The following is a 133,529-nucleotide window of genomic DNA, read 5'->3' on the forward strand; positions in this document are numbered from 1 at the left end:
GACAAGGTTTGAGTCAATAAAATTTGGTCCAAAAAAGTGTCCGGTATACCTTAAGTTGCCATACAATCAGAATACAGTTTTGCAGAATAATTTGAAGAAAATAGTAGAAAATGGCTATAGATCTGTTAATTTACGAATAGTATACTCAACCAATAAACTGTTTCCGATTAAAAACAAAGATAAATTACCCACCCTAAACACCAGCAATGTAATCTATAAATTTGTATGTTTATGCAAAAAAACATACGTGGGTAGAACGAGTAACAATTTGATTACAAGAATCAACCAACACATCCCAAAAAACTTTTTAAACAAGATTAAGTCATGTAACGAGGAAAAGAAATTTGATGATTTAGAAAAACTAAATAGTAGTTCAGCGATTGGCCAACACCTGATTACTAATCCTAAGTGCGTCGAAAACTATAAAGTGGACAACTTCAAAATTATATCAGTTGCTCGTAATGAATTTCACCTAAAAACTCTAGAAGCTATATACATTTTAAGCTTAAAGCCAGAACTCTGTAAACAAAAGAAATTTGTTTATTCGACCATTTTGTTTAATTCGTTGAACTTAAATTAGTTGATTAGTAAAGTTGTGTTACATTTATATTATTTCTGATTAAACGATTGCCTTAATTTGTTAATTTTTACTATTGTGTTAAATTTAATTTGTTTGCTTAAATACTTAGTTTTATCAGTTAATCATTATTTCAGCTTGTTTTGACACGAAAAAATACTGAAGAGCGTGTCCGAAAAGTACTTCTATTTTATATTTTGTTTGTTTGCAATAAACTTTAATGTAAAAAAAAATTGTGATTTTTATAATGGAAAAACCATTATTTCAACAATTTAAATACTAGTTAATATTTATAAACTATAACTGATTTCTAAAAATATGTCTAAATCTTGTAGTTAATATAAGCCCAATTACGCAAATAATTTTAAAATTGCAATAATAAACTAAAACCTAGTTAAAATTTTAATTTTTATTTAAATATATATCTAAATTAAAATTCGTTTAAACAAAACAGTTAAGAAAATAAAAGTAAGGTAATCTAGCAAAAAAACTACTTTGTATCCAAATTATTTATTTACGAAGTTTTATATTTTGCATTTGAAAAATAGTACTTCTTTTAAAAATATTATTTAAAATATAGTTTTTTATAGTCTTTAAAGTCCTTAAAATATCAGATTATATTTTTCAATTTAATTGAGTTTATTAAATTTTTTTCTAGTCTACTTATATAGTATGGACTTTTTTATAGTAATGATATGTTACTTAAGTATTTCATTGTGATTACCAGCAATAATTAGACTTATCTATTTTGATATAAGTCAGTTTTTTTTTTGTTTTTCAAGTAGCAACTATGTAAAAAACTAATAAATTACTAAAAATATATTTCGTTTAAGTGTCTGAACAATAATTATATCAGAAAACTGTTTATATTACTTTTACAACACAAATATTCGTCTTATTTAGTTAGATAGTTACTGAATTTACATAAAGTGCAAAGTTTTCAATTCAAAACTTAAAATTAATTTTCAAAACTTTATACATTTAAAAATCGAAAAAGTAGGTTCATAATATAAATTATGAATAAAAAAGGACCAATAAAGTTTTTCAAGGCCGGTTTTTAAGCATTTTACTTAACCATTCATATTCAGCTAGACAACCAATTAAATTTAATTTTTTAAAGTCTTCGAATCAAAATATATATCTAAATTTTTAAAGCTGCAGAAGCAGCTTCTATTCTTAAATAACAAATAAAATTCGCTCTTAAACTTTTACCACTTATTTTCAAGTACAGCTTAAATATCAGTGATCGTTTATATATTTTTACTGATTACAGAAAAAAAGATCTAAATCTTGCAATTTTTATAATCCCAATAACGCAATTATTTTTTAAAATTGCAACAATAAACTGAAACCTAGTTTAAATTCTAACTGTTATTTAAATTTTATTTAAATAAAAACTCGTTTAAACAAAACAGTTTAGAATAAAAAAATAATGTAAACTAGCAAAATAAATTACTTTGTATCAAGGTTATTTATTTATAAATTTTTATTTTTTAAATTATTAAAAATATAGTACATTTTTAGAACTTTTTAAGAAGTTTATCTAAAGTTAAATTTTTATTCGTTATGAGTAGTTAAAAAAAAATTAGTAGTATTATAACTTTTAGTTTATTCATTAACTTTAAGTGTAAACGTGTCAATTATGCATAAACAGACACTTTTTGAACAAACACTATTTTGCACAAATAGTCAATTTTTCACTAGAGTTAATTTATGCATCAGAGTTAGAACTTAAAAGAAAACAGTAAACATAGTAAAGTAAAAGAAAAATCGACCTACGGTAAAAGTTTAAGATAATAGTGGTAGTAAAAAACGAAAAATAAAAAAAATACCATAGTATTAAAAGAATTGTTGTATTTTACCATCCTGTTTGAGATATTTTGTTTGAATGGTATGAGTTAATATTCTTCATCGTCGTAGAAAAATTTTTCCTTATGTAATTGATTGCCTCTACACTTGTCGGATTTTCTATTAAACTACAACATGTCTTCTAAGAGCGTGACGCTTTCAGGTTTAATGACTTCGTAGTTGTTGCATACAGGACAGTTCAGTTTATCCGAGCAGAACTTATGGACGCAATCTTTGTGAAACGTAGGCCGGCATAGTGTGACCGAAATCCTATCTTTTGCAGTGTCAATGATTCTTGTATAGACTATACAATGAAGAGACACGGTGTTGTTTGAAGAGTACAACAAAAACAATGAACTTGATTATTATATTAATACCTATTATTGATAGGTTAAAGTTCTTATGAGCAAAAATTTGTAAAAAGGTGATGATAATGTACGATGAATGTACAAAAATGTAGAATGACGATTTTTCAGATATTATTTTATAAAATAATTAATTTATACTTTAGGTGTAGTTGAACAGCCTTAACTTGTTTGGTACAAACCTTTTGGTAAGTTTTAATAAATACATTTTTGTATAATTTATTATTATTTTTTCTTTAAAGTATGATCTTAGAAATAAAACTAGAAATGAACTCTAATATTATAAAAGATCATATTCAGTATATGTTTTGTTGACTAGTTTTAGAAAAAAAAAACAATTTTTACGATAAAAAAATTTGTTAAATAGAAATTATTTAATATCAATAAACTCTCGTATTACGTCGCGAAATACTGTGATGTGATAGTTGTTACGTTGGGATCGACTGTGATGTGATAGTTGTACTGTTGCGATCTACTGTGATGTGATAGTTGTAACGTTGCGATCAACTGTGGTGTGATAGTTGTTTTGTAGCTATAGCTTGTATTTAAGAATATACCTAATTAATGATATGTATATTGTAATATATAAAATTATAAGCATATAAAATGGTAATAAAATATTAGCAACTTTGTAATTTTTACAAGTTTAATTTCCTTAAATACTATTTACTCAGCTAACTTTTCTTTTTTAATACTTGTTTTGTTTGCATCGTTAATTAGTTTTATAGAAGATCTAATAGTTTAGCCTACATTTTTAAGCCTAGTAGTACTATAAGCAATTGTTCATGTGATGAGAAGGATAGTTGGCCTTTTATTAGACTTTGAAAGGTTTTGAAAAACTATCAAATTTTAAACACCAAGAAAAAGTGAGCTACAAAATTTTATTTAACCACTAAGTAGGAGTTAGTTTCCTAGTATAAGTTAAATACCAAATTTGAGTTAGCTCCCAAGTATGAGCTAGCTACCAAGTATGAGTTAGCTAACAAATATAAGTTAGCTACTAAATCGGAGATATATACCAAGAAGGAGTTAGCTAACAAGCATGACATAGCTACTAAGTATATAGTTATCTACCAAGTATGAGTTTGTTACCAAGTATGAGTTTGTTACCAAGTAGGAGTTAGCCACCAAGTAGGAGTTAGCTACCGATTATGAATTATCTTCCATGTAAAAGCTAGCTACAAAATTGTAGTTAACTACCAAGTACGAGTTAGCTACCAAGTATAAGTAAGCTAACATCAATGAGTTAGCTACCAAGTATGAGTTAGCTACCAACTATAATTTAGCTACAAAGTATGAATTAGCTACTAAGTATAAGTTAGCTACAAAGTATAAGTTAGCTACTAAGTGTGAGTAAGTTACCAAGTATTAGTTTGCTAAAAAGTACTAGTTAGCTAATAAGTATTAGTTAGCTACCAAGAATGAATTATCTTCAAAATAAGAGTTAGCTACCAAAAAGGAAGTTAATTACAAAGTTTAAGTTAGCTACTAATTAGAACGTAACTAAAAAAGTATTTATTATTTACTTAAAAGTTTTTAGCGGATTTCTAGTTATTATCTATAAAGTAGTAGTTAGCCACATAGTTAGCTAAAATTAATAATTAAGCAATCATTGTCTATGCAAAAGCATTAATTAACCTAAGAAATTTAAATTGTTATTGAATTACATACTGTATTTCCTATATAACTTGTTACTAACTGTAACACAAAGGTTTTTACAAAATTAGGTCAAATCCAGAGTTTTGTCACAAAATAAAAGGACTACTTACTTAGACTAACGTAAAAGTTTTAACAAAACAATATAACTATTCGTTTTCATTGATTATTTTAAGATTTAAGTTCATAAACTTTATTGCAACACAATAAAGTACTAAGCGGAACTTTTTTACTTTAAGTATGATTGCGATTAACTTTGATGTAAAAGTGTTGTTCTTTTAATCTACAGAAATGTGATAGTCATTGCATTGCGAAATACTGTAATGTGATAGTTATATTGTTGGTATCTACTTTTATGTGATCGTTGTACTATTAAGATCTACTGTGATTTGATAGTTGTAACGTTGCGATCTACTGTGGTGTGATAGTTGTTTTGTTGATGTAGTTTAAATTTCAGAATATACCTAATCAATGATATGTATATTAGATTATATGAAATTCGAAGCATCAATTGGTAACTACTAATAAAATGGTAATATAATATCAATTACTTAATTATTTTTATAAGTTTAATTTTCTTAAATATTATTTATTAAACTACATTTTCTTTTTTTGTAGTTGTTTTGTTTGCACCGTTGGTTAGTTTTTATTTGAGATCTAGTTGTTTATCCTACATTTATAAGCCTAGTAGTGCTCCAAGAAATTAACCGAGTATGAGTTAGCTAATAAATTGGAGAAAGCTACCTACAAAAAATTAGCTATCAAGCATGGGATAGCAGCCAAGTATAATTTAGCTACCAGTTATGAGTTAGCTACCAGGTATGAGTTAGCTACATAGTAATTTTTAGCTATTGAGTTTAAGTTAGCTACAATTTATGAGTTAGCTACTAAGTATGAATTAGCTACCAAGTATGAGTTAGCTACCAAGTATAAGTTAACTAACAAGTATGTCATAATTACTAGGTATTAGTTAGCTTCCAAGTCGGAAATAGCTACTAAGTACGAATTAGCTATTAAGTATGAGTTCGCTACCAAGTCTGATTAAGGTACGAAGTTTGATGTAGCTACCATGTAAAAGTTAGACCCTCAGTATGAGTTAGCTACCATATATAAGTTAGCTTCTAAGTCTTTTTCAGCTACTAATCACGACTTAGCTTCAAGTGTGAGTTAGCTTTATAATAGTAGTTATCTACAAAGTATGAGTTAGTTACCAAGTGTGAGAGAGCTACCATGTATGAGTTAGTTACCAAGTATGAGTTAGCTACCAAGTATAAGTCAGCTATCAAGTATGAGTTAGCTACCGAGTATAAGTTTGCTGCCAAGTATGAGTTAGCTACTAAGTATAAATTAGCTACCAAATAGGCTTTAGCTACCATGTAAGAGTTAGCTACCATTACGAGTTAGCTACGAAGTATTAGTTAGCTATTAAGTAAAAGTTAGAACCTTAGTATGAGTTACCTACCAAATTAGTGTTCTTCTAAGTTTTTTTAGCTACCAATTATAACTTAGCTGCCAAGCATGAGTTAGCAACAAAGTAACCAAGTAGGAGTTAGTTACTAAGTATGATTTAACTACTAGGTATGAATTAGCTACCAAGTATTAATTGACTACCAAGTATTAGTTAGCTACTGAGTATCAGTTAACTTACTAATAGGAATTTTCTATAGGTAAGAGTTAGCTACCAAATAGTAATTTAACTACAAAGTATGAGTCACCTACTAATTAGAACGTAACCACCAAAGTATTAACTATCTACGTAATAGTTTTTAGCGGAATACCAGGGGATATCTACCAAGTAGTATTTAGCCTTATAGTTAGCTAACATTGATAATTAAGCAAACATTCTTTATACGAAAGCATTAATTAACGTAAAAAAAAATATTTTTTTATTGAATTACATAAATGTATTTCATATATGCCTTTTTACCAACGGTAATGAAAAGGTTTCTTACAAAAAAAGTTCAAATCTAGGATTTTGTCTCTAATTAAAAAGACTACTTACTTATAATAACATAAAACTTTTGATAACACCATTAAACTATTTCTTCTCATTTTTTTATTTATAAGATTTAAGTTCGTAAACTTTACTGCAAAACTATAAAAGACCAAGCGGCTCTATTAAGTTTGAGTATGATTGCGATTAACTGTGATGTAAAAGTGTTATTATTCCGATCTACTGTTATGTGATAGTTGTGTCGTCGCAAAATACTGTGATGTGATAGTTGTATTGTTATGATCTACTGTGATATGACAGTTGTACTGTTGCAATCTACTGTGATGTCATAGTTGTAACGTTGCGTTCGACTGTGATGTGATAGTTGTTTTGTGCTGCAATTTATATTTAAGAATATAACTTATCAATGATATGTATATTATAAAATATAAAATTATAAGGATCATTTGGTGACTAATAATTAAATGAGAATAAATTATTAACTATTTTGTCATTTTAAAGATATAAATTTTCTTGAAAATTGTTTATTCATGTAACTTTTCTTTTTTTAATACTTGTTTTATTAATGCAAAGTTGGTTACTGTTTATCGGAAATTTAAATGTTTAGCCAATATTTGTAAGCCTATCAGTACTCAAACAAATTGGCCGTGTAATAAGAAGAATAGTAAGCCTTTTATTAGACTTAGCTAAATTTAAATTGAAAAACTATAAATTTTTTATACCGAAAAGAAGCAAGCGACTAAACTCGAATTAGTTACCAGTAAGAGTTATGGTAAAATTATCATTTAACTATCAAGTTTGAGTTAGCTACCAAGTATGAGTTAGCTACTAAGTATGAGTAAGCTACCAAGTAAAAGTTAGCCACAAAATTGTGTACGGCTACCTATAAGAAGTTAGCTACCAAGCATGAAACAGCAACCAAGTATGAGTTAGCTACTAAGTATGAGTTAGCTACCAAATATGAGTTAGCTACCAATTAGGAGCTAGCTACCAAGTATGAGTTAGCTACCAAGTATGAGTTAGCTACCAAATATGAGTTAGCTACCAAGTATGAGTTAGCTACCAAGTATAAGTTAGCTTTCAAGTATGAGTTAACTACCAAGTATGAGTTTTTCACTAAGTATAATTAGTTACAAAGTAAGGGTTAGCTAACAAGTAGGATTTAACCAGCAAGCTTACTAACACTAGATACCTAATTCATACTCGATAGCTAGCTTGTATTTTAGAGCTAACTCCTACACGGTAGCCAACTCATTTTTGGTAGTTAACTCCTACTTAGTAGTTAACCCCTTCTTGATAGACAATTTATTTTTGATAGCTGACTCCTACTTGATAGCTAAATTATACTTAGTAGCTGACTCCTACTTAGTAGCTAACTTATGCGTAGTAGTCAATTTCTACTTATTAGCTTAATAAAGCTTGGTAGCTCACTCATAATCGGTAGCTAAAAGATAATTGGTCCTAACTTATTCAGTATCTAATTTATACTTGGTAGTATGTCATACTTAGTAGCTAAATCATACTTGGTAACTAAATCAAACTTGGTAATTATCTTCTACAAGCTAGCTTACTCATACTTGGCAGCTAACTCATACTCAATAGCTAGTGTATACTTGTTAGTTAACTCTTACATGGTAGATAACTCTTTTTCGGTAGCTCATTCCTACTTTGTATATAAATCACACATTTATTGAAAGAAAGAATAAAAGGAAATTGTTTTCTTGTAGTTTTTATTAATGGTTTACAGTTTTTACGCATACTTTAACAATCTACCTATTGTAATTTTTTTTTTATAAAATTTTGTTTAGTATATATAGGGTGCAGAATTTTTAACTAGTAAGGTAATTTATAGCAGCCAATTTACTCGTAATAGCTACCAAGTATGAGTAATTTTCCAAAAAGGCATTAGCTACCAATTACGAGATAGGTACCAAGTTTAAGTTAGCTATAAAGTATGAGTTTGCTACCAAAAGTGAGTTAGCAACAATAATTGAGTAGGCTAATAAAGGCACCCTGAGGAAACTCAAAGAAATCGTGTATAAAAAACTTATGATAGTTTCAAAGGACACTATTAAATGTTATATAGCTTTTTTCACATAAAATTAACAATCACATATTTTTTAATCTAAGCTTTTCGATAATACTATCAAAACTTTTAAATATGAATAAAGTTTAATGATATATAAAGACAACTTATGATTGGTAACTAACTCAAACTTGCTAACTAACTTCTACTTGGAAGATAACTCATATTTGGTAGCTAACTCATACTTGGTAGCTCACTTATACCTGGTAACTAACTCGAACTAGTAAGTATTAACTACTTTGTTATTTTTTTAAGTTTAATTTTCCCTAAAAATTATTTATTCAGCTATTTTTTTTTTTTAATTTTTGTTTGCACCGTTGGTTACTTTTTATTGGATATCTAATTGTTTAACCTACATTCATAATCCTAGTAGTACTTCAATAACTTGGCAAAGTAATAAGAAGAATAGTTTGCAATTTATTAGACTTTGAATTATTTTTAAAAATTTCAAATTTTATATACCAAGAGTAAATTATCTACCAAATTTGAGTTAGCTACCAAGCAGGAGTTAGCTTCCAAGTATGAGTTAACTATACAGTACGAAATAGCTATTAAGTATGAGTTAGCTACCAAGTATGAGGTAGCTACCAAGTAGAACTTAGTTATCAAGTATGAGTTAGCTAACAGGGATTAGTTAGGTACCAGTCGTTTTTAGCTACCAAATATAAGTTAGCTACTAATAATGAGTTAGCTGCCAAATATGAGTTAGCTACCAAGTAGAACTTAGATATCAAGTATGAGTTAGCTAACAGGGATTAGTTAGGTACCAGTCGTTTTTAGCTACCAAATATAAGTTAGCTACCAACAAGGAGTTAGCTATCAAGTAAGGGTTCGCTACCAAGTAGGACTTAGCTACAGATCTAACTCATACTTGGTAGAAAACTCCTATTTAGTAGCTAACTCCTACTTGGTAGCTAAGTCATATATTTATTGACAGAAAGATTAAAAGGTAATTGTTTTCATGTAGTTTTTTTTAATTGTTTACAGTTTTTACGCATACTTTAACAATCCACCTATTATGATTTTTTTTTTTTCAACATTTTGTTTAGTATCCTTAAATTGCAGCATTTTTTTATAGGTATATCAATTATGGTAGCCAACTTACTTCTAAAATCTAATAAGTATGAGTTATTTTCCAAAAAGGTATTAGCTACCAATTACGATATAGATACAAAGTTTAAGTTACGTACAAAGTATGAGTTTGCTACCAAGATTAATTTAGTTACAATATTTAGTAAGCTACTGAAAAATTGCTGCACCCTGAGGATACTTAAAGAAATTGTGTGTAAAAGTTTATAATAGTGTAAAAGGACACTATTAAATGTTATATAGTCTTTTTTTTCACTAAAAAACTAATAATGATCTTAATTGCTTTTTAAAGTCTAGGCATGTCGATGGTACCATCAACACTGTCAATTATGAACTTAATTTAAAGATATATTAAGATAGATCATAACTGGTAACTAACTCATACTTACTAGGTAACTCCTGCCTGGAAGCTAGCTCACATTTAGTAAAAACTGATATTTTGTAGCTAACTCATACCTGGTAACTAACTCGTACTTAGTAGCAAGCAGGACTTAGCTACAAAGTACAAATTAGTTATCAAGCACGAGTTAGCTACGAGGTATGAATTAAATACCAAGTATGAGATACTTTTCAAGTAGGAGTTAGTTACCAAGAAGGAGCTAGCTACGGGTATAGGAATAAGCTACAAAGTATAAATTAGCTTCCTTGTATGGGTTAGCTACCAACGGTAGTTGGCTTTCAAGTATTAGTCAGATACTAAGTATTAGTTAACTACAAAATAGTAATTATCTTCCAAGTCAGAGTTAGCTACCAAATAGGCAGCTAACTACAAAGTGTGAGCTAGCTACTAACTAGAATAGGGGTGGGCAACGTTTTTCAATCAACGGCCCGGATCCGAAAAATTTAATCTTTTGCGGGCCGTAGCATTTCGAATTAGTGATTTACCGTATGCAGTATCCGGATCAAGCATAATAATGACTTTTTAGATCCGAATCCGACTTGAAACTAATTTTAAGTCGAGATACAGATCCGGTCGGATTTTAATGTAAATAAAAGTTTTGGATCCGGCCGGAATATAAACTTATGGATACAGATGATCACTTTTTTAAATGCTTCGAATTCAAAAAACTTTCTCAAGTCTGACAACTTAAGATGTAAATTGAAACATGTCAGATGTTTAAATAATGTCTATAAATAGATTGACATTATAACTGACAAAGGTACGTAGGTGAAATATCGTACTTAAAAAAACCACTTTGCTTGGGGTAATTTTACAAAATGATATACCAACTAAGTTAGAACAACACAAAATATTAGGACAATATGGTGTATTTATTAGTACACATTAATTTATAAAGTAATACTTTAGCATGTTGTTAAAGTCAAATTCTTACAGTTTTTTATTGTAAAAATATTATACAAAGTTTTGTAAAAACTTTGTATTATTAACCCTTTGCAGGCCTACAATTTTGCTCGCGGGCCGATAATTTTCATTTGCGGGCCGGAACCTATTAAAGTTTGAAAAACGGTCGGGGGCCGGTTATTTTCACTCTGCGGGACGGATCCGGCCCGCGGGCCGTTCATTGCCCACCCCTAAATTAGAATATAATCAAAAAAGTATTAATTATCTACGTAGTAGTTTTTAGCGGACAACTATGAGTTATCTACCAAGTAGTAGTTAGCAACATAGCTAGCTAACATTAGTAACTTAAGCAATCATTGTTTATGCAAAAGCATTAATTAACCTAAGAATTACGAATTGTGATAGAATTACATAAATGTGTTTCCTATATGGCTTGTTACCAACTGTAACGCAAATGTTTTTACAAAAACAAGTCAAATAGAGGGTTTTGTCACTAACTAAAAGGACTGCTTACTTAGAATATCATAAAAATTTTAACAAAACATTGATACTATATGTTTTCATTTGATTATCTTTAAGATTTCAGTTTATAAACTTCACTGCAACTCTATAAAAGACTAAGTGGCTCTGTTAAACTTTGAGTATGATTGCGATTAACTGTGATGTAAAAGTGTTAAAATCTTAATCTACTATGATGTGATAGTTGTGGCGTCGCGTAATACTATGACGTAATAGTTGCATTGTTGGGATCTACTGTGATGTGATAGTTGTACTTTTGTAATCTACTGTGATGTGATAGTTGTTTTGTTGTAGTAATTTATATTTTAGAATATACTTAATCAATAATGTATAATATATCATATAAAAATATAAGCATCAAATGGTGACAACTAATAAAATGGTAATAAATTATCAACTACTTTGCTATTTTAATAAGTTTAATTTTGTTAAAAACTATTTATTCAGCCAACTTTTCTTTTTTTAATACTTGTTTTGTTGGCACCGTTGGTTACTTTTAATTGGAGATCTAGTTGTTTAGCGTACATTTGTAAGCCTAGTAATGCTCCTAAAAATTAGCCATGTAAAAATAATGATAGTTTTCTTTTTGTTAGTATTTGCTTAATTTTAAAAACTGTCAAATTTTATGTACCAAGAAGAAGTCATTTACTAAATTAGAGTTACCTACCAAGTATAAGTTAGCTACCAAGTATGATATAGCTACTAGATAGGAGATAGCTACCAAGAAGGAGTTTGCTGCCAAGTGTGAGTTAGCTACTATGTGTGAGTTAGCTATCAGGTAGTTTTTAGCTAACAAGTATGAGATAGCTTTCAAGTATGAGTTAGTTACCAAGTAAGAGTTAGCTACTAAGTACAAATTAGCTACTAAGTATGAGTTAGCTACCAAGTATGAGTCAACTAGCAAGTTTGAGTTATTCACTAAGTATAATTAGCTAGAAAGTAATGGTCAGCTACTAAGTACGATTAAATACAAAGCTAACTCATACTTAATAGCTAACTCATACTTGAGAGCTAACTCCTACATGCTAGCTAACTCAATCTTGGTAGCTAACTCCTACTTAATAGCTAACCACTACTTAGTAGCTAATTAGTACTTGGTAGCTGACTTCTACTTGGTAGCTAACTCATACTGGGTAAGTAGTTTCTACTTGGTAGCTAAATAAAACTTGGTAGCTCACTCTTACTCGGTAGCTAATACTTGGTAGCTAACATATACCTGCTAGCTAACTAATTTTTGGTAGCTAACTCATACTTGCTAGCTAATAGATAATTGGTTACTAATTAATTTAGTACCTAAACTTATACCTGGTAGTATTAAATACTAAGTAGCTAAATCATACTTGGTAATTAAATCAAACTTGGTATCTATCTGCTACAAGCTAGCTTACTCCTACTTGGTAGCTAATTGATACTTCGTAGCTAACTCATATTTGATAGCTAATGTATACTTGTTACTTAACTCACACTTGGTAGATATCTATTACTTGGTAGATAAATCATACATTTATTGACAGAAAGATGAAAAGGGAATTGTATTCTCTTAATTTTTGTATATCGTTTAAGTTTTTACGCATACTTTAATAATCCACCTTTCAATTTTTTTTTTCTTAAAAATTTTGTTGAGTATCTTTAAGGTGCAGCCTTTTTTATTAGGTATATCAATTATGGTAGCTAACTTACTCGTAATAGCTACCAAGTATGAGTTATTTTCCAAAAAGGCATTAGCTACCAATTACGAGAATGGTACCAAGTTCAAGTTAGCTTCAAAGTATGAATTTTGAACCAAGAGTGAGTTATCTACTACAATTGAGTAAGCCTTTAATTAATCCTGCACCGTAATGATACTTAAAGAAATCGTGTATAAAAAACTTAGAATAGTGTTAAAGAACACTACTAGATGTTATGTAGTCTTTTTTATTTCACATAAAACTAACAATCATTTTAAATTGTTTTTGAAAGTCCAGGCTTTTCGATGTATCATCAATACTGTCAAATATGAATTAAATTTAAAGATATATAAAGATAACTTATAATTTGTAACTAACTCATACTTGCTAGCCAACTCATACCTGGTAAATAACTCGTACTTAGTAGCAAGTAGGAGGGAGCTACGAAGTACGACTTAACTATCAAGCAGAAGTTAGCTACCAGGTATGAATTAGTTACAAAGTTTGATTTAGCTACCAAGTATTAGTTAGCTACGAAATAGGTGTTAACTACCAAGTATGAGCTAGCTACTAAGTACAATTTATCCAAAAACGTAATATTTATCTACCATATAGTTTTTACTTGACAATAGGAGTTAGCTACCAGGTAGAAATTATCTTTTAAATTTGAGTTAGCTACCAAGTATGAGTTTGCTACCAAGTTTTTTAATAGCTACCAAGTCTGAGTTTGATAGCAAGTTTTTTTAGAGCTATCGAGTAAGAGTTAGCTACGAAGTGTGAGTTAGCTACCAAGTATGATTATCTACAAAGTAGGAGTTAGCTACCAAGTACGACTTTTTCACCAAGTGTAATTAGCTACAAAGTAAGGGTTAGCTACTAAGTAGGATTTAGCTACCAAGGTAACTCATATTTGGTAGCTAACTTATACTTGATAGCTAACCCATACCTGAAAGCTAACTCCTACTTGGTAGCTTACTCATTCTTTGTAGCTAACTTCTACTAGGTTGCTGACTCGTACTTGGAAGCTAACTTATACTTAGTAGGTAATTTCTACTTGGTAGCTAAATAAAACTTGGTAGCTCAATTATACTCGGTAGCTAATACATTCTTGGTAGCTAAGTTATACTTGCTAGCTAAATCATACATGGTAACTAACTCGAACTTGATAACTATCTGAACTTGCTTACTTGGTAGGTAACTTATACAACTAGCTTACTCCTACTTGGTAGCAAACTTGTACTTGATGTCTAACTCATACTTGATAGCTGACTCATACATGATAACTAATGTACAATTGTTAATTAACTCATACTTGGTAGATATCTACTACTTGGTAGATAAATTATACATTTATTGACAGAAAGATTATAAAGGGAATTGTTTTTTTGTAATATTATTAATCGTTTACGGTTTTTACGTACACTTTAACAATCCACTTATTATAAATTATTTTAATAAACTATCTGCTACAGTATACGTAGGCTTATGAGTATGGCACATTTACAACTCAAATCGAGTTGTACGCTTAGTCGACGTTGCTAAAGTAGGTATAAAAAATGTATATAGAATAAGATACAAAAACTATGAAGTTATAATGTAAAGTATGAAGTTAATTTTTTAGACCAGGAGTCGGCAAACTGCAGCCCGCGGGCCAAATGCGGCCCGCGAGCACGTTATTTTTTTAAATGGAATGCTGCCCGCGAGCATGTAAATGTGGCCCGCTGAGCTAAAATATATTTTAAGTTAAATTTGTTTGATAAATTTAGTTTTAAGTTCCTGTATTACATTTTAAAACAATTAAAAGACTTTACTGATTTAGCTTAAAGCAAAAACAAGACAGGTTAGCATTCTACAGGTTTTTTATTCTCAATTTCATAATAACTTTCTTCTTACAACAGCAAATTATTTTCTGAAAAAAGATTGTAAAAAAAGCTTTGAATTATTAAGATAGGTACATAATACCTATTTGGTAAAAACTAAGTGCAAATTATTTCCGTTTTGTACAAAAGTAATGCACAGTAATTAACTAAAATGTAATTTCTTTACAGTTTAGTTTTTTTACACGTTTTTTATATAAACAGTTGATGTTTTTTGGAACTATCTATTTAATACAAACTAGATTGAGAAATGGTAATTTATTAAGTTTGTACATTTCTAGTCAAAATAGTTCAAATTCGATCAAATAAACAAATAAAAATTGCCACAGACTCAAACTATGACTATTTGAAGACTTCAAATCTCAGGCCAATTTAGTCTTTTTTTTTAGTTTTTGGTTTGAATTGCTTTTTGTATGCTAAAATATCAGGTTAGTTTTGGTCACTCGGACTGACTTTTTTGCTTTAAAGAAAGGTCAACTAAATTGAATTTATGATGTATGTTTTGTTCAATGCACAGTGTTGGTTTAAATTAAAATATATTTATAATTTTAAGTTTTTGAGCTGGTATAATTTTAATTATTATTTATACTAATTGTATACATATAAGTATGAACAATTAGTGTTGCCAAAGAATCCCGGAAAAGCTTAAAATTTGAAAATTTACACTTAAAAAACTGAAAAAGACTTAAATTTAAGAATTATCGAAAAAACCTGTAATTTTAAACAATTTTTACATGTAAAGTAATGAAGTTTCGATTTAATACAAAAAATCTACCATATAAATAATTTTTATTAAAAAACACATTTAAAGTATCTTAACAGTATCTTTAAATTTTTCTGTATTGTTTAGTATAGTTTTTTTATCTTTAACTTAATTATATACTAAAAATAGAAGCAAAACGTTGTACTTTTAAAAACTTTATACTAGTGCATTGCACCTTTGCTTTTAAAATGTGATTTCCTATTGTTGTGCTTTATATTGGAACTAACCTAGAAGTTCTTCTATAGTGTCAAAATTAGTAAAACCACCTGCAATAAAAATTCTGAAAAGAGCAATATCTGTTGTATCAGTTCACGCATCTTAACAGATTGATTTAAGTCTTTATTTGGTTTATGCGACTTGATAATCTTCAGACATTTCATTAACACGACTTCGACACGGTGTGGTGATCTTTCTTGTTAACGTCGAAATCCAAATGTTCTTTTTTCTCATTCTCTCGGCTGTTTATATACGTCTTTCTTACATAACAATTCCGCCTGGTCAAGGCATGGTTGCATGATGTAACATGCTGATTAAAGCATAAAACCCGGCGTGAATGGTACTTGATTCTATATTGCGTTTACCACGATACGTCAACTAGCGGTTGTTTGATACTTTCAATCAAAGAGATATATTTAAAATGAATTTTATGATCTTACAAAGAAATAAATTAATTTATTAAATTAGTCATCTAATATGGTTTTTAACTAAAGCTAGCACTAAGCTAAGGTATTTAAATAAAAGTTATTTTGCAGTTTTGCCATCTAAACAAAATTTTTAAAAGAAAAAACTTAAAGATTATTAAAATAAACATTAAATACAGCTAACTTGGTACCAAGTATCTGGTTTCTTGATACTTCTTTGTTTGTTAAATATCAAGGTAACATTTAAATTGTCCTGGACAAGATGTTAAAAGGTATCCAAGTGGTGTGCGACTTGATAAGTGAAAGGTTTTTTGTGCACCAGGTCTTAGAACCAAACATTTTGAGCGCTTTTACTTTTTGTTCAATAAACAATAATATATTAGTAAAAGAAAAACTTATAATATAAACACTAAGAAATTTGTTAAGAACAGAAAAAGTATGAGCTATAGAACAAATATAGTATAGTTAATCAACTAACCATAATATTTCTGAGAAAAGTAAAAACTAATAAAATTAAGTATGAATAAATCTAAATAAAACTTTTGATGATTTAAACAGTAGTTTAATTATTAGACATTTAATGTATTTTATTTTTATACATTTATATCCACAACTTATTTGTTTACAAGTGTAAAAAGTTTATGCTAATTTTATCGTTTATTTCTTACTTTAAAAACTACTTAATTAAAAGTAACAGCTACTTAGAGCTCAATCAATTCTTAAAACGGTGTTTTGTATCTTTTTTGATTATCGAACAAACTAAAAACGAAAGTATCATTAAACTCTAATTGTATGTACAAAATTTCATTTAAGTCTAAACTCAAGTTATTAAAAATCAATTATAAAATTAAGTTCCTGCATGTGTATATATACTAATATCTTTAATAATGATGACGAAAATTGTTATAACACTTCTAATGATTAAACACCGTTAAATTACAACATAAAGAGCGCATAAAAACTTAAAATGTATAAAAATTTATTATCACAAAATGGGCTCGTCCGGGATTTGAACCCGGGACCTCTCGCACCCAAAGCGAGAATCATACCCCTAGACCAACGAGCAAGATGTATATAAATCTATATTCTGTAAAGTAACCGCATAGCCATTACGTAGCATAATGTGTTTCAGCTAATTTTATATTAACATATTTTTTGCTTTTGTACTTAAAGTTAATTAGCTACTTTAGTTTAAACCTTAAAACTGTTTATTTCAAAACGCTTTATTAATACATTCTACTTCTTGTAGTTTTTAAATTAAAATGTTAACTAATAGTCAACCAAATAAACACAGATAACGTTGATTGGAAAACATATATCGAAGTTTTACAACAAAATTAGTGGCAGAACACTTTAAAATACATTTCAAATTTCAAAACATTATTTTTTAAATACATATAACTTGAGTCATGAATTAATAATTAACAAATTTACCAAGTTTAATTTAACCAATAAATGCATGTTAGCTTAGCAAAACTGTACAAGCTTTATATGCTATTATATGTATGTTTATCTTTACAAACTATACAAGCTTCAAATACAATAATTTTACCTTCAAAAACTGAACAGGCTTCATATACAAATGTTTACCTTCAAAAAATGTACAACCTTCATATACAATTATTTTTCCTTATAAAAGTGTACAACCTTAATATACAACTATTTTACATTCAAAAACTTCATATACATCTATTTTTCCTTCATAAACTTCAAATACTACTATTCCCTCCAAAACTCTACATGCAGAATAAACAATTATGTTACCTTCAAAAACTGTACTAGCTCAAATCAAACTATTCTATGTTCAAAAATGTAAAAGCTTCAGATACAACTATTTTCCTTCAAAAACTGCACAAGTTTCATATAGAATTCTTTAAAACCTCTAGATGCAGAGTAAACAACTATTTTTCCTTGAAAAACTGTACAAGCTTCATATACAACCATTTTTCCTTCAAAAACTGAACAGGCTTCATATACAACTATTTTTCCTTCAAAAACTGTACAAGCTTCATATACAACTATTATTCCTTCAAAAACTGTACAAGCTTCATGTACAACCATTTTTCCTTCAAAAACTGTACAAGCTTTATGTACAACTATTTTTCATTCAAAAACTGTACAAGCTCATATCAAACTATTTTATATTCATAACTGTACAACCTTTATATACTACTATTTTACCTTTAAAAACTCTATATGCAGAATGTAAAACTATTTTTCCTTAAAACTGTACGAGCTTCATGTAAAAAATTTTATCTTTGAAAGTTCTTTATTAAAATGTATAAATATTTTACCTTTTAAAAATATACCAGCTGGTTATACAACTATTTTATTCTTAAAAAAAACAAAAAAACTGATTTTTTTATTTTTCAAAATAGTTTAAGTAGAATAAAAAACTAATACTCCTTTGAAGCCATAAAAACTGTAAACTATACTTTATAATTAAAGTCTTTTAATTTGATAAACAACAAATTTACCTTTGAAAAGTTGTAAAATTGCGTACAAAACTGACTGTTTTACCTTTAAAAAATTTAAAAATTGTTAATACAATACTTTTCTTTACATATATACAAGCACAATATAAATATATTAACTTCAAAAACGGCAAACTTAAATATTTTACTTTCAATAATTGTAAAAGCTACATATATACGTACTTTACGTTAAAAACCTGTATAATAATGTAAAACTTTGCTGTTTATTAGTAACTTATAATACCGATTATACTAACACATATTTCATATTCATAACTATTATAAGTAAGTATCAAATCGATGAAACTAAGTAGCATCGATAAAACGCACTTACCAGGCAACGAGCAGATAAGATAAAAGCACTTAGCGAAAAATGCTACATTTATAAACGCTAAAGATTGATAACTTCCAAATGGGGGTGTAGCTCAGATGGTAGAGCGCTCGCTTAGCATGCGAGAGGTACCGGGATCGATGCCCGGCACCTCCACGTTTCTTTTGCTGTTCTGTTACAGAATATCCAAATAAAATTTTATAATGTTTACTAACTAGTTTTAAATAAGTATTAGCACAAAATTTTATGATTATCTACTATTGCAATAAAAATTACATAAAGTGGTACATATTTTAAATGCATGATGAAAATACTGAACAAATAAATAAATGATGTTTTTACTAAATAACAATTTCTATATGTAGTATACAGAAAATATCTTATATTATTACTTAATATATATATATAATAATAAAACAAATTCTTTAAAAGCAAAACAATTTTTTGTTAAATTTCAAGCAAAGCTTTTAAGAAGTGATGTACTTTACACACGTGAAAGTATAGTTATATAAGTTGTTAACATTAATAAGTAAAGTTTGTATACACAATTATGTAAACTTGTTTGCTAAAATTACCTGTAGGTAAAAGAAGTCAAATGGAGTATTTTTTTAAAGTTTTGTTCTTATTTCAAGTATTAATAAATAGAGAAAAATGTCCTTTAGGTTTTGCTCAAATTTGAAGACTGTACTGTTGTATTACTTTAGTTACAAATATATTTTTAATTAAGGTGATGTATAACATAACAGCTTTTACAGTTATCAACTTTGTGTTTTAAGATTTTTGAAGCAAATTTTAAAAATATCGTTAAATAAAGATTTTCACTAATAAACGCGAAACACATTTAGTTTTCACATATTTTAAGGGTTTGTAACGCTGTGAAGCGATAATTTTACTTCATATAAATTCAAGTACAATTAAGCAAGCTTTCTTAAAGTATTTTGACTTGTAGTTCATAAGTTTATTAATCCAAAACAGTTGAAGGATCAAGTGGTCTATGGGTATGATTTCCGCTTAGGCAGTGTGAAGTCCCGAGCTCAAATCCCAGACAGAGTCACATTTTTGTTAATACTAGTTATATTGGTTATTAAGCCAATCTACAACATATTTTTACTAATAAATATTATCTACTTACTTTAGAGACAACTTTTTGTAATTTTAAGCTTAAGTCTTTCTTAACTTAACTAATTATACTTTTAAGAACTATTTTTTATAAATTTTTATAACTTAAGGCTTATAATAATATACTTTTTAAATGACAAGATTTTCAAATAATTTTATACAACAGTGCACTTAAATTCCATTATTTTCTGCGAACATTATATATCTGTTTATTATCCTAATAACATTTCTTAAAATAGTTTTCGAAGTTTTAATAAAAGTTAAACACTTTCGATAAGCTTTTAGCAATTTATGTTTATAGCATCATTTGGATAGAATAAAACCCTAATGTAAAAACATAACAATTTGGACGAATTTATTTTTAAGTTTAAACAATTTACGAAATTCATGAATGTCGAAACAAAAAAAAAACTATAGATTTTTAAGTTTAAGTAAAAACTTACACAACTAGTATAGCTAAAAGTAAAGAAAATCGGAATTTAAAGTTGATTGTATACTGTTTTATACGTATAAACAAATATAATATCATGTTAAATTTAAACTTCAATAATTTTCATCTTATACCTATACTTCAATAAAAATAAAGTAAAAGTTATTAAGAAATTTCAATTTCGGAAGTCATTACAACGTTTATTAAGATATAAAAATAAAAGTTGTTAAGCAAAAAACATGAACGTTTTGATTACTTAAGTTTATGTTTTATATCTTTAGCAATATTAATAATCATATAACAAGCTGATGTAGTAATATATAAAACTAAAACTAGTAGTTGCTTTGAAAGTTATGCAATAAAAGGTTTTTATTTTAGTAATATTTTAGTTTTAGTTTCAACAGCGCATAGCAGGTAACTTAATGATACGCTACTAAATTAACGCTTAACATAGAAGTAAACAAAAGACAATGCTTTGTGGTTTAAACGAGCGAAATATAGGTTTTAGTATAACAATGCAATTAAAAAACTAAAGTCTTTTGGTAAAAACAAACTAGTGTAAAGTTAACAGTGTAGTACTAATTTGATATATTAAATTTGTAAAAGTTAAAAAATAAAATTCCAAAAGTAGTTTTATGACTAAGTGTTTTTTGTATAAAAAGTAATATCATTTATTTTCCTAATTAAGGTGATTATAATAGTTAAATGCCATGTAAAATGTTATAGTTTACTTTTTAAATAATGAGAAATAGAGAAGCAATTAAAACAAAGGTTAGATAAAGTTTCTATGTTATTTTAAAACTAATAGTTTTAGAAGTTAGTAACAACGCTAATTTATACTTATTTAAAGACTTGGTTATGGTAAAATAAGTTTACCATTAATTAATTAAAGAATATTATTCATTTTTAAAATACTATATAGCCCAGCAATTTCAACCATTACATAAACTTTGAGTTTTAGTTTAGGTAGATAATGTTAAATCATAAAAGTATTTTATAGTTTTGTATTTCCAATTCTATTTTGAATATTTTTTAAAGAATGATTAATGTTGCATAATAGAATTAATTAGACATATCAAAAAACAAGGTCCCTTCCGGGATTTCAACCCGGGACCTCCCGCACCCTAAGCGGAAATCATACCCCTAGACCAACGGGCCACTTGACAACTTACAACGAAAGCTGTTAATATATTTCAACAACATTGTATGTGATGCATGCGTAGCTCCTTTTTCTTAGTAGCAATGCCTTAGCTTATAAATAGCGTTATAGCAAATGATAATACAAGATTAAAAGTTTTATAAGCTTTTTGAATTAGTTATGAAATATTGTATACACTTTTGTAGACTAAACTAGCTAGAGTAATATTGTTATGTTTAAGCATGTTTGATAATATACAATTTTTTGTAAAGTTTTTATTAATTACAACCAAATAATTTTACATTTTTACAAAACTTTTATCATAGAAAATTGTTTACTTTTGATAACTTTCTCATTAAGTTAAATAAAATTTTGTAGCTATGTATGGTATAAGATTTAATATGAATATGTGGCCCGCGAGCAAGTTATTTTTTTGAATGGAATGCGGCCCGCGAAAGAAAATTTTGCGGCCCGCGACCACGTAAATGTGGCCCGCTAAGCATAAATAAATGTTAAGTTAAGTTTTGTACAAAAGTAAGTACAGTAATTAACTAAAATGTTATTTCTTTACAGTCTAGTTTTTTAACACACTTTTTTGTTACAGATGTTTTGTTCTTAAATGTTATATTCTAGTGCGCAAAAAAAAGATTAAAAATAACATAATAACAATAACAAGAAATAAGGTTAACTTTATTTTGGTTTTGACACCTTTGACTTTTTAGAATTTTTTTTTGCATTTTAAATTAATTGCTGTGCACACCAATGACTGAGATGCTTATATTTTAAACCACTTTTTATTTATGTTTAACGAGATAAAACTAAGTTTAATCATAATTTACTGAAATTATTGTTTCTACATGTAATATCTAAGTGTGTACTGTACAGACACATTTGAAACAATATATATGACATAAATTGGAAAAGTTTTTGTTAGGTATACTTTTTGATTTTTTAAACAATGTTTTTTGACAAAATAAGTTAATTTTTATGCGTTGCATACTAATATAAACAGTTGCTGTTTTTTTATGTAACTACCTATTTAATACAAACTAGATTGAGAAATGGTAATTTATTAAGTTTTGTACATTTTTATTCAAAATAGTTCAAATTTGATCAAATAAAAAAATAAAAACTGTCACACACTCAGACTATGAGTATTTGAAGACTTCAAATCTCAGACCAGTTTGGTCATTTTTCAGTTTTTGGCTTGAATTGCTTTTTGTATGCTAAAATATCAAGCTAGTTTTGGTCACTCGGACTGACTTTTTTTTGCTTTAAAGAGTAGTAAATTAAATCCATGATGTATGTTATGTTCAATGCACAGTGTTTGTTTAAATTGAAATACGTTTTAAATTTTTAGTCTTGCAGCTGATATAATTTGAATTATTTTTTACATTAATTACATTTAAGTCTGAACAATAAGTGTTGCTAAAAAATCCCGGAAAGCTTGGAATTTGACAGTTTATACTTAAAAACATCTGTCGAAGCCTTGAATTTGAGAATTATCAAAAAAAATCTTGAATTTTAAACAACTTTTACATGTAAAGTAATGAAATTTCGACTTGACACAAAAATCTGCCATATAAATTTTTTTATTAAAAACATATTTAAAGTAGCTTAACAGTATTTTTTAAATTTTTCTATATGATTTAAGACGTTTTTTTTTACTTTAACTTAATTATATACTAAAAATAGAAGCAAAATGTTGTACTTCTAAAATTTTTATATTGGTGCATTGCTCCTTTGCTTTTAAAATTTCTTTACCTATTGTTGTGCTTTGTATTGGAACTAACTTAGAAATTCTTCTAAAATGTCAAAATTAGTAAAATACCTGTAATAAAAATTCTAAATTGAACAATATCTGTTGTATCAGTTCTAACATCTTAACAGATTGATTAAAGTCCTTATTTAGTTTATGCGTCTTTATAATTCTCAGACATTTCCTAAACACGACTTCTTGTTGATATTAACGAAATAAACAAAAATACTTTTCTAACCCCAACACAATTTATTAAAATAAGTTTTCAACTCTAAACAGTGACTTTTTTTAGTATTTTATTTTGCTACATTATAACTTGCCTTAATAGTTTTTTCTGATCAGTCTGTAGTTACTGAAAATAATCATGTGCGTTGTTGAAACTGACATAAGCGATTTTTTTTTTTTCGTTTCTCGCAATAACTCGAAACTAACGTATAATAGTTCTTGTAGCTCGTCTTATAACTTACATTTGCTCTTTTTAAATACAAAATTTTAATGCTGATAAAGAATTGATATAATGCTCAAAAAAAATAGGTTTTTAAAATTCTTAAATAGCTTAATAATTTTTTATATAATTTTTTTTTAAATGTTTAAAAACTTAATTATCCATTCAAGCTGAATTAAGATATTTTTTTTAGTTATATAATTAGTTCACTGTTAATAAACTTCGGTGTTTCTTTATTTTGTGAACTTGATTTTAAACAGGGTTGCCAAACAAACAAGCTAGTTTAAAATAATTATAAAATTCAGACTAGGTTAAAGCTGTTTAGAATATTTTTTAAAACTTAGGGGTATCTGAAACTTTTATTTCAAACACTTTGAATAAATCTTCGAAATCTAAGAATAGTTTTTATGACTGTAGTGTAGTTTACTAATTGTATTTTTTTTGTCTGTTTACATATTGTGCTGTTTTATAAAATGATATATTAGTTATTAATTAAGCTTGATTAACAGAAGTTTTTAGCTATTTTATCTTTTAATAAACTTTTGATATAATTCAGACATTTTTGCTTTTAAAGTGGCAACCGTGTAAAAGACTAATTAATTACTTATAACGTATTTTATTAAAGTATTCCAACATTAAATATGTTAAAAAGATTTATTTAGCTTATCTAGAGTTTTATCTAATTTTATTTAATTAACTAATTACTGAATTTTCTAAAGAATGCAAACTATTTAAAACGTAAAAACTATTTTCAAAAATTAGCTTTTTTTTTTAATATGAAAAAGTGATTCATAATATAAAAAATGTATAAAAATGACACATAAATGTTTTTCAAGGTTTTTTTTATAAAAGATAGGTTGTAAGTAAAAAGTAAAAATATTATTTTAAGTTTAGTTTATTAAGTGTTTAAGAAAGTACATACTTTATTACGACTTAAGTATATTAAACAAAGTAAATTCTACTCAAATAGATAGTTATATATATGTTAAATAAGCATTCTTTGTTTTGCTAAAAGTCATTTAAAGTAATAAAGTGAGTAAAAGTAAAACTATGTCAGGTGTGACCAAAACTAAAGCCAAAAGATAATTCAAATGTCACTAAAACTAAAACTGTGGCCTGCGAAGATTTTGAAAACTTGAAATTTGGCCCGTGAGCACCAACTGCCTGCCGACTCCTGGTTTAGAGTAAGTAAAAAATTTAATAATTCGTTTAAGTAGTAAGTTTTTATAGATATGAAAGATACTATTTAAATACGTATATATACGCTTGTATCATTTGTTATAATTTTCTATGTGTTTTTTGTTTAGAAAACTTACATTTTTATTTTTCTAGCTTTCTTTCGTTCAATTTGACTATATATCTATACTTTTAACTATGATTTGGTATTACATAATATGTATTACACATATTATATACACTTTTTATTAGTTTAAGTTTGCAAATTATTTTCAAAATTTGTTCAAAATAGTTAGTGAATGCTAATAAAGAATTTATTTTGTAGTTAAACTGAATTTAATGGGTGTAATAAATAGTTAATTCTATTATTTAAGTTATTTTTCTAAATATTGTTTATAAAGTATTTAAGTTTTTTAATACTTAAAGCTAGTCAAAGACTTCTAAAATCGAAAATATCTCAAACCCGAGATTTTTATTCAAAATATGTTAATGTCATGAATTTAACTAATCCGTCAAAAAATTATTTGAATGTAGTTTTCAATAAGTTCGTTTTACTTTTTCTTGTATGCATTGAAAATTAATTTGTAAATGTTAATTATATGTTACAAAAGCTCTGTAATTTACATAAAAGTTTTATTCGCATATTCATTTTATAAATTTGTTACAATATTCGTCTTAATCTAGAAATAAACATTAAGCTTTTATAACCAAAGTTTTCAAAATAAATATAAAGTTTAAAGATATTTTTTAAAATTGTGCTCATTATGCCCAAAATAGTATAATATAAGTAATCAAATCATATTGCTTACAAAACTAGTTATACTATCTCAAAGAAAGATACAATTTAATTTTGAGCGCATTATATAAATAATCTTCTGTACAACTTAGATATTTAATATTTTAAACGTGTTCAAAGTTTATAGTTTAATATTATCTCGTATACAAACCATGTGTGATAGCAATGCAAATTCAGTCAATTAACCGAGCAACTTGATAGGAATATAAACGCGCTGTATAATATTTCATCAAGTGTTTCCGTAGTGTAGCGGTTATCACGTTCGCCTAACACGCGAAAGGTCCCCGGTTCGAGCCCGGGCGGAAACATTTTTTGTTTTTGAAATTTTGTATATAAATTGACATTTAATTAATTTCACTTTTTTAATAATTTACTGGTGTGCTGAAACAAAATGTTTATTGCAGCTTAAGACAAAATTGTATTGATTTTTTTAAATGCATATCAACTTGGTATGTTGTGTAATATTTAATAAATGTCTTTAAGAACTATAATATTCTAGGAATATAACAATATTGAGGACACTGAAACAGCTGTAAAAGTTATTTGATTTTATTTGAATAAATACATATGTTTATATGGACTTAGTAAAACAATTTCTTAACATTTTCTTTATAAAACCATATCTTAAATACTTTTTGTGATAAAGGTACAATATTTTATAATGCCACTTTTACTATAATAAAATATTCTAAAAATTTAATAAATAAACATTATTATTTACTAAATTAAGTAGTTTTAAAATAACTTTTTATTAGGAGAGTATATTAAAAATTTTACAATAAATTAGACAAAGCTAAAACAGATATTTTGAAAGTTGTAGTTATTAAACTTCAAACCTGAATCTTATAGTTTTATAAACATCCAGTTATACGTTCATGTAACCAGAAAAGTTTAATAAAGTTTTCATTTAATTTGATCAATCAAAATTTTGGTAAGTAGAATGCAGTTGTAACAAATGTACTTTATATAACCTGGGTTTCGGTTTTATATGTGAGCCTGGCTAGCTCAGTCGGTAGAGCGTTGGACTTTTTATCCAACGGTCAGGGGTTCAAGTCCCCTGTCAGGCTACTTTAAATTATTAATTTTTGAGTTCTGTTATTATATTTTTTGTTCAAGTTGAGTTTTATTGCCTATATCATATATTATTTTTTATTTAAAATACAATACCAAATTTTTTAAACTTAAAAAAGTTTATTAGGGGTGAAAGTAGTTTTGACCAAAATTAGATACAAACAATAAATTACTTAAAACTATGTGAATACATTTTTGTTGTAGTGTATAATGAAAAATATCAATAAAAGAAATGTGAAAACTGCTTATAACATACGTGTGTGTTTTGTTAACTAAAAAATACACGTTTGATTAAAAGTTAACTGCTTTTGTGGTTTTACCTTGAACGGTTTAAAAAATAACTTGTTAAACCTAATAGCTCAATTAGCTTAAAAATGTTAAACTATAATCTTGTAAAAATTAACTTAAAGTATACTTAAACTTTTCAGCGAATCAAAACAAGTTTTGCTTACATGTAAAGATAAAATCTATATTATACAATATTTACAATTTTAGCTAATAATATTTTTAATAGCTTAAATATTTTTCTCTAATTTAAGAATTTCTTAATTTGCTGAAAACATCAAAGGAAAGAAAGTTTTCAATATTAAAATACAAAAAACTCAAACTTTTAATTAGATAATACAATAAAATCTATTTGCTTTTTATGTCGCCTAAATTATTTAATCGTTGGTTTAAATCTAAATAAGCCGCTTTATTACAATACTGATAGTTTTTATTTTGAATAACTGTATCATTTATCTTATTACTTTAACAAAAAGTCAGATATTTTTTGTTACGTGTAAACATTAAACTCAATCATTTAATACTAACAAATTAAATTGCTTCACAAAAGTACAACTAAGCAAAAAAGTTATAGACAGTTTATACACAACCAAAATTTAATACAATATACTTTTCATTTAGTTTTACGAGTACCTCTTTTTTTTGACGTAGTAATTATTTTTAAACTAAATTTGATAAAATGTGAAAATTAGAGGAAATATATTTAACTTACTAACGGAATTGTACTATAGTCACTAACTGGTTTTATTTAGCACAAATGCTAAGTTAGACTAGCTATATGTTTAGCAGCTTGAACAACTAAATATAGTGGTGAATTTATATTTTCGGAACACACAAAACTGATATAACGTTTTTAAAATCATTAAAAAAAAAGAAGCTTAGTTAAAAAGTATAAACTTAATTTTAGCAGTCATTTCTTTGTTAGGTACAAATAGAGATAGTTGTAACTTTAAAGTTATATATAATCTTAATATGGAAGTTGTTCGTAAGACGGGGTGGCCGAGTGGTTAAGGCGATGGACTGCTAATCCATTGTGCTCTGCACGCGTGGGTTCGAATCCCATCTCCGTCGTTCTTTTTGTTAACTCCGTTTGATATGTGTTAATTTAGCGGTTGCTTTACAGGTTGCTATATAGATTTAACGGTTGCGTTACAATTAAAGTTCAAAAAATTTAAACAATTGAAAAAAAAATTTAAGAGACCATATCTATAAAAATAAAATATATTTGAAAAAACAAGTGGCATGCTAAATCGTGGGGAAGGTTTTCTATTTGGTAGCTTTGCGACATCCAGACTAGAAGGGGATTTATAGTTAGGGTCAATTAAGACTAAGATAATTTAATTTAATAAATAGATTCAATGCAAGATATAGAATTATTAAGCTTTAAGTTCAATAAACAAATACAAATCTACAAAATTGACAAATTAGTTAATTAAAAAAAAAAACAGTTTAACAAGATTTAACAAGATTGTATAAGTTAGCAAATAAGTAAAATATAAAAACATAGCAATGTAATAATATAATTCCCTAATGAAATTGTACAAATAGACAGTTAAAAATGTTATTTTATTTTGAACTGGTAGTTAACTGCTGAGTTGAATTTCAACTGTTCAAAATCAAATATAAAGTTTTTGTCCAAACAAGTAAAAACGCAAAATCAAAATCCAAAAAATTGTGTCCAAAAATGTAACAAATCCAAATAAGCTGTAAGTGTAATGATACCAACACTCAAATCCAAATAAAAAACTGTGACCCAACAACACAGAAAGTGGCTGCAAGCCAGTAATAAAAAATGTGTGTGTGTGTTATTATTGCATCAACAAGCAACTTTTGTGCATAATAATAAGTGATTTGCCAATTAGCAATGTGCTGATTATGATTGGCTGTAAAGCTTCATTTCGATATTCACTTAATAGTAAAACTTAATATCAGGGATGCATTACAAGTGCATTACAACCGACTCAGCAAATATGCAAATTATTTGCATGATTTTCAAGTAATTAAAAAAAGTAGTGGAAATCTGCAACCACCCAATGTTTTTAGTCATCTAGTTTTTTTTCTTTGTGACGTAATTATACGTTAGATTTGTTGTTTATATTCTGAAAATTATTTCGTCAGTCGTGTGGTAGAGTGGCCGAGTGGTCTAAGGCGCTGGATTTAGGCTCCAGTCATTTCGATGGCGCGGGTTCGAATCCCGTCTCTGCCATTTTTTTGAATTCAGAACTCATTTTTACTAAAGTGTTGATTAAGTATGAGTTATAAGATCAATTAACATTAACTTAATCAAATTATTTTATAAATTTTATTAGTCAAATTTGATTTTGAATTGAAATCAACAGTGTATGTTATGTACATTTACAAAAAGTAATAAATTGAATAAGTATCCGCTTCAGCCACCATCTTTATTAAAAGCAGATGTAACATAAATAAATTTCATTCTGGTTTGTGCAGATTTGAATTATAGATGTAATTCAATTTTTATAGTGTGTTATGTTATATATTGTTATGGGCGTTAAATTTCACATGAAATAATTAAAACTTGTTATACTAAAATGCTATTCTGAGTACTCATAAAAAATTATTGTGACATTAATCCTTATTACATTTAACTTTAAGCTAGTTTGTTCAAAAAACAACTTTCTTATTGTTCAATTAAGCATAAGACATAAGCATATATGATTTCTATTTCAAAGTGTTTTAACAACTGTAATTACACATTTTTAAAACTTTATAATAACAACAATAATTATGAATACGTTAAAAAGTTGATTGATAAAAATCAGCTATATAATATTTTTCGTGGTTTATTATAGAAAAATTATACTTAAGTCTCCGAAGAAAAACTTTAAGCGTAAACTATTTCTATTATCTTTATGTTTCGGTAAGAGCAATAAGAATCGATTTTGATTTACTATAAATTTACTTAAACTCACTCTAAAAAAACTTAAATAGATATTTTCGTTATTTAATAACTCATTTTCATTCAATTACAAACACAGATTTTTTTAGTTTTTAATATTAAACTTTCAAAAGCGAAATCAAACTCTGCTGTTCTGTCCGTAAATACGAACTCAAAACATTATTAAAAATATTTTAAAGCCTTTTCAAGTTTTTAGTCATGTAGAATTTTAAACAGTGCAAACTATAATAAAAAACACACTCGTTTTGTCTATAAATTTACTTTTTTAAAATCTTGAACTCAAAGTTAATGTTTTAGGTACTTAACAACAATCATTGGCTTAACTTTTAAAGTTTTACACTAACTAGCTAAAAAATTATGTAACAATGCAGAAATATTCAATTAATTGAAAGATTTTTTAAACTTTAATTATGTTAAAGTTGATTAGTTAGTATAACTTTTAATCAATTGATTAGCAACTTTGAAAAATTTATAATTTTAAGTATGTTTAAATCATTAAACATTTTTAATTTAACTTCTAGAACAAGCTTAGAGTGCTTATTTAATCTATTTTTATATGCTTTCAGTATAGTTTTGTCATAATATAGTTTTCACTAAGACTCACAATTTTAATCACTTATTAAACTTTAACAAATAACTTTCATTAGCTAGGCAGAGTTTTTTTTTCATATATATTAGTTCATTTTTACAGTTTGATTAGTCGTTTAGAAATACTTAGGTCCATTTTCTTAGTCATCATTTAATCAAAATTTATACGAATTAAAATTATCAATTTAATATAATCATAAACTTAATATTTTTTAATCAAACGTGAGAACATATATCAATAAACATAAAAGCAATTACCAAATAAAGTGCACGATTTGAAATGAACAGCTTTTGCAAATAAGCATCAAGTTTACTGCCATCAGAGCTTAAGCACGTGAGAATTTACCGCTTAAGTGAGCAGATAAACTGTATACAATACAGCTAGCGAGCAAAACGCGTTGAAATTTTGCAGCGCAATATTATAGCACATTCTGTCGAGCTAAAGGCAAAAAGTTTAACGCTTGAATGCACATATGGTAGCATTAGATTGCACTACATAGCTAGCTACATTAACATTTGAGTTTATATACATTAAATTACTGAGCCTACACAAGCGTCGATGGTGTAACGGTTAGCATTGGTGCCTTCCAAGCACTAGTTCCGGGTTCGACTCCCGGTCGACGCACTTTTGTTTGATTTGTTAAAGAATTTTTTTGTCAAGTTATAAGAAAGTTTCTTTTCTGTTTGTTATTTTAACTTTTTATTTTCCAGGTTTATAAGCATTATTGTCAAACTGTACCTTTAACTTATGTAAAGATTTAGAACTAATACAAGCTTCAAACTGTGTTAACAGCTTAAAAATTTATTTACACTCTGTACTGAATTCTTTGATAAATCTCTACGACCTTAAAACATCACATTACATTAACTCAATTGTGTTTTGAAAAAGTTTTGAAAAACTATATTTAGAATAAAAGAAAAGTGCATAAGAAAATTATTGAAGGTATAGGGGTACTAATGATGACGTGAAAAACAGCAATTTTTTGAATAAATAGTGTAAATGTTGATTTAAACCACCATCTGGTAGAAAAAGAAAAAATATGTAGGCGGTCTTTGCTTAAACTGGCATAAATGCTACTAATAAACAAATACTCTGAAATAATTCAAGTTTATGAAAATATTAAAGCAATCATTTTGACATTATCAGCTTATTGTGATTAAAGTATTGAAAAAATTAAAACTTAAAAACATTGAAATGTTAAACTATGCTTATGTATACTACATATGAAAGTTTACTTTGAACAAAGTAGCCTTAACAAAGTTTTGTTTTTTGTCAAAACTTGTTACAAAAAAGAAAAAATATGCACACATCGTGTCACTGAACAATACTTAAAAATAGTATATTACCAGTGTTGTTGTATACTACCCCTATTCACAAACTACAAAATAACTAGATGATTTTAAATTTCCATTCAGCATAGATAAAGAATGGTCAAGAAATTAACATTGAGGGAAAAAATTGTAAAAGTCCCCACAAAAATGGTGAGAGATATAAAAAGTGTTCAAAAGAGTAAGTAGCTCTATAACGAAAAATAACTCGTGGTAATCAGTAACGAAAACTCTTAATTTCTAAATCTCTAAATAAAAAATCAAATAGTTTTTGCCAAAAACTCCCTCCCCACAATAAGGTGAGATTGCCCCTACAATTAATTGTAGTTTGTAGCCCCAATTAAATTCGCTCCCCCTCGTGTTCGAACCCACAACTTTTCGGCTACAAATAATCCAACCCCGTGTCCGACGTCCCAACGCCTCGACCCACACGGGGTACATCGAAATAAGTAAATGTATCGAATTTATATTGAAAATTTGGTACAAATAGGGAAAAGAACAATGGAAATATCAGGAGTTTATGAAAATAATAGCTTAAGTGGTTAAAGTGGACTTATTATGGGGGCTGTATGAAAAATATAAATTTTTGTAGAAAATTACAGCCTAAAGTTGTAGAGAACAACAAAAACTACTTATGATATTTAAAGTGCTTAAGTGGTTGCTTAAATATGGGGGTAATTATGTTGGCCTCACTATAACAAACTATAAACATACAAAATTTACACACTAGTAGTTTTTATAATACAAATCCTAACGAAACAACGTCGCTGAAATGTATAATAAATAATAACCATTCGCACACAACTGTTATTTTCGACTTACATATTTTTAACTTTGTTAATCTTAATTAAGTATATAAGTAAAATAAATTTATTCAAGTATCTTGTATTCAGAGTGGTTTTCTTATTGTTTATACTGCTTTTTATTATTTCCTATACATTAAACTGTCCTGGAAAAAACGTTAAAAGGTATCCGTAGTGTGGGACTCGATGACCAAAAGGTTCTTCGTGCACCAGATCCTAGGACCAAATTAATCATTTTGTCGTACAATAAAGTATAATAATAATACTTTGTTAAAAGTGGGAACTGCAGAAGTTTAACTACAATGTTGAAACTATAGATTTAGTACGTATTGAAAAAGAGTTTTATAAAAATGTTTGGTTAACTTGTTATGTTGATCTACACTCTTTGCTGAACATAGTTTTAAAGTTTTACAAAGTTTAGAATGAGTGTAAAAAATCTACATTAATTAAACTTTTGTTAGCCTGTAAATTTTGAAAAAAAAAACTGTTATCTTTTACAGTTTAAATTTTTAATACGCCAAGACTATGCTAAATACTTGAATACAAACTTACTAAACTTAACTATTAACATTTGATAGGGTTATAATATATGTAACGAAGTTATGTTATCTTTGAGTTGTATTTAGAAATTCATGGTGTATTTAGATAGCTTTGTTTCAGTCTTTATGCAAAACTAATGCGAGCGCAATTATAAAATATAACTTCTCAATTTCAACAGAATTTTTAAATTTTATAGACAAAGTTATGACTTGAGTAGTTTAAAATCGCAATAAATACTTTAAAGACAGAATAAAAATTTAAAAGCATTTTTGGTACAAATACAAATAAGTTTGAATTTCTACCGACAAACAACACATACTTAAGTTAAAACGATTTAAGCATTACAATCAGGGGCGTTGCGTGGGATGGAGCGTTGATTAAAAAACTTGTTACTTTTTTAAAGAACTGTTTTTGAAATAAAATTTTGTTTACAAACGATTTGATGTGATTCTAGTAGCTTTTTCTTACCCAAATAGTTTTTAAAAGTATCAATTTAGGTTTTTAAATACGTGTAAATTTTTTTTGTACGGAACCACTCGTCGCCACTGACAACAACCGAAAGCCAATTTTTTTGTTGTCTAAATTTTCTTAAATCAAACTTTACCAAGCGATGATGCCAATTAAACAATAACTTCATTACATTTTTGTTTCTAATTTTTTCCTTTTAACGTAAAAGCCCATATTTCAAAAAACGTTGTGTGCGTTGCGTACTAAAATAGAGTACTTTTTATCTTGCATCTTTTGTTGTATTAAAAACAGAAAACTTGGTTAGTTGACTTTTACAGAAATGTTAAATTGCTGATAATAAAGTTAAAAATTATTTAATTGATTACTGAATAAAGCTCTACAAATTGGTAATTAGAATTTTTAACCTAAATTTTATACACATAAACTTGTTAAAATTTTGATATAGATTTAGCTTTCTGTTTAAATTTATTTCTGAAATGTGAACAATTTGAGCTGTTTACGTTCAACTTAATCAGTTGTATTTGAATTATAATGTTTTAGTATAAGTACATTATAAGTTTGTAATACCATGTTTAAGTTTGAAACTTTTATATTACAAATGCATCATATGTTTGTAATGATATGTCTAAGTTATAAGTTTGAAATTGTTATGTTTAGGTTATAAGTTTGAATTGTTATGCTATAAATGATTCAAATAGCTTATGACGGTTTACTTTATGCCAGTTAAGGCATAACATCAAAGTTATTCATGGTATTAGTTAATTTAGAATTACTACATAAACTAATAATAGCAATATTAAAACAATACTGTGCATGTGAACATGGTTCTGTGAATAATTTGAATACAATTCTACTTGATATCTGATAAGGCAAGTTGACAACACACATGTCAAAATACTGTAACTTTTCATGTTCCACTATCAAGTGTAGTTGGTGAAATTAAAATTCAAATAACTTTGAAATATAAAGATTTTGTTTTTTATGAAACACAATTACACTGTTTCACCGTAAAGCGCAACTTTAATATCAATTTTGCAATTTAACAGTGTAATTGTGTTTGTTAAAATAAGGAAATTTTAATTTTCAACTTCCTTCTTGGTTAGATTACTTTGTTAATATTCTTTTAAATCGATAGTTAAACTTTTAAATATTCAATATAGTGTCAAAATTTATGTTTACCTGTCAAGTGAAGTTGTTTCGGCAACCATTTGGGCTCCATCTCAATGCTGCTGCTTCGTTACCTGTTTGTAGGATTTATATATATTGAAGTATTGAGTTTTTTACCGATAACAATAAAGTCGTGTGAAATATAAGTGCGAGTTAAGGAGAAATTTCACATTTTACTTCTTTACCCGTGGAGATTGAACTGTATAAAAAGTTCAAAACTTTTAATGCAACATAAAAGTAATGAAGTAAATATAACTTATATATTAAAATTATAAACGATATTCATGTTTTGTTTATGTGTAATAACTTTTTTAATAAAACTATTTACTAAAATAAAGTTATTTTGTTTAGTACTACATATTTTAAATCTGATTTTTATATTTAGGTGCTGTAAGTTATAAACTTAAATCTAAGTCATTAATTCAATTTATTTTCAAATTTGAAACATTGTCATTAAAATTTGTTGTAAAAATTAATCGATGAACTTAATATATTATAGAATAAAAAGGTATAAAATATTGTTAGAATGCTTATACTTGCCATTTGATAAATTTATAATGATTTGTGTTTAGTAAAAGTATAATTTTGTAGATTTTTTTGACACATTTTGTATCCAAGTAAGCTTATATAGAAAAAACTATTGATTTACAGTAGATAGCTAAAATGTAATTCTCATCATTAAAATAAAACCTAAAAATGCGTCGGCGGCAGGATTCGAACCTGCGCGGGCAGAGCCCAATCGATTTCAAGTCAATCGCCTTAACCACTCGGCCACAACGACTTATATTTGGTTCGATATTACGCATATATAAACACTTATATGCGCTTACAAGCCTTAAACACATTATAACTGCTGATTTCGGCATATTTTTGCAACACTGCTCTAATTTATTGCTTGCTGCAAAAAGCAAATAGCGTATTAAATTAATTTAGTGTATTTAATCATTAACAAAATATTATTTAAACTACTAGCTTCTATATGACTAAAAAACAATTTAGTATTTCTAAAAAAATACATATGAGAAAACTCTATATTGAAAAACTAAAATACTTTAATTTCTATCTAAATTTTTTACACATAATTAAAATTAATAAAGTGTTATAAAAGTTTGATGTTTTAAACTGAACTTTTCCAAACAAAGCATAGTTTTTCATGTAAAATATTAACGATTAAACATAACACAAACAAAATAATTTGAACAAAAATCAATAACAAGGCCAATAAAACAATATCTAACAACTTGTTAAACTACAACAACTCATATAAATAAAATTAGTACTACTTTTACATACAATTATACCTGGCCGTTAATTCAATAAATCGCAACAATATTTTCATAGTTACACGAAATTTTTCTCAAAATAAATGTAAGGTAAAAAGCAGAGAAGTTAATTTACCCAGACAAATAACAATCTTAGAGTTTAATTATTTATGCTAAAATACATTAAAATTTAAACAACTTTCGTTTGCACATTTAACATCATACTTTTAGAAAAAGTCTTTAAATTAGTTGATGTTTTTACTTAAATGCAAAATTCAGATGTTAATTTGACAGATTGTTGTGGTAACGACATCAAAAAAATCAATTATTAGTTGTATTGAAAAGCTAATTTCTGATTCTTGAAAACATTTAATTAGGGAAAGTGCGTCGACCCGCAGTCGAACCCGGAACTAGTGCTTGGAAGGCACCAATGCCAACCGTTACACCATCGACGCTTGTAAAAGAAGACAATGAGTTGAGTTTATAAAGTTATTATGAAAACAAGCCATGCGTTTAAGGGTTAGTATTATTTTAAAGATAAAATTACCGAAACTATACCAAGTGGTATTCTATAAATAATCGATGATCTGCCACTAAATGTGATTGATTAATTTGTAAGACAGTTAAACTTTATTCTTCTGAATGGAAATTGTTTATTTATTTGTTACGTTTGTAACTATCCAGAGTTCAGAGACATTCTTTGAACTTTTAGCTGTTTACATTTTGTTTTTGGATTTTTCAGCTCAACAAAACAGTAAACAACTCTTTAAACTTATCCAAAACAAATAGATAAAGTTGATGTTAGTTAAAACTTTATTTTAGTTTTAAATTCTTATAATTTATTAACCATACTTATAAAGTGCATACTAATGTAAATATTTAAATATGTATAACTGTTTTATTTTATTTAGATTGTTAATTAGTTCTGCTACAAATATTATTAAAAAAAAAAAATTATCGAATTTTACGTTTACTAATAGAATTGTTTATGACTAGGATATATAGTTATGTATTTTTGTTAAACGTGGAAAACTATTAAAATTTGTAACAGTTACAATAAGACAAACAACCTTTTGAAGTAGGGTTTTTAGTGCAACTTTGTAAACAACTTAACACGAATAAAAAATTTAATTAAAATTATTTTAACTATACATTGTAAAAGTTGGTGCTTGACTTTGAACTTATGTTGATGCATGATTAAAATTTTACTTTACTATATTTTATATCGGTGAGTTTATCTTCATAAAGATTAACTTCAAGTGGTTTTTTTTTATAAATTTGCAGCTATCATTATTTATTGTTTATAAAATTAAAAGATTAATTTCCTTTTAAATAATATACTATATTAAACAATTTACAAGCTTTAGTGGCAATTAATGCCAATTTTTTCAAATATCTTAATTTAAAACATAAAGCCGTCCCTTCTCTAATTTTCGTAAAAAACAACTTGGCGCTTCACTTCTTATTATTACGTCACAACCCAAATGTAACTAGCTAATGGCTTCTTATCAAAAGTCATTTAACTTATGGAGAACATCCATAAGGGTGGCTGAAAAATCCAAAAACAAAATGTAGACAGCTAAAAGTTCAAAGAATGTCTCTGAACTCTGGCTATTAAAAGCATAACAAATAAATAAACACTTACCATTCAGATGAATAAAGATTATTTGTCTTACAACTATATTATTCACATTTAGTAGTAGACCATCGATAATTCATAAAATACCTCTGAGTTTACTTCTGTAATTTTATCTTTAAAATATTACTCACCCTTAAACGCATGGCTTGTTTTCATAGCAACTTTATAAACTCAACTCATTGTCATCTATTACAAGCGTCGATGGTGTAACGGTTAGCATTGGTGCCCTCCAAGCACTAATTCTGGGTTCAACTCCCGGTCGTCGCAATTATTGATTTGTATTTTGTTAAGCAATAAAAGTTGTTTTACTTTATAAAAACTAATCTATGACAACTTTTTTAGTTTTCTTTAACTTTTCAGCGCTTTGGTTTAAGAGCCTGAAACTTACTTCTTTGAGAAGAAATTAATTTATTACAAGTTTCCTAAAGCATGATGCACATATAGAATAAAGTGTAAATAAAAAATCACAAATAAAATGAGTTAATACTAAGAATTTTTGTTTTTGGTTTTCACTTATAACTATCATTTTAGAATAGCACGTTCGAGATTGTATTAAGCAGTCTAGTCTTAATAAAGCAAAAAATAAACCTATTTATTTCAGTTTACAAAGGATTTTCGTACTAGAAATTATAAAAAAAAATTGTGTTAAATTGAAGTTTTTAATAATAAAAATGAAGTTAGCAGAAGTTTGACCAAATAAATGTCAATGAGCTTTTACTTTGTGAAAAATAAAAAGAATATTTTGATTGTATAATAAAAACTAAAAAAAGGGTTTAAAAAGTTTACTAAAACTATGATTTTAAATACTAGAACAAACAAATCTAACTTATAGTTATGTGAAATAATGTAAATAGTTATTTAACAAAAATAACTTCAACTGATGCAAAAATAAAAAGTAAGCACGCCCAACGTGGGGCTCGAACCCACGACCGTTGGATTAAGAGTCCAACGCTCTACCGACTGAGCTAGCCGGGCGCTTGTGTAAAGCAAAAATGTGTTGTATTTATAATTACACGTGTGTATTTAAGTACGTCACAATTATCAACAGTCGCTTATCTTTCTAAAGTAAGTACTTTAAGTGATATCTTTTAAGTGTTTAATTCAAAGTCGTATTAAATATTTCTGTGTAGTAATTAAAGTTTTAATTGAGAATAAACGGAATAATAAATAAAACAAATTCTTTATCTAACGTAGTAACTTCAACAATTAGCTGTAAAACTTAATAAAAAGCATATAATTAAAATATAAATAATAATAAAAATACAAAATATTTAATATGAAAACTATCCACTTTAGTTTTCCATTTTTTAAAAACTTTAATCTTATAAACGTTAAAACAACTAACATAGTCAGTTGTAAGCACTAGTTTTAAATTAAATAAAATTACATGTTTTTCTCATATAATAAATTATCATTTTATGGTAAACAGTTTATATTCTACAGTTATGTAAAATCGTAATTGTTATATTAAAAGATACTATAATGTTTTTCGAAAAAATTCAGCAAAAAATCAAAGCAAGTAGAGATAAATTTTAAACATAAGAAATATGGTTCAACTGAAAAAAGTAAAATAGCAGTAGTATTTCGTTTACAATCTGACATAGAATGAATATTAATAAAGAGGGTTTTTAATAAAGTTTTTTAAAAGTTGTAAATTTAGAAATTTTAAATGAGTTAATATAGTATTAAATTAAAAATTACCACGCTAGAATGACTACTATACTTCCAAATCACTTTATTTTGAATATTTAAAAAAATATTAAGTAGCTATTTTCAAGATTGAAAACCTGTTCAAACCTTCGCCTAAAACTTAGCGTTTTGGTGTAATTAAAACAAATATAATTTAAAAAATTTACAACTTGTTTTTATTAAAAATACTTTAAAAACAATGTTTAACTAACATCCTTATAAGCAGATTTCTTTAGCTTTGGTTTCGAATTTCTGTTTTTTTCGTCTTTTTGTTGTAAAGAGTACTAATAAGTTTGGATATTTTAACAAACTAATTTAAAAATTAAAAACATTACTATAGAAAAAAAATTATTAATTTATAGTTATTAACGTTTTAAATGAAAAACAAAACAACATAAAACTTTGTGTAAAATATAAACTTTCCAGTTTTTAAAGTAAGATAAAAACGGGAAAAGTATGTTGTAATGTAAGCGAGAAAAAATTACAAAAGCATCGTGACATCATAACTTACTTATGCGTTTATTTATCAGAATATTTTAAATTGCATATTTGGCGCCATGGCTTAGTTGGTTAAAGTTCTTTTAGTTAAAATAAGTTGTGCTACCAAACTTTAAAGAAAGTAACCATTCGAAATGTTTTAGCAAAGTTTTCTTTTAGTCTATTTGTATTACAACAACAAGTTTTTAAGCTTTTACATATATTTAGCTCTTATAGTTATATTTGAACTATAAAAACTTTTTTTTTTATTCTTAATCAAAACTAGTTGAGAAAATGTTTGCTTTTAATTAAGAATTAGCTTAATGTATAAAGTTTACTAATACTAAGCTGTAGTAACTTTAAAAAAAATAATTTGGTAGAAAATTACCTAAATATAAAATATATTTAACACATGGACACTAAGTAAACTATTAAAACAAAAACTTACGAAAAAATGCTTGTTCACTGAAAACTTTTATTGATGATAGACTTTTTCTTTGAAATGTATAAATTTATATATATGATTCGTATAAAGACAAAAACTGTCCTGTGGAAAGAAGGCTATCTTATCTAACCTATAAAAATAAGAAGTTTAGAAATAGATTAAAGTTTTAGAAATAATTCTATTATTAAGCTATAATAGTTTTATAACAAATAGTTTTAATTTCAAAATATTTATTAGAGCATTTAGAAGTTACACCGCTAAAGGTATTATCAAACTACTTAATTCTATTTGAATATGCTTTGTTTTTTGATAATCCGTTTACTACCAGAGAAACTAGTCATATTCAAAGCTAATAATAAAAAACTTGTTTGTTTATAGTGTCCAATTCGAACTGATTTCTCTGTTATATTTTTTTATGTAATTGTAAAATTAAGATTTTTGTCTAAGTAGAAAATATAGGTAGAAGTTAAGCAATTAATAAAACTATTTGAAGTATTTAGTAAGTAAAAAATACATCTCCGCCGAAACTTCTGGATCAGAGGTCCAGCACGCTATCCATTGCGCTACGAAGACAACTTATTGCAATATGAATATTGAGTATATAAACGTAAAATGTAAGGCCAAATCTAACTCTGCACTAATTCTTTATAATTAGCACATTTAACTACTTTTGTTTATGTATGGCACTTAGCAAACGCACTAACCAAAATAAACACTTTACACGACACTAGAATATTAATTTAAAAATATAATCCAAATAAGTTAAAGAATGATATAAATTATACAACATATATTTTAAATACTAATATTAACATTTGAAACAAAATTTTATAAAACTGTCAGACTTAATTCCTGTTATTACTTAAGCAACCAATCATTACTAACAAATTATTAATTTGATAAATTGAAAGCTATTTTGTAAATTAATTTAATAAAACTTGCTTATATCCATCTTAAATTTAAAAACAAGAAGCAAAAGTGCATTGTCCGGGAATCGAACCCGGGCGTCCCGCGTGGCAGGCGAGAATTCTACCACTGAACCAATTACTAGTGCCAAGATTTAGTATGTAGCGTTTATAAACTTACTAATTTGTCTGTACTTTTTGGTATGTATTTTATTATAACGCTTATTTATAATGACAACCTATAAAATTTTATTTTACAAGTTTTTAACATGAAAACTTGTTTAGCTATTTTGTTTAATAAAATTGTTTATTTATAAAACTATACAACTTAATTATAATAATGTTAAGAAATACTTTGCAAATTTGAAAAACTAATTTATCTAGTCTAGCACCAAGCATATCATATATCTTATTATTGGCTTATACTAATAGAAATATGAAAAAAAAGTTACACACTTAGTCTAAGAATATGAATATTAGTAGAATATCTTTTAATATAAAAAATACACAAAGCTTTCTGTTTTAATTCCAAGCATAATTTTTAAACTAAAATTATTTAAATAACAGTTAGCACCTTATAAATTAGAAAAATTGTAAGATTAAGTTTTAAATATAATAAGTCATTTTCAGTTTTTAATAAATAGAAACTAATTGAATAGACCTTTTAATAAAATTTTAATTTTCATAATATATTTGCTGTTTGAAGTTTGCAGACAACAAACTATAAATGAATATAAGTACTTATTTATAAGTTTTAAAAATTTTACTTGTTTCTTCACGACTTATAAACGAAAGTGAGATTTGTGATACTCATTAAACTTATGTAATGATTGTAAAAACTTACCACTTTTTTAATAAAAAAATAGTTTAAAGTTTAAAAATTTCTTACATTAAATAAGTATATATTTTTGTTGTGTTTTTTACTTCATACAACTTTTATAAGATCTTTAATTGTTTCTGTTGATAGCATACTGTTAGAACTTACTTATTTATAATGTCAATTTTTCTATATTATAAAGAAAAACAGTTGGCACTAATTTTAGTAGCCTGTACAACTTAAGTTTCTATATAAAAAAAATTGTTAAAACATATGACCCGGACGTGATTTGAACACGCAACCTTCTGATCTGGAGTCAGACGCGCTACCGTTGCGCCACCAGGCCAGTCATTATATATACTCTTAAGGTGCTTATAAACGCATGTATAAAATACTCGAGCTTAATATGCACAATGTAAGTTAATAATGGCTCTTTTTAAATCTGCTATACTTGAACTAATTAGCTCTAGTTATACTTTATGCTAAAAAATGTCAATGACTTGAATACTTTGGTTGTGAGGTTTGATGGCTGCAACAAATTCTGCTTAAAGTTAAAAAATCCAAAACTTTAAACTACGTTCAATTTGCAAGTAGACTATTATTTAATTGTACGAAAATTTAAAACACCTAAAGTGTATTATATTAAAATATAATAAAATATTTAAAAATTAGCCATTGTATATTTATGTGCATAATTTTTTTCTTTATATTTAATATTTTCTATTTTAGTTAAAACATACATACTTGATAAACTTGACTAAACACTTTAAGCTTTTTAAATATTTTTTCTTATGAAAAAAGCTGAAACTCTTTATTTTTCTAAAATTTTTAGGATGGAAGTTATATATATTAAATATATTTTTTAGTGATATTAGATTAGCTGTAAAAATCACAAGTTTTTTTCTAATAATTTTCATAACTATTATTTAGAAATTAATACATATAAATTGTTATTATGGTTTTTACAATATAGTAATACTTGTTTACTTAATTGCCCTTTTTCAAATATACTTCTACGGGAACGGGTCTAAATTGCACTAAGACAAAATTGCACGAGTTCAATAAATTGCACGGGGACTAAATTGCACGAGAACAAATTTGCACGAAGCCAAGTTTGCACAAAGGCACAAAATTGCACGAAGACGATTTTGCAAGAGTTACATTTTGCACGAGAGTAAAAAAATACAGATAAAAAAAAGTTACTGACCGAGGGTAAGGGCTCGGGGTAACAGTGAAAGTAAAAACAAAAAAATACTAATAAAAGTTACTATAAGAAAAAAAGATACCGACCGAGGCTAAGGATTAGGGGTGCTAGTGTTGTAAAAAAAAAAATTATAGCAAAAAAAAAATAAATTAAAAAAAATAAAAATACAGAAAAAAAAATTAATCCGTACAAAAAGGTCTCCGTGAAAAATTGTCTGCTCGTGCAAATGTGTCTTCGTGCAATTTTGTTCGCTCCTCCAAATTAGACAGCTACCCACTTCTACTGTACATACAAAATTCTATGTATGTATAGTCCAATAGATTTAAATCTAAGCAATCTACTTTCTACATTTAAAAAACACTTTATTGGATATAAGTAAATGATAAAAAAATATAAACTAACATTTCCGTGTTAAAATTTTCAGACTTAGAGAATTTGAAAAAAACTGTTGATGATTGAGTAGCAACTTCTCTGTTAAAAAGAAATTTAAATCTATTTTTTTCTAATAACTAAAAACATAAATATTATACAAAAATAAGGCTTATAGATAAAATTTTGAGTATATTTAAGTAACAAAAATTCACTATATATCAATCTCATCCGACAAACTTTAATAATTTCTTTTGAAATTTTCCCAGTTTTCAAATTTTCAACTTAAAATAAAACCTTATTTTTTGGTCTTGACATACTTCTTTAAATAAGTTTTTTCTATTTGTCTGGTTAGATTTTTTCATATGTTGCAAGAAAAACTCCTTAATAGTTTAAGGTCTCTAACTGAACAAAAAAAATTGATTGACTTTTTTGCAATTTTTAAGGTTTCTGAAATAATTATAGAAAAAAAAGTTGCCAGTTTCAATTTGTAGGTTTGTTTTGGAAACGTTTTATAAAAATAACTTTATTTCAAAACTTAATTGAAATTATCTTATTAAAAAAAACATAATTATACTTCATACTTAAGCCTTTATTTATAAGTTCATGTAAATTTTTGTAAAATATTTTTCCACTTGCCTCAAAGCAACAGTTTTAGAACGTACTTTGTGTTTATGATGGATAAAACTTGTTTTAACTTTGAAAGAAAATTGATATTTTGATAGCTAAAACTTTATAAACTGAAGACTTAAGTTACTTTATTATAACTATGTTTGAAAAATGGATAACGGACCTAGAGTTTTAGTTTGATAAGCTTAAATCTAAAATAATATTTTGAATAACTCTTATGTAGGACATAGCTGTCTACTTAAATAAAATTACAACTAAGTTAGCATACTACATGTATTAAACTAGCATGTGATTTAAAAATTACACATGATTAAAAACTTTTAAATTAAAATTTGAATTTGTCAATATGATATAGTTTGAAAACTAAATCAAAAATGCTAAAAACTATATAAATAAATTAAAAATTGTTTTATTTATTTTATATAGTAGTATATACTTTATTAAACTTATTTTAAATTTATATCTTAAACTGTTTACTCAGAAAAAGCTATAGTGGATTTTAAGAAAGTTCAAAAGAAATTTAAATCAAATTTTTACATTTGTATTACAAACCTTTATTAAGGCAACCAAATAATCATAATATAACTAAAAGAATCAGAAAAATTTTACTTAGATATTCAAAAAACTGTTAAAAATTCCTTTAAAGAGCATAGGGCGGTGAGTGGGGGTTAATCATATTTTTTTGCATCTTAATTTTATTTCAAACATATTTAAATTACCTAACAGCTGCTTTTTACTGTTTCTTATAATGAAAATATTTTTTTAAGATGCTTAGACACAAAGTCAAAGAGTTTAATAGGATCTTTATGAAAGGCCCAAATAAAAAAGGCAAAAAAAGGTTTTAATAAAAATATATCTTCTCCAACAGCTTTTAAGCAATTTTCTCAATTTTTTTGACAACAGTCTCAATTTAATTATGAACAATTCTACCAAAGAGATATCAGAAATGTTTGGTAAAAATATAATATAAAGTTAAATCAAAAAATTATTTTTTTCTTCTTCTGGTCATACACCTTTAAACATTTAATGTTTTTCAAATGTTATCAATAGGAAAATTTCTCATATTACAAAAAAATTTTCCTATACATTTGAGGAAAGTAGCTTTAAAATGTAGGAGAAGATAGATTTCTGTTTAATTTTAAAGTTTCAGTGAAAATTGACAATGAAAAAAATTCGGCCCATACGGTCTTATAAGAAACCTTTGAGAAAAATGACTATACCTCAAAAGTTAAATAAAGTTTTTAAATTTTATTAAAAAAATATTCTTATCGTTTATATTTAACTACTCATATACTAGCCAAAGATATTTTTGAGGTCAATTGCTTCTAGCTCCCTATGGCCTTAATCTAGTAAAGATTTTTTTAAAGTTAGTAGCAGTAATTCAAATTATAATGAAATGAACAAAATCATTGAAAACTGATATGTATATATTTACTTTACTAGTACTGTACACAAAATATTGAAAACAATAAGTATATTTAAAACTAAATGTTTAAGTTTTAGTAGTGTGAGATAAAGTTTTATAAAAATGTACTTTGTGGAATACAGTTAATTTATTAGGAATATTTTTACTTTTTTGTTTCATTCTCATTGTCATTTAACAGTTAAAATTAAGTTAACTTAACTTATGACAATACTAACATTTCAAACAAAATTGTAAAAATTTTTAACAAAATTTATTGTTTTTGTTAATTAAAACATATTGTATTAATACAAACTACCACATGTTAAAACATGGTAATAAATTAAAATTGTAGTTTTTAATTGATACAAGTTTAAGTTAAGACTTTAAAAATACTTTTATAACCACAAATTTAATTTCAACATTTTTGTGAATGTATAAGTTAAATATGTTCTTTTATATTTAGTTTTTTAAGTATTAAAAAACATACAGTACAAAAATAATAGTTTGAGTAGCATAAACTTTAATAATAAATATTTCATGTGAATATTTTTTATTTTTTAAATTTTGCTTATACTAATGTAACTATAAATAACCAACAATTTAAAATACCATAATAAATATCAAAAATTTATACTCATGTATTTTTGTGTACATTATGAGAACTGTATGCATATTTCAATATACTACTGTAGTTAATTCAACCTATTTGATATGCTTATAAAACATAATGCTTTAATTTTATTCAATATCTTACATAATAAATTAAAAAATGATAATTTATAACACTCATCTAAGCAGTTAGAGCTTTAACATTTAGAAGTTGATGATAACAGGCTAAGAGTAATGTAATTTATTAGCTATGCAAAGTTGTTTGATAATATCAAAATTTTAAAGAAAACCTTTTTTTGAACGCAATAAATAAAAGTCATATAAAAATAACAGTGTATTTTCATTACAAGTTTTGCAAGTATTTTATAAACTTTTAACTTAGTTAAAAGGTTATCATCAAAGATCTAAACTAGCTTTAAAGAAAAAATTTTCCAGATTTATTTAAATGTGTTGTATGGTTGTTTAGCCTGTCATTCTATAAATTGTATAACATATTTTATATTTAAATTTTAAGCACTAGCAATAATTAACTTTCTTTACAATATTATAAATTATCATTCTTTATCACAAATATAAATCATTAATGTAAATGAATGTAATCAAATCAGGTAGTTTTTTTTATTAAACAACTAAACTAAAATATATTATCAAGTAGTTAATTTCAATAAAGCTAGTTTTTGAAATAATTAAATATCTGAATTCAACTTACCTTTATAATTTCCATTTCTAAAAGTTTTGAACTAAAAAAAATTTAGTACAGAAAACCAACAATAGTAGTGTACTTAAATCAAATTTATTATTTTTGCTTCTAGATTTCAGCTTTTAGGCATAAGCTATGTAAAAAGTGTTTCATTTTGTAAATACAAAATTTAGTTTAAAGTTTGAGTTATGTTATGCTTAGTAAAAATATATTGCTGAAAGTAAAAATAATTCCTTCGAACTACTTGTTTTAACTTACTTGATTAGAACTTGAAAACAAATCAATACACATGTTGTAAAGTAAGTAACTTATCAAAATTTTTATAGTCAAAAACATTGTTGGATATCAAACTGTTAGTAATACTTTTACAGCTAAAAATATTTACAAGTTTAATAGTTTTTCTTTTACTAACTTTAACCGCTCAGTTTTTTCATAAAAAAAATTAATAAAATGTTATCACATATTAATTTATATTTATAAGACACTATTAATTTAGCTTTACTAGTAAAATTTTATAGATAGTAGTTAAAACATATTATTTTCGCATACTAGTAAAAGGTCGTAATTTTTTAGAAGTGTATCAAATAAAACGTTCATAACTTAATGTATTTTCAAAGAGCAGTTATAATTGTCATACAATATCTTAATATACGTCATTTATAATACAAGTAACATAATACAAATTAAATAGTTAGATTAGTTGGTTAGAGCGTCGTGCTAATATAGCAAATGTCGCAGGTACGACCCATTTACTAGCCATATTTTTTGTAAATAATAAAATAGCTTATTTTTAATAATAGGTTTTTGAGAACCTAAATACATGTAGTGTAGACACTGGACACTACTTCTAAATGGTTTGAGTATTTTTTGTTTTAAATTTATAATACAGATATATATATATATATATATATAACTAAAATACATAAAATAAACGTTTGCTTGGGACAGCTGTTTCTGCGTTTAATACGCGTCTTCAGCCAAGTTTTATTCAATGAAAAACAAACTTGTAAGTACAGCAATAAAATTATACAAAATTAGTTATTACGTAATAATAGAATAGATAGTTAGTTTTTGACAAAATTATTAACAGAGTTTTTAGATAAATTGTTTTCTATAATGTATGCAGCCAGTTTGTAATTTGTTTCTTTTGTTTAGAGATTCAGATTTTTTAACTTTTAAAATTTCGATTTTTTCCGCTTTGCACAATTTACATCCGTTTTTTAAATTATACTTATTTTTCGTTCTTGTTAATATTTCCCACTGAATTTTAAAATTGACCTTGTAATTTTTTAGTTTCCAAATATACTGCGATAATGTTGTCGTATTTTTATGTTTTTCGTGTTTGAAGCTGTACTTGTGCTTCGTGTAGCGATTCTTGAACGATAGTCCAGTCGAGCCGACATAAAACTTAGTCTGATTTTCAGTTATGACTGTCGCTTTATATATAATATTTTCCATTAGGCAACTTCCATTTACCGGGCATTCTTGTTTTTTGCAGTCACACATTCGCCTCTCTTTGTCCTGCGTGTCTAACATCTTTCGATTGTGTGCCATTATAAGTTGTTTCATGTTTGGCATGCAGGAATAGGACACTTTTAGTGTCTTCCTGTTAAAAACTTTACAATATGGATGGTCTTCAGTAAAGTTTTTGTCCACAATCTCTAGGAAGCGCTTCCCAACCCGTGTTGCCACACTTTTGCAGAATGGAGCATTGAAATATAAACTACTTCTTCTCCTTCTCATATATATATATATATGTTTTAAATTTTTAATACATATATATATATAATATATTGTAGACTACATATATATATTATATTATAAATATATAGAAATATGTTGATTAACTTAATAAATTAAACCTTTCACACAGAGCCCACCTGAAGGGCTTTTTTAATAAAAAGGTTTATTTCAAGATGTAAAACTTGAAGAACTCGGTTTCAGGCATGGTAAAATTTGAAAACCACTTATTACAGCTATTTTATTGCTATAGTAACCAGAAAGCTAAAGTAACAAAATATAGCTAATTTTTTTTTCTCATATTTTACATTAGATAAAATTACATAAGCTAATCTTTATTACTTTGGTTGTTATAAACTTACTAAAATGTTAAATGAAATATGTTTTAAATAATAATGTACTAAAATAATTTTAACACCTTGATTGTAAAACTGAAACAGTTTATGATAATACTTTTACATATTACCTTATTATTTTTTTATTAACAAAAAATGAACTTCTTCTTAAACTTTTTTTCGCTTAACGTTTAAATAAAAGAATATAAAAATTTTTAGATATGTGATATTTTTTTTGTTATTAAACTTTTATTCAACATGATTATTTATTAAATATTATTATTTTTTGTATCAATTTTTAACAAAGTTAGATACATAAGTTTTTCAAGGTACGTTAGACTTAAACGTTTTAATATCTATATTAATCAATAAAAATTTGAAACAACATTTAAAAAAAATAAATTTAATGTCTTCCTTACTGTATACAAAATTAGTTTTTGTTTTGTGCATGCTTTGTCCACAAATGAGAGTTGTAAATTACAGGTTGAAAACTGTTATAAAGAAATAACTATAAAGTATTAATTTGTGGCTATAAAATAAATCACAGGTTTAAATAATAAAACTAAAAAGATTTTAGCTTAAATTAATTTTGATATCTTCAGAAAGAGAAAACCTATCTTAAGATTAAAAATTAATTATTATAACTATTTCAAAAGTTTATTTACATTTGAGATTAAACATCTTACTGTCGGGGATTTTTTAATTGTGATATATTTAACTGGCGACGCTTGTTACCATGTCTGCTCGATTTCGTGCTTATGCACTCATCAACTTAAAAACAAGTTCAAAATAAAGCACAAAACAAAACACACAATTTTTTAACTTAACTTTTAACATTACAAATATATGGTGAAAAATTGATCTTCTACCTAACTAAACACCCAACTAAATTTCACAAAAACCACAGTTAAGCGGCCATAAAAATCTTTAAAAATTATTGTATTTTACAGTATAAACAAAAAATATATTTCTTTTCATGGAGAATTGTACTATTTTATTTTCACCTTAAAAATTTAAATATAAAATATACTAAAGCCCTTCAAACCGAGCTTATTAAAGATATATTAATCTATATATAATTCATTAGAAAAAAAATCGAAAAAAAGAGTAAACATGTTTAATAAATGCTTTTGCATACAATATTCAGCTTGTTTAAAAACTAAATAAATCAAATGTACATAGTATTAGCTTATAGTGTATTTAACGACAAAAAATACTGAAAATATTTGATCTTAGGACCTGTTGCACAAAAAACCTTTCGGTTATCGAGTCGCACACCTCTTGGATACCTTTTAACGTCTTGTCAAGGACAAATAAGTTACAAAAATAAGCAAATAAAATTTTGTCGTAGTTATGAAATTTTTCACAAAATTCATATCAGTGCAAAAGTATAATTTTGTTGGAAACAAACAATTAAGTTAAAAAATTATAAAACTGCAAGTTTCAAAGTTTGTTGAACTTTGAGATAATATTATAATGTTATTTGCTCTTTGTGTAATTAGCTAGTGTTATGTACTTTTGAAATATTTCGAATTCAAATAGCTGAAAAAAATATTCAAAAGCATATATGAAACAATTAAACTTTATTTTCAATGTTACACTTTATAATAAATTTTTTATAAGTTCTTTAAGTGGGCTTAGTGAAAATTCTCTTCTAAATACATAAATATATACTTCTATATACTTGTATTTTGCATCTTAGCCGTTTCTAATTTTGAACTGGGTAATTTAATGACGTAACATTGCTTAAAATTTTAGTTTAAGTTAACTTATTTCCCTATTACTTTTTTTTTTTTCAAAAATATACATATGTGAATTTAATTCAATGAGCGAGGTTAAACATTATATACAAACTAATTTTGCAAAAAAGAAAACAACTATATTTGAGTTTTACTTTCCAGACTGTCAGTAATCAAAAAATATAGCAGAAATCAAAAAAAGTTTCGAAGCTTAAAAAGTTAGTTGTTACGTATATCTCTATTTTATTTGTAATATACTTTTGGACACAGGCAGAAATTGATTTTGATGTATAAGGTTTATAATGTGTATAAAACCACTTTTCCATATGGCAGGATGGCCGAGTGGTCTAAGACGCTGCGTTCAGGTCGCAGTCTACGTTGTAGGCGCGGGTTCGAATCCCGCTCCTGTCATTGTTTTTATTACACTTTTGATTGTTTTATTTAGATTTACTTTTAATTGTGACATTAAGTTATGGTGAACAATAGCTTTATATGGATACTTAATAAGTATATTAACTAAAAAATTTTATTATTTTAATAAAATTTGTGTTGTGAATAAAATACTATTATAATTCCTGTTTCTCTATTTCACACATACTTAAGAAAGAAAAGTTATTTTACTTATAGCACTAAAACGCCGTGAAAAAATTCGAAGTAGAACCTTTTTGTAATTTGTTTAATCCAGTACTGTTCATTTGAGTAATTACTTTTAATTTAAATAGCTGATGATTGTAGCAAAAAGCTACATAAAACAGTTGTTGTTTTATTTTCAGTTTTGCATTTTAATTAAATATGTAAAAGCCCTTTCAAATGGGCTCGGTGAAGATTGATTTGGTTGAATAATGTTTGTTATATTATATTTATATTTTGTATTACTTTATATAATTTATCAGGAAAGTGCGATTTCAAAAATTCCAGAAAATATGTTTCATAACGACGAGAAAAAAACTCTCTTTAATCTTCAGCTAGTTCAATACTATATACATATATATACATATATACAAATATAGAAAATAAATTGATTATTTAAACTTAATCACTTTCTACAGAGCCCACTTGAAGGGCTTTTAAATAACTATTTAATAAAGTGCAATTTTAAAAATTTCAGAACATATGTTTTATAAAAACACAAAAAAATTGTATGTAGTCTTCAGCTGGTTCAATTTAAAATAGATAAGTAAACAATTTGTTTTTGTTTTTATGAAACATATGTTCTGGATTGTTAAAATCGCATTTTCTTTATAAGTTATATATAAATATATATAGGAAATAAGGTAATTATTTAATTTTTATCACTTTCTACAGAGCCAGTTTTAAGGGCTTTTAAATAATTTATTAGGAAAATGCGATTTTTTATTTTTGTATTTTAATACTGAAGGTTGATACAACTAAAATTTTTACTTAAAGGTGAAATATTTCTTGTCAAATGTATTGAAATTCGATCTAATTATGACCTGTTTTAGTTTAATATATTGATAATGCGTTGTAGCACTGAAAAATATGAAATATCTATTTCATGCGCTTATTATAAATATATATACTCTAATATAAGTCCCTAAGCGACCGGCCGCGTGGCCCAATGGATAAGGCGTCCGGCTACGAACCGGAAGATTGTGGGTTCGAGTCCCATCGTGGTCAACTTTGTTTTAGTTTCTAAACTTTGAGAGTTGACCTTAAAAATTAAATTTCAAAATACAATCATTTATAATAAATAATAAAGAAATTTTTTTTATGAACATTTTTATTTTACAGCAAGTAACTAAAAGACAAATTTGTTGTCTGATAAAGCAAATAAAGCGAACTAGTAACATTTTAAAGCTTACTTTGCACGGATAAATAGCATGTAATTCTACAACACCTAATAACAGAATTCTTTCTTTTGTTTCTAAGACGTTTTATGTTTATCACTACTGGTTAAGAAGACATGAGAATGTTTTTTTTGAACATAAGTGTTAAATTCTAATACAAAAATAATTACAGTAGTTTGTGTTAAGTTAAATTAGTAAAAGAATCCCTTTTTAAATTGCTGAAATCGATTCGTCGTAGTTATGTATTATTAAATAAATAAAGATAAGATTACTTAAAAATAAATAGACATTTTTTGCTGACTCAGCTTTTTTTAGTTTTTTTAATCCAGACTAACCTTTAAGTATACTAGCCTTAAACAAGTATATAAGTAACCAACATTGTCTAGTAAAACTTTATTTAGTGGTTACTTTAACAAAGAAAAAACTATTATTATCATAATAATTTGAAACTCCATTGCAAGTACAGTCAAAATTCTGAAACTTGCAGTTTTTTTTTTGATTTAACTTAAAACAACTTTTACTAATAAGTTTTACAAACAAATGTATATGTATAATATAGAGTATAACATATTTTAATAGGCCAAGCCAAAATTTTTTAAACACTATACTAATATTTTTTACTTGAGAAACTAACTTTAAAACTTTGCTAACATATATCAACAATAAATACTATTAAAATAACACTAAAAAACACATATTTTAACAACTTTTATCATGTAAATCTAAAAAACATTTTTAAATTCAATGTTAAAAAATTTTGGTTTGGCCTCTTAAAATATGTTATATTTTATATTAGAAATATACATTTGTTAGTAAAACTTATTAGTAAAAATTGTTTTAAGTTAAATCAAAAAAAAAACTGCAAGTTTCAGAATTTTGACTGTAATTTCAATGCAGTTTTATGTAATTTTAGTTGTAACACTTTTGAACCAATTGTTTATTATTAATTTCAAACAATTAATAAGCAATTAAAGTAAAGCTATTTTTGTTGATTTGTTTACATAATTTATTAATAGAATTTTTTGTAAATTTAATCTGTTAATATGCCAATCAACTAAGTTATTTTTGATCAAAATATTTAAATTATGTTTTATCAATAGTTTTTTTTTTAATTTTATTGTTTACTTAAATTACTATAATAAAAAATGTTTATGTTTTCTTTTTTACTTTGTAAGCTTTTGTGATTAACTAATAAGAACATTTTTTAAGTAAAAGACAATGGTTTGCATAAACAAAGTTATTTTTATGGAAGTCTAGTTGTAATTTTTTCTAACTCAGCATTATTATATATTAAAAAATTGTTACCAGGCTTAGTTACTAAAATACACCTTAACAAAAGTCCTAAATCATAATATAGTTAAAGCTTTAAACCAGGGTTTCCCAAACTCATTTACTAAATCGCCCCCTTTTCAAAAATTTGAAAATTAATCGCCCCCACGATTTTACAAAGTAGTTTTTCTTCTTAAGTACGCACTTTTGAGCCAATGAAGTTGTGTTCAAAATGTAAGTTAGTCTGGTACTTCTTATGCACGCACTTTTGTACTGTATTCAAAGTAGTTTACAGAGCTTAAGAAAATAAGTTATAGTTGTATTCTTATAAGCCCAGTAAAGTGTATTAAAATACTTAATTTTTACAAAACTTTGTGTAATCTGTAATCAATTCTGTTTAAATATGAGTTGTTTTGAACCTAACGAAACTTTTAGGTTAGTGGTGGACAATTTTTGTAGTCAGCAATTTATATTTAATTAAAAATCTTTTTTAGTTTCAACTCGTTAAAAAATGTAATTGCGGGCTGCATAATTTAAAAAAGTAACTTATAAGAAAATTAAAAAACTCGAGCAAAATTGTAATAAAATTATTTAGTGTTATTGTGATCTAAGAAATACTATTGTGAACTGAAAACCAAATTTAAAGTGTATATCAAAATATTAAGTATCAAAAAACTAAATTTTGTGTATTTTGCACAAATAGTTTTCAACTTACTTAGCTGGTCGAAATTTAACTGGATCTTAACCGTACATTACCCATCTGAAATCTTAACTGAAACCTGACATTATAACAATCTCTCATATAACGAATTTCGGACATTTAGAAGTTAATACTAAGTAACTTATTTAAGCCGCACAAAATACTTAAATTATTTTATAAATAGGCATATTCTAAAATTACTATACCAGAGATTAAAAAACTATAAAAGAATGAACAGTTTATTTTACACAGTTTATTTTTAGGTGTTGTAGAAATACATGCTATTTACCTCTGCAAAGTGAGCTTTAAAATGTTACTAGTTCGCTTTATTTGCTTTATCAGACAACAAATTTGTCTTTTAGTTACTTGCTGTAAAATAAAAATGTGCATTAAAAAAAATTTTTTAATATTTTTTATAAATGATTGTATTTTAAAATTTAATTTTTAAGGTCAACTTTCAAAGTTTAGAAACTAAAACAAAGTTGACCACGATGGGACTCGAACCCACAATCTTCCGGTTCGTAGCCGGACGCCTTATCCATTGGGCCACGCGGCCGGTCGCTTAGGGACTTATATTAGAGTATATATATTTATAATAAGCGCATGAAATAGATATTTCATATTTTTCAGTGCTACAACGCATTATCAATATATTAAACTAAAACAGGTCATAATTAGATCGAATTTCAATACATTTGACAAGAAATATTTCACCTTTAAGTAAAAATTTTAGTTGTAGCAACCTTCAGTATTAAAATAAAAAAATAAAAAATCGCATTTTCCTAATAAATTATTTAAAAGCCCTTAAAGCTGGCTCTGTAGAAAGTGATAAAAATTAAATAATTACCTTATTTCCTATATATATTTATATATAACTTATAAAGAAAATGCGATTTTAACAATCCAGAACATATGTTTCATAAAAACAAAAACAAATTGTTTACTTATCTATTTTAAATTGAACCAGCTGAAGACTACATACAATTTTTTTTTGTGTTTTTATAAAACATATGCTCTGAAATTTTTAAAATTGCACTTACTAAATAGTTATTTAAAAGCCCTTCAAGTAAGCACTGTAGAAAGTGATTAAGTTTAAATAATCAATTTATTTTCTCTATTTGTATATATGTATATATATGTATATAGTATTGAACTAGCTGAAGATTAAAGAGAGTTTTTTTCTCGTCGTTATGAAACATATTTTCTGGAATTTTTGAAATCGCACTTTCCTGATAAATTATATAAAGTAATACAAAATATAAATATAATATAACAAACATTATTCAACCAAAACAATCTTCACCGAGCCCATTTGAAAGGGCTTTTACATATTTAATTAAAATGCAAAACTGAAAATAAAACAACAACTGTTTTATGTAGCTTTTTGCTACAATCATCAGCTATTTAAATTAAAAGTAATTACTCAAATGAACAGTACTGGATTAAACAAATTACAAAAAGGTTCTACTTCGAATTTTTTCACGGCGTTTTAGTGCTATAAGTAAAATAACTTTTCTTTCTTAAGTATGTGTGAAATAGAGAAACAGGAATTATAATAGTATTTTATTCACAACACAAATTTTATTAAAATAATAAAATTTTTTAGTTAATATACTTATTAAGTATCCATATAAAGCTATTGTTCACCATAACTTAATGTCACAATTAAAAGTAAATCTAAATAAAACAATCAAAAGTGTAATAAAAACAATGACAGGAGCGGGATTCGAACCCGCGCCTACAACGTAGACTGCGACCTGAACGCAGCGTCTTAGACCACTCGGCCATCCTGCCATATGGAAAAGTGGTTTTATACACATTATAAACCTTATACATCAAAATCAATTTCTGCCTGTGTCCAAAAGTATATTACAAATAAAATAGAGATATACGTAACAACTAACTTTTTAAGCTTCGAAACTTTTTTTGATTTCTGCTATAGTTTTTTGATTACTGACAGTCTGGAAAGTAAAACTCAAATATAGTTGTTTTCTTTTTTGCAAAATTAGTTTGTATATAATGTTTAACCTCGCTCATTGAATTAAATTCACATATGTATATTTTTGAAAAAAAAAAAGTAATAGGGAAATAAGTTAACTTAAACTGAAATTTTAAGCAATGTTACGTCATTAAATTACCCAGTTCAAAATTAGAAACGGCTAAGATGCAAAATACAAGTATATAGAAGTATATATTTATGTATTTAGAAGAGAATTTTCACTAAGCCCACTTAAAGAACTTATAAAAAATTTATTATAAAGTGTAACATTGAAAATAAAGTTCAATTGCTTCATATATGCTTTTGAATATTTTTTTCAGCTATTTGAATTCGAAATATTTCAAAAGTACATAACACTAGCTAATTACACAAAGAGCAAATACCATTATAATATTATCTCAAAGTTCAACAAACTTTGAAACTTGCAGTTTTATAATTTTGTAACTTATTTTTTTGTTTCCAACAAAATTATACTTTTGCACTGATATGAATTTTGTGAAAAATTTCATAACTACGACAAAATTTTATTTGCTTATTTTTGTAACTTATTTGTCCTTGACAAGACGTTAAAAGGTATCCAAGAGGTGTGCGACTCGATAACCGAAAGGTTTTTTGTGCAACAGGTCCTAAGATCAAATATTTTCAGTATTTTTTGTCGTTAAATACACTATAAGATAATACTATGTACATTTGATTTATTTTGTTTTTAAACAAGCTGAATATTGTATGCAAAAGCATTTATTAAACATGTTTACTCTTTTTTTCGGTTTTTTTTTCTAATGAATTATATATAGATTAATATATCTTCAATAAGCTCGGTTTGAAGGGCTTTGGTATATTATATATTTAAATTTTTAAGGTGAAAATAAAATAGTACAATTGCTTCATGAAATGAAATATATTTTTTGTTTATACGTTAAAAAAGAGGGATGTTAAAATAAAAGTAGTGAACTTTCATTGTCTAGCATACATACCAGAATAATTCACTTTAAGTTCAACAAGTTTTAGATTTTGAACTTTTTTTAGTATTTAACTAAAATATAATTCAAAATTACGTCAAAATATTTTGTTTACTCCTGTACAGTCCAGTTAATTATTTAATTCGAATTTTGAGAGTTGTAGGAATAAGCTACATAAAAAAGTTGTACCATTCAATTTGATGTTTTCAAAAATGTATATGTGTTAATTGTTTTTTAAAGTTCGTTGATGGTGAAAGAAGCTCACCACTCAACGTAGGTGTCATAAAAGCAAATTATATTTTTATTACGTAATATTTTTCTTTTTACAATTTTTTATTGTACTTATAAGTTTACTTTTCATAGAATAAAAAACCTAGCTAAGGAAGCGTTTAGAGCTCTGAAATGGCTGTTCTAGGCCAGGAGTCGGCAGCCTTATGTGACTCACGGGCCTATTTTCTTAGAAAAATTTGTTCGCGGGCCGCATTTATCTAAAACATATTCTAGTATCCAGTAGAAAAATATTATTTAAGATCAAAAGTAAAACAAATTAAGCAATATTAGACCATTGATAAAGAGTGTTTATTGAATTAAGAGCCTAAATGTAAGTTTTTATCACAAAAAATATAATTTTTATTGTTTTTAAAATGTATATTTTTTGCTGAAAAGGAACTCGCGGGCCGCAGTTTGCCGTACCCTGTTCTAAGCAAAAGTTGTAATTTAGTTACTAAACCTGTATATATATATATATATATTTATACATTTGTTAAATTATTTATAAAAAGTTATATATATATATAAAATAAGGTTAATGTTTAAACTTAAACACTTTCAACTGAGCCCACTTGAAGGGATTTTAAATAGTTTATTCAAATGGCGATTTTAAAAATTCTGGAACATATGTTTCACAAAGCTTTAATTTTTCATAAAGCTTTGATCATCAGCCAGTTAAATTCAAAATAAAAAGCACTGTACTAAACAAAGATACAAAAGTTATGCAAAAAAACAAAAAACAGTATGACGTAATATTGTATATTACAAATATTCAGTATTATCAAAAACATCTTAATTTATTACAAAAAGACATAGTAAAAATTTTCATGCACACTTAGTATCTATATTCATGTACTAACTGTACTCAAACTTTACATATAAGTTTGTTGGTTTAAAAACAGCAAGTTAAACCTTACCCACCATACTAATGTCATGAATATATAATACGTAAAAGTAGTATAATAGCAGTCGTCTCCGTAGCGCAATGGATAGCGCGCTGGACTTCTAATCCAGAGGTTCCGGGTTCGAGTCCCGGCGGAGATGCGATTTTATTATAAATGCCACTGATGGTATAACAGGTGGTGTCTTATTAGATTTAAAAGATACTAATCTAATATAGAACTGAATACTAGCCTAACATATCTGAATTCATAAAATATTATTTATCAGTTCTATATTAGATTAGTATCTTTTAAATCTAATTAGACACCACCTGTCATAAGTTAGTTAACTTTAATGAACGCTATCGTTCTACTTAGTACGCAATTTAGAGTTGTCAAATTCAGAGATATTGAATAAACAGTATTCAGAGAAACAAGTTTGGTAAATTAGTCATCTAAGCTAGTTTTAAAGCTAGCACTAAGCTAAGGTATTTAAATAAAAATTAATTTGGAGTATTACCATCTAACTTAACAAAAATTTTTAAAGAAAAAACTTTAAGATTAACAAAATAAACATTAAATACAGCTAACTTGGTACCAAGTATCTGGTTTCTTATTACTTCTTTGTTTGTTAAATATCAAGGTAACATTTAAATTGTTCTGGACAAGATGTTAAAAGGTATCCAAGTGGTGTGCGACTAGATAAGCGAAAGGTTTTTTCGTGCCCCAGGTCTTAGGACCAAACATTTTGAGCGATTTTACTTGTTGTTCAATAAACAATGTATATATATATATTGGTTTAAAAAAAAATATATAAAACAAACAATAATACTTTGGTTAAGAACAGAAAAAGTATGAGCTATACAACAAATATAGTAAAGTTAATCAACTAATCATAATGTTTTCGAGAAAAGTAATAGCTACTAAAACAGGGGTCGGCAGCCTTATGTGACTCGCGGGCCAATTTTCTTAGAAAAATTTGCTCGTGGGCCGCACTATTTAGAAAAAACCTTTGAGGGCCGCATATATCTTTAAAAATTCTGGCAATCAGTAGAAAAATATTATTTAAGATCAAAAATATAGCAAATTGAGTAATGTTAGACCACTAATAAAGAGTATTTATTAAATTAAGAGCCTAAATGTAAGTTTTTATCACAAAAAACATGATTTTTATTGTTTTTAAAATGTATATTTTTTGGAGAAAAGGAGCTCGCGGGCCGCAGATTTTGACTTAAAGGGCCACATTTGGCCCGCAGGCCGCAGTTTGCCGACCCCTGTACTTAAATTAAGTATGATTAATAAATAAAATAAAAATGATGATTTAAACAGCAGTTTAATTAATATAAATTTAGTTATGTTTTTTTAATTGTTATACATTTATATCCATAACTTATTTATTCACGGGTGTAAAAAGTTTATGCAAACTTTATCGTATTTTTCTAAATAATTTATAAAAAACTATAAGTAGTAGCTATTTGAACGTAATTAAATATTTAAATTCTATTTAGTATCTTTTTAGCTTTTAGGACAATCTAAAAACGAAGGTATCATAAAACTTTAATTGTATTTACAAAATTCTCGTTCAAGTCTAAACTTAAGTTATAAAAACTCAATTACAAAATCAAATATAAAACTAAGTTCATGCATATATACTAATATCTTTATTAATAGAAATGAAAATTGTAATAATACTACAATAAGATTTAACACTGTTAAATTATAACATATAGAGCGCATTAAAATTTATAACAGACAAAATTGAATTAAACAAAACGGGCTCGTCCGGGATTTGAACTCGGGACCTCTCGCACCCAAAGCGAGAATCATACCCCTAGACCAACGAGCCTCTTGTTAGCTGACAAAACAAGATGTATATAAATCTTTTTCTTTTGAAGCAACCGCATAGCATAATGTGCTTCGATTTCTACTTTAAGCTATTTTAGCATTAACAATTTTTTTAGTTTGTAACTTAAAGTTAGTTAGCTACTTTTGTTTAAAACTTAAAACTGTTTATTTCAAAACGCTTTATTAAAACATTCTACTTCTTGCAGCTTTTAGAGTTGTATAAGTAAAATGCCAACTAATAATCATCCGAGCTTAAATACAAATATATTGAATTTATAAATATATGGAAGCTTGTATTTATAATACATACAACTATTTTTCTTTCAAAAACTGTACAAGCTTGATATACAACTATTTTTTCTTCAAAAACTGTACAAGTTTTATATACAACTATTTTTTCTTCAAAAACTGTACAAGTTTTATATACAACTATTTTTCATTCAAAAACTATACAAGCTTCATATACAACTACTTTACATTCAAAAACTTCATATACAACTATTATTCCTTCAAAAACTGTACAAGTTTCATACACAACTGTTTTTCCTCCAAAAACTGTACAAGTTTCATATATAACTATAATTCCTTCAAAAACTGTACAAGCTTCATTTACAATTGTTTATCCTTGAAAAACTCTACATGCAGAGTATACGACTATTTTTCCTTAAAAACTGTACGAGCTTTATATACAAATGTTCTTTCTTTAAAAGTTGTTTAAGCAGAATATATAAATATTTTACCTTCAAAAAATATACTAGCTGGTTATACAACTATTTTATTAAAAAAACTGGAACGCTTAATAATATTTTTTTTTTCAAAACAGTTTAAGTAGAATAAGAAACTAATACTCCTTCAGAAGCTATAAAAACTGTAAACTATATATAAAACTATTTAACTTTTGAAAATTGTAGAAACTGTTTATCTTTGAAATTTTTTAATTTTAATAAACAACAATTTTACCTCTCAAAACTGGACAAATCCCATACAAAACTGTTTTACCTTTAAAAAAATTATAAACTGAAGTTTTCTATTTCGCCTTCAAAAACTTTCATACTAATATTTTCTTTTAAGCAGTACAAGCACAATGTATAGAGATATATTACCTTCAAAAACGGCAAACTTAACTATTTTATTTTCACTAAATGTAAAAGCTGCATATATACGTACTTTACCTTAAAAACCTGTATAATAATTTATCGTATTATTAAACTGTTTATTAAGAACTAATAATACAGATTAAGCTAGCACATATTTCATACACATTACTATCATAAGCAAGTATTAAATCGATGAAATTAACTAGCATTAAAAGCTTAGTACGAAACGAATGCACTTACCAGGCAACGAGCAGATAAGATAAAAGCACTTGACGAAAAATGTGAACATTTATATAAACGCTACGGGAGCCTTACTACCAGATGGGGGTGTAGCTCAGATGGTAGAGCGCTCGCTTAGCATGCGAGAGGTACCGGGATCGATGCCCGGCACCTCCACATTCCTTTTACTGCTCTGTTACAAAATATCCAATGTAAAATTTTATAACGTTTACAAACTACTTTTAAATAAGTATTAGCACAAAATTTTTATGATTTTCTACTAATGTAATAAGAATAAACTAATCTGCATTTCATAAAGTGGTATATATTTTAAATGCATGATGAAAATAGTATACTAAACAGGTAAATAAATGGTATTTTGACTAGATAACAATTTCTATATACAGCAAAAATATGTTATATATAAAATTTTATGGTATATATATGACAATTAAGCAAATTCTTTAAAAGCAAAACATTTTTTTTTCTAATTTCAAGGAAAGCTTTCAAGAAGTGATGTAGTTTACACACGTGAAAGTATAGTTAAGTATATAAGTTGTTAACATTAATAGCTAAAGTTTGAATACACAATTATGTCAACTTATTTGCTAAAATCACCTGTAGCTAAAAAAAGTCAAATGGAGCATTTTAAAAAGTTTTGTTCTCATTTCAAATGTTAATAAATATAGAAAAATGTCCTTTAGGTTTTGCTCAAATTTGAAGACTGTACTGTTGTATTACTTTAGTTACAGAATATATTTTTAATTAAGGTGATGTATAACATAACAGCTTTTACAGTTATTAACTTTGTTTTTTAAGATTTTTGTAGCAAATTTTAAAAATGTCGTTAAATAAAGATTTTCACAAGTAAACGCAAAATCACATTTAGTTTTCAAATATCTTAAGTATTTGTAACGCTGTGAAGCGATACTTTTACTTCATATAAATTCAAGTAGAATAAAGCAAGCTTTCTTAAATTGTTTTGACTTGTAGTTGATAAATTTATTAATGCCAAGGTTAGTCTAATTAAAGTCTAGGGGTATGATTTCCGTTTAAGGTACGTAAGGTCCCGAGTTTACATCTCGGACAGAGACACATTTTTGTTAATACTAACTATATTGGTTAGTAAGCCAATCTACTACTTATTTTTACTACTGAATATTATCTACTTGCTTTAGAGACAACGTTTTGTTCTTTTAAACTTAAGTCTTTCTTATTTTATCTATTTATACTTTTAAGAACTATTTTTTGTAAAGTTTTTTTACTAACAACTTATAATAATATACTTTTTAAATGACCTGTTTTTCAGATAATTTTAAACAACAGTGCACTTAAGTTCTATTATTTTCTGTGAACATTATATATCTGTTTAATTTCTTAATAATATTTTTTTTTAATAGTTTTCGAAGTTTTAATAAAAGTTAAACACTTTCGATAAGCTTTTAGCAATTTATGTTTATAGCATTATTTGGATAGAATAAAACCCTAATGAAAAACGTAACAATTTGGACGAATTCATTTTTAAGTTCTAAACAAATTACGAAATTCATGAATTTCAAAACAAAGAAAAATATAGATTTTTAAATTTAAGTAAAAATTTATACAACTAGTATAGCTAAAAATAAAGAAAATGGGAATTTAAAGTTGATTGTATACTGTTTTATGCGTATAAACAAATATAATATCATGTTAAATTTAAACTTAAATAACTTTCTTCTTATACCTATACGTCAATAAAAATAAAGTAAAAGTTATTAAGAAATTTCAATTTCGGAAGTGATTACAACGTTTAATAAGATATAAAAATAAAAGCTGTAAGCAAAAAACATGAACGTTTTGATTACTTAAGTTTATGTTTTATATATTTAGCAATATTAATAATCATATAACAAGCTGATGTAATAATATTTAAAACTAAAACAAGTAGTTGTTTTGAAAGTTATGCAATAAAAGGTTTTTATTTTAGTAATATTTTAGTTTTAGTTTCAACAGCGCATAGCAGGTAACTTAATGATACGCTACTAAATTAGCTCTTAACATAGAAGTAAACAAAAGACAATGCTTTGTGGTTTAAACGAGCGAAATATAGGTTTTAGTATAACAATGAAATTAAAAAACTAAAGTCTTTTGGTAAAAACAAACTAGTGTAAAGTTGACAGTGTAGTACTAGTTTGATATATTAAATTTGTAAAAATTAAAAAATTAAATTCCAAAAATAGTTTTATGACTAAGTGTTTTTTGTATAAAAAGTAATATTATTTATTTTCCTAATTAAGGTGATTATAATAGTTAAATGCCATGTAAAATGTTATAGTTTACTTTTTAAATGATGAGAAATAGAAAAGCAATTAAAACAAAGATTAGATAAAGTTTCTATGTTATTTTAAACACTAATAGTTTTAGAAGTTAGCAACAACGCTATTTTATACTTGTTTAAAAACTTGGTTATGGTAAAATAAGTTTACCATTAATTAAAGAATATTAGTCATTTTTAAAATACTATATAGCTTAGCAATTTCAACCATTAAATAAATTTTGAGTTTTAGTTTAGATAGATAATGTTAAATCATAAAAGTATTGTATAGTTTGTATTTCCAATTCTATTTTGAATATTTTTTTAAAGAATGATTAATGTTGCATTACAGAATTAATTAGACAAATAAAAAATAAGGGCCCGTCCGGGATTTGAACCCGGGACCTCCCGCACCCTAAGCGGAAATCATACCCCTAGACCAACGGGCCACTCGATAACTAACAACGAAAGCTAATTAAATATTTCAACAACATTGTATGTGATGCATGCGTAGCTCCTTTTTCTTAGTAGCAATGCCTTTTCTTATAAATAGCGTTATAGCAACTGATAATACAAAATTAAAAGTTTTATAAGCTTTTTGAATTTGTTATGAAATATTGCATACACTTTTGTAGACTAAACTAGCTAGAGTAATAGTATTATGTTTAAGCATGTTTGATGATATACAATTTTTTGTTAAGTTTTTATTAATTACAACCAAATAATTTTACATTTTTACAAAACTTTTATCATAGAAAATTGTTTACTTTTGATAACTTTCTCATTAAGTTAAAAAAAAATTTGTAGCTATGTATGGTATAAGATTTTATATGATTTTAAAGAAATAATTAATAGTTTTACATAATAATTTTATTCTAACTTTGACAAACACTGAAACTTGTCTATTAAACGTTGATTGGTTTTAACCCTTTTTACAAATTAAACATGAATGTTTTTTAACGAAGTTATTTGTTTTTAGTTTCATAGCATGTATAGTTTAGAGTAAGTAAAAAGTTTAAAAATTCGTTTAAGTAGTAAGTTTTTATAGATATGAAAGATACTATTTAAATACGTATATATACGCTTGTATCATTTGTTATAATTTTCTATGTGTTTTCAGTTTAGAAAACTTAAATTTTTATTTTTCTTGCTTTCTTTCGTTCAATTTGACTATATATCTATACTTTTAACTATGATTTGGTATAACATAATATGTATTACACATATTATATACACTTTTTATTAGTTTAAGTTTGGAATTTATTTTCAAAATTTGTTCAAAATAGTTAGTGAATGCTAATAAAAAAATTTAATTTGTAGTTAAACTGAATTTAATGGGTGTAATAAATAGTTAATTCTATTATTTAAGTTATTTTTCTAAATATTGTTTATAAAGTATTTAAGTTTTTTAATACTTAAAACTAGTCAAAGACTTCTAAAATTAAAAATATCTCAAATCCGAGGTTTTTATTCAAAATATGTTAATGTCATGAATTTAACTAATCCGTCAAAAAATTATTTGAATGTAGTTTTCAATAAGTTCGTTTTACTTTTTCTTGTATGAATTGAAAATTAATTCGTAAATGTTAATTATATATTACAAAAGCTCTGTAATTTACATAAAAGTTTTATTCGCTTATTCATTTTATAAATTTAATACAATATTCGTCTTAATCTAGAAATAAACATTAAGCTTTTATAACCAAAGTTTTCAAAATAAATAAAAAGTTTAAAGATATTTTAAAAATTGTGCTCATTATGCCCAAAATAGTATAATATAAGTAATCAAATCATATTGCATACAAAACTAGTTATACTATCTCAAAGAAAGATACAATTTAATTTTGAGCGCATTATATAAATAATCTTCTGTACAACTTAAAAATTTAATTTTTTAAACGTGTTCAAAGTTTATAGTTCAATATTACCTCGTATACAAACCATGTGTGATAGCAATGCAAATTAAGTCAATTAACCGAGCAACTTGATAGGAATATAAACGCGCTGTATAATATTTCATCATGTGTTTCCGTAGTGTAGCGGTTATCACGTTCGCCTAACACGCGAAAGGTCCCCGGTTCGAGCCCGGGCGGAAACATTTTTTGTTTTTGAACTTTTGTATATAATTTGACATTTAATTACTTTAACTTTTTTCATAATTTACTGGTGTGCTGAAACAAAATGTTTATTGCAGCTTAAGACAAAATTGTATTGATTTTTTTAAATGCATATCAACTTGGTATGTTGTGTAAAATTTAATAAAAGTGTTTAAGAACTATAATATTCTAGGAATATAACAATATTGAGGACACTGAAACAGCTGTAAAAGTTATTTGGTTTTATTTGAATAAATACATATGTTTATATGGACTTAGTAAAACAATTTCTTAACATTTTCTTTAAAAAACCATATCTTAAATACTTTTTGTGATATAGGTACAATTTTTTATAATGCCACTTTTACCATGATAAAATATTTAAAAAATTTAATAAACAAACATTATTATTTACTAAATTAAGTAGTTTTAAAATAACTTTTTATTAGGAGAGTATATTAAAAATTTTACATTAAATTAGACAGACAAAGTTAAAACAGATATTTTGAAAGTTGTAGTTATCAAACTTCAAACCTGAATCTTATAGTTTTATAAACTTTCAGTTATACGTTCATGTAACCAGAAAAGTTTAATAAAGTTACCATTTAATTTTATCAATCAAAATTTTGGTAAGTAGAATGCAGTTGTAACAAATGTACTTTATATAACCTGGGTTTCGGTTATAATTGTGAGCCTGGCTAGCTCAGTCGGTAGAGCGTTGGACTTTTAATCCAACGGTCAGGGGTTCAAGTCCCCTGTCAGGCTCCTTTTAAGTTATCAATTTTTGAATCGTATTGTCATATTTTTCGTTCATTTGAGTTTTATTGTCTATATCAATATCGTTTTTTATTAAATATACAAAACCTATTTTTTTAAACTTAAACAAGTTTATGAAGGGTAAAAGTAGTTTTGACCAAAATAAGATACAAACAATAAATTACTTAAAACTATGTAAATACATTTTTGTTGTTGTGTATAATAAAAAATATCAATAAAAGAAATGTGAAAACTGCTTAAAACATATGTGTGTATTTTGTTAACTAAAAAATATACGTTTGATTAAAAGTTAACTGCTTTTGTGGTTTTACCTTAAACGGTTTAAAAAATAACTTGTTAAACGTAATAGCTCAATTAGCTTAAAAATGTTAAACTATAATCTTGTAAAAATTAACTTAAAGTATACTTAAACTTTTCAGCGAATCAAAACAAGTTTTGTTTACATGTAAAGATAAAATCTATTTTATACAATATTTACAATTTTAGCTAATAATATTTTCAATAGCTTAAATATTTTTCTCTAATTTAAGAATTTCTTAATTTGATGAAAACATCAAAGGAGAGAAAGTTTTTATGATTAAAATACAAAAAACTCAAACTTTTAATTAGATAATACAATAAAATTTATTTGCTTTTATGTCGCTTAAATTATTTAATCGTTGGTTTAAATCTAAATAAGCTGCTTTATTACAATACTGATAGTTTTTATTTTGAATAACTGTATCATTTATCTTATTACTTTAACAAAAAGTCAGATATTTTTTGTTACGTGTAAACACTTAAACTCAATCATTTAATACTAACAAATTAAATTGCTTCACAAAAGTACAACTAAGAAAAAAAGTTATAGACAGTTTAACCAAAATTTAATACAATAAACTTTTCATTTAGTTTTACGAGTACCTCTTTTTTATGACGTAGTAATTATTTTTAAACAAAATTTGATAAATTGTGGAAATTAGAGGAAATATATTTAACTTACTAACGGAATTGTACTATAGTCAATAACTGGTTTTATTTAGCACAAATGCTAAGTTAGACTAGTTATATGTTTAGCAGCTTAAACAACTAAATGTAGTGGTGAATTTATATTTTCGGAACACACAAAACTGATATAACGTTTTTAAAATCATAAAAAAAAGAAGCTTAGTTAAAAAGTATAAACTTAATTTTAGCAATCATTTCTTTGTTAGGATTCAAATAGAGATAGTTGTAACTTTACAGTTATATATAATCTTAATTTGGAAATTCTTCGTAAGACGGGGTGGCCGAGTGGTTAAGGCGATGGACTGCTAATGCATTGTGCTCTGCACGCGTGGGTTCGAATCCCATCTCCGTCGTTCTTTTTGTTAACTCCGTTTGATATGTGTTAATTTAGCGGTTGCTTTACAGGTTGCTATACAGATTTAACGGTTGCGTTACAATTAAAGTTAAAAAAATTTAAACATTTGAAAAAAAACATTTAAGAGACCATATCTATAAAAATAAAATATATTTGAAAAAACAAGTGGCATGCTAAATCGTGGGGAAGGTTTTCTATTTGGTAGCTTTGCGACATCCAGACTAGCAGGGGATTTATAGTTAGGGTCAATTAAGACTAAGATAATTTAATTTAATAAATAGATTCAATGCAAGATATAGAATTTATTAAGCTTTAAATTACATAAACAAATACAAATCTACAAAATTGACAAATTAGTAAATTTAAAAAAAAACAGTTTAACAAGATTTAACAAGATTGTATAAGTTAGCAAATAAGTAAAATATAAAAACATAGCAATGTTATAGTATAAGTCCGTAATGAAATTGTACAAATAGACAGTTAAAAATGTTATTTTATTTTGAACTGGTAGCTAACTGCTGAGTTGAATTTCAACTGTTCAAAATCAAATATAAAGTTTTTGTCCAAACTAGTAAAAACGCAAAATCAAAATCCAAATAAGCTCCAAAAATGTCCAAAAAAATACTGTGTGTCCAAAAATGTAACAAATCCAAATAAGCTGTAAGTGTAATGATACCAACACTCAAATCCAAATAAAAAACTGTGACCCACAACACAGAAAGTGGCTGCAAGCCAGTAATAATAAATGTGTGTATGTGTTATTATTGCATCAAAAATCAACTTTTGTGCATAATAATAAGTGATTTGGCAATTAGCAATGTGCTGATTATGATTGGCTGTAAAGCTTCATTTTGATATTCACTTAATAGTAAAACTTAATATCAGGGATGCATTACAAATGCATTACAACCGACTCAGCAAATATGCAAACTATTTGCATGATTTTCAAGTAATTAAAAAAAGTAGTGGAAATCTGCAACCACCCAATGATTTTAGTCATCTAGTTTGCTTAAGACAAACATATTTTCTTTGTGACGTAATTATACGTTAGATTTGTTATTTATATTCTGAAAATTATTATATCAGTCGTGTGGTAGAGTGGCCGAGTGGTCTAAGGCGCTGGATTTCGATGGCGCGGGGTCGAATCCCGTTTGTGCCACTTTTAAAAATCAGAACACATTTTTACTAAAATGTTGATTAAGTATGAGGTATAAGATCAATTAACATTAACTTAACAAATTATTTATAAAATTTTATTAGTCAAATTAGATTTTGAATTAAAATCAACAATGTATGTTATGTACATTTACAAAAAGTAATAAATTGAATAAATATCCGCTTCAGCCACCATCTTTACTAAAAGCAGCTGTATAAATTTCATTATGGTTTGTGCAGATTTGAATTATAGATATGGTATGGGCGTTGAATTTCACATGAAATAATTAAAACTTGTTATACTAAAATGCTATTCTGAGTACTTATAAAAAATTATTGTGACATTAGTCCTTATTACATTTAACTTCAAGCTAGTTTGTTCAAAAAACAACTTTGTTATTGTTCAATTAAGCATAAGACATAAGCATATATGATTTCTATTTCAAAGTGTTTTAACAACTGTAATTACACATTTTTTAAACTTTATAATAACAACAATAATTATGAATACGTTAAAAAGTTGATTGATAAAAATCAGCTATATAATATTTTTCGTGGTTTATTATAGAAAAATTATACTTAAGTCTCCGAAGAAAAACTTTAACCGTAAACTATTTCTATTATCTTTATGTTTCGGTAAGTGCAATAAGAATCGATTTTGATTTACTATAAATTTACTTAAACTCACTCTAAAAAAACTTAAACAGATATTTTCGTTATTTAATAACTCATTTTCATTCAATTACAAACACAGATTTTTTTAGTTTTTAATATTAAACTTTCAAAAGCGAAATCAAACTCTGCTGTTCTGTCCATAAATACGAACTCAAAACATTAACAAAAATATTTTAAAGCATTTTCAAGTTTTTAGTCATGTAGAATTTTAAACAGTGCAAACTATAATAAAAAACACACTCATTTTGTCTATAAATTTACTTTTTAAAAATCTTGAACTCAAAGTTAATGTTTTAGGTACTTAACAACAATCATTGGCTTAACTTTTAAAGTTTTACACTAACTAGCTAAAAAATTATGTAACAATGCAGAAATATTCAATTAATTGAAAGATTTTTTAAACTTTAAATTATATTAAAGTTGATTAGTTAGTATAACTTTTAATCAATTGATTAGTAACTTTGAAAAATTTATAATTTTAAGTATGTTTAAATCATTAAACATTTTTAATTTAACTTCTAGAACAAGCTTAGAGTGCTTATTTAATCTAATTTTATATGATTTCAGTATAGTTTTGTCATAATATAGTTTTCACTAAGACTCACAATTTTAATCACTTATTAAACTTTAACAAATAACTTTCATTAGCTAGGCAGAGTTTTTTTTTCATATATATTAGTTCATTTTTACAGTTTGATTAGTCGTTTAGAAATACTTAGGTCCATTTTCTTAGTCATCATTTAATCAAAATTTATACGAATTAAAATTATCAATTTAATATAATCATAAACTTAATATTTTTTAATCAAACGTGAGAACATATATGAATAAACATAAAAGCAAATACCAAGTAAAGTGCACGATTTGAAATGAACAGCTTTTGCAAATAAGCATCAAGTTTACTGCCATAAGCGCTTAACCACGTGAGAATTTACCGCTTAAGTGAGCAGATAAACTGTATACAATACAGCTCGCGAGCAAAAACGCGTTGAAATTTTGCAGCGCAATATTATAGCACATTCTGTCGAGCTAAAGGCAAAAAGTTTAACGCTTGAATGCACATATGGTAGCATTCGATTGCGCTACATAGCTAGCTACATTAACATTTGAGTTTATATACATTAAATTACTGATTCTAACTTAAGCGTCGATGGTGTAACGGTTAGCATTGGTGCCTTCCAAGCACTAGTTCCGGGTTCGACTCCCGGTCGACGCACTTTTGTTTGATTTGTTAAAGAATTTTTTTGTCAAGTTATAAGTAAGTTTCTTTTCTGTTTGTTATTTTAACATTTTTTTTTCTAGGTTTATAAGCATTATTGTCAAACTGTACCTTTAACTTATGTAAAGATTTAGAACTAATACAAGCTTCAAACTGTGTTAACAGCTTAAAAATTTATTTACACTCTGTACTGAATTCTTTGATAAATCTCTACGACCTTAAAACATCACATTACATTAACTCAATAGTGTTTTGAAAAAGTTTTGAAAAACTATATTTAGAATAAAAGAAAAGTGCATAAGAAAATAATTGAAGGTATAGGGGTGCTAATGATGACGTGAAAAACAGCAATTTTCTGAATAAATAGTGTAAATGTTGATTTAAACCACCCTCTGGTAGAAAAAGAAAAAATATGTAGGCGGTCTTTGCTTAAACTGGTATAAAACTGGCAAGTTTATGAAAATGTTAAAGCAATCATTTTGACATTATCAGCTTATTGTGATTAAAGTATTGAAAAAATTAAAACTTAAAAACATTGAAATGTTAAACTATGCTTATGTATACTACATATGAAAGTTTACTTTGAACAAAGTAGCCTTTACAAAGTTTTGTTTTTTGTCAAAACTTGTTACAAGAAAGAAAAATATGCACACATCGTGTCACTGAACAAGTTCTTAAAAATAGTATATTACCAGTGTTGTTGTATACTACCCCTATTCACAAACTACAAAATAACTAGATGATTTTAAATTTCCATTCAGCATAGATAAAGAATGGTCAAGAAATTAACATTGAGGGAAAAAATTGTAAAAGTCCCCACAAAAATGGTGAGAGATATAAAAAGTGTTCAAAAGAGTAAGTAGCTCTATAACGAAAAATAACTCGTGGTAATCAGTAACGAAAACTCTTAATCTCTAAAACTCTAAATAAAAAATCAAATAGTTTTTGCCAAAAACTCCCTCCCCACAATAATGTGAGATTGCCCCTACAATTAATTGTAGTTTGTAGCCCCAATTAAATTCGCTCCCCATCGTGTTCGAACCCACAACTTTTCGGCTACAAATAATCCAACCCCGTGTCCGACGTCCCAACGCCTCGACCCACACGGGGTACATCGAAATAGGTAAATGTATCGAATTTATATTGAAAATTTGGTACAAATAGGGAAAAGAACAATGGAAATATCACGAATTTATGAAAATAATAGCTTAAGTGGATAAAGTGGACTTATTATGGGGGCTGTATGAAAAATATAAATTTTGTTAGAAAATCACAGCCTAAAGTGGTAGAGAACAACAAAAACTACTTATGATATTTAAAGTGCTTAAGTGGTTGCTTAAATATGGGGATAATTATGTTGGCCTCACTATGACAATCTATAAACATACAAAATTTACACACTAGTAGTTTTTATAATACAAATCCTAACGAAACAACGTCGCTGAAATGTTTAATAAATAATAACCATTCGCACACAACTATTATTTTCTACTTACATATTTTTAACTGTGTTTAACTTAATTAAGTCTATAAGTAAAATAAGTTTATTCAAGTATATAGTATTCAGAGTTGTTTTCTCATTGTTTATACTGTTTATTTTTACTTCCTATACATTAAACTGTCCTGGAAAAGACGTTAAAAGGTATCCGTAGTGTGGGACTCGATGACCAAAAGGTTCTTCGTGCACCAGATCCTAGGACCAAATACATCATTTTTTCGTTTAATAAAGTATAATAAAAATACTTTGTTAAAAGTGGGAGTGAGAAGTTTAGTTATATTGTTGAAGCTATAGATTTAGTACGTATTAAAAAAGAGTTTTATAAAAATGTTTGGTTAACTTGTTATGTTGATCTACACTCTTTGCTGAACATAGTTTTAAAGTTTTACAAAGTTTAGAATGAAGTGTAAAAAATCTATATTAATTAAACTTTTGTTAGCCTGTAAATTAAAAGAAAAAACTGTTATCTTATACAGTTTAAAATTTTAATACGCCAAGACTATGCTAAATTTTTGTATACAAAGTTACTAAACTTAACTATTAACATTTGATAGGTTTATAATATATGTAACGAAGTTATGTTATCTTTGAGTTGTATTTAGAAATTCATGGTGTATTTAGATAGCTCTATTTCAGTCTTTATGCAAAACTAATGCGAGCGCAATTATAAAATATAACTTATTAATTTCAACAGAATTTTTAAATTTTATATACAAAGTTATGACTTCAGTAGTTAAAAATCGCAATAAATACTTTAAAGACAGAATAAAAATTTAAAAGCATTTTTTGGTACAAATACAAATAAGTTTGAATTTCTACCGACAAACAACACATACTTAAGTTAAAACGATTTAAGTATTATAATCAGGGGCGTTGCGTGGGATGGAGCGTTGATTAAAAAACTTGTTACTTTTTTAAAGAACTATTTTTGAAATAAAATTTTGTTTACAAACGATTTGTTGTGATTCTAGTAGTTTTTTCTTACCCAAATAGTTTTTAAAAGTATCAATTTAGGTTTTTAAATACGTGTAATTTTTTTTTTGTACGGAACCACGCGTCGCCACTGACAACAACCGAAAGCCAATTTTTTTGTTGTCTAAATTTTCTTAAATCAAACTTTACCAAGCGATGATGCCAATTAAACAATAACTTCATTACATTTTTGTTTCTATTTTTTTTTTCCTTTTAACGTAAAAGCCCATATTTCAAAAAACGTTGTGTGCGTACTAAAGTAGAATACTTTTTATCTTGCATCTTTTGTTGTATTAAAAACAGAAAACTTGGTTTATTGACTTTTACAGAAATGTTAAATTGCTGATAATAAAGTTAAAAATTATTTAATTGATTACTGAACAAAGCTCTACAAATTGGTAATTAGAATTTTTAACCTAAATTTTATACACATAAACTTGTTAAAATTTTGATAAAGATTTAGCTTTCTGTTTAAATTTATTTCTGAAATGTGAACAATTTGAGCTGTTTACGTTCTACTTAATCAGTAGTATTTGAATTATAATGTTTTAGTATAAGTACATTATAAGTTTGTAATATCATGTTTAAGTTTAAAACTTTTTTATTACAAATGCATCATATGTTTGTAATGATATGTCTAAGTTATAAGTTTGAAATTGTTATGTTTAGCTTATAAGTTTGATTTGTTATGCTATAAATGATTCAAATAGCTTATGACGGTTTACTTTATGCCAGTTAAGGCATAACATCAAAGTTATTTATGGTATTAGTTAATTTAGAATTACTATATAAACTAATAATAATAACAATATTGAAACAATACTGTGCATGTTAACATGGGTCTGTGAATAATTTGAATACAATTTCACTTGATATCTGATAAGGCAACTTGGCAACACACACGTCAAAATACTGTAATTTTTCATGTTCCACTATCAAGTGTAGTTGGTGAAATTAAAATTCAAATAACTTTGAAATATTAAGATTTTGTTATTTAAGAAACACAATTACACTGTTTCACCGTAAAGCGCATTTTCAAACTTTAATATCAATTTTGCAATTTAACAGTGTAATTGTGTTTGTTAAAACAACAAAATTTTAATTTTCAATTACCTTCTTGGATTGGATTACTATTTTAATATTTTTCTAACTCAATAATTAGTTTTTTAAATATTCAATATTGAGTCAAAATTTATGTTTACCTGTCAAGTGAAGTTGGTTCTGTTGAAAGTTTCGGCAACCATTTGGGCTCCATCTCAATGCTGCTGCTTCGTTACCTGTTTGTAAGATATATATTTATTGAAGTATTGAGTTTTTAACCAATAACAATAAAGTAGTGTGCAATATAAGTGCGAGTTAAGGAGAAATTTCACATTTTATTTCTTTACCCGTGGAGATTAAACTGTATAAAAAGTTCAAAACATAAAAGTAATGAAGTAAATATAACTTATATATTAAAATTATAAACGATATTCATGTTTTGTTTATGTGTAATAACTTTTTTAATAAAACTATTTACTATAAACAAAGTTATCTTTGTTTAGTACTACATATTTTAAATCTGATTTTTATATTTAGGTGCTGTAAGTTATAAACTTAAATCTAAGTCATTAATTCAATTTATTTTTAAATTTGAAACATTGTCATTAAAATTTGTTGTAAAAATTAATCGATGAACTTAATATATTATAGAATAAAAAGGTATAAAATATTGTTAGAATGCTTATACTTGCCATTTGATAAATTTATAATGATTTGTGTTTAGTAAAAGTATAATTTTGTAGATTTTTTTGACACATTTTGTATCCAAGTAAGCTTATATAGAAAAAACTATTGATTTACAGTAGATAGCTAAAATGTAATTCTCATCATTAAAATAAATCCTAAAGATACGTCGTCGGCAGGATTCGAACCTGCGCGGGCAGAGCCCAATTGATTTCTAGTCAATCGCCTTAACCACTCGGCCACAACGACTTGTAATTAGATCGATATTACGCATATATAAACACTTATATGCGTTTACAAGCCTAAAACACATTATAACTGCTGATTTCGGCATATTTTTGCAACACTGCTCTAATTTATTGCTTGCTGCAAAAAGCAAATAGCGTATTAAATTAATTAAGTGTATTTAATCATTAACAAAATATTATTTAAACTACTAGCTTCTATATGACTAAAAAACAATTTAATATTTCTAAAAAAATACATATGAGAAAACTCTATATTGAAAAACTAAAATACTTTAATTTCTATCTAAAGTTTTTACACGTAATTAAAATTAATAACGTGTTATAAAAGTTTGATGTTTTAAACTGAACTTTTCCAAACAAAGCATAGTTTTTCATGTAAAATATAAACGATTAAACATAACACAAACAAAATAATTTGAACAAAAATCAATAACAAGGCCAATAAAACAATATCTAACAACTTGTTAAACTACAACAACTCATATAAATAAAATTAGTACTACTTTTACATACAACTATACCTGGCCGTTAATTCAATAAATCGCAACAAATTTTTCATAGTTACACAAAATTTTTCTCAAAATAAACGTAAGGTAATAAGCAGAGAAGTTAATTTACCCAGACAAATAACAATCTTAGAGTTTAATTATTTATGCTAAAATACATTAAAATGTAAACAACTTTCGTTTGCACATTTAACATCATACTTTTAGAAAAAGTCTTTAAAATAGTTGATGTTTTTACTTAAATGCAAAATTCAGATGTTAATTTGACAGATTGTAGTGGTAACGACATCAAAAAAATCAATTATCAGTTGTATTGAAAAGCTAATTTCTGATTCTTGAAAACAGTTTATTAGCAAAAGTGCGTCGACCCGCAGTCGAAATCGGAACTAGTGCTTGGAAGGCACCAATGCTTACCGTTACACCATAAAAGACAATGAGTTAAGTTTATAAAGTTATTATGAAAACAAGCCATGCGTTTAAGGGTTAGTGTTATTTTAAAGATAAAATTACCGAAAGTATACCAAGTGGTATTCTATGAATAATCTATGATCTACTACTAAATATGATTGATAAATTCGTAAGACAGTTAAACTTTATTCATCTGAATGGAAAGTGTTTATTTATTTGTTACGCTTGTAACTAGCCAAAGTTTAGAGACATTCTTTGAACTTTTAGTTGTTTACATTTTGTTTTTGGATTTTTCTGCTCAACAAAACAGTAAACAACTTTTTAAACTTATCCAAAACAAACAGATAAAGTTGCTGTTAGTTAAAACTTTATTTTAGTTCTACATTCTTATAATTTATTAACCATACGTATAAAGTGCATACTAATGTAAATATTTAAATATGTATAACTGTTTTATTTTATTTAGATTGTTAATTGGCTTCTGCTACAAATATAATATTAAAAAAAAAATTATCGAATTTTACGTTTACTAATAGAATTGTTTATGACTAGGATATAAATAGATTTATGCAAATTTTATATTTTATTCACGACCGGTTTCGGTGGCAAGAGATTGCGACCTTTTCAAGCAAAAATAAAATATGAAACTGCATGTAACAATGTTAGTTAATTATATTGTTGTTTAAAAACTTATTCATGCGTGAAGAATATAAACAAAAACAAAAATGTTGCATATTCGAAAATTTAAGCATATCAGAGTATATTTAGGTAAAATTGGTACTAGTTGTTAAAAAAAAAGATTTAATTAATATTAATATAATGAGTCAAATAAAAAAACTGAATCCAGAGCTTTTCTTAAAAAAAAAATAATAATAAAAAAATTATACCTTTTCTTTAAAAAAAATAATAATAAAAAATTTATACCTTGAAATTTATCTAAATGAAATTAAATATTGTCTAGAATTGTGGTTTTAAGCCAAGAGTCAACAAAACATTAATAAAACTCAAAGTCGCTGAAGGTTTCAAAATCTAATTTGTGTTAAATTAACATAACAGTCAAAATTTAAACGGATTTGCTAACTATCTAAAAAAAAAATTCTAAAAATTTATCTAAGTTGAATTAAGAACTGTTTAAAAAAACTTTTTTTTTTTTTTTTCCAATTTAAGTCAAATGTCAACAAAAACTCAATCAAAATATCAAGAAAAATGACCTATTTTTTACTTTTGTTATGATTTGGTTTAAGTTTTGTCTGCATTCCAGTTTATTAGTAAAAATCTGTTTCTGTGTCTGCATGAGTTCATTAATTCCGTTCTTTTGTTGATGCAATTTGTACCGGATTCAAGGATTAGTAAAGCTTCTTTTAAGCACAACCTGCATGTCATAATTCCTGGTTTTGGTTTTTTCTCCCTTTGTAATATTTTCCAATTTATTTTGTATTTCTTATTTTCATTTTTTAATTTATGGGTTAATTTTGAGTGTTCAGTTGCTTGTTTATACTGGAGGTAGTTTTTGTCATTTGGATTGCTTTTTATTGTTGTGTTGTGTGTAGATATGCGTTTTTTTAGTTGATTACCACTTAGTCCAATGTATATTTTTGTTGAATTTTCTGTTTCTATTGTTGCCTGGTTGATTACATTTTCTGCCCTACATTCTCCTCCTTCAAGGGGGCAAGTTTCTTTCTTTCTGCAGTTGCATGATTCATCTTTGTTTACATTATTGTTGTTTATTACTTTTTTGTTGTGGTTTTTTATTATTGTTTCAATGTTTGACATGCAGCTGTAGCTTAATTTTATATTGTTTTTGTTTAAATATTTTTTTAACTTACTATTTTCTCCAAAGTGCTTGTTTACTATTTTTAGAAACTTTTTACCTATGTTTGTTTTTACTGATTTGCAATATGGGGGATTGAACCATATAATTTTTCTTTTCCTGTTTCTTTTTTTATCTTTAAATTCTTCTGTATAGTTGATTTCATAATTGTATCCGTTTACCTTTAAAGCATCATTATAGTCTTTTTTTATGTTGTTGAATAGGTTTTTGTTAGTTGAATTATTAGAAAGTCTGGTCTCTACCATTTTTGGGATTTGTTTGAGTATGGTTGGTGGATGGTTTGATTTTGAATTTATGTAACTTATTTTGTTGTTGTCTTTTCTATATGGGTACAATGTATGGTTCAGTAGGTTGAAATTTAGGTCTAAGTAGTCAATCTTCCAAGAGGGGTTTTCTATAATTATATTTATGCCTATGTTTCTAGTTAATTTGTGTAATTTTTTCTTAATTTATTCTATTTCTACATTGCTTAATTTTTTTTTTTTTTTTTTGACTAGGATATATAATTATGTATTTTTTTTAAACGTGGAAAACTATTAAAATTTGTAACAGTTACAATAAGACAGACAACCTTAAGAAGTAGAGTTTTTAGTGCAACTGTGTAAACAACTTAACACGAATAAAAAATGTAATTACAATTATTTTAACTATACATTGTAAAAGTTGGTGCTTGACTTTGAACTTATGTTAATGCATGATTAACATTTTACTATACTAAACTTTATATCGGTTAGTTTATCTTCATAGAGATAAACTTCAATTGTTTTTTTTTTTTAATTTGCAGCTATCATTATTTGTTGTTTATAAAATTAAAAGATTAATTTGCTTTTAAATAATATACTATATTAAACAATTTACTAGCTTTAGTGGCAATTAATGCCAATTTTTTCAAATATCTTAATTTAAAACATAAAGCCGTCCCTTCTCTAATTTTCTTAAAAAACGACTTGGCGCTTCACTTCTTATTATTACGTCACAACCCAAATGTAACTAGCTCATGGCTTCTTATCAAGAGTCATTTAACTTATGGAGAACATCCATAAGCGTGGCTGAAAAAGTCAAAAACAAAATGTAAACAGCTAAAAGTTCAAAGAATGTCTCTGAACTCTGGCTAGTTACAAGCATAACAAATAAATAAACACTTACCATTCAGATGAATAAAGTTTACTTGTCTTACAACTATATTATTCACATTTAGTTGTAGACCATCGATTATTCATAAAATACCTCTGAGTTTACTTCTGTAGTTTTATCTTTAATATAATACTAACCCTTAAACGCATGGCTTGTTTTCATAATAACTTTATAAACTCAACTCATTGTCTTCTATTACAAGCATCGATGCGGTAATGGTTAGCATTGATGCCTTCAAACACTAGTTTCGGGTTAGACTCCCAGTCGACGCACTTATTGATTTGTATTTTGTCAAGCAATAAAAGTTGTTTTACTTTATAAAAACTAACCTATGACAACTTTTTTAGTTATCTTTAACTTTCAGCGCTTTGGTTTAAGAGCCTGAAACTTAGTTCTTTGAGAAGAAATTAATTTATTACAAGTTTCCTAAAGCATGATGCACATATAGAATAAAGTGTAAATAAAAAAATCACAAATAAAATGAGTTAATACTAAGAATTTTTGTTTTTGGTTTTCACTTATAACTATCATTTTAGAATAGCACGTTCGAGATTGTATTAAGCAGTCTAGTCTTAAGAAAGCAAAAAATAAACCTATTTATTTCAGTTTACAAAGGATTTTCGTACCAGAAATTATAAAAAAAAATTGTGTTAAATTGAAGTTTTTAATAATAAAAAAGTTAGCAGAAGTTTGACCAAATAAATGTCAATGAGCTTTTACTTTGTGAAAAATAAAAAGAATATTTTGATTGTATAATAAAAACTAAAAAAAAGGGTTTAGAAAGGTTACTAAAACTATGATTTTAAATACTTGAACAAACAAATCTAACTTATAGTTATGTGAAATAATGTAAATAGTTATTTAACAAAAATAACTTCAACTGATGCAAAAATAAAAAGTAAGCACGCCCAACGTGGGGCTCGAACCCACGACCGTTGGATTAAGAGTCCAACGCTCTACCGACTGAGCTAGCCGGGCGCTTGTGCGAATTAAAAATGTGTAGTATTTATAATTACACGTGTGTATTTAAGTACGTCACAATTATCAACAGTCGCTTATCTTTCTAAAGTAAGTACTTTAAGTGATATCTTTTAAGTGTTTAATTCAAAGTTGTATTAAATACTTCTGTGTAGTAATTAAAGTTTTAATTGAGAATAAACGGAATAATAAATGAAACAAATTCTTTATCTAACGTAGTAACTTCAACAATTAGCTGTAAAACTTAATTAAAAGCATATAATTAAAATATAAATAATAATAAAAATACAAAATATTTAATATGAAAATTATCCACTTTAGTTTTCCATTTTTAAAAAACTTTAATCTTATAAACGTTAAAACAACTAACATAGTCAGTTGTAAGCACTAGTTTTAAATTCAATAAAATAATTTTACTTCATACTAAGCCTTTATTTATAAGTTCATGTAAATTTTTGTAAAATATTTTTCCACTTGCCTCAAAGCAACAGTTTTAGAACGTACTTTGTGTTTACGATGGATAAAAATTGTTTCAACTTTAAAAAAAAAATTAATATTTTGATAGCTAAAACTTTATAAACTGAAGACTTAAGTTACTTTATTATAACTATGTTCGAAAAATGGAAAACGGACCTAGAGTTTTACTTAGATAAGCTTAAATCTAAAATAATTTTTTGAATAACTCTTATGTAGGACATAGCTGTCTACTTTAATAAAATTACAACTAAGTTAGCATACTACATGTATTAAACTAGCATGTGATTTAAAAATTGTACATGATTAAAAACTTTTAAATTAAAATTTGATTTTGTCATTATGATATAGTTTGAAAACTAAAACAAAAATGCTAAAAACTATAAAAATAAATTAAAAATTGTTTTATTTATTTTATATAGTAGTATATACTTTATTAAACTTATTTTAAATTTATATCTTTAACTGTTTACTCAGAAAAAGCTATAGTGGATTTTAAGAAAGTTCAAAAGAAATTTAAATCAAATTTTTACATTTGTATTACAAACCTTTATTAAGGCAACCAAATAATCATAATATAACTAAAAAAATCAGAAAATTTTCACATAGATATTCAAAAAACTGTTAAAAATTCCTTTAAAGGGCATAGGGCTGTGAGTGGGGGTTAATCACATTTTTTTGCATCTTAATTTTATTTCAAAGATATTTAAATTACCCAACAGCTGCTTTATACTGTTTCTTATAATGAAAATATTTTTTTAAGATGCTTAGGTACAAAGTCAAAGAGTTCAATAGGATCTTTATGAAAAATGCAAAAAAAGGCTTTAATAAAAATCTATCTTCTCCAACAGCTTTTAAGCAATTTTCTCAATTTTTTTTGACAACAGTCTCAATTAAATTATGAACAATTCTACCAAAGAGATATCAGAAATGTTGAGTAAAAATATAATTATCCTTATAAGTTAAATCAAAAAATGATTTTCTTTCTTCTTTTGGTCATAAATCTTCAAACATTTAGTGTTTTTCAAATGTTGTCAATAGGAAAATTTCTCATATTACAAAAAATTTTTCCTATACATTTGAGGAAAGTAGATTTAAAATGAAGGAGAAGATAGATTTCTGTTTAATTTTTAAGTTTCAGTGAAAATTGACAATGAAAAAAATTCGGCCCATACGGTCTTATAAGAAACCTTTGAGAAAAATGACTATACCTCAAAAGTTAAATAAAGTTTTTAAATTTTATAAAAAATAATCTTATCGTTTATATTTAACTACTCATATACTAGCTAAAGATATTTTTTAGGTCAATTGCTTCTAGCTCCCTATGGCCTTGTTGGACATCGACGTGAAAATTTTATTATTTTTGCTTCGATAGTCCAAAAGTCGAGTTTATAAGTAATTTGATATTTAAATCCTTTTCTTTACTACTAATTTTTTAAATGATAAAAACACTTTAGTTTTTAAAAACATTGTTTCGAAAAATAATAACAACCGCTAGTTGACGCAATTTTGCCATGTAGAATTAACTACCGATCACGCCGGGTTTCATGCTTTAATCAGCATGTTACATCATGCAACCATGTCTTGACCAGGCGATTGTTATGTAAGAAAGACGTATATAAACAGCAGAGCAAACGAGAAAGCGGATCATTTGGATTTCGACGTTAACAAGAAGCACCACTACGCCAGTTTCCAGTCCGAAGCGTAAGCCGCCATCTTGGAAAAATAGCTGAACTTGCGGAAAACCTTCTCTTGGCGCTCAAATGTATGTCGCCATCTTGGAAAATCTAGATGATTTCTGGTGAAACATTCTTATTCAAGTATTTGTATGTTTGTCTGAAACATTTACTTTGTACTTAACTTCATAACTTCGTAGTTTTTATATCTTGTTCTATATACATTTTGTATACCTACTTTAGCAACGTCGACGGGGCGTACAACTTTATTTAAGTTGTTAACGTGCCATACTCATAAGCCTACGCATACTGCAGCAGACAAGCAGCAACAACTTCCGGTTTGGATCATTTTGAACATTGAACTCGACCCACAAGTCCACGCATTCGGTGGCATAAACTTATTACTCTTATCTTTCGTTTTCTTTATTTAAATATTGTATCTTTTTATCTCGCGCGCTCTACATCCAGTGTCAACGAGGAAGTATAAGTCCCTACTTTCTGAACTAGTAAACTGTACGAGCAACCATTTGTTACAGCTGAACTAGAATTGTGAACTGCAAGAAGCCTTCTCATATAATAACTTTTATTATCGTTCTTTGATTGTATTGTATAATAAAGCATATAGATACTTGTTAGTCTATATTTAAACTTAAACTATAAGTAGAATGAGAAGGGTATTAGCTCTTACATACTCTTGCACTCGGTCGCAGACCGAGGTAGCAACTAAAGATAAAGATGGCCCTGAAGCTACTGCTAATCTGGCTCCTGTCGAAACTGCCGAACCTGTTACAGAGGCGGTTTCCCACAAAGCTAGAGACCGTAGTAGTTCGGAGTACATCAATGGCGTCCTCTCCAGCTCTTTCACACTAACCATTGAAGACAACACTAAAAGAATAAATGAGCTAACTAAAGTAGTAGAAAATAAATTTGATGAAATTTTAAAGGCACTCTATTTACAGAACAGTCAACCAATCAATACCTCTGCAAGAAGTGTGGTAAGTTCAGTTAATGATTTTAATTCACAAATAAACTTGACAGACTCGCCCTCAGCCAGTAAATACATGATGACCAAAACAACGGCTGCTAACAATCCTACGCACTTTCAAGATTCTCTAAACATAAGAACATCGCATATATCCAGCTACCCAGTAACATCTGAAACAGAAACATTCCTTACTACAAATATGAGCCCAATTAATACACCGTTGGACAATTTTTCACAACCATATTGTTATCAACAAAATCCAAATTCTCACTTAAACTCTGATCAAACAAATTACAGAAAATCAAATTGCATTTACGGCAATAGTTTAACTATTTGGCAGCTTAAACGACAGATCGACATTCTCAAAAATAAGGTAAACAAAAATCCTGAACATTTTAGAAATTCGAATCAAACTAATGGCAATTATATTTCTTACAATCAAGAATATTCGCCCGAGAATCAAAACTTCCACCAAACAATAAATTCAAGACAATTAATTCGTTTTCCAGAGCGAATGTTTAGGAAAATTAAAGGGAAAAACCCTAGAGAAGAATTCAAACTCTTTGAGCTTCAGTGTAAAAGCCAGGGCATTTTCGATGATATAACTCTGTTTGAAATTATAATCCGAATATGGCCAATTGATGATGTACTTTACTATGTAAAAGTTGATAAACCATCTAGCTACGTCTGCTTCAAACTAGAAATCTTAAGCATGACACCATGCTTACCGGATATACACAAACCTCCACCTATTTGGAGTCATACCCCAACTTTTAAAGACATTCATCAGTTGGTATCGAAAAGTCTTACTTGCTCACCAGATGACCTCTATAAACATCTTACTATTAATTATAGTCCCAAATGGGCGAGTAAAATTCTAAAAAAAGACCTTGAACTTCCTATTAGAAAGTTTAAGAACCGCCTTAAGTGGGTTCTTGAACAAGGCCCAACTAATTTGAAAATAAGTTATAGTAGTAAAAAATCAAATAACCAATATAAGTCAAATAAAAAATTCAGAAGGACATTTAACCAAAATCGAAATAAAAATTGTTCGCAACTTAATAAAAACATAAACAACTACTCAAAAGACTATAGACAATATCAAAGTAAATTTAGTAATAAGAACCTTAACAGATGCTGCTATCATGTTCGTTTTGGTGAGAAAGCTAAAAATTGTAAAGGCCCGCAATGTAAAATGTACAAAAAGTTTGTAGAAAATAAAATAAAATATGTTAAACAAAAACCAGCAATGGTAAAACAAGCACTATTTCTAGAAGAAACGTTGGAAAAGGAAAAATTGAAGTGCACATGTGAAGATAAATCAATGAGAATCGAAAAAGCAAATTCGGGCTCAACCTATAAAACACTTAACGAAAAACTTAAACAAAAGTCAACTGAACGAAAAAGAACATATAGCAAATTTCGAGAAAATAAATTACTCTGTGACACAAAGTCAAATATAAGTACCAAACTACTAGTTATTACTGATAAAGATAATAAAATACCTTATTTATTTGATATCAATGCACAACATTCAATTATTTCTAAGGCAATAATTAGTTCATATAAAGAACATGAATTAGCACCTGAAATTTGTGACGTGAGGGGAAATAATTTAAAAGTTTTAGGATATACAGCTCTGAATATTAAAATTGGTTTACAACAAGATTTATCTCACAATTTTTATGTAATAGATTCAAACAATTCTTTTGCTATTCTTGGCATAGATCTTATCGTAAAAAGAAATTTAATAAACAATGCAAAAGAAACAGGAGTTAACCTCGAACTAACAAATACTTTTTGTAAAACAACCATAAAAAGTGAAGTGAAAAAGCTTAAAGAAATTGTAAAAGAATCAAGTTATAAAGAAAAACTTAAGCATAAGCATGTTCTTGATATTAAACTTAAAAATAAAAGCGTGCCTCGTTGTCAAAAAGATTTCATAACAAATGCAATAGCATCAAAAGAAATAAAAAACAGCTTCAACAAATTGTCAAAAGGAAGCGTTCCAAAAAATTTAAGAAACGATAACAAGAACCTCCCAATATCATTTTTATCAACGGTCGAAAATTATGCAAACAAAACAAATATATTATATAAAGCTGTGAATTTTTTTTCTAAAAAGTGGAACAGTATTCAGAAAGTAATTTCGTTACATAGTAATCAATCTCTTAGTTGCCTAATAGAAACAAAGAAAATTACAAGAGATAACTTTTATCTTCAACAAAAAAACGACCTTAAAGACTACACGCATCTAGTCACTTAACGATGATAAGACAACATGAGTTCTGTCAACCGGACTAACGAAAACTCTTAATCCTGTCACATTTACGTTCATTTTTCAAGTTTCTTTTGTCAGTAAATAAGGAGATATAAGTTTTAAACTCAGATACATTACTCTTATACTTTTGTATATCTATATATATATGTATATATATTAACTTCATACTTTTCATAACATGAAACATGACATAAAAAAACACACATTTTTTCCCCTTTCTAACAATTTTTTGCGCTCACACAATAACCAAACCTAATACTCAAGTTTACAAAGTTGATAATTAAGTATTTGTTCTTGCAATTTTACTAATTTATATTTTTCTCGCAAAGCTCCACGATAAAAAAAAAAGAGAATTAATGATTTTTCAGTTCATTTTAATTTAAATGTCGGAAGCGTTCACAATAATGTTTCAAAATCATAGATGTTGTTTTTCCAGTATGAACTTAATCCCTTTTTAATAAGCATTAAATTATTAATAAGCGTTTGGTCTTTCTCTGTTTATAATTTTAAGTATCTAATTACTCCGATCGTGCTCTATTAAGAGTGCGCAAACACACTAATCTAAAACCAAAAATAAATAAATATGTATTTGTCGAACTTTTATGTTAAAAGCAAGAAAAAAATATTTTTTAACTTTAAAGTTGGTCTATTTTAAAGTAAACATTTTTGTAAAGAAAACATTGTTTTTCTGGAATATCTGTTCAATAAATTAAACCACTTAAATCATGAACAAATAAGTGTTTTTAAAACCAAATCTCGATCTGTCCTAAAGTAAATTAATTAAAAAAGCAAACAATTTTTTTTTTCTTGTGCCTAAAAAAACAAAAAAGATAACATTTAATAAATTTCTCAAAAACTCGCAAAATTGATACCGGCATACTAATTTAATTAACACAAATATAAAGCTGATTTCCCTTTTTTACAAGTTTACTTACTCTCTCCTCCTTTTATGCACGTAACAGCTGCAGCAATAAGATGTATTCCAAAAATATATCAAAAAGACACAAAACACTACTTTATAAATGAATGTTCTCACCGAAATTCTTAAACATTAACAGGTGGCATGTATATCCAAAATAAATTAAAAAGACACAACAAATTATTTTATAAATAATTGTTATCGCCGCAACTCTTAAACATTAACAGGTGTTTTTGTTTCCATTATCACATTTTACGACACAATCCTTTCTTAAAATACAAAACACGTGCAATCAAAATTAACTCCCTAGAGTTTAATTATTGCGCTAAGCTCACTTTAATAACTTAACCAGAAGCTTCTGTCAATCAAGTTAATTTCCCGTATTTTGTTTCATCACTTTTGCAGTTCGAAAAGAAACTTAAAGTTTAAATAACTTCCAGCTGTTAAGCAAACATTTTTTTTTCCACTAAAGAATCTTATCAAAAGGTTCCGTCAATCAATTTGCTTAATCTAAAGGGTTTGGAATGTCGATTTTTCATCTATCTCTAATTTCAAGTTATTCACTGACAGTGTGAAAATGAGTTTATGGCATTTTTCATGGATCTGTTTTTCGATCATCTCGAATAGAAGTAGAAGAACCATTAAAATTAATCCGGTAAAGTCAATTACTAATAGCTTTCAAAACAACTTAAGTCAAATATAAAAGTCTACAGTAACACAAAAGGAAAGTTTAATTTTTTTTATTAATTAAAGACAAACTCTTTTGTTAATATTCATACTGAACAAAACTAAAAACTTTATAAATTTTTCTTTACTGTATAAAAAATTTTTTTTAAGAAATGACTCTTCGTTAATTTGTTTCAACATTTTACACTACTTAAGTGGTTTTATGGAATTTGTCAATTAAGTTTCTTCCTTTTTTTTTTTACTGCATGAGTTGAGTGGTTGTAGTGCAAATATTTCAAACTAGTAATTAACTTAACAACGTCAAGTTTATAAGCTTATGGTATCAACAAGTTAAATAACAAACTGTTTACTCGATGTAATAAATTAATTTTGTTATTTTGTTAAAAAGAAAAAAAAAACCTTTACTTTTATTATTACTTTTGCCTTTTGAAAACATTAACAGTTACATGATAAAATTGTTTTTAATTTTTATTTGCTTAATTTCTTTAAAATATATTAACAAAACCCAAAAAAAAACTATGCTTAAGAAAGTCAGCTTTTTGATCGTTAGTTTTATTAAATACAGCTGCATTGTATTTGGTATGTATTCTTAATATTTAAGCCAGCAACACTCAGATTTTTATAGAATTTATGCTAGAGAAAGTTAAAATTTTTAGTTTATGTGTGCTGACATTAGTTTTTCTTTAAAAGTAAGGTACTTTACAGTTATAAATTAAGTATGCTTTCATTAAAAAAAGAATTTTTTTTTTTTAACTAAACTGATTTTACTTTAATAATTCGATAAAAATTTTTAACACATTCTTAAGCATTGCTTCATATTTTATCTTCACTATTTTAAATATGTTAAATTCTTTACTTAAAAAAATGCACAGGTATTCTTTTTATATAAAACTTCAATAAAAATAATTTTACATATATAAATTTTAAATATAAACATGTCTTATTAAATTTTCTTGTAAGTTACTTTGCTAAAGTATTTTTTTGTTAACCTTTTACTTCATCTAGATTTAAAAATAGTGCCAGTAAATTTTTTTTATCTGACTAAATCTATAAAAAAAAAAAAACATATATACATATTTCAAAATTTAAAAAGTATTAAATAACAATACAAACTTTTATGCAACTAAGAAAACAAATTTATTTTGTCGTGTAATGCATTTTATATTTCACTTTTTGTTAGTATGCGTACAGTTTATTTTCTGGATTTTACATCCTTCTTTTTACTCTTCTGTCACCAATTGTACTTAAATTTTATTTTAAAACTTGTATATTATATATAGAACAACTTTTTGACAAGTAGGAAGCTATTTTTCTTTTTTGCTTTAAAAAAATTTACTTATTCAAAAAAAAAAAAAAAAAATAAAATTTTTAACAGGGTCGATGTTGGACATCGACGTGAAAATTTTATTATTTTTGCTTCGATAGTCCAAAAGTCGAGTTTATAAGTAATTTGATATTTAAATCCTTTTCTTTACTACTAATTTTTTAAATGATAAAAACACTTTAGTTTTTAAAAACATTGTTTCGAAAAATAATAACAACCGCTAGTTGATGCAATTTTGCCATGTAGAATTAACTACCGATCACGCCGGGTTTCATGCTGTAATCAGCATGTTACATCATGCAACCATGTCTTGACCAGGCGATTGTTATGTAAGAAAGACGTATATAAACAGCAGAGCAAACGAGAAAGCGGATCATTTGGATTTCGACGTTAACAAGAAGCACCACTACGCCAGTTTCCAGTCCGAAGCGTAAGCCGCCATCTTGGAAAAATAGCTGAACTTGCGGAAAACCTTCTCTTGGCGCTCAAATGTATGTCGCCATCTTGGAAAATCTAGATGATTTCTGGTGAAACATTCTTATTCAAGTATTTGTATGTTTGTCTGAAACATTTACTTTGTACTTAACTTCATAACTTCGTAGTTTTTATATCTTGTTCTATAAACATTTTGTATACCTACTTTAGCAACGTCGACGGGGCGTACAACTTTATTTAAGTTGTTAACGTGCCATACTCATAAGCCTACGCATACTGCAGCAGACAAGCGGCAACAACTTCCGGTTTGGATCATTTTGAATATTGAACTAGACCAACAAGTCCACGCATTCGGTGGCATAAACTTATTACTCTTATCTTTCGTTTTCTTTATTTAAATATTGTATCTTTTTATCTCGCGCGCTCTACATCCAGTGTCAACGAGGAAGTATAAGTCCCTACTTTCTGAACTAGTAAACTGTACGAGCAACCATTTGTTACAGCTGAACTAGAATTGTGAACTGCAAGAAGCCTTCTCATATAATAACTTTTATTATCGTTCTTTGATTGTATTGTATAATAAAGCATATAGATACTTGTTAGTCTATATTTAAACTTAAACTATAAGTAGAATGAGAAGGGTATTAGCTCTTACACACTCTTGCACTCGGTCGCAGACCGAGGTAGCAACTAAAGATAAAGATGGCCCTGAAGCTACTGCTAATCTGGCTCCTGTCGAAACTGCCGAACCTGTTACAGAGGCGGTTTCCCACAAAGCTAGAGACCGTAGTAGTTCGGAGTACATCAGCCTTAATCTAGTAAAGATTTTTTGAAAGTTAGTAGCAGTAATTCCATTATAATGAAATGAACAAAACCATTGAAAACTGATATGTATATATTTACTTTACTAGTACTGTACACAAAATGTTGAAAACAATAAGTACATTTAAAACTAAATGTTTAAGTTTTAGTAGTGTGAGATAGAGTTTTCTTAAATTGTACTTTTGTGGAATACAGTTAATTCATTAAGAATATTTTTTCTGTTATGTTTCTATCTCATTGTCATTTAACAGTTAAAATTAAGTTAACTTAAGTTATGACAATACTAATATTTCAAATAAGATTGTAAAAATTTTTAACATAATTTATTGTTTTTGTTAATGCTAAACATATAGTATTTATACAAACTACCACATGTTAAAACATGGTAATAAATTAAAATTGTAGTTTTTAATTGATACAAGTTTAAGACTTTAAAAATACTTTTACAAGCACAAATTTAATTTTAACATTTTTGTGAATGTATAAGCTAAGTATGTTCTTTTATATTTATACAGTACAAAAATAATAGTTTGAGTAGCATAAACTTTAATAATAAGTATTTCATGTCAATATTTTTTATTTTTTTAATTTTGCTTACACTAATGTAACTTTAAATAACCAACAATTTAAAATACCATTATAAATATCAAAAATTTATACTCATGTATTTTGTGTACATTATGAGAACTGTATGCATATTTTAATATACTACTGTAGTTTATTCAACCTATTTGATATGCTTATAAAACATAATGCTTTAATTTTATTCAATATCTTACATAATAATTTTAAAAATGATAATTTATAACACACACCTACGCAGTTAGAGCTTGAACATTTAGAAGTTGATGATAACAGGCTAAGAGTAATGTAATTTATTAGCTATGCAAAGTTGTTTGATATTATCAAAATTTTAAAGAAAACTTATTTAAAACACAATAAAATTAATTCATTTAAAATAACGGTTTTTTTTCATTACAAGTTTTACAAATATTTTATAAACTTTTAACTTAGTTGAAAAGTAATGATCAAAGATGTAAACTAGCTTCAAAAAAAAAGTTATCCATATTTATTGAAATGTGTTGTATGGTTGTTTAGACTGTCATTCTATAAATTGTATAACATATTTTATATTAAAATTTTAAGCACTTGGAATAAGTAATTTTTTTTACATTATTATAAATTATCATTCTTTATTTTAAATATAAATCATAAATGTAAATGAATGTAATCAAATCAGGTAGTTTTTTTAATTAAACAACTAAATTAAAATATAATATCAAGTAGTTAATTCCAATAAAGCTAGTTTTTTAGATAATTAAATATCTAATCTAAATTCAACTTACCTTTATAATTTCCATTTCTAATAGTTTTGAATTAAAAAAAAAATTTAGTACAGAAAACCAACAATAGTAGTGTACTTAAATCAAATTTATTATTTTTGCTTCTAGATTTCAGCTTTTTGGCATAAGCTAAGTAAAAAGTGTTTCATTTTGTAAATTCAAAATTTAATTTAAAGTTTAAGGTTTGCTATGCTTGGTAAAAATCTATTGCAAAAAGTAAAAATATTTCATTCGAAATACTTGTTTTAACTTACTTGATTAGAACTTGAAAACAAATCAATACACATGTTTTAAAGTAAGTAACTTATTAAAATTTTTATAGTCAAAAACATTGTTGGACATCAAACTGTTAGTAATACTTTTACAGCTAAAAATATTTACAAGTTTAATGTTTTTTCTTTTACTAACTTTAACTGCTCAGTTTTTTCATAAAAAAAATTAATAAAATTTTATCACATTTTAATTTATATTTATAGTACACTATTAATTTAGCTTTACTAGTAAAATTTTACAGATAGTGTTTAAAACATATTATTTTCGCTTCTTTATTATATATATATACATATTATACATTTAAAACAAAAAAATACTCAAACCATTTAGAAGTAGTGTCTAGTGCAGGGTTTCCCAAAGTGGGCGATATCGCCCCCCTGGGGGCGATTTTACTAAGTCGGGGGGCGATAATTAGTAAGGGGGCGAAAGGGTGGGCGATAACTAGTAAGGGGGCGAAAAAAGGGCGATTTTAAAATTTTGAGCTGTCATAAAATTTTTACTTTTTATCTTGCTATTTTACTAATTTTAGATTGCTATTAAATATTTGACCCTGAGGTAAAATTTAAACAAAAAAGTTTATTTTGTTTATGTAAAATATAGAGAAAAAGTTCAAATACTTATGACTCCTACTTTCAAGTAATTACATATTTTCAATCATATAATTTCTTATTTAACTACTACATTGATCATAGACAATCGGAATCCCTCTCACCATTTTATAACCTGACTTATATGTTATTTTGGATCATAAATGGTTTGTAAAAATCTATTTTATATATTATTAACTATCACCTCATGATATTTCCAATTGTTTTGTGAAAAGTCTCTAAGTTAGACTAAGAAATAAAACTAAACAAGGTTGCCAATTTACCTAGAAAAACCTGGAATTTAAGCAAAAAAAACCTAAAAAATCTAGAATTTTTAACATTTTGAACATATTAAGTAGTAAAGTTTCGGTTTGACACAAAAAAGCTATCATATAGATAACAATATGGATCCTTTCGAGGCATTTAATTTTGAAGTAAACAACTTACAGGAAACCTTCTCAGACTTACAAACTGACCTTGAACTTAAATTAATTTTTCCAAAGAACGATTTGAAAACTTTTGGACTCAACAAAAACTAAGGCAAAAGTATCCAATCATTTGAGAGGAATTTAGATTGTTGTTTACAGTTTTTCCTTTTAGCTATGTTGTTGAGAAAGCTTTCAGTTCAGTTATCAACATCTTGAGCAAAAGATCTAATCTAGATATTTGTAAAGGAGGCTTTATTTTACTGATTAAGAATCAGATCATTGAAACTTGCAAGCAGTCAAGAACCTCATCCTTCACATTTTATTAGACTTCAGTAGCAGACATTATTTTATGAAAGTTTTTTTATATATTTGATCTTTCACAATACTTCTTATTTAACCTGGGTTGTATTGTATTTAAGTAGTCTTTTTATGATAAAAATTTTATTAAGTTATTTATTCTACAACAGGTTTGCTAATACTAATAAAAATTAGTTACGGTAGACTTCCTCTTGAGTTCGCACTTTTTACCCAAAAAAAAGTGCAAATTTATATTGTCTTAAATTTTACTTAAATAAAGTCTATTACTAACTAAGTATTAATAAAATAAAAAATACATAATATTTAATAGCTTATATAGATCTTTTTTTTAATGAATGTTTGTTTTATTTTTAGTCGATTCCATGTTTATCCATAACATTATTGCATATAACATATTTAAATTTATCATTTTGTAAAAAAAATACGTAATAATTATTGAGTTTGCACTTTTTGATTTTGTTCAAAGTGCAAACTAAGGCGGAAGTCTATTGTATTTATTAAATGGTTTATGTTTTAAATTTGTTAATAGTTTTATTTTGACCTAGTTAATTTTGTAGTTTATATTTGTCGTTTTACATTATACTAAAAGTTTTTATAGCATAGTAATTAAAGTATTGGTTTGAAAGAAATTTATTTGACATATTTTTGTTGTTACTTGTTTAATCTGTATAAATAAAAAAAAATCTTGATAACCATTAAACTTTTTATTTCAAAATTTTATTTTTTTGGTTTTAAAAGATTGTAGAGTTGAGGTCTCTATTTGAATTGACTTTAAATTTTTCATTGAAAAGATTCTTAATCTCAATTTTTTTTTTACTTTTTATTATTGTTAAAAATCGATATTTAACGGAATTTTAAACTATTAATACAACTGTGTTTTCTTTTATTTTAACTTTTAATATATTAGCAATTAGAATGTATTGTTTATTTTAATAGTTCAACACTAGCTTTTAGTTTTTCACTATTTTCTTCTGGTAAATTATTATAGGATAACGACTAAAGAAAATATAAATTTAAACAGTATTCATTTAAATAAGCCATAAAAAAGACTGCTACAGTTACAAAATAAATTTTAACCTAATTAAAAGAATTTTTTTATTGATTACTTTCTGTTCACAGAATTAACTGTAAAACATTGAATATTTTTTCGAATTAAAACTAAAAAAAAGATTTAAATTAAGGTTTAGTTTCCTAAAGGTTTTCATGTGAGATAATAAACCAGTCGGTCAAACTTCCTCAAACTAAATCAGAAATTATGTTTTAATATTTATTTTATTATGTGTAAAATAAACTGTTCATTCTTTTAAAGTTTTTTAATCTCTGGTATAGTAATTTTAGAATATGCCTATTTATAAAATAATTTAAGTATTTTGTGCGGCTTTATTAAGTTACTTAGTATTAACTTCTAAATGTCCGAAATTCGTTATATGAGAGATTATTATAGTGTCAGGTTTCAGTTAAGATTTCAGATGGGTAACGTACGGTTAAGATCCAGTCAAATTTCGATCAGCTAAGTAAGTTGAAAACTACTTGTGCAAAAAAAACAAAACTTAGTTTTTTGATACTTAATATTTTGAAATACACTTTTAATTTGGTTTTCAGTTCACAATAGTATTTCTTAGATCACAATAACACTAAATAATTTTATTACAATTTTGCTCGAGTTTTTTAATTTTCTTATAAGTTACTTTTTTAAATTATGCAGCCCGCAATTACATTTTTTAACGAATTGAAACTAAAAAATATTTTTAACTAAATATAAATTGCTGACTACAAAAATTGTCCACCACTAACCTAAAAGTTTCGTTAGGTTCAAAACAACTAATATTTAAACAGAATTTATTACAGATTACACAAAGTTTTGTAAAAATTAAGTATTTTAATACACTTTACTGGGCTTATAAGAAAACAACTATAACTTATTTTCTCAAGCCCTGTAAACTACTTTGAATACAGCCCAAAAGTGCAAGCATAAGAAGAACCAGACTAAATTACATTTTGAACACAACTTTATTGGCTCAAAAGTTTGTATCCAAGAGAAAAACTACTTTGTATAATCGTGGGGGCGATTAATTTTCAAATTTTTGAAAAGGGGGCGATTTAGTAAATGAGTTTGGGAAACCCTGGTCTAGTGTCTAAATGTATTTAGATATTCAAAAACCTATTCTTAAAAATAAGCCATTTTATTATTTACAAAAAATATGGCCAGTAAATAGGTCGTACCTGCGACATTTGCTATATTAGCACGATGCTCTAACCAACTGAGCTAACTATTTAATTGACTAGCTAATAAATGACGTATATTAAGATATTGTAAGACAATTATAACGGCTCTTTGAAAATATATTAAGTTATGAACGTTTTATTTGATATACTCTAAAAAATTACGACCTGTTACTAGTAATAATAATCAAAACTCAGGAATCCAAAGTCAATGCGGCTGCGCTGGTAGCTGTAAATATAATTTGAAAGGGGGTAATTGCCGTTCAGAGAACATCGTCTACAAGGCCACAGTTAACTCTGGCGTTGAGACGAGGTTCTATGTCGGCTTGTGCTCGACTCAGTTTAGATTCAGGTATGCCAATCATAAAAAATCTTTTAAAGGAGGCATATATGAAAACGACACTGAACTTTCGAAGTATGTTTGTGGCTTAAAGCGCAGCGGCATTGACTACGAAATATCCTGGGAAGTTATAAAAAGAGCACAGCCTATAGCCGATGGCAATAGCCCAATATGTAGGCTGTGTCTTAAAAAAGCATCAGCCGTTGTATATGCACTGAAAGACAAGAGATGTTTAAACAAAAGAAGCGAGTTTGTATCGTCTTGTAGACATATAAAAAAGTCGCTTTTAAAGTTTAACAAGTTTTAATTTCATCTTAAAATTAACTAAATTTCAATTTGCATCTTAATTTTATCTTTATCTCTTTCAATTATCTGTCCTAATATATAGTTACTCACTGAAATTATATGAATTTTTGCTAGTTTATTGTCTGTTGGTAGATTAATTTTTGCACAAGCCGTTTTGCATGGTTTTTGATAGTTTCAAAATTACGTCATAATCTATTTATGCAAAAAATTTTTTACTTTCATTAGTGATTTTGTTTTGTGCTTTATTTTAAACTTGTTTTGAAGCTGATGAGTGAATAGTCACGAAACTCGAGTTCTTTGAGTTTTGCATCTTTAAATAAACTTCTTTATTAATAAAGCCCTCAAGGTGGGCTCAGTGTGAAAAATTTAATTTATTAAGTTAAATAACTTAATTCTATATATATATATATATATATATATATATATATATATATATATATATATAATTTATTCAAATGGCAATTTTAAAATTTCTGGAACATATGTTTCACAAAGATTTAATTTTTCATAAAGCTTTGATCATCAGCCAGTTAAATTCAAAAGCGATTTTGAATATTGCTTGCAATATACATTATTTTCTTCTTTATCTTTATCTTATTTCTATTGTGTGTTAATTTGATATTTGTATAAGTATATTTTATTTATTAATTTTATAATGTTAAAAAATAACAACTATTTGAAGTATTTTCAAAAAAATTCATCTGTGTCACAAATTCATGATATTTATAGAAAAATTTTTTTTAAGTGTAGGGTTTTTAATCCTTACTAGTGTTTTACTTTTATGACTAAAAACTGAAACAACTTTACATTTTACTCAAAGTTCAAGAAATTTTAAAATCGCCATTTGAATAAATTATTTAAAAGCCCTTCAAGTGGGCTCAGTTGAAAGTGATTAAGTTTAAACATTAACCTTATTTTATATATATATATATATATATATATATATAATATATTATAAATATATAGAAATAAGTTGATTAACTTAATAAATTAAACCTTTCACACAGAGCCCACCTTAAGGGCTTTTTTAATAAAAAGGTTTATTTCAATATGTAAAACTTGAAGAACTCGGTGTCGGTTTCGTGCTTATGCACTCATCAACTTAAAAACAAGTTCAAAATAAAGCACAAAACAAAACACACAATTTTTTAACTTTACTTTTAACATTACAACTATTTGGTGAAAAATTGATCTTCTACCTAACTAAACACCCAATTAAATTTCACAAAAACCACAGTTAAGCGGCCATAAAAATCTTTAAAAATTATTGTATTTTACAGTCGCTTGACTATGGTTTTTGTGAAATTTAGTTGTTTGTTTAGTTAGATGGGATATTTTTGCACCGAATATTAATGTACAATATTCAATTCTTACGTCATATTTTTTTTTGTTTTTTGTATAACTTTTGCATCTCTGTTTAGCAAAATGCTTTTTATTTTAAATTTAAACTAGCTGAAGATTAAAGACAATTTTCTTGTTTTTATGAAACATATGTGCTAGTATTTTAAAATTTATTATTTTATTAATAAATTATATAAAAGCCCTTCAAGTTGGCTCTGTAGACACAGGTTGATTTTAAACAATCACCTTATTTTCTATATATAGCTATAAATATTTGGTTAAACACAACCTGGAAAACACTGAAAGCTAAATAATTTGGTTAAATACATATGTATTATGTATCTGATTTTTTTCTTGATACTATAAATGTAATTCGCTCTACTTTGTACACAAAGTATAGAGACTTTTAAACCGGGTTTTAACAAAACAAGCAATTAAACAAACACATATAATTTATATGTAAACAGCTGAAGATTGTAGCGTTGAGCTGTATGAAAAGTATGTTCTGCTTATTTTGAGTTTATGATTTTGTAATAAACTATTAAAGCCCTTCAAAGGGGGTTAATTAAATTGACTTTATTTTTATCTTACTCTATATATATATATATATATATATATATATATATAACTTTTTTAAATAATTTAACAAATGTATAAATATATATATATATATATACGGGTTTAGTAACTAAATTACAACTTTTGCCTAGAACAGGGTACGACAAACTGCGGCCATCAAATTCAAAATCTGCGGCCCGCGAGTTCCTTTTCAGCAAAAAATACACATTTTAAAAACAATAAAAATTATATTTTTTGTGATAAAAACTTACATTTAGGCTCTTAATTCAATAAACACTCTTTATCAATGGTCTAATATTGCTTGATTTGTTTTAATTTTGATCTTAAATAATATTTTTCTAGTGGATACTAGAATATGTTTTAGATAAATACGGCCCGCGAACAAATTTTTCTAAGAAAATTGGCCCGTGAGTCACATAAGGCTGCCGACTCCTGGCCTAGAACAGCCATTTTAGAGCTCTAAACGCTTCCTTAGCTAGGTTTTTTATTCTATGAAAAGTAAACTTATAAGTACAATTAAAAATTGTAAAAAGAAAAATATTACGTAATAAAAATATAATTTGCTTTTATGACACCTACGTTGAGTGGTGAGCTTCTTTCACCATCTACGAACTTTAAAAAACAATTAACACATACACATTCTTGAAAACATCAAAAAGAATGGTACAACTTTTTTATGTAGCTTATTCCTACAATTCTCAAAATTCGAATTAAATAATTAAACGGACTGTACAGGAGTAAACAAAACATTTTGACGTAATTTTGAATTATATTTTAGTTAAATACTAAAAAAACTTCAAAATCTAAAACTTGTTGAACTTAAAGAGAATTATTTTGGTATGTATGCTAGACAATGAAAGTTCAGTACTTTTATTTTAACATCCCTCTTCTTTAACGTATAAACAAAAGATATATTAAATTTCATGAAGCAATTGTACTATTTTATTTTCACCTTAAAAATTTAAATATAATATATACCAAAGCCCTTCAAACCGAGCTTATTGAAGATATATTAATCTATATATAATTCATTAGAAAAAAAAATCGAAAAAAAGAGTAAAAATGTTTAATAAATGCTTTTGCATACAATATTCAGCTTGTTTAAAAACAAAATAAATCAAATGTACATAGTATTAGCTTATAGTGTATTTAACGACAAAAAATACTGAAAATATTTGATCTTAGGACCTGTTGCACAAAAAACCTTTCGGTTATCGAGTCGCACACCTCTTGGATACCTTTTAACGTCTTGTCAAGGACAAATAAGTTACAAAAATAAGCAAATAAAATTTTGTCGTAGTTATGAAATTTTGCACAAAACTCATATCAGTGCAAAAGTATAATTTTGTTTGAAACAAACAATTAAGTTACAAAATTATAAAACTGCAAGTTTCAAAGTTTGTTGAACTTTGAGATAATATTATAATGGTATTTGCTCTTTGTGTAATTAGCTAGTGTTATGTACTTTTGAAACATTTCGAATTTAAATAGCTGAAAAAAATATTCAAAAGCATATATGAAACAATTGAAATTTATTTTCAATGTTACACTTTATAATAAATTTTTTTTAAGTTCTTTAAGTGGGCTTAGTGAAAATTCTCTTCTAAATACATAAATATAAACTTCTATATACTTGTATTTTGCATCTTAGCCGTTTCTAATTTTGAACTGGGTAATTTAATGACGTAACATTGCTTAAAATTTTAGTTCAAGTTAACTTATTTTCCTATTACTTTTTTATCTTTTCAAAAATATACAAATGTGAATTTAATTCAATGAGCGAGGTTAAACATTATATACAAACTAATTTTGCAAAAGAGAAAACAACTATATTTGAGTTTTACTTTCCAGACTGTCAGTAATCAAAAAATTATAGCAGAAATCAAAAAAAGTTTGGAAGGTTAAAAAGTTAGTTGTTACGTATATCTCTATTTTATTTTTAATATACTTTTGGACACAGGCAGAAATTGATTTTGATGTATAAGGTTTATAATGTGTATAAAACCTTTTTCCCATGTGGTAGGATGGCCGAGTGGTCTAAGGCGCTGCGTTCAGGTCGCAGTCTACATTGTAGGCGCGGGTTCGAATCCCGCTCCTGTCATTGTTTTAGTGTATATACACTTTTGATTGTTTTATTTAGATTTATTTTTAATTGTGACATTAAGTTATGGTGAACAATAGCTTTATATGAATACTTAAAAAGTATATTAACTAAAAAAATTTATTATTTCAATAAAACTTGTGTTATGAATAAAATACTATTATAATTCTTGGTTCTCTATTTCACACATACTTAAGAAAAAAAAAATTATTTTACTTATAGCACTAAAACGCCGTGAAAAAATTCGAAGTTGTATCTTTTTGTAATTTGTTTATTCCAGTACTGTTCATTTGAGTAACTACTTTTAATTTAAATAGCTGATGATTGTAGCAAAAAGCTACATAAAACAGTTGTTGTTTTATTTTCAGCTTTGCATTTTAATTAAATATATAAAAGCCCATTCAAATGGGCTCGGTGAAGACTGATTTGGTTGAATAATATTTGTTATTTTATATTTATATATTTTATTATTTTATATAATTCATCAGGAAAGTGCGATTTTAAAAATTCCAGAACATATGCTTCATAACGACGAGAAAAGTTTTTTCTTTAACTTTCAGCTTGTTCAATACTATATATATATATATATATATATATCTACAAATATAGAAAATAAGGTGATTATTTAAATTTAATCACTTTCTACAGAGCCCACTTGAAGGGCTTTTAAATAACTATTTAGTAAAGTGCAATTTCAAAAATTTCAGAGCATATGTTTTATAAAAACACGAAAAAAATTGTCTGTAGTCTTCAGCTGGTTCAATTCAATATAGATAAGTAAACAATTTGTTTTTGTCTTTATGAAACATATGTTCTGGAGTTATTAGAATCGAATTATCTTAATAAGTTATATATATATATATAATAAGGTGATTGTTTAATTTTTATCACTTTCTACAGAGTCAACCAAAAGGGCTTTTAAATAATTTATTAGGAAAATGCGATTTTTTATTTTAGTATTTTAATACTGAAGATTGATACAACAAAAATTTTTACTTAAAGGTGAAATATTTCTTGTCAAATGTATTGAAATTTAATCTAATTATGACCTTTTTTAGTTTAATATATTGATAACGCGTTGTAGCACTGAAAAATATGAATTATCTATTTCATGCGCTTATTATAAATATATATATTCTAATATAAGATCTCAAGTGACCGGCCGCGTGGCCCAATGGATAAGGCGTCCGGCTACGAACCGGAAGATTGTGGGTTCGAGTCCCATCGTGGTCAATTTTGTTTTAGTTTCTAAACTTTGAGAGTTGACCTTAAAAATTAAATTTTAAAATACAATCATTTATAATAAATAATAAAGAAAAATTTTTTTATGTACATTTTTATTTTACAGCAAGTAACTAAAAGACAAAATTTGTTGTTTGATAAAGCAAATAAAGCGAACTAGTAACAATTTAAAGCTCACTTTTCAGGGATAAATAGCATGTAATTCTACAACACCTAATAACACAATTCTTTCTTTTATTTTTAAGACGTTTTATGTTTATCACTACTGGTTAAGAAGACATGAAAATGTTTTTTTTTGAACAAAAATGTTAAATTCTAATGCAAAAAATTGCAGTAGTTTGTATTAAGTTAAATTAGTAAAAGAAGCCCTTTTTAAATTGCTGAAATTGATTCGTCGTAGTTATGTATTAATAAATAAATAAAGATAAGATTACTTAAAAATAAAATAGACATTTCTTTTTTCATTTTTTTTTGAGCTCAGACTAACCTTTAAGTATACTACCTTTAAACAAGTATATAAGTAACCAAAATTGTCTAGTAAAATTTTATTAAGTGGTTATGTTAACAAAGAAAAAACTATTATTTTCATAATAATTTTTTTTTATCACTAGTTTGTAATTTTCTTTATTTTAAAATGTTTAAACTAAATAGAAAAACGAAATTATTTATTTACCTTTATAAAGCTATCTATACTTAGTTTATTTTTGTAGTTAAAAAATTCTAAAAAGAAAGTAAGCTTCGTACTATAAATATTTTACTTTAATTTTTCTTTCTTTACGGTTTATATAACCGTGCAAGTGTAATTTATAAACTAATCCCAAATCCTAAAATCAACTTTAATACAAGCCTTGTTTTATAAATTACAAGTATAGTTGTATTTAAAGCAATACTTTTTATTCCCTTAACTAAGTGTAAAACAAACTTAAAAAATTCGTGTCTTATGTAAAAGATTTAATAGTATTTGTAGCAATATATTCACGAAAAATATCTACTCAATGTGTGGTATTATGGTGTAATGGTAAGCAAACAAGAGTTCGAGTCTCAGTAGGACTGAAATTTAAAAATAAATTATTTTTATTTTAAAATGTTTACAATAATGTTTTTTCACTGTACTATAAATTTGCATGTCAAATGTTTTTTTTTTAACATATTTAATAATTTTTTTGAATTAACTCTTCATATCTTCTAGCATTTAAACTTTTATGTTTGGTTTAAACTTTATGCTTATTAAGTATATTATAATACTCCGAAACTATCTAATACTTTTAAAGATTATTGAATTAATATAAATATTAAAAAACTTCCATTCTGATTGCTTTACTAGTCAAAGTAAAATACGTAAACAAGTTCTTGATTTTTTATCATCAATTAAGTAATAAAATTTCTGGAAATAATTTCTTTAATAAAACTAAACACGGCTTTAAAACTTTTTATGGGTATCCTTTTGCGTTTGTTCAAAATGTTTTTTTTCTAAACTAATATTTTACTTGAATAACTTGAAATCTTTATTAAACTGTTTTAAATATTAAAATTTAAAAGGATACCCATAAAAAGACTAAACACAGCTTTAAAACTTTTTATGGGTATCCTTTTGAGTTTGTTCGAAATATCTCGTTTTAAATTACTACTTTACATGTATAACTTGAAATTTTGTTTAAACTGCTTTTAAAGTTTTTATGAGTATCCATGTTTTGTAACTAAAAATAAAATGCTGCTTAAAGTTTAATTAAAGCTTTAACTATATTATGATTTAGGACTTTTGTTAAGGTGTATTTTAGTAACTAAGCCTGGTAACAATTTTTTAATATATAATAATGCTGAGTTAAAAAAAATTACAACTAGAGTTCCATAAAAACAACTTTGCTTATGCAAACCATTGTCTTTTACTTGAAAAATGTTCTTATCAGTTTATCACAAAAGCTTAAAAAGTAAAAAAGAAAACATAAACATTTTTTATTATAGTAATTTAAATAAACAGAAAAATTAAAAAAAAAACTATTCATAAAACATTATTTAAATATTTTGATCAAAAATAACTCAGTTGATTGGCATATTAACAGATTAAATTTACAAAAAATTCTATTAATAAATCATGTAAACAAATCAACAAAAATATCTTTACTTTGTTTGCTTATTAATTGTTTGAATTTAATAATAATTACTTGGTTGAAAAGTGTTACAACTAAAATTACATAAAAACTGCATTGAAATTACAGTCAAAATTCTGAAACTTGTAGTTTTTTTTTTTGATTTAACTTAAAAAAATTTTTACTAATAAGTTTTACTAACAAATGTATATTTCTAATATAAAATATAGCATATTTTAAGAGGCCAAACCAAAATTTTTGAACATTGAATTTAAAAAATGTTTTTTAGATTTACATGATAAAAGTTGTTAAAATATGTGTTTTAGTGTTATTTTATTAGTATTTATTGTTGATATGTGTTAGCAAAGTTTTAAAATTAGTTTCTCATGTAAAAAATATTAGTATAATGTTTAAAAAATTTTGTCTTGGCCTCTTAAAATATGTTATATTATACATATAGATTTGTTGGTAAAACTTATAAGTAAAAATTGTTTTAAGTTAAATCAAAAGAAAAAAACTGCAAGTTTCAGAATTTTGACTGTACTTGCAATGAAGTTTCAAATTATTATGAAAATAATAGTTTTTTCTTTGTTAACATAACCACTAAATAAAGTTTTACTAGACAATTTTGGTTACTTATATACTTGTTTAAAGGTAGTATACTTAAAGGTTAGTCTGGACTCAGAAAACTGAAAAAAGCTGAGTCAGCAAAAAATGTCTATTTTATTTTTAAGTAATCTTATCTTTATTTATTTAATAGTACATTACTACGACGAATCAATTTCAGCAATTTAAAAAGGGCTTCTTTTACAAATTTAACTTAATACAAACTACTGTAATTTTTTTGCATTAGAATTTAACATTTTTGTTCAAAAAAAAACATTTTCATGTCTTCTTAACCAGTAGTGATAAACATAAAACGTCTTAAAAATAAAAGAAAGAATTGTGTTATTAGATGTTGTAGAATTACATGCTATTTATCCCTGCAAAGTGAGCTTTAAAATGTTACTAGTTCGCTTTATTTGCTTTATCAAGCAACAAATTTTGTCTTTTAGTTACTTGCTGTAAAATAAAAATGTACATAAAAAATTTTTCTTTATTATTTATTATAAATGATTGTATTTTAAAATTTAATTTTTAAGGTCAACTCTCAAAGTTTAGAAACTAAAACAAAATTGACCACGATGGGACTCGAACCCACAATCTTCCGGTTCGTAGCCGGACGCCTTATCCATTGGGCCACGCGGCCGGTCGCTTGAGATCTTATATTAGAGTATATATATTTATAATAAGCGCATGAAATAGATAATTCATATTTTTCAGTGCTACAACGCGTTATCAATATATTAAACTAAAACAGGTCATAATTAGATCGAATTTCAATACATTTGACCTAAATATTTCACCTTTAGTAAAAATTTTAGTTGTATCAATCTTCAGTATTAAAATACTAAAATAAAAAATCGCTTTTTCCTAATAAATTATTTAAAAACCCTTTTGGTTGGCTCTGTAGAAAGTGATAAAAATTAAATAATTACCTTATTTCCTATAAATATATAACTTATTAAGATAATGCAATTCTAAAAACTCCAGAACATATGTTTCATAAAGACAAAAAAAAATTGTTTACTTATCTATTTTAAATTGAACCAGCTGAAGACTACAGACAATTTTTTTTTGTGTTTTTATAAAACATATGTTCTGAAATTTTTAAATTGCACTTTACTAAATAGTTATTTAAAAGCCCTTCAAGTAGGCTCTGTAGAAAGTGATTAAGTTTAAATAATCACCTTATTTTCTACATTTATATATATATATATATATATATATATACATGTATATAGTATTGAACTAGCTGAAGATTAAAGAAAAAAATTTTCTCGTCGTTATGAAGCATATGTTCTGGAATTTTTAAAATCGCACTTTCCTGATGAGTTATATAAATTAATAAAATATATAAATATAAAATAACAAATATTATTCAACCAAATCAATCTTCACCGAGCCCATTTGAAAGGGCTTTTACATATTTAATTAAAATGCAAAGCTGAAAATAAAACAACAACTGTTTTATGTAGCTTTTTGCTACAATCATCAGCTATTTAAATTAAAAGTAGTTACTCAAATGAACAGTACTGGAATAAACAAATTACAAAAAGATACAACTTCGAATTTTTTCACGGCGTTTTAGTGCTATAAGTAAAATAACTTTTTTTTCTTAAGTATGTGTGAAATAGAGAACCAAGAATTATAATAGTATTTTATTCATAACACAAGTTTTATTAAAATAATAAATTTTTTTAGTTAATATACTTTTTAAGTATTCATATAAAGCTATTGTTCACCATAACTTAATGTCACAATTAAAAGTAAATCTAAATAAAACAATCAAAAGTGTATATACACTAAAACAATAACAGGAGCGGGATTCGAACCCGCGCCTACAATGTAGACTGCGACCTGAACGCAGCGCCTTAGACCACTCGGCCATCCTGCCACATGGGAAAAAGGTTTTATACACATTATAAACCTTATACATCAAAATCAATTTCTGCCTGTGTCCAAAAGTATATTAAAAATAAAATAGAGATATACGTAACAACTAACTTTTTAACCTTCCAAACTTTTTTTGATTTCTGCTATAATTTTTTGATTACTGACAGTCTGGAAAGTAAAACTCAAATATAGTTGTTTTCTCTTTTGCAAAATTAGTTTGTATATAATGTTTAACCTCGCTCATTGAATTAAATTCACATTTGTATATTTTTGAAAAGATAAAAAAGTAATAGGAAAATAAGCTAACTTAAACTAAAATTTTAAGCAATGTTACGTCATTAAATTACCCAGTTCAAAATTAGAAACGGCTAAGATGCAAAATACAAGTATATAGAAGTATATATTTATGTATTTAGAAGAGAATTTTCACTAAGCCCACTTAAAGAACTTATAAAAAATTTATTATAAAGTGAAACATTAAAAATAAATTTCAATTGTTTCATATATGCTTTTGAATATTTTTTTCAGCTATTTAAATTCGAAATGTTTCAAAAGTACATAACACTAGCTAATTACACAAAGAGCAAATACCATTATAATATTATCTCAAAGTTCAACAAACTTTGAAACTTGCAGTTTTATAATTTTGTAACTTAATTGTTTGTTTCCAACAAAATTATACTTTTGCACTGATATGAGTTTTGTGCAAAATTTCATAACTACGACAAAATTTTATTTGCTTATTTTTGTAACTTATTTGTCCTGGACAAGACGTTAAAACAGGGTTGCCACTCTTTGAGCCAAAAAATCTTCCCTGAGTGACCAAAAATTTCCCTGAGTAACCTTAAGTTTCCCTGAGTTTCCCTGAGTATTTTTCAAATCTTAAAAAAAAATTTTTTCTTCTAACACAAATTATTACCACCTCATTCTCATTTTTCTTCTTTAATAATAAAAGGAAGGTTGCATGTGTATGCTTCTGCATTAAATTTATGAAAAAAACTGTTTTCAAAAACTCAATCTTAAAAGGTTTAAACCAATTAAAAATTAAAAACTAAATTTTTGCACAATATTGTGTAAACTTGTTAGTTAACTTTCTACATAAAAGAATAAAGTTTAATTTGTTTGACATTTTAATTGACAAAATTTAATTATACTATAATAATAATTTCACATGAAGAACTCACTTAAATGCATACATAATAACTTCATTATGACTTGTATGTCTTTCCTAGCAACTGTTGTGAATGCAGTAAATAAAACTTAAAAGCTTAACATTATTGTAAAAAAACCTGCAAAAAGAAAGTTTAAAGAAATAGCTAAAGAAATATCTCATATCAAAGTACAACTTAATACCTAACAACTGATACAAAATAATCTAAAATTAATTTTTTTTTATGTCTTTTAGATGTTCATACACAATCTATTTTAAATAACTGAAAACATAATTTTGATTTTAAAACAATTTCACATTACCTAATAAAAAAATCTTAATACTGTTTTTTTAAGTATGCAATTTCTAAATCAATAGTTTAATTTTATTTTCAAGGTTATTTGTGTTGTCCTTAGCAGCTATTCCTCTTGCTAATAATTCTTTCATTGCTTCTAAATCAGACTGTTTGTTGGCATCTGCAGTATATTTGTCATAGTCTTCATTCAAACATTTGAGTTGCTTTGTAAGTTTACTTTTTTGTTCTCCTAACTTGCTCAAAGCATCACCTTTATTTGGAACATTTTTAGCAAAGCGCTGTTGCTCAAGATATGCCAAATATTGGGCCCTAGAAGATTTACAAATTTAAACAATTCAGAACTTAGTTCAACTGTGCTTGGTTCTAGACTGTTTCCATATAGATGATCTTTGATCATTCTTCGGGACCTTATTGTCATCTCTCCCATATTAGTTGATATTACTTCCTTATTTTAGCTAAAGCCCCGTTCAACACTTGCCTGGCCATTGTGAAGCACAAAAACAGCCTCAAGGACTCTTGTTAAATCTTTATACTTGCTTGGGATATCGAGTGTGTCAAAATAAAAGGTGTCTAAACTGTGACTTTTTTCAAGAAAATTTTCAAAAAGTATTTGAGTGTTAGAAGAACTTAACAAATCAATGTATTGATTAATGCTGTCATCACCTTCTTTTGCTTTTAGTATCTTCATGCTGACAAGTTGTTGGACCAACCTTGTAAAGTTTCTGACACAACGGTCTTTACCCATTCCAATTAGACATGCCGGATTTAAAACAGCAGCCCTTCTTAAAAAGTTCAAGCCAACAGTCATTCTTGTTTTAATTTTTTTTATTATAGCAAATATAAAAAGTTTACATTCATTGTGAAATGACTTGAACAAAATGTTAAAAACTTTACCTTGATTTAGCAAATCTTGAATTAAAGTAGAAGCAGCACATCCTAACTCTACATCTTTTTTGTGAAAACTTTTATTTTGAAAATGCACATTATTTAGTTCAAGTAGCTTTTTTTCCATTTGAATGGGCTTCCATGAAAGAAGTAGTAAAAACAATATTCATTAACTTCTGCATATCATCATACATGAAAGGAATACTTGGGCTGTTTTCCTGATACCTCGTTAAATATGGAACCAAAATTGAGAGAACAAAGCTAAAAAAATTCAATTTCACAACTATTAATACATCATCCTTTATAGCATTTCTTATAGTTATAAAATCTTGACCTGGTGGCTGTTTGTAACCAGGCAGTTTTTTCCAGTACTGTACCATTTTAACAACATTAGGCCAAATTAAAATGGCTCTGTCAGCTACCTGCTTTGACTCTAACCATCTTTTGGCGCAAAATGATAAAGGAAAGGTGGTTGACCCAGTTTCAGTTACATAGTCATCTCTTCTGGCCGATGTGTGATCAAATAAGCAATGGAGATGTTTTAAAACTTTTTTTATTTTCCAAGGTGTAGCTTCAACACCGGACTTGAATGCACCATGAATAATGTGCAAGCTGCAGGACCCTGTGTTAATAAGTTGAGGTAGACCTAAAGCCTCTCTATCAAAGTCAACTTTTTTTGCAAGAGCAACGTTCACATTTGGTCCATCCATTGAAATTTGGATCAAATTTTTTAGGTTTAACTCTTGAATTTCGGTCAATAGGGCTTTTCTTAAATTATCTGCAGTACAGTGACCTAAAAATGCTGAAGTAAAATATTGACAGTGTACTTTTTTTTTTCTTCATGCATCTCACCACCAAATCTAGTTGAGTTTTTTGCAAGACTTTATTGAAACACTCATCAAATGAAATGGAATAAAAAGACGAGCACAAAACTGTTTTTTTAAGACATCTTTAAAAAAAGGGGCTATACCAATGTTTGTTATATATGAATATTTGGTTCTATTCATGCAGAACTTTTTTGCAATTTCACTATCAGGAAACATGGTAATGAATAAAGTGTTTTTATTATCGCAAGAGTTTCCTGACCAGTTTTCTTTGGTATACTTGAGACTTTGAGAGCCCAATAAATTTCAGCAGCTGTTGAAGAAGTTGCAGCTGATATACTAGTTAAACTATTAGCCCCACCAAAATAAGAAGTAATTGCATTATTTTTACTCTTAGAGGCTTTCAATTTAAGATGTTTTTTCGACATACTGTGCGATTTCAATGCCCTTATACACATGTTGGATAAGGCCATTGGTGTATCATCACCACACCACTTACATTTAAACTTCTCTTTGTCTACATCCTCAAGTAACCAATCTTTGAAGTCTTCATGGTTAAGCCAACTTTTTTTAACAAGGTTTTAAACTGTACTTTACTCATAATACTTAAAAAAGCTTTTAAATTAAATCTGCAAAAAAAATGTAAAGTATATTAAAACATTCACACTAAAAAATTAATTACCATTACTGCTACTACTTTTGAAATTATTATTTATAAACAAAAATTTAACCTCTATTTTTTTAACAACAGTAATACAACACTTATCTGTATTCATTTTAATTTTTTTTACTGAAAACAAGTAGTTGTAAACAAATAACAAATAACTTTATTATTTAAAAAATAAGAACTAATAGTACAACATAGTGTTTTTTAAACTACATAAGTAACTAAAAATAAAAAGTTTATTAGAACTTTTCAATGAATAGTTAACAACAACTTTCATTTCACTAAACTGTTTGATTTTACTTAAGTAAATATAAATTTAAAACTTAAAAAAACTACAATGTTAGTACTAAGAATATTGAAGAACTAGCCGCAAGGCTAAAAAAATTCTAAATAGCTACTTAAATAATAAAAATTACTACTTTTGAACAAAATATTAAAACTGGATTAACTAAACCTCATTCTAGATCAAGAAAAAAATTTTCCTGAGATTTTCAAAAACTTCCCTGAAATTTAGAGAAAAAATCAAAACTTCCCTGAGTTTCCCTGAGTTAAAAGAAAAATGCCAAAATTCCCTGAGTTTCCCTGAGATTCCCTGAGTTTCCCTGAGATTTTCTACAGTTTGAAAATTCCCTGAGATTCCCTGAGTGTGTGGCAACCCTGTTAAAAGGTATCCAAGAGGTGTGCGACTCGATAACCGAAAGGTTTTTTGTGCAACAGGTCCTAAGATCAAATATTTTCAGTATTTTTTGTCGCTCAATACACTATAAGCTATTACTATGTACATTTGATTTATTTTGTTTTTAAACAAGCTGAATATTGTATGCAAAAGCATTTATTAAACATGTTTACTCTTTTTTTCGATTTTTTTTTTCTAATGAATTAAATATAGTTTAATCTATCTTCAATAAGCTCGGTTTGAAGCGCTTTGGTATATTTTATATTTAAATTTTTAAGGTGAAAATAAAATAGTACAATTGCTTCATGAAATGAAATATATTTTTTGTTTATACGTTAAAGAAGAGGGATGTTAAAATAAAAGTAGTGAACTTTCATTGTCTAGCATACATACCAGAATAATTCTCTTTAAGTTCAACAAGTTTTAGATTTTGAAGTTTTTTTAGTATTTAACTAAAATATAATTCTAAATTACGTCAAAATGTTTTGTTTACTCCTGTACAGTCCGTTTAATTATTTAATTCGAATTTTGAGAATTGTAGGAATAAGCTACATAAAAATATTGTACTATTCTTTTTGATGTTTTATATCAAAAATGTATATGTGTTAATTGTTTACTTGTTTTTTAAAGTTCGTAGATGGTGAAAGAAGCTCACCACTCAACGTAGATGTCATAAAAGCAAATAATGTTTTTATTACGTAATATTTTTCTTTTTACAATTTTTTTATTGTACTTATAAGTTTACTTTTCATAGAATAAAAAACCTAGCTAAGGAAGCGTTTAGAGCTCTGAAATGGCTGTTCTAGGCCAGGAGTCGGCAGCCTTATGTGACTCACGGGCCAATTTTCTTAGAAAAATTTGTTCGCGGGCCGCATTTCTCTAAAAAATATTCTAGTATCCAGTAGAAAAATATTATTTAAGATCAAAAGTAAAACAAATTAAGCAATATTAGACCATTGATAAAGAGTGTTTATTGAATTAAGAGCCTAAATGTAAGTTTTTATCACAAAAAATATAATTTTTATTGTTTTTAAAATGTGTATTTTTTGCTGAAAAGGAACTCGCGGGCCGCAGATTTTGAATTTGATGGCCGCATTTGGCCCGCGGGCCGCAGTTTGCCGTACCCTGTTCTCGGCAAAAGTTGTATATTTAGTTACTAAACCTGTTTATATATATATATATACATTTAAACATTTGTTAAATTATTTAAAAAAAGTTATATATGTATATATAAATAGAGTAAGATAAAAATAAAGTCAATTTAATTAACCCCCTTTGAAGGGCTTTAATAGTTTATTACAAAATGTTAAACTCAAAATAAGCAGAACATACTTTTCATACAGCTCAACGCTACAATCTTCAGCTGTTTACATATAAATTATATGTGTTTGTTTAATTGCTTGTTTTGTTAAAACCCGGTTTAAAAGTCTCTATACTTTGTGTACAAAGTAGAGCGAATTACATTCATAGTATCAACAAAAATAAAACAGATACTTAATACATACGTCTTTAACCAATTTATTTAGCTTTCAGTGTTTTCCAGGTTGTTTTTAACCAAATATTTATAGCTATATATAGAAAATAAGGTGATTGTTTAAAATCAACCTGTTTCTACAGAGCCAACTTGAAGGGCTTTTACATAATTTATTAATAAAGTAATATTTTTAAAAATACTAGCACATATGTTTCATAAAAATTAGAAAGATTGTCTTAAATCTTCAGCTAGTTTGAATTTAAAATAAAAAGCATTTTGGTAAACAGAGATGCAAAAGTTATACAAAAAACAAAAAAAAATATGACGTAAGAATTGAATATTGTACATTAAAAATATTCGGTGCAAAAATATCCCATCTAACTAAACAAACAACTAAATTTCACAAAAACCACAGTCAAGCGACTGTAAAATACAATAATTTTTAAAGATTTTTATGGCCGCTGAACTGTGGTTTTTGTGAAATTTAGTTGGGTGTTTAGTTAGGTAGAAGATCAATTTTTGCACCAAATATTTGTAATGTTAAAATTAAAGTTGAAAAATTGTGTGTTTTGTTTTGTGCTTTATTTTGAACTTGTTTTTAAGTTGATGAGTGCATAAGCACGAAACCGACACCGAGTTCTTCAAGTTTTACATATTGAAATAAACCTTTTTATTAAAAAAGCCCTTAAGGTGGGCTCTGTGTGAATAGTTTAATTTATTGAGTTAATCAACTTATTTCTATATATTTATAATATAATATATATATGTAGTCTACAATTAAGTATATATGTATTATGCATTAAAAAAAAAAAATACTCAAATCATTTAGAAGTAGTGTCTAGTGTCTATCTGTATTTATATATTCAAAAACCTATAATTAAAACTAAGTTGTTTCATTATTTACAAAAAATATGGCCAGTCGTACTCGCGACATTCGCGATATTAGCACGGCGCTCTAACCAACTAATCTAACTATTTAATTTGTATTATGTTATTTGTATTATAAATGACGTATATTAAGATATTGTATGACAATTATAACGGCTCTTTGAAAATATATTAAGTTATGAACGTTCTATTTGATACACTACTTAAAAATTACGACCTGTTAGTAGAATGCAAAAATATATGTTTTAACTACTATCTATAAAATTTTACTAGTAAAGCTAAATTAACAATGTTGTATAAATATAAATAAAAATGTGATAAAGTTTTGTTAATTTTTTTTTTATGAAAAAAATTAGCGGTTAAAGTTAGTAAAAAAAATGAACTATTAAACTTGTAAGTATTTTTAGCTGTGAAAGTAATACTTACAATTTTATTTCCAACAACGTTTTTGATTGTAAAAATTTCAATAAGTTACTTACTTAAAAATTTTACAACATATGTATTGATTTGTTTTCAAGTTCTAATCAAGTAAGTTGAAACAAGTATTTCGAATGAAATATTTTTACTTTTAGCAATAGATTTTTACCAAGCATAGCAAACCTCAAACTTTAAATTAAATTTTGAATTTACAAAATGAAACACTTTTTACTTAGCTTGTGCCATAAAGCTGAAATTGAGAAGCAAAAATAATAAATTTGATTTAAGTGCACATCTGCTGTTGGTTTTCTGTACTAAATTTTTTTTTAGTTCAAAAATATTAGAAATGGAAATTATAAAGGTAAGTTGAATTCAGATATTTAATTATTTAAAAAAATAGCTTTATTGGAATTAACTACTTAATATTATATTTTAATTTAGTTATTTAATTTAAAAAAACTACCTGATTTGATTACATTCATTTACATTTATGATTTATATTTGTGATAAAGAATGATAGTTTTTAATAATTTAAATATAAATAATTATTGCAAGTGCTTAAAATTTTAATATAAAATATGTTATACAATTTATAGAATGACAGTCTAAACAACCATACAACACATTTAAATAAATGTGGAAAACTTTTTCTTTAAAGCCAGTTTAAATCTTTGATAATAACCTTTTAACTAAGTTAAAAGTTTATAAAATACTTGTAAAACTTGTAATTAAAATACACTGTTATTTTTATATGACTTTAATTTATTGTGTTCAAAAAAAGGTTTTCTTTAAAATTTTGATATTATCAAACAACTTTGCATAGCTAATAAATTACATTACTCTTAGCCTGTTATCATCAACTTCTAAATTTTCAAGCTCTTAACTGCTTAGGTGTGTTACAAATTATTTTTTTAAATTTATTATGAAAGATATTGAATAAAATTAAAGCATTATGTTTTATAAGCATATCAAATAGGTTTAATAAACTACAGTAGTATATTAAAATATGCATACAGCTCTCATAATGTACACAAAAATACATGAGTATAAATTTTTGATATTTATAATGGTATTTTAAATTGTTGGTTATTTATAGTTACATTAGTGTAAGCAAAATTTTAAAATAAAAAATATTCACATGAAATATTTATGATTAAATTTTATGCTACTCAAACTATTATTTTTGTACTGTTTGTTTTTTAATACTTAAAAAACTAAATATAAAAGAACATACCTAGCTTATACATTCACAAAAATGTTAAAATTAAATTTGTGCTTAAAGAAGTATTTTTAAAGTCTAAAACTTGTATCAATTAAAAACTACAATTTTAATTTATTACCATTTTTTAACATGTGGTAGTTTGTATAAATACTATATGTTTATCATTAACAAAAACAATAAATTATGTTAAAAATTCTTACAATCTTATTTGAAACATTAGTATTGTCGTAAGTTAAAATAACTTAATTTTAACTGTTATATGACAATGAGATAGAAACAAAACAGAAAAAATATTCTTAATGAATTAACTTCAATCAACAAAATACATTTTTAGAAAACTTTATCTCACACTACTAAAACTTAAACATTTAGTTTTAAATGTACTTATTGATTTCAACATTTTGTGTACAGTACTAGTAAAGTAAATATATACATATCAGTTTTCAATGATTTTGTTCATTTCATTATAATTAGAATTACTGCTACTAACTTTAAAAAAATCTTTACTAGATTAAGGCCATAGGGAGCTAGAAGCAGTTGACCTAAAAAATATCTTTGGCTAGTATATGAGTACTTAAATATAAACCATAAGATTATTTTTTATAAAATTTAAAAACTTTATTAAACTTTTGAGGTATAGTCATTTTTCTCAAAGGTTTCTTATAAGACCGTATGGGCCGAATTTTTTTCATTGTCAGTTTTCACTGAAACTTTAAAATTAAACAGAAATCTATCTTCTCCTTCATTTTAAAGCTACTTGCCTCAAATGTATAGGAAAAATTTTTTGTTATAAGAAAAATTTTCCTATTGACAACATTTGAAAAACATTAAATGTTTAAAGATTTATGACCAAAAAAGAGAAAAAAAATCATTTTTTGATTTAACTTATAAGGATAATTATATTTTTACTCCACATTTCTGATATCTCTTTGGTAGAATTGTTCATAATTAAATTGAGATTGTTGTCAAAAAAAATTGAGAAAATTGCTTAAAAGCTGTTGGAGAAGATAGATTTTTATTAAAGCCTTTTTTTGCATTTTTTATTTGGGCTTTTCATAAAGATCCTATTGAACTCTTTGACTTTGTGCCTAAGCATCTTAAAAACAGATTTTCATTATATGAAACAGTAAAAAGCAGCTGTTAGGTAATTTAAATATCTTGGAAATAAAATTAAGATGCAAAAAAATGTGATTAACCCCCACTCACAGCCCTATGCCCTTTAAAGAAATTTTTAACAGTTTTTTGAATATCTAAGTAAAATATTTCTAATATTTTTTAGATATATTATGATTATTTGGTTGTCTTGATGAAGGTTTGTAATACAAATGTAAACATTTGACATAAATTTCATTTAAGTTAACTTAAAATCTACTATAGTTTTTTCTGGTTTACTATCATTTCTAACTCGCTATCATTTCTAACCCGATCATTTCTAACCCGATCACTTCTAACCCGATCATTTCTAACCCGATCACTTCTAACCTGATCACTTCTAACCCGATCACTTCTGTAGAAGTATTTACCTAGTTTTAGTTATGTTTTGTGTTACAGACTTTATCATTCTTGTAATTAGTTTGTGAATAAACTCATTCAAGAAAGATATATTTATTTATGATAAAGTCAACCTGAATTTAATCAACAATGCCTGTGATTAAATGCCCTCTTGAAAGTTGCACATATGAAACACCAGACGTCGATGCTTCTGTAGTTACCTCTTTGCTTATCATTCACAACAATGTACACATTAATGCAAATTCTTCAAAACCAAAGCTTCCAAAGATGGTCCGTCCTCGAATAGGGATAGACTGCAGTGAAGAGGGTTGGAACATATTTGTACAAAAGTGGACTATTTTTAAAGATAGCATGGAGATGACAGATGTAGAAAAACGCCGTCAACTGTACCAGTGCTGTGAGGAAGATTTATGCGATGCTATTCTTAAGGGGCATAAAGATGTAGTAAATTTAAGTGAGCAAGAGCTTTTAAGGATGATCAAGCAGCTTGCAGTTATTCCTGTTTCAGTTGTTGTACGACGATCAGACTTTCTTAGTGCAAGACAGGATTTGACTGAAAACACTAGATCATTTGCTGCCCATTTAAAGGGAAAAGCCAGTACATGCTCGTACACATGTAAATGCCCAAAGGATGGCTGTAATCAAATGATAGATTTTACAGACATAATCCTAAAAGATGTCATGGTAACAGGTTTAGCCGATGAGGATATCCGTAAAGAGGTGCTGGGATGGGAAAATCTAGATGAGAAAAATGTCAATGAGACAATCGGTTTTATTGAAGGAAAAGAGATGGCACGTGATGCAATGTCGAAACCCGCTGTTACAGCATCAGTTTTCTCTTACAAACCCTCAAAGAAAACCACACAAAAACCAAGTGGTAAAATAACTTGTGGCATATGTAACAAATTAACTGATAAGTTTGTTTGGAGCAGTAAAACTATGAGGTATATTGAGTGTTCTACCTGTAAAAAATGCTGGTTTAAGTCCTGTAAAAAAGTTTATCAAAGTCACCAAAATTATGCTGATGAGTCAAATGCACTTCTAGTTGGTGGATTGTATACACCAAATGTATACAAATCCTTAAAGAAAACAACACAAAAACCAAGTGGTAAAACAACTTGTGGCATATGTAACAAATTAACTGATAAGTTTGTTTGGAGCAGTAAAACTATGAGGTATATTGAGTGTTCTGCCTGTAAACAATGCTGGATAAAGTCCCGTAAAAAAGTTTATCAAAGTCATCAAAATTATGCTGATGAGTCAAATGCACTTCTAGTTGGTGGATTGTATACACAAAACTTTGATGGCCTTTGCAGCCGAGGTCGTAGGAAAAATATGTTCGAGCGAAAAAACGCGAAGAAGAAAAAGGAGGTACAGGGACAGAAAAACGTACTTTTACACACCGGATCGCGACGAAATTTAAAGAAGTCATTACCTTACGTCAGAAAAAGTGTTATGACCTATAATAACCCGTAGATCTCAAAAATGTGGCGTGACGTTTGGAATAAAAAGGAAGAACCTATCAGTATTTGTTTTGTTAAGTCTCTGGAAAATATAAGTGAGAACACAAAATCGTTGCCACCACTGAATTGCGGTGATCATGTTGTGATACTAAATCGAACAGGTAACTTTCCTAGCAAGTGGGGGAATAGTGGAGTGGTGGTGGAAGTAAAGGACTGCCATCAATTTGTTGTCAAAGTTGATGGATCAGGTCGCTTAACTGCTCAAAATCGTAAGTTTCTGAGAAGATTTACCCCTCCTTTAAGTAGTATCCCTTATCTTTAAGTAGTATCCCTTATCTGAGAAAGGCAAACATACCACTGTAAAAGTTTGTCTTTTCTGTAAGGTTGAGAAAAAGATGTCAAGAAAAGTTTTAATGTTCTATGTTTTTATAGAAGGAAGATTCTTTTTGTGAAGCATTGTGTAATTTCCTTCTGTACTAATGGTTTTCTTCGAAATTGATGTTGAACTGGAATGGCTCGGATTTGCTTTGATCTATATTTTCTTGACTTATATTTTCTACAGAAAAGCCAACAGACAGCCAAAGTTTACTGCGAACAACAATGTGTCCGGGATGAGTGTGTGAAATTATCGGATTTTTTGCAGCGTTTCCGTGTAAGACTTTACGATAATTTTCAAAAGCTTCGTGCCACCGATGTTGCTGATATTCATTTATTGTCAAGTTGGAATGGTCACTGTAAATTAATGTTTTATGGTCTAATGAATGAGTTTCAATCCAATGGTGACGTCCTAAAGTTTGTAGTTGACTTTGCAGCAGACTAGTCTAACAGCCATCTGTTCAAAGTGATCTTGGATGAGGACGCAGAGATTGACTTTCAAAAATTCGAACTGTTGGTTGGTATCGAGTATTTGGAAAATAAATGTAGCAGTATTTCGTCAGTGTTCAATGCTATCAGTAATGCACCTTCTACTTTGTTTAAAGTCGAAGATATGATAAAGATGTTTATCAGCAAATGAAGTGAAGTTTCAAGATGGTTAGATGAATGACGTGTGGTTTCGTTCTTCAAAGCTGAAAATTTCGAATCGGTGAAGAAATTAAATTTTTAAATGCTTGTATTCAGCAACTGAGTGAAGAGAAGTAAAGATTAAGTCTCAACTTTTTTGTTACAGTTTGTTTGTTTAAGTTGTAGTTTGTTAACAAATCATTTATTAGTGAACTATGTTAATCATAATTTTTGAAATGTTTTTGTCTTTTTTAGTTTAATTTCGTTGAATTTTAGACCTGAAAAATGCGTTAAAGTTGTAACAAGTTGTTTAAAAAAAAATGTTGTTTTGCTAGGTAAATTTTCCGTTTTATCTCCTTGTTGATAAAATCTGGGGGGAGATGTAGAAGTATTTACCTAGTTTTAGTTATGTTTTGTGTTACAGACTTTATCATTCTTGTAATTAGTTTGTGAATGAACTCAACCAAGAAAGATATATTTATTTAACTTCTAACCCAATCACTTCTAACGCGATCACTTCTAACCCGATCACTTTTAACCCGATCACTTCTAACGTGATCACTTCTAACCCGATCATTTCTAACCCGATCACTTCTAACCCGATCATTTCTAACCCGATCATTTCTAACCCGATCACTTCTAACCCGATCATTTCTAACAAGATCATTTCTAACCAGATTATTTCTAACCCGACTTAACCCGATCATTTCTAACCCGATCACTTCTAAACCGATCATATCTAACCCGATCATTTCTAAGTCGATCTAACCAAAAAGTTATTAACCCGATCTGTATTAGTATGTTCGTTTATTATTGTTTTAAAATTAGGGTTTGTTTTAAAAACAAACTAATCCCAACAAAGTTGTTTTTTATTGAAATTTTGTTTTTTTTGTATAATTTTAAACTTAATGTTCAGGTAGCTTTTGTTGAAATTTTGTTTTTGATATTCATTGCTGTTGGAAATTTTTATTCTACGCTTGACCTAGGCATCACAAACTAAGCCACTTAAACTGAATAACACTTAATAAAGAGACGCAAATTTATATACCTTAAAATCAAACACTATAGTTTTATCTAACATTTATAGATTAACAGCATTAAATATTTTTACTTTAGTATAATACTAATTGACTTCTTTATGATTTTAAGGAACAGATTTTTAAAACATTTGGTTTTAACTCCATAATAAGCAAGTTTAACATCAATTCTTTCATCGATCAGTGAGTTCCAACAAAACCAAACACAGTTGCATAATATTTAAATTTAGATTTAACTTCCGATTTCTTTTCAACAAAAAACTTTCTCTTAAAAATTCAGCAACACATATTGAGACGATTTAGTAAATTATTTTAGTGCAGCAATCAGTAAAATAGTCTATATTACGCACTTCTTCATTAAAAGATGTTACATAGATACTTTTATAAAATTCTTTTAGAACATACTAGAATGTCAGAATTCAAACAAATTACAAAATTTCATGAATAAAATTTATTCTTGTTCAAACATCAACCGGATATACACATCCTGACTTTTAGAGTTAGGTTCTGTACATTTGTGCAACCGTTTGGTATTTGATTGATTTTATATCTATTATTTTTTTCGCTTTGCTAAAGCACAACCGATTATATTTAAATAAACATTATTGGAATCAAGGTGTAGGCAGTTGTAAAAAAAATAATAAATTTAAGTGCATTGACTAACCACTAAATTTAAAGTCCAAAGCACATTAGGAATACAGGCTAAATAAATATCTATCGAAAATATTGAAAAAACTTTTATTATTTACAGAGGAAAGGCGCTGCTAATAAAATCTGACTGTAGAATGAACCAAATGCTACATATTATATAAATGGTTTATAATGATTTATTTTCGTTAGGTTTATGAATCAATGGTTTACTTTCGTGGTAATTAATTATTTTATTCAAGATAAAAATGGACTATAAAATAACTGTAGTTAATTAGTTTTAAAAATGAATTAGGAAAAGTGTAAGTCTTTTGTATTGTAAAGATTAAATATTAAGTTTTGATAGTCGTAAATGTAAGAAATATAATGAGTATTGCAGTGCAGCAGTTAAAGACTATTCTCTACTTTTTTTGAAGATAATTTATATAGTTAATACACATTTTTTAAGAATGAAGACCAAATTGGCAAGTTGCATTGAAATTTAGGGTGAATTTATATGAAATACAATTTTTTAAGAAAAATAATATCAGTATCTATGAAACTTGAAATAATAAACTTAATAAAATTTAGTAATCGTGTTTAGTATGGTGGTTTCATTTAAAATTATCATTACAAAATTTTAAGTTCTTAAAACGAAAATGTATACTGTTTAATAAAACAAAAGTGGAGGTAGACGTTTTTCAACATTTAGAACCCGTCATTTACTAGAACTTAAATTCAAATTTCTTTCTTTTAGCCAATGGTAAATTATGTTTAAAGATTGAATAAGACATATTAAATAATAAACTTAACTATAAAACTTAAGCGCCGAAAACTTATTATTTTGCTTTTTTTCTTTCAAAATATGATGTATATAGAGCAAAACAAATTTACATTTATCAAGAAAATTTAAAAGTTTTCAAAATTTAAAACTGCAAAAACAGTTTTTCACGATTAATAATAGAAACTTCTTTAAAAAATTTCTTGATATGTTTTAAAAATTATTGTTTCACAGGATTCCAAAAACACAAAAACTTAAAATTATTTAGCGATAATTAAATTTGAAACATAAGCATAAGTTACTTGATTAATTTACGTATTTTTAAAACTTATAATAAAATTGCTTTGTGTTGTGAAACTGTAATATAGGCTTTAATTTCTAATGAAGAAAAAACTCATGACTTTTATAGAAATTCAGAGGTGCGAAAAAACACCGAGAATAAAGTCAATAGACTTCAAGCTGGCTTTACTGTAATTAATAAAAAGTAAATATGTTGCGTGTAATAATTGTCTGAATAAATAATTGATTAAAGGAAACAAAAAACTTGATGTAGTTTTTATAAACTTCTGCTCCTAGTTATACTTAATTTAGTTGTAATTTACTTATTACTGAATTTAAAAAAATTTTCTCAGTACTTATTTCGTTTTTACTTACGTTATTTCAACTGTTCCTAACAGAGTAAATTTTAAAGAAATTTTTGTCAACTAAATTAAATTTAAGTCGTAATTAAAACATTTTTTATATTATATTTTTAAGTGAAGGTTTTAAAGAAGATTACCTGGGCGAGATTTGATTAACCTCGGACTTGTTATACAAATAAACATGTCTGTTTAATTGTTAGTGATTTTTTTTGCTCTAGGACTAAGTAGAAATTTATTAATGATGTGAATTAAAGACGTTCAATTGACGTAAAATACTTTTGCGGTTTGTTATATGACATAACGGTTATAATATCTAGGTTGTACCTAAAAGTCAGGCTTTTTTACTTAATATAACAAAAGTATTTAATTTCTCCTAGTGTTTGTTTGAATTCAATTGACTTAATAGGCCTATGCAAGTTGTATAACAGTTTGTTAAAGTTTTTAAAATGAAACTTAAAAGTAACCTACTATAAAACGTTAATACACTAGTCAGCAATAATACAACATTTGAACAGACTTACACTGTAGTTTTTAGACCGTAATATAAAGGTTTTTGTATCTGAATATTACAACTGTAAAGGTTTAATGTTTTAAATTTGCTTATAATAAAATTATTATAGTCACGTGAACATATTATAAGATCAAACTTAAATATAGTTATAAGTGCTTACTTTAAAATCCTACAAAGAATAGTTCAAAATATTGTAAAGTAAACAATTTAGTGAATTGTATATTATCAACGAAAAACGTCTGTTAAAGTAAATTGAAAGAACAAAAAAATATAAAATAAAGAAAAAAAAAATTAAATTATGTGTAGAATGAAATATCAAAAAATAAGGTGATAAAAGTAAATAAAACCTATGTTAAGCTAATACTAAAAATAAGTTTATACTAACATTGTTTTTCACATGACACATTAAAATCATAATGTTTTTAAGAAACTAATAATAAAATAGTTTAATAATTTTATTAAGACTAGTTTGTTTTTGAATGAAATCTAGGTTATAAAATAAAATAAACAAGTAAAATGGGTTAGAAATGATAAGGTTAGAAGTGATCGGGTTAAAAGTGATCGGGTTAGAAATGATCAGGTTAGAAATGATCGGGTTAGAAATGATTGGGCTAAATTGGGTTAGAAATAATCGGGTTAGAAATGATCTTGTTTAAAATGATCGGGTTAGAAGTGATCGGGTTAGAAGTGATCGGGTTAGAAGTAATCAGGTTAGAAGTGATCAGGTTAGAAGTGATCGGGTTAAAAGTGATCGGGTTAGAAGTGATCGGGTTAGAAGTGATCGGGTTAGAAGTAATCGGGTTAGAAATGGTCGGGTTAGAAGTGATCGGGTTAGAAATGATCGGCTTAGAAATGATCGGGTTAGAAGTGATCGGGTTAGAAATGATCGGGTTAGAAGTGATCGGGTTAGAAGTGAACGGGTTAGAAATGATAGCGGGTTAGAAATGATCGGCTCCCGTTTTTTCTGAGTAAACAGTTTAAGATATAAATTTAAAATCAGTTTAATAAAGTGTATACTACTATTTAAAACAAATAAAAAAAATTAATTTTATTTATCATTTTTTTAGTTTCTAACATGTTTGTTTTAGTTTTCGAACTATATCATAATGACAAGTTCAATATTTAATTTAAAATTTTTAAATCATGTACTTTTTTTAAGTCATATACTAATTTGATACATATACTATATTAACTTAGTTTAAATTTTACTTAATTAGACAGCTATATCCTACATAAGAATTACTCAAAAAATTATTCTAGATTAATCTCATCAAACTAAAACTCTAGGTCTGTTTTCCATTTTTAAAACATAGTTATAATAAAGTAACTTAAGTCTCCAGTTTATAAAACTTTAGTTATTTAAATATTATTCTTTTCTTTAAATAAAAAAGAAGTTTTATCCACCATAAACACAAAATTCGTTCTAAAACTTTTGCTTAAGGGCATGTGGAAAAATGTTTTGCAAATGTATTATTTTTTTTACAAAAATTTAAACTAACTTATAAATAAAGGCTTTAATACAAAATAAAATTCTGTTTTTTGTTTTTTAATAACATATTTTCAAAAAAGTTTTGAAATAAAGTTTCTATTTGAAAAAGTCTGACCAGACAAATAGTAAATACAAATTTTAATAAATATGTCACGACCAAAAAAAAATGTTTATTTTAGTTGAAATTTTAAAAACTGAGTAACTTTCAAAAAATTATCAAAGTTTGTAGAATGAGATTGAATTATAGTAAAATTGTTTCACTTTTATTTCTGGGCCTATAAAATACTCAAAATGTTATCTATAAGCTTTACTTTTGTACAAAATTTATTTTTTTAGTTAACGTAAGAAAATTTTGATTTAAATATATTTTTTAACAGAGAGGTTGCTATTCAAACAGCTACAATTTTTTCCAATTTTCTTACTCTGAAAACTTTTAACATGGAAATGTTAGTTTATATTTTTTAGTCATTTATCTTTATTCAATAAAGTGTTTTCTAGATTTTAAATCTAATCTAAATGTAGAAAGTAGATAGCTTAAACTTAAATTTACTGCACTGTACATAAAATTTGTATGAACAGTAGAGGTATATTTAAAAAAGAACAATTAAGTAAACAAGTATTACTATACTAGAAAAACTATAATAATAACTTATATGTATTAATTTTCAAATAATAATTTTGATAATTAAAAAAAAAAATTGATTTTCACTGCTATTCTAATATCACTAATAAATATACACTAAAACTTCGACGTAATTTTCTTTTTTACTGTGCCCAACCTTATAAACATTTTTGGTTAGTTGTTTTTATTTATAATGCTTAATGAAATATTTACTGAAATAAAGAATCTTTAAAGTTTTGTAAAAAATATAGATTAATACGAATTCCAAACATGCTTATATCAACTTTTTAATCATTTAAGATATAATATATGTTTTAAATAGTAACTAGTGGCTGTTTATATTGACAAAGTTATCAAATTTATTATATGTAGAGCTCAATGGAAAAGCTAATAATAAAATATTTATGTTTAATTTTAATAAAAACTTATTGTTTACAGAATTGAAGTATTTTAATGTTTACTTAAGCTAAAATGTTTCAATCACTAAATTATTTGGTTTAGCAAAGATAATGTTCATGTACGTAAAAATTCATATTTACTTTTGGTAAATAACTTTTCTATTAACTTCCATCCTAAAAATTTTATAAGACTTCAGAGTTTCAACCTCTTTCATAAAATAAACTATTTAAAAAGCTTAAAGTATTTAGTTTAACTTATCAAGTATGTATGTTTTAACTAAAATAAAGATTAGTAAATATATAAAAAATATGAACTTTAATATATACAAGTTCTAAATTTTAATGACTTTTATTAGATTTTAAAAAGATACACTTTGGGTGTTTTAAATTTTCATACAGTTCAATAATATACTTGCAAATAAAATTTAGTTTTAAATTTTGGCTCTTTTATCTTTAAGCAGAATTTGTTACAGCCATTAAACCTCACAATCGAAGCATTCAAGTCATTGATGTTTTTTAGCATTAAGTGTAACTAGAGTTAATTAGTTTAAGTATAGCAGATTTAAAAACAGCCATCATTAACTTACATTGTGAATGTTATGCCCGAGTACTTTATACATGTGTTTATAAACACCTAAAGAGTAAAGCTTTCAAGTGACCTGGTGGCGCAACGGTAGCGCGTCTGACTCCAGATCAGAAGGTTGCTTGTTCAAATCACGTCCGGGTTATTTATTTTATTTATATCTTTTTTTTATATAGATAATTTTAACTTATATGTACAAGCTATTAAAATTTGCATCAACTGTTTTTCATTTTAATATAGAACATATAGACACTTTAAATTATTTAGATCAACAATATGCTATCAAAAGATATGATTAAAAGTCTTATAAAAATTGTATAAAGTTAAAAACACAAAAAAAATTAACTTGTTTAATTTTAGAATTTTTTTTTAAAACTATTTGTTCATTAAAAAAGTGGCAAGTTTCTTCAATTAATTCATAACTTTAATTAGTACCACAAATATCACTTTCGTTTATAAGTTGTGGAAAAACAAGTAAAATTATTAAAACTAATAAGTAAATACTTATATTCATTTATAGTTTGTTGACTGCAAACTTCAAACAGCTAATCTGTTATAAAATTTTAAATTTTATTAAAATGTCTATTCACTTAGTTTCTATTTACTAAAAACTTAATATGACTTATTATATTTAAAAGTTAATCTTACCATGGTTCTAATTTACAAGATGTCAACTGTTGTTTGAATAAATTTAAATATAATAATTAAAACAGAAAGATAAGTGTATTTTTTATATTAAATATTATTTTATTAATATCAAATTGTTAGACGAGGTATGTAAGATTTTTTTAATATTTCTATTAGTATTAGCCAATAATAAGATATATGATATGCTTGGTGCTAGACTAGATACCTTAATTTTTCGAATTTTCAAAGTATTTCTTAAGACTTAACTTATTAAACTTTATAGTTTTATAAATAAACAAGTTAACAATCCTATTTAATAAAAAAGCTTAACTTTTTTTTTTTTAAACTTGTAAAAACAAAATTGAAAAGGTTGTCATTATAAATAAACGTTATCATAAAGTACTTACCAAAAAGTAGAAGCAATAAATAAGTTTATAAACGCTACATAGTACATACTATTTTTATGCACCAGCAATGTTAATTCAGTGGTAGAATTCTCGCCTGCCACGCGGGAGGCCCGGGTTCGATTCCCGGACAATGCAATTTCCCCATTGTTTTTAAATTTAAGTAGTATAAAAGCAAGTTTTATTTAATTAGTTTACAGCAAAGCTTTCAACTTGTCAAATTAATAATTTGTTAGTAATGATTGGCTGCTTAAGTAGTAACAGGAATGAAGTCTGACAGTTTTATAAAATTTTGTTTTAAATGTTAATATTAGTATTTAAAATATATTTTGTATAATTTATATCATTCTTTAACTTATTTGGATTATACTTTTAAATTAATATTTTTAGTGTCGTGTAAAGTATTTATTTTGATCAGTGCGTTTGCTAAGTTCCATCTATAAACAAAAGTAGTTAAATGTGCTAATTATAAAGAATTAGTGCAGAGTTAGATTTTGACTTACATTTTACGTTTATATACTCAATATTCACATTGTAATAAGTTGTCTTCGTAGCGCAATGGATAGCCCGCTGGACCTCTGATCCCAAAATTCCGGCGGAGATGCATTTTTTACTTATTAAATATTTCAAATAGTTTTATTAATAGCTTAACTTATACCTATATTTTCTACTTAAGACGAAAATAATAATTTTACAATTACGTAAAAAAAATAGTAGAGAAACCAATTCGAATTGGACACTATGAAAAAGCAAAATATTTATTATTAGCTTTAAAAATTACTAGTTTCACTGTAGTAAACGGGTTATTAAAAAACAAAGCTTTTTCAAATAGAACTAAGTAGTTTGATAATACGTTTAGCGGTATAACTTCTAAATACCCTAATACAGTGCTTCTGAAATGGGGTTCCGCGAAGCCTTTCGAAATTAAAAAAAGAAATTTGAACGAAAAAATAAAAGCAACAATACGTTTATAAATCTACTCTTTATAAGTTGTTATAGATTAAATTAAAAGAAAGTTTTAAATGTTTTTTTTTTTTTTTTTTTTTTAATTTTGTCGCTTATATTTTTATTTTTTTTGTTTCTTATCTTAGTTAAATTACTGATCAACTGTTTCATATATGTATTTATGAATTGTAAATGTCTAATTAATTTTTGCTCAATTGTGCTAATTAGTGTTAATTGATTTTTTCTGATGTAACCTCTAACTATTTATTTACTCAAAATTAATCTTAAAATTAGTTGCTAACAAAAGTAGTTGAAAAGCGTTAGCCGAAATCGATTTTATTTGTTGTTTGCTTTATTAAGATGTTCTTGAATGAATATTGTCTTAGATTTCTGTACAAAAAATAAAACATAAATCATAAAAATTCAAAAAAATGGAACGCATAAAATGGAAAACATTTATAATTATAGCATTCATTGAACTACTTAGTGTGTATCTAGCGGTAGGACTTTTAATGGGTATTCATTATTAATAGGTGTCCTGGTTGCGCAAATTTTTTGAATTTCTATTTTTAGTGAAGTCATAACGAAAGTCATAAAGAAAAGTGACACAAAGGCCAGATATTTCAAAAACCTATGTGAAAGTTTAGATGCAGACCATCTGCGACTTCTTTATCACAACGAAGTTCGCTGGCTGTCGAAGAGGCGGACACTGGTTCGTCTCGTTAAATTAAAGAAGCAGGTGTTCACCTTTCTTAAAGATGAAGGCTCAGAATTAGTGAAGTTCTTTGAAGATGATGTTTTTTGGCCAGGCTAGCTTATCTCACCAATATTTTCGAAGAATTGAACGCTTTGAACTTAAGCATGCAAGAGAAGCAAAATTACATTTTTGTCAAGACAGACAAGATTGAGGCGTTTAAAAATAGAATTAACTTTTGGAAGAAAAAGGTTAGCAATGGTAATTTTGCAATGTTTCACCGGTTTGATAAGGCCAATGAAAAATGCATAAAAATCAACTTCTCTGACGAAATATACAACCACCTTGATCTTTTGTCTATAATGTTTCAGCATTATTTTCCTGAAGATGTTCGCATCGAAAAATTTATAGATTTTGAATACTTTTATGTGTGATATTGCTTCAGAAGAAGTGAATCTTCCTACAGATACAGAAAACGAATTGCTGCAACTATCTGAAGATAGCAATTTAAAGTTGAGTTTTAAAGGAAAGGAGCTTTTAGATTTTTGAATATATGCAATTTCAGAGTACCCCGTCTTATCAAAGCGTGCAGTAAAATTCCTTTTACCATTCACTACCACTTATCTTTGCAAGTCCGGCTTTTCGCATGTAACAAACATTAAAACGAAGCAAAGGAACTCTATGCTGACTCCAACCTTATCTGCCTGTCTCCGTCTCAGTCTATCCAAAATCCAGCCGCGCATTGACATGCTTGTTGCTAAGAGACAAGTTCAAGTTCCGCACTAAAAGTTTTTTATTTACTTTTCGTTAGGCATCTCACCCGTTTATTACAGTAAAATGTGAATTCGATTAGGTTCATGTTCATTTCGTTATTGTTTGTAGCTCTCATTTTGTTTTTATTATGCAAGGAAAGATTTTTATAACGTTGCGATTAATCATTTTTGTTTTCGTTTATTTATTATAGACAATCATAAAATACCTATTGCCTCTGGCACACTTTGAGTTTGACTAGACTTAATACTATTACAATTGGTATGATTTCTAACAATGATATAGTTTTGCTAAAAAATTCGTTTTTTATTGAAATTATTTTGTTTTTTGCAGGAAATATTATATTAAACATTTTATGTAAAATTAAATTAGGGGTTCCGCGGAAAAATTGAACTTTGGAAAAGGGTTCCGCCACTAGAAAAAGGTTCAGAAGCACTGCCCTAATAAATATTTTGAAGTAAAAACTATTCTGTTTAAAAATTATTATAGCTTACTAATAAAATTGTTTCTAGAACTTTTACCTATTTCTAAACTACTTATTTTAATAGATTAGATAAGACAGACTTCTTTCCACAGGGCAGTTTTCATCTGTACGAATCATAAATATAAATATATACATTTCAAAGAAGAAGTCAATATCAATAGAAGTTTTCAGTGACAAAGCATTTTTTCGTAAGTTTTTGTTTTAGTAGTTTACTATCCATGTGTTAAATACATTTTCATTTAGGTAATTTTAGAGTAAATGTTTTAAAACCGGTTACTACAGCTAAGTATTAGTAAACGTTATACATGAAATTTCACTAAAACACTTCGAATAGTTACTTTCTTGAGAAGTTTGATCGCACTACTTACTTTAATTATAAAAACTTTAAACGGAAATAACGACGAATTTACAACTTTAGTAAAATAAAACAAGTTGAGATATTTGATAGGTTTTGCAAAAAATGTTATACCTTAATAATATATTAAACAAATGGATGTTTTGTTTTTGTTTAGCTTGAAAAGTTGTTTTTATGTAATCTCATGCTAAGTTGAAGTATTAATATTGCGATACATGCGAAAATTCTCAAAATATATATAAAAAGCTCAAATAGATACTTCCCTGTTTTTATTTCAGTGCGATGTGGGTCTACAAAAGCTAAAGAAATTTGCTTATAAGAATGTTAGTTTAACTTTTTTTTCAAGTATTTAAAATAAAAATAAGTTGTAAATTTTTTTTTTTTTTTATTCCACCAAAACGCTAAGTTTAAGGCGGAGCTTTAAACAGAATTTCAATCTTGAAAATAGCTACTTAATGTTTTTTAAATATTTAAAATAAAGTGATTTGAAAGTTTAGTAGTCATTCTAGCGTGGTAAACTTTAAATTAGTACTATTTTAACTCATCTAAAATTTCTAAATTTATAGATTCTAAAACACTTTATTAAAAACCCTCTTTACAAACATTCATTCTATGTCAGATTATAAGCGAAATACTACTACTATTTTACTTTTTTTCAGTTGAACCATATTTCTTATGTTTAAAACTTATCTCTACTAGCTTTGATCTTTTTTGAATAGTTTCCAAAACAGTACAATATCTTTAGATTAACTATTACAATTTTACATGACTGTGGAATATAAACTGTTTACCACAAATGATAATTTATTATATGAGAAAAACATGTAATTTTATTAAATTTTAAACTAATGCTTTCAACTGATTATGTTAGTTGTTTTAACGTTTATAAGATTAAAGTTTTTTAAAATTGCTAAACTAAAGTGGATAATTTTCATATTTAATATTTAGTGTTTAGTTATTATTTTTATTTTTATTAGACTCTTTTAATTACGTTTTACAGCAAATTGTTAAAGTTACTACGTGTGAATTCGTTTAAAATATTATTCTGTTCATTCTCGATTAAAACTGTAATAACTGCACAAAAAAATTTACTACGACTTTGAACTAAACACTTTTAAGATATCACTTAAAGTACTTACTTTAGAAAGATAAGCGACTGATGATAATTGTGACGTACTTAAGTACATACGTGTAGTTATAAATACTACACATTCATTCATTCTACAAGCGCCCGGCTAGCTCAGTCGGTAGAGCGTTGGACTCTTGATCCAACGGTCGTGGGTTCGAGCCCCACGTTGGGCGTGGTTATTGTTTATTTTTTGTTTTTCATTTATTAAAAGTTTTTTTTGTTGATAGCTATTTACATTATTATAATAAACTATAAGTTAGATTAATTTGTTCAATTATTTAAAATCATAGTTTTGGTAAATTTTCTAAACCTTTTTTTTCAATTTGTGTTGTACAAACAAAATATTCTTTTTATTTTTCATTAAGTAAAAGCTCATTGACATTTAGTTGGTCAAACTTCTGATAACTTTTATTATTATTAAAAACTTCTACTTAACACATTTTTTTTTAATAATTTCTAGTACGAAAACCTTTGTAAACTAAAATAAATAGGTTTCTTTTTTGCTTTCTTAAGACTAGACTGCTTAAAACAATTTCGAATGCGCTATTCTAAAATGATAGTTATAAGTGAAAACCAAAAACAAAAAATTCGACGCTTGTGTTGGAGGACAATGAGTTGAGTTTATAATGGTGTTATGAAAACAAGCCATGCGTTAAAGGAAATGATTGATTTTTAAGAATGCTTAAATTAAGATAATTATGCTTTTTATTTAGATAATTGAAAAATTTGCATTAACTGCCACTAAATCTAGTAAGTTATTTAATATATTATATTAGTAAAAAGCAAATCGATATTTTAATTATATAAATAACAAAAAATGATAGCTGCAAATAAACTACTTGAAGTTTAATTCTATGACAAGAACTTAACCGATAGGAAGTTTCGTAAAGTATGATGTTAATCATGCATCAACCTAAGTACAGATTTTAAAGTCAAGAACAATATTTTACGACGTTTAGTAAAAATGCTTAATTATATATCCTGGTCGTAAATAATTCTGTTAGTAAACGTAAAATTTATTTAAAATAAGTTGTTTTAGTTATATATATAGCAGAAGCTAAGTAACATTCTAAATAAAATAAAAAAAATTATACAGTAATCTTCCTTTATTCTACCAACATATGTTTCTGTGTGTCAACGAATCAACACACTTCAACTGGGTTCTGTAAAAAAATAATTACTGTAATGAGAGAATAGAAGCATAGAATAAAGTAGGTGTATATATGTTTTCATTAAAATAAGATATATTCTACAGATAATAGTTATTAATAGGTGAAATACTTAACATTAAATCCGACTGTTATAAAACTATATGATATTTGTAATTATTAAGTCTAAAATAAATAAGTAAGCTAAATTACACAACAAAATATAATATAAACAAACAACTTACGTTAATAGGAAAGATAACTAAATCAAAATTTGCCGTTGTTAACTAACGAAAAAAATACATTCGTTACAACTAATAATTACGTCACAATGTAAATGAGGCCACCTAAACTATTCAATTTGTACTGCAAGAACATTAATTTTGTTTTTATGTAATCTATTTTGAACAAAAATAAAACATTAACCATCAGTTAGTAAATCAATAAAATTTAATAAAACTTAACGACGCTGAAGGCAATAAAAGTCACAGAAACTCGGTGTAACATGTATATTATATATTGAATGTTAGTAATGATTGAATCAAAGTTATATAGAATTAGGAAGCAGATTTAGTTCAAATGTGAAAATCAAAAAGTGAAAAAATGAAAAAATTAAACTTTAAGGAAAAAATTAAACTTTAAGGAAAAACAAAACACAAAAAACATAATTATTACTAGGCTTACAATGTACTGACCGATAATTAATTTACAGCGACATACATAAAATCATAGTGACCTGGATTAAATATATATTGTATTTTATAATTATTAAAATAATTAATTGGTAAAGTTGGAGTCGGCTGTTTAATTTAAATATCCCTTACAGATATTTTATATATTTAATAAGTAAATTGTGTTATATGTGAAAGTTAAAATGTAAAACAACAAGGTAGTCATATGCTAAGTATAAACCTGCAGTAAAAAACCTACTAGCTCTCTTGGGCGTAGTAGGTAAAAAAGCACGGTTTATCTGTGATTTGAATACAGGCTTCCAATTAAACTTGGAACTTAACATATAAAGGTGTGAAGAATTATAGTCGGAGGGTAAAGTGAATATATGAAATTTCAGAGAATAGAAAGTGACTTGTGTGAAATAGATATAAATAATAAATGAATAAAACTATATGTTACTTAGGATATATAATTACATTAGTATATGTTAAGTGAATGTGTGTGTTTTTATGTGGAAGGTGAATGAAAAGTATGAAAGGTGAGAAGGCGCCAAGGTGTTATTTGAAGAAGAACCGTCGGTTGTGTGCACAGTTGTTTGAAATATCACGTCTTTTATTTAATAAACAATGAACTTTACCGCAAGATCAACAACAACAGCATCCGAGACAATCCTACGACCGGTTTCGTCCTTATTAGGACTCATCAGGCAGGAATAGTCGCGAGAAACCGCTATTGTGATCTTAAACAAGCGGGCTTAAGTACGAAGTACTGAAGCGATCGTTTGTGGGTAAAGTT

General features: G+C 26.4%; 30 non-coding genes across 30 annotated transcripts; 18 read left to right on the forward strand and 12 right to left on the reverse strand.

The window, feature by feature from the left end:
• Window positions 1–17,337: 17,337 nt before the first annotated feature.
• Window positions 17,338–17,411, reverse strand: Trnap-ugg (transfer RNA proline (anticodon UGG)). Its single transcript has one exon. It is a non-coding gene; the product is annotated as a tRNA-Pro (tRNA).
• A 1,822-nt stretch (window positions 17,412–19,233) lies between these two features.
• Trnaa-agc (transfer RNA alanine (anticodon AGC)) lies at window positions 19,234–19,306 on the forward strand. The gene has a single exon. It is a non-coding gene; the product is annotated as a tRNA-Ala (tRNA).
• A 6,942-nt stretch (window positions 19,307–26,248) lies between these two features.
• Window positions 26,249–26,321, forward strand: Trnav-aac (transfer RNA valine (anticodon AAC)). Its single transcript has one exon. It is a non-coding gene; the product is annotated as a tRNA-Val (tRNA).
• A 686-nt stretch (window positions 26,322–27,007) lies between these two features.
• Window positions 27,008–27,080, forward strand: Trnak-uuu (transfer RNA lysine (anticodon UUU)). Its single transcript has one exon. It is a non-coding gene; the product is annotated as a tRNA-Lys (tRNA).
• A 1,278-nt stretch (window positions 27,081–28,358) lies between these two features.
• Window positions 28,359–28,440, forward strand: Trnas-gcu (transfer RNA serine (anticodon GCU)). Its single transcript has one exon. It is a non-coding gene; the product is annotated as a tRNA-Ser (tRNA).
• A 1,053-nt stretch (window positions 28,441–29,493) lies between these two features.
• On the forward strand, window positions 29,494–29,575 carry Trnal-uag (transfer RNA leucine (anticodon UAG)). Its single transcript has one exon. It is a non-coding gene; the product is annotated as a tRNA-Leu (tRNA).
• Window positions 29,576–31,430: 1,855 nt separating this feature from the next.
• On the forward strand, window positions 31,431–31,502 carry Trnag-ucc (transfer RNA glycine (anticodon UCC)). The gene has a single exon. It is a non-coding gene; the product is annotated as a tRNA-Gly (tRNA).
• A 4,381-nt stretch (window positions 31,503–35,883) lies between these two features.
• On the reverse strand, window positions 35,884–35,965 carry Trnas-uga (transfer RNA serine (anticodon UGA)). Its single transcript has one exon. It is a non-coding gene; the product is annotated as a tRNA-Ser (tRNA).
• A 3,022-nt stretch (window positions 35,966–38,987) lies between these two features.
• Window positions 38,988–39,060, reverse strand: Trnak-cuu (transfer RNA lysine (anticodon CUU)). Its single transcript has one exon. It is a non-coding gene; the product is annotated as a tRNA-Lys (tRNA).
• A 3,632-nt stretch (window positions 39,061–42,692) lies between these two features.
• Trnaw-cca (transfer RNA tryptophan (anticodon CCA)) lies at window positions 42,693–42,764 on the reverse strand. Its single transcript has one exon. It is a non-coding gene; the product is annotated as a tRNA-Trp (tRNA).
• Window positions 42,765–51,477: 8,713 nt separating this feature from the next.
• Window positions 51,478–51,560, forward strand: Trnal-cag (transfer RNA leucine (anticodon CAG)). Its single transcript has one exon. It is a non-coding gene; the product is annotated as a tRNA-Leu (tRNA).
• A 1,154-nt stretch (window positions 51,561–52,714) lies between these two features.
• On the forward strand, window positions 52,715–52,787 carry Trnar-acg (transfer RNA arginine (anticodon ACG)). The gene has a single exon. It is a non-coding gene; the product is annotated as a tRNA-Arg (tRNA).
• A 2,622-nt stretch (window positions 52,788–55,409) lies between these two features.
• On the reverse strand, window positions 55,410–55,482 carry Trnar-acg (transfer RNA arginine (anticodon ACG)). Its single transcript has one exon. It is a non-coding gene; the product is annotated as a tRNA-Arg (tRNA).
• Window positions 55,483–56,637: 1,155 nt separating this feature from the next.
• Window positions 56,638–56,720, reverse strand: Trnal-cag (transfer RNA leucine (anticodon CAG)). Its single transcript has one exon. It is a non-coding gene; the product is annotated as a tRNA-Leu (tRNA).
• A 2,405-nt stretch (window positions 56,721–59,125) lies between these two features.
• On the forward strand, window positions 59,126–59,198 carry Trnar-ucu (transfer RNA arginine (anticodon UCU)). The gene has a single exon. It is a non-coding gene; the product is annotated as a tRNA-Arg (tRNA).
• A 1,611-nt stretch (window positions 59,199–60,809) lies between these two features.
• Window positions 60,810–60,881, reverse strand: Trnap-ugg (transfer RNA proline (anticodon UGG)). Its single transcript has one exon. It is a non-coding gene; the product is annotated as a tRNA-Pro (tRNA).
• A 1,419-nt stretch (window positions 60,882–62,300) lies between these two features.
• Trnaa-agc (transfer RNA alanine (anticodon AGC)) lies at window positions 62,301–62,373 on the forward strand. Its single transcript has one exon. It is a non-coding gene; the product is annotated as a tRNA-Ala (tRNA).
• Window positions 62,374–64,866: 2,493 nt separating this feature from the next.
• Window positions 64,867–64,938, reverse strand: Trnap-agg (transfer RNA proline (anticodon AGG)). The gene has a single exon. It is a non-coding gene; the product is annotated as a tRNA-Pro (tRNA).
• Window positions 64,939–66,514: 1,576 nt separating this feature from the next.
• Window positions 66,515–66,587, forward strand: Trnav-aac (transfer RNA valine (anticodon AAC)). Its single transcript has one exon. It is a non-coding gene; the product is annotated as a tRNA-Val (tRNA).
• A 690-nt stretch (window positions 66,588–67,277) lies between these two features.
• Window positions 67,278–67,350, forward strand: Trnak-uuu (transfer RNA lysine (anticodon UUU)). The gene has a single exon. It is a non-coding gene; the product is annotated as a tRNA-Lys (tRNA).
• A 1,270-nt stretch (window positions 67,351–68,620) lies between these two features.
• Trnas-gcu (transfer RNA serine (anticodon GCU)) lies at window positions 68,621–68,702 on the forward strand. The gene has a single exon. It is a non-coding gene; the product is annotated as a tRNA-Ser (tRNA).
• Window positions 68,703–71,678: 2,976 nt separating this feature from the next.
• On the forward strand, window positions 71,679–71,750 carry Trnag-ucc (transfer RNA glycine (anticodon UCC)). The gene has a single exon. It is a non-coding gene; the product is annotated as a tRNA-Gly (tRNA).
• Window positions 71,751–76,115: 4,365 nt separating this feature from the next.
• On the reverse strand, window positions 76,116–76,197 carry Trnas-aga (transfer RNA serine (anticodon AGA)). The gene has a single exon. It is a non-coding gene; the product is annotated as a tRNA-Ser (tRNA).
• Window positions 76,198–80,980: 4,783 nt separating this feature from the next.
• Window positions 80,981–81,053, reverse strand: Trnak-cuu (transfer RNA lysine (anticodon CUU)). Its single transcript has one exon. It is a non-coding gene; the product is annotated as a tRNA-Lys (tRNA).
• A 19,359-nt stretch (window positions 81,054–100,412) lies between these two features.
• Trnal-cag (transfer RNA leucine (anticodon CAG)) lies at window positions 100,413–100,495 on the forward strand. The gene has a single exon. It is a non-coding gene; the product is annotated as a tRNA-Leu (tRNA).
• A 1,160-nt stretch (window positions 100,496–101,655) lies between these two features.
• Trnar-acg (transfer RNA arginine (anticodon ACG)) lies at window positions 101,656–101,728 on the forward strand. Its single transcript has one exon. It is a non-coding gene; the product is annotated as a tRNA-Arg (tRNA).
• Window positions 101,729–105,000: 3,272 nt separating this feature from the next.
• Window positions 105,001–105,073, reverse strand: Trnar-acg (transfer RNA arginine (anticodon ACG)). The gene has a single exon. It is a non-coding gene; the product is annotated as a tRNA-Arg (tRNA).
• Window positions 105,074–106,238: 1,165 nt separating this feature from the next.
• Trnal-cag (transfer RNA leucine (anticodon CAG)) lies at window positions 106,239–106,321 on the reverse strand. Its single transcript has one exon. It is a non-coding gene; the product is annotated as a tRNA-Leu (tRNA).
• A 19,257-nt stretch (window positions 106,322–125,578) lies between these two features.
• Trnaw-cca (transfer RNA tryptophan (anticodon CCA)) lies at window positions 125,579–125,650 on the forward strand. Its single transcript has one exon. It is a non-coding gene; the product is annotated as a tRNA-Trp (tRNA).
• A 5,364-nt stretch (window positions 125,651–131,014) lies between these two features.
• On the forward strand, window positions 131,015–131,087 carry Trnak-cuu (transfer RNA lysine (anticodon CUU)). Its single transcript has one exon. It is a non-coding gene; the product is annotated as a tRNA-Lys (tRNA).
• The last annotated feature ends 2,442 nt before the right edge of the window (window positions 131,088–133,529 follow it).

Source organism: Thalia democratica, chromosome 2 (assembly GCF_965202585.1).
Source record: "Thalia democratica chromosome 2, ktThaDemo2.hap1.1, whole genome shotgun sequence".
NCBI lineage: Eukaryota > Metazoa > Chordata > Thaliacea > Salpida > Salpidae > Thalia > Thalia democratica.